Consider the following 144,179-nt stretch of genomic DNA (forward strand, 5'->3'; position numbering starts at 1 on the left):
GTGCAACCACCTTGGAGAACAGTACAAAGGTTCCACAATAAACTAAAAATAGAACTATAAGATTCAGCAATCTTATTGCTAGTTATATATCCAAAAGAAAGGAAATCAGTGTATTGAAAAGATACCTGCACTCCCATGTTTATTGCAGCACTATTCACAGTAGCCAAGATTTGGAATCCACGTAAGTATCCATCAACAGATGAATAAACTGTGGTACATATACATAATGGAACATTATACAGCCATAAAAAAATAATGAAAACCTGTCATTTGCAACAACATGGACGGAACTACAGAACATTATGTTAAGTGAAATAAACCAAAGACAGAAAGACAAATATCACGTTCTCACTGAAATGTGGAAATTAAATATTAAAACAATTGATCTCATGGAGACAGAGAGTAGAATGTTGGTTACCAGAGACTGGAAAGGGTAGTGGGGAGGGGAGGATAAAATGGGAATGGTTGATGGGTGCAAAAATATAGTTACATAGGTAGAATAAGCAATATTTGATAACACACCAAAGTGACTGTAGTCAACAATAAGTTATGGTATACTTTAAAATAACTAAAAGAGTGGAATTGGAATGCTCCTAACACAAAGAAATGATAAATACTTGAGCTGATGGATACCCCAATTGCCCTGATTTGATTAATACATATTGTATGCCTGTATCAAATATTACATGTACTTTATAAATACATACAACTATTAATACTATGTATCCATAACAATTAAAAATTAATTAAAATTAAAAAAAGAATCTACTAAGCACAATACACTGAGCTGAAAATTGTGGATATAAAGAGGCATAAAACATGTTGTTTAGAATTCAGATCTTCTGGGCAATAGCTGCAGTATAAGACTGTATCAGGTTTTTGGAGGCCATGTGTTATATTGATCTCACAACAAATTCATCAGTAATTGATTTGTTCATGTTTTATTTTTGTTTTCACAAAAGCTGATATCAGAAAGATTTTGGGGGCTTGGCATGGTGGCTTACACCTATAATCCTAGTACTTTGGGAGGCTGAGGCAGGAGGATTGCCTGGGGCCAGGAGTTCAAGACCAGCTTGAACAATAGTGAGACCCAATCTGTACAAAAAATAGAAAAATCAGCCAGGCATGGTGGCATGGGTCTGTAGTCCCAGCTACTTGGGAGGCTGACACAGGACGATCACTTGAGCCCAGGAGTTTGAGGCTGCAGTGAGCTATGATTATGCCACTACACTCTAGCTCAGGTGACAAAGTGAGACCCTGTCTCAAAAAAAAAAAAAAGTTTTCAGATCTTATATCTTATCATTGTGGAATTGCCTTTTTAAAGCTGATAATACTAACTAACATATTTCATGTCATTTCATAGCCAGTTGTTCAACTGGTGAGATCATTTAGAATCTTTCATCATTAACTGGCAGCTTTTTAAATTGCAAATTTTAAACTGTAAATTTTTAAATTTGATAAATTTGGCTTCTATGCTTATGTTCAAGCCACTGATAAAAAATTTTCACAGGAAAAGTTCAAGAGCAAAGAATTATGGCATGCCTGGAGAAATTTCCTTCCCAGTTGACCTCCCTTAATTTATACCTATTATGTGTGATTATCCAACTACTGGAAAAGTCATCTGTTTGTAGCATCAGCCATCCTACATGCCTCTATTTTTTTCATAAAATTAATAAAATAGGTTTTATCTAGGTATAATACAATAATAAGGATTGCCAAGTGTCCATTTGTGCAGTTTACCATTACTTCTATGGAAAGAAGAAAAAGTACAGTGCAGATATCTATCTGATAAGAAAGCAAAAGGGAGAACCAACCACAATACAACAGCAGAAACTGTCTGTAAAGAAACCACAGGGCTCAGATAGTGAGGCACACAATCAAATCATGTGTCAAAGGTCATGAGAATGCAGAAATCTTTATCCCCTTAGAAAATGTCCATGTTTCTAAGAAATATGGCTGTCCACTCTCCTAGGATATTGTGGAATAATTTAGGATGTGTGAAAGGATTAGTATATTATAGGATGCATATAGACAACTGTACAACGATTACAGAGATAGAGGACACCCATTTGGGTCACGGAAGATTGAAGTCTTTTGGGACTTTTACTTAAGATCTGATCATTCTTTCTATAGACAGTTTTGAGACTTGTCCTTAAATCAAAGTTAGTTTTCATTTGAATTGTTTGTTACTTTTTCTTCCCCCATGTGGATTTTGGCCCAGTGATGAGGAATGGGGTGGGGGGTTGGTCGATAAGTGTACACTTTGTGTGCTATTTTATTGTGATTACAGAGTATAGGAAATCTATGATAGAAATAAAATTGGAGTTTACTTTTCCTGATCTATTCATAAGAAATGTATGTTGCTCCCTATTGATTGCCATCCACCATTCCAAGTATTCAACAACCATCTAGCTAATAAAAGATTCTGAAAAATGAATTTCTCAGATATATTTTTAAATATTTGCATATCACCAGGCTTCTTTCATCTCTCCAGCTCCCTAGAGTCTCTGACAACACATCCAGAAGACCTTTATACCCTGAGAGGTAACTTATCTAATACTGCAGGTATGACTACATTTAAGATCTCTTAACATTCTCCTACTCTCTCTTCCCAAATCCCAGTCCTGATGGTAGAGTGAGATTCAGACAGCCATTAATAATATTACCTGCCATTAATTTGGTTTGCTTGCAACTGAAAAGACTAAGACAATCTCTAAAGGATTTTCATGGGAGTAAGGGGAAGGTGATATGCCTAGAATCACACTTTCAAAAAGAAAGAAAACTACAGACCAATGTCTCTCAGGAATATAGATGCAAACCTCCTCAACAAAATATCAGTAAATAAAATCCAGCAATATATAAAAAGAATAATACACTATGACCAAGTGGAGTTTATGCTGAAAATACAAGTCTAGGTCAATCAATGCAATCTACCATATTGAGAGCCTGAAAAGTTAAAACCACAGGTTCATATCAATTGATATAGAAAGGCATTTGACAAAATTCAGTATCCGTTCTCCATTAAAAAAAAATTTTTTTTTTGAAAACTAGGAATACAAGCAAATATCTTAAACCTAATAAAGGGCATTTGCAAAAGTTTCAGATAAATAACATCATACTTCATTATAAAAGACTGATTTCTTTCACAAGCCAAGGATGTCCACTCTCACCACTCCCATTCAACATTATACTGGAGGTCCTAGCTAACATGATAAAGCAAGAAACAGAAATAAAAAGCATACAGATTAGAAAGAAAGAAATAAAATTCTCTATTTGCAGATGATGTAAGTGTCTACATAGAAAGTCCCAAGATTTCTACCAAAAAAACCCCCCAAATCTCTCAGTTTAGCATAGAATAAGTAGGTTTAGCAAGATCACATAACAGGTCACCTCACAAAAATCAATTGTATTTCTATCTGCTAGCAATAAACAATTGGAAACCAAAATTAAAAATAATACCACTTATAATAATTCCAAAAATATAAAATGCTTAGGTATAAATCTAACAAAATATGTATGGGATCTGCACGTTGAAAGCTACAAAACACTGATGAAAGAAATCAAAGAAGACCTAAAGAAATGGAGGACACACTATGTTCATGGATTGAACTGTAAAGATATATCTCCCCAATTGATCAACAGCTCCAATGAAATCCCAATCAAAATTCCAGCAAGATTTTTGTATATATAGATAGATATACAAGCTGAGTTTAAAATTTATATGGAATGAATGGTAAAGGAACTGGAATAGTCAAAACAATTTTGAAAAAGAATAAAGTTGGAGGAATCACAATACCTGATTCTAATATATACTATAAAGTTAACTTCAATCAAGAATGTGGTCATTAGTGAAGGTTTAAACATGATAGGTAGATTTGAATATAGGGTCTAAAATTAGACTCTCATAAATATGCCCAATTAGTTTTGACAACCATCCAAAGGCAATTCAATGTAAAAATATAGTCTTTTCAAACAAATTGTATTGGAATAATTGGACACTCATACGCAAAAAAAACCCTCAGCCTAAACCTCACAACTTAGACAAAAATTAACCCAAAATGGATTATAGATCTAAATGTAAAACATATAACTATAAAATTTTTAGAAGAAAACATGGAACAAAATCTAGTATCAAGGCTAGGCAAAGTGTTCTTGGACATGACACAAAAAGCATAATTCATAAAAGAAAAATTGATAAATTGGACTTCATCAAAATTAAAATTTTTACTCTATAAAAGATACTGTTGGCCGGGCGCGGTGGCTCACGCCTATAATCCTAGCAATCTGGGAGGCCGAGGCAGGTGGATCGCTCAAGGTCAGGAGTTCGAAACCAGCCTGAGCAAGAGCGAGACCCCGTCTCTACTAAAAATAGAAAGAAATTATTTGGCCAACTAAAATATATATGGAAAAAAATTAGCCGGGCATGGTGGCGCATGCCTGTAGTCCCAGCTACTTGGGAGGCTGAGGCAGTAGGATTGCTTAAGCCCAGGAGTTTCAGCTTGCTGTGAGCTAGGATGACGCATGGCACTCACTCTAGCCCGGGCAACAAAGTGAGACTCTGTCTCAAAAAAAAAAAAAAAAGATACTGTTAAAAAATTAAAAGACCAGCCATTGGCTAGGAGTAAACATTTGAAAATCACATACCCAACAAAGCACTTGTCCAGAATGTATAAAGATCTCACAAAAGTCAACAATAGAAAATCGAACAACCCAATTTAAAAATAGGCAAGAGATTTAGACACTCCATCAAAAATAATAGGATGTCAAGTAAACATATAAAAATATGTTCAAAATTATTTGCCATTAAATAAATGCAAATTAAAATCAGGATGAATTAATACTACACACCTATCAGAATAGCTAATATAAAAATTACTGACAATACCAAGTGTTGACGAGGATGCACAGCAACTAGAACTTTCATCTATTTCTGGTGGCAATGCACAATGATGCAGACAACTCTGGAAAACAGTTTGGCAATTTCCTATAAAGTTAAACATAGACTTGTCATATGACCTGGCAATTCCATTCCTAGGTATTTAACCTAGTGAAATGAAAAGTTATGTTCACACAAAAATTTGTGTGAATGTTTATAACTGCTGTGTTTATACTTAGCCCAAAGTAGAAAGAACGTGAATGTCCTTTGCTGGGGGAATTGTTATGCAAACTGCAGTTCATTCATAAAATTAGTCTACTTAATGATGAAAAGGAACAAACTATTGATACACAACAACTTTGATGGATTTCAAAGGCAATATTCTAGGTAAAAAAAAAAAGTCTCAAAATATTATATACTGTAAGATTACGTTTATTAAAAACAAAACTAGAATCACAGAGAACAGATCAGTGGTTGTCAGGGGCTAGGAGCGACGGGAGAGTGTGATTATGAAGGGATAGCACTAAGAAGTTTGGGAGTTGAGAGAATTGTGCTGTATTCTTATTGCGGCTGTGGCCACATGCATCTTATACATGTGTTAAAACTCAGAACTGTACACCAAAGGATAATGTTACTATATGTTAATTTCAAAAATGGTTTAATGCTAAAATACAAAGACATACTCAAGAATACCTCATTTTTGTTTCCTTTTCTGTAAAATAGGAGTTTTAAACTTATTTTATAGGATTCAATCAAATAACAGGCGAAAGTATTTATCAATATGGCTTCTGCATTTGAGTAGTCAAGCTTCTTCAGGCATAAAGTATGAGACAGATAAGTGCATGTATTTTAATTTTAAAAGATTTAACTAGAGATGCAGGCTTCCATGAGACTTGGATTTCATTGAGCCCCATTCTTTAAGATGGGTTGCTTTCACAGACTGATTGCCAAAATCTTATTCCTCAATGTCTGTTGGGTTTAGCCGAAACGCTTTCATTCTCTTTTTGTTTTATTTCTGTGTTATCCTTTGATTCACTTCAGTATGCCATGCTAACTCACAAGGGTAACCCCACACTGATTTACAAATTTCAGAGCTTTTCAAATCTTTATTTGAAAATAGCCCAAATTTAAATTCTTAAAATACAGTATATAGCATCATTTGTCTATAGGTCCAGTGACTGCACAAAAATGTACCAATATGGTAACTTTAGAAATTTCAGCTTTCTTCTAACGCAGGCCACAAAAACTAACTTCTTTCCTTTTCTTGGTGCCTTCAGGCAGTATGGTCTTAGGACTGTCTTAGTGAGCTGAGGTTGCTATAAAAAAGTACCACAGACTGAGTGGTTTACAAACAACAAAAATTTATTCTCACAGTTGTAGAGGCTGGAAATCCAAGATAAGGGTGCCAGCTACTCCCCAAGAATCCACATTGAGACATCACCAAAATCCTGAGAATTCTCACTCATATACCCCCCCAAACACACACACACACACACACACACACACACACATCTGAAAAGAAGCAAATTTAGCACATAAGCTTATCTTTTCCCTCTCCTGACAGGAAAGGTCAAAAATAGGCAATAAAGAAAAGCAGGAGAAGCAAATAACACAGCTGATTCTCTGCCAAGGAAATAGGTCCCCAAGATGCTCAGGAATTGAAGACCAATGTGAATCCAAGATCTAGGAATGGAACAAACCCCAACCAGGTGGAGAGAATCCAGGTGTCTTACATTAAAGAGAGCCTCAAAAGTGAAAAGAGAGCCAGCCACATGCATACACACATGTAAGAGCACATGTGTGCACACACATCCTCAGCCTATGGGACAGTGAGCCAAACACTGGCAGGAGAGCTCATGGTTGTGATAGGCGTGGTAACAGTGGAAACTTGGCTAAACATAAAGGTCTGGTCCAGATTTAACTACTGGGGAGAATGATTATTCAGACTCTGCTTAAGTTACTTTCACTTGTTTTGCTATCAAATCAGCAAACAGTACAAAAGATTAAGGTTTCAAGTGGATGAAAGTGGGTTCCAATGCCTCTCTTTGCTCCTAAGAGTGGATCTCCTAAAGTCCACTGGGTCATTATCTTAAAATGAGATACCTGCTGGCCAGAACAGCAAAGACTATGGCCGACTGTAAGAGTGAATGAGACAAAAAATAAAGGGCAAGGTAACAGTGAAAACAAACTATGGACAAGTATGAAAAGAAGAAAATACAATATGTTAATAATAAAAAACTTAAAGAAGAAAGCCACAAACAAGAAACAGGAAAATTTTCAGAAGAGCTTAGAGTAATAGAACAAGTTAACAACCACCACTTGAACTTGACAAAAAAGGAGCAAAAAGAATATTAAAAACACTATAATATGAAAAGGAAAAATACCATTCTTAGAAAACAAAATGAGAACCAAAATGATATCATTAAAATTAAGCAAGCTAAAAACAAGTTAAAAACAAACAGGATCAAAAGAACACAAAAAAAAAATCAATTTACTTTCATTTAGAAGAATGTGATAATCTCAGTAATACAAATGAACATGTGCTTGAAGAACCATAGAGAAACTTCTAAGTATGGAGGACAAAAATTGGCAACCCAACAAATATTAAATTGATGTCCTAGAAGAAAAAATAGCTCAACAGTGGAACAAGAAAAGTATTACAAAGATATATTATGAAATAATGTCCCCAAAATGAGAACTCAATTGGCATAGTGAATGAACATGAAAATTAGGTATGGAACTTTTTATATTAATATATATCCTTGTTAAGATTGAATTTCAAGAATGAAAAAAGTAGTTTTCCAGGCATCACAAAGCTAATCATCTACAAAGAGAAACAAAAATCATGCAGATCTCAGATTTCTGCAAAGGAACATGCCCAAATAGTAATGGAAATTATCTACAGTGTGTTGTCTAATATGATAACTACTAGCTACATGTGGCTTCTGAGCACTTGAAATGTTGAAATATTTAGATATGTTGGGTTAAATGAAATATAGTAGTGAAATAATTTTACCTGTTTCTATACATTATTTTTAATATGGCTACTAGAAAATTTAAAATTATATATGTGGCTCACATTGTATTTCTATCAGACCACAATGGTCTACATAGTGCTTAAGGAAGAATATAATAGCCACCAAAGATGTTTTAAAGTAAATGTGTGAAGACACACATTTGTGAATATAAAGAAAATTCAGTCTTAGAAACCTTTATTGAACTACTTGATGAAATTTTTAAAAGAATCAAAATAAGGACTCATATATAGAAAAGAAAAATGGAAAAAAGAAAAACATAGCCAGCACGATTAGGTGTTATAGGAAAAAAAAACAACAAAATAAAAAAATTTTAAAAAGGACTCATAATTGGAGAAATTATGGTAAAGAGAGCTAGTGGTGAGCGTTTCAATATAGTGAGCCCAAAAAATGTTACAGAAGTTACAAATCTTGATACTATAAAAAGTAGCAATATAATATAAGGATCAACAAACTTTTTCTGAAAAGAGCCAGATAATAAATATTTTAGGCTGTGTGGGCCATATGGTCTCCGTCAAGGCTATTTAATTTCACGTCAAGGCTATTAAATTTCACAACTGCAGCTCAAAAACAAGAATAGACCACGTATAAACAAAAGGGCATGGCATGTTGCACTAAAATTTTATTTATAAAAACAGGGCCATATTGTCTTTCTCAAGACTAGCTCAAAAGAACAGAAAATACATGAACAAAAGGACATGGGCAAATAAGCAAGTTATGGTAAAATCTTATTTACAAAAACAGACAGCAGACCACACTTGACCTGCAGGGTTATAGTTTCATAACCCCAAAAGAGAGGGGAGGGAAAAGAAATGTGATTTGATAAAATCTCTGTCTTTATAGTGTTTATTCAAAAAGTACTATCTAAAATTGAAATATATTGTTTCTTAAAACATATAAAATCCATTTCAAAATTTATTTAACACATTTTCTTTTAAAGAAGACTTTTTCCAGAAAATAGTATTTTAGGGATTAAGAATCCTCAGTCTAAAATTCAATTATTTCCTGAGTTTTACCTAAGTTAATTTTCTCTCTCAGTTAAATTAAAATGACATTGAAAAAAAATTTTTTTACTTAAAAAAATTAGTCATAGATTATTTTCTATGCCACAGTATTAATAGTATTTCTTCGCTGTTGCTCTCTGGCCCTTTAATAACCATATACCAAAAAACACGGGTATGATTGCATTTCTTTAAAATGGTAATTGAAAAATGTTCTTACCCATCAAGATTTCACTTACAACCAAAAAACTTCAAGGTATAAAATAAGCAACTATATTACAGTTAAGAACTGCCAGGGGAGGTTCCACCTTCTCCAGATTTGAACCTAACCTCACCCTCTCTGCTTTTTCCTCTCTGAGTTCCCTACTGTTTTTCTCCATGCTGTTAGATATTTTTTAAAATAAGCTACTATTTTTGTTTTTTCAGCTTAGGCTCTTTGGTCAACTCAGGTCAACTATCCTGATACAGTGTGATCCCCTCTCAAATCATCTGACCCTAAAAATACATCCCTCCAAAGTCAAAGAATGTGTTTTTCTTTCTGAGTCATTTTGACAGGTATCTGACTCTTAAAGAATTATAACTATTGGAGTCTCAGGCACAGAAAGCACTGGGGTAAGAAAATCTTTTTGTCGAGGTTCCTGTGTTTGTTGTCATTTCTGCTCCAGTTTTTCTCCCAAAGTTAGAAAAGAGATCAGATCGTCCGATCTTTGGAGGTAGAGTGCTGTCAACAGAACACAACCAAAATCCAAAGGGACTTCCCAGCTCTCTGAGAAAAGCAACAACTGGAGCTTTATCAGAAGTGCCAGCAACTCATAAATAACTCAGATATCTTTCACAAGAGAGATTAATTTCCAAAATGATAAATCTGTTGCCTGATACTGGTTCAAGCATAAACACAAACCACCTGAACTCTTTACCAGATACTGTCTTTCAGTATAATTTCTTTTGTAAGACTTTAAAAATCTTACTACAATTCTATGCATGACTAAGACACCTTAAGCAAGGTTGTCATTCATTAATTAAATGCCAACCATTTAAATTTTAATACTTTAATAACTTCTGCCCTGTCTTTGAACATATATTTAGGCCTAAATATAATAGTTTAGGCCTAAAAAGAAAAAAAAAGAAAAGCTTTTTCACTGAAATAATCCACATTATGCTTCACAAGTAATCTCATCTGATTGACCATCCATTTTCTGAAATTCACTGTCACTGTAATGAAACCAGTTTATTCCAAAAATGGAAAAGGAAATGAGGTCCCTTGTACTCTACCAATTATATCAATTTTCTTCTGATCTCAGCGTGGTTCTTAGGCTGTGTCATCTTGGTGTCATGGTAAATTGTTAGATAATTTTTGTGGGATATTTTACTCAAAGTCCATTCAAACATTTAAAAATAATTTTCTCTTGAAGAGAAAAATCTATTCTGGACTTCAGATAAGATAATTCTCCAGCACTCCTTAAATAGTAAGGTGCGTCATCAAACCCAAAGCGCCACACACTCAGAGTCCCTACAGAAATAGTCATTTTGTTTGTTCAGCTGCACATAAGCCCACATCTTAGCCCCATGCATACTTGGTACATTTGGTAATTGCTCAAGTTGCTTATCTTTCTTTAGCATATTCTTTAATAATCCTAAGTAAGAAACTTCCGCTGCTCTAAAAATTTATTCCGATTTTGCTCATATTTCATGAGTCTTGTGGTTTGAGATTCTTTTGCCTACTCTTACTCAGAGAAGGTAGGTTATCACTTTTCCACAAAATTCCATTAAAAGGGTTTAGATAAAAGATGAGATCATATTGGAGGTGTAGGAATCACTGGGTGTGTGCATTCACCAGTGTAAGCATCGTGGTAACCACCGCAGGTGTGTGAGTCAGAACGGCTGGGTGGACAGAGCCTGTTGCTTTGCTCCACTGTTGTCTTGGTTCCTCTCGATCAGTGATAAGAAGAGTGAGTGAGTAAGCGCCGTGGTGATTTTGTATCAGTGTACCCAAAATATTGGTAGATGCTTTCTAGAATCTATGGAAAAAGAATGTACCACCAAATGCTTTTAATCAAGTCTCAACTCATATTTACAGGAAGACAAGGAGAAGGTTGTTGTATTTGTTCTTTTTTTCTACTTTTTAAAAATTTTTCTTCTTCTTCTTCTTCTTCTTCTTCTTCTGCTTATTTTTTGTTTTTTTGTTTTGTTTTTTTTTAACCATGAATAAGAAAGGAAAACAAAAAGGAAAGAAGGTGCTTAAACAGCAACATCTGAGATATAAATTCAATTCCAGAAGGAATTTTTTCGACCTAACAGTTAAATATAGAAATGTTTTACTGGGTGAGGCTGTTATCTTCCCACATGGCAGGGTTTTAAGAAGAGCCTGAGTAGTCGTTAGAAAATAACTGTTTACTTTGGACTCACAAATGATTGCTTTTTAAAAAAATCATGGACCCAGAAACATGCATCTGTCTCCTTCATTAGTAATGAGAGGCTATCTAATATTATGATTATAAGCACAGACTCTAGAGCCAGACTCTGGGCTCAAATCCTAGATCTTCCATGTATGAGCTTGGTCTAGTTAATCAACCTTTTTGTGACTCAGTTTCCTCCTCTGCAAAGGGGCTATTATAGTATCTACCTTAAAAGATTGGTGTAAAAATTTAATGTGTTAGTTTAATGTGCCTAGCATATAGTGGACATAACATGTGGTTGCTGCTGTTATTTTCAATAAACATCTTGCACTTCACTTCTTATCAGGATAATATATTTCATTTAAATTTGACTTTTTTAATGTCTTTATAGATATGAAACTACCAATGAAACCTGGCAGAAAGGCAGAGACATAACTATTAAATTCTATTATTCCCTATTATTCACTCATTTTATCTATTCATTCATATATTCATTATTTGGCACCTATCATGGACCCTGTAAAGTGTGGGACCCTGAGGACACAAAGTTAAAGGAAATATACTATTCAAGGAGGAAAAGAGAGTCATGAACACAATATGTGCATATCAGTGTCACAGGTCTTATGGTTGAAAACCGAGCAGTGTACAGTGGAGGCACCAGTGAGAAAGAGACAAATTCTAATCTAGAGAAAGGCTAGAGAAAGCGCCACTAAGAAAGGGATGCCCAAGTTGAGTACAGAAAGATGAGCAAGGTTCACCTGGGGACTGGATTGGTTTGAGGACAGAGTGTCATAGGTAAAAGCAGGTGTGAGCACAACCACAGCAGGTAACACAGAGGCCCTCCAGCAACCTTGGACAACACTGACACAGACTCTCCCATGTACTAGACAAAACAGCATAAGAAAAAGTAGCCAAGCTTGAAAGTAGCAAAAGGAAAGAAACGCGCAGGTTGAAGAAATGAAGAAGGAAATTAAATACAAAGTAGTAAATGGAGAGGATGCAGCGGCCTCCCAAGGGGTTGTCAGCCTTCCCTAGCAATAGGGCTGAGTTTTAATGTCCAGGCAGGAAGAGGATAAGGACACTGGCCCACGTGAGGTAGAGAGCTGGAACTGAGTCCTCTGCACTTAGCCAGGCCCATGTGTGAAAAGGGAACCAGAAGTATCCCACCCACCAGCCTAGAAAAGTAGCAAAGAAGTATCTGCCTGGGACTCAGGGTGGGAAAAAAAAATTGGAAACCCCAAACCTAAGGCACATGTGTGTAAGGGTCCAATTTATATTGTCCCCATGGGATCAAAATCCCAAGCTAAGACATTAACACAGAGCTGGTCTAGGACCCATGAAGCCACGAAGAAACTGGCAAAACTGGTGCCTCCACATCCTGGGGCGGGGGAACCCCTGCTAAAGATTATCTCATGATAAGATAAGTAAATAAAAATAAAACACACACACACACACAGGCACATTAGGAAACAATCCACCACCATGAGAGTTAGTAAATGTAACAAATGGAGAATTGGTGTCACAAAAACTAGATATAATAGATCTCAGCAAACTATAAAATAAGTATGGTTTAAATAATCAAGGAGATAAACAATAAAAGGACAGGACGATGATAAGAAAAGACAGAACAGAGGTTAATGCAGCGTGGTCCATTTAGATCACTTGTAGTGGGGTGGGAAATGCATAGGTCGGAGGGAGTTGTGGGTATTGGTGGGGCTTGAGGAGAGGATGGAGAAGACCTAGCAAGAGGTGAGTCATGAAAAGTAGACAGGACCAAGTTATGTAGAGTCTTGGCTGCTATCCTAAAAAGTTTAACTTTATCCCTTAGCAAGGGGAAGATTTTGAAAAATTCTATTTAAAAAAGTAATGAGCAGATTTGTTTTAGAATATTCTCTTCGGCAAGAATTGGAGAATGATCGAAAGGAAACAAGAATGGAGGAATGGAGACCATTCAGAAGATTTTTATGGTAGACCAGATGCCTTTAGTTCCAAGCTAGTTCCAAGCCTGAGGAACATTCAAATACACTTTGCTTGGAATTCTAAACTTGAGTTTCCCTTCAAACACCAGCAAAATTCAAAAGCTACAGGACTACACCCAACAATATAGTTAGGGGGTATTTAACATACATGGAGCATTTGTGCTGTCAGATGGTGCAGTTGTTGGGCATACAGACGTGAATAATACACGGGCTCCGTGTTTTCTGTCCTCCGAGTTATCACAAACCAGCAGAAGAATCATACATGTAAATAAATAATCATTACACAATGTGCTATGGATAAGAGAATGTGGAGAAAGTGGGCTGTTAAAAAAGGCATCCCAGGTGTTGACAAAGACATTTGAATTGAATCTTGAAGAGTGACAACGTTCAACGTAGGAGGAATTCTGTAACTGCAGAAGCTCGTAAATGTGACATCAGTATGATGTAATTTCAGGAAAATCTCCCCATAAACCACATCTTAATGATAAGCTATCATGTGAGTCATCCTATGATATAACAGAAGAATAAAACTCGATCCTCAGGGAGCTTTTAATGTAATGATCATTCTTTATTTTGGGATATCATGATGATTTTACAGGCATTGCGCATATTCTCTTATTTTATCCCCATGATAAACCTGCAAGTTTAGTTTTATTCTATCCACCTTGAGAGGAAGAAATTCACTATAGAAAAGTAATTAAAAACCAGACTGACTCACAAGAAATTACAGACATGCAAGGCCAAGCAGTGTGTTTAACAGTGGTGGTGAGTCCAAAGTTAGTCCTTCTCACAGGGGAATTCCCAACTGTTCTGATCAGTTTCATCTGGGCCAGAACACCATGTTTTTCTTTCATGCTTCCTGCTCTAACAAGGTAACCCCACCTTCTGCTCAGGGGACAAATAAGGGAACAGCACTTTGGGATTATGGGTTATCCTTGGGCAATGAGTTACTGAAGGCAAGTTGGTCTCAAGCACAGTGTGGTGTTGACTCCCTCTGCATCTGATCCTTCCTTCCACTTCCTGATTCTACTCGGAAAATTCCATTGCCTCCACACCTTCCTCTCACATCCCAATCACCCTTCTGCCATCTTTCCCTCATGGTCTCAGCCCCAGACTTAGGTTTTCTTCACCAGCAGGCATCTGAAAATGTTTAGGTAGCTGTTTGATTAGAGTCTGGGGGTGCCTCCGGGTTCAAGTGAAGGTAAGACCCAGAAGGAAAAGGAAATACACAGAAATCAGACTAATAGTCATGATAATCCTGCCATATGTGCTGTAGCCTAAAAGAGCAACTGGAGGTCAGAGAAGGAACAGCTCATTTAAACTTAGAAAGTGTTCCAAGGCCAGAGTGGGCTGGGATGGAAACGATGCATTTGGAAAGGAGATAAAAGCTTATAAATTTGAGGACTGGTTGAGACCTTAGAGATCTTGGAATCTGTCCTCCCAACACCCCCACATCCTGGTGGAAAGAGCCAGATAAGCAAAGATCCAGCTTGGACCACATGGAGCCCCCTGAGGAGACAGACCTACCAGAGGAAGTTATTAATATAAAGGAATGGTGGGAAAATAGGCATCAACTCAGGGAGACTCAAGATAAATATAAATCTGTGAATAATGAGCACTTCCTTTGACAGGCATAGCCAGTGTTACAATTTTATTAATCACATAATTCTTCCATTAATGGAGTTCATCCTCTTGATGACCGAGGAGACCCTACAGGAACACATTATTCTTTAAAATGTACTCTTGTTGAACAGTTGATACCAATTGTATCTTCCCACTCACAAGTACATTAGTGAAACTTAAACTGCTTTCTCTTAATGAGGAAGCTATCTCTTAGTTGTAAATTACACATCTTTGACTAAACATCAAATCTTTAGGCCACAAGCAACCTACTGATACACCATAATACACTATCATTCAAATATGTAAAAATACTTGAGTTTTGCCATACACAAACTCCAGGTGTGGAATTAAGTTAGTAAACCACTCTTAGTTTAGTGCAGGAGCTGGAAAACTGGAGCTCTAAGACCAAATCTGTGTGCCATCTGTTTTTGTAAATAAAGTTTCATTGGAACACAGCCCACACCCACTTACATATCATCTATGGCTGCCATCCTCCTACAACTGCAGACTTGAGTAGTTGTGAAAGAGATGGCCAACAAAGCACAAAATATTCACTGTTTGGCCCTTTACTGAAATAGTTTGCCCATTCCTGGTTAGTGTTGGTTTTCTTCCCTGCAAAATGTGATTAGAAATATATCCCAATCTTACCTATTTCCCTCTATTCAATAAACATTTATTGAGCACCTATATGGTAGGCACTGAAGTAGGCACTTCAGGAGAGGAGTACAAAGCTGAATAAGACATGGCTTCTGCCAAGAACACTGTAAGGACTGAGAAAGAGGTAACCTGGATGATTTCAGGTGTATTCTAAGTACCGAGATGGAGGGATGCATTGACACTAAGAGGGCAAAATAGGAGGAGAATTTCCCAGAAACTGTAGGAGGCATTATGGAGAGATAACACCAAAGCCAAGTGATAAAAGATGAGTAGTAATTTTTATGTTGCATAACCTAATAATACTGTATTGTATACTTTAAAATTTACCAAGAGGGTAGATTTTATGTAAGGATACTTATCACCAAAAAATATAATAATAATAATAAATAAATAAAGAGGGTAGGAGGAAACTTCAGGAGGTGATGAATAAGTTTTTGGCATGGATTGCCATGATGGTTTCATGGGTATATACTTCCTCCAAACTTATCAACTTGTATACATTAATTATGCATAGCTTTTGTATGGAAATCATATCTCAAGTCCTTTAAAAAATGAGTAGGAATTAACCAATGAATGTGCTAAAAGGAAACTGGGAGGATTCAAGAGCCTATTTTGGCAACCAAAAACCAAAATTTGACTCCTCCTTCTCTTTGCTGTAAAAATCTTTACTGAGTTCATGGATGCCTGGGGCTGGAAGAGGGTAGGAGGAATGTCTTGCACATTACACAGTTTGAATACTTTACTTCATGATGAGAACTTGTTACTTAAAGACTAATGAAGAAGAAGGAAAGAATGAAAATCTTTAAAATTAAACTTATATAAAATGAAGCTTTAGTTTCCATGAACTAGTCATTTTTTAAAAGCCACTTAGCACCTACTGATAAATAATCCCACTTGCAAAGAATAGACACATCATGTATTAAATCTGTACAAGATCTACTATATAACAGGGTATTTCTGTTGTCTCATTTTTTTGGCTGAGCCCCCAAAACAAATTCAATAGGTGTCAAATAACCTCCCAGAAGGAATTCTTGGTAAACTTGTCCACACGGTGTGAACTGCAGAGAACAAACAAGGTCCTAATGTTCCCAAAGCATCTCTTCCACCAGCTGCCATAGTGTCTTAGATTCCAGTCATTAGAGGCACTCTTCTGGATTAATACGGGTAATTTCCAAAAGCCATTTACCTGTCAGATATGTACATTTGGTACCTGAGAGGCATCGGTTAAATGTCTTTTTTTTTTTTTTCTCTCCACCAAGAACATTAGCAGAACTTACTTTTTCTGAGTAGAGAATAGAAAATAAAGCCCAAGGGACTAGGATAAAAGACACAAATTCTGCCAGGGTTTAGAAGGCAGAAAGATCCAGAGCCTGAGACACGGCACCAGAATATTTAAGTGGATTATGCGTTATAGAAAGAGGACCGGGGAACAAATAAGAGGCGTAAAGACCGGGGGCTTTGTTTTCCCACGTCAGGTGTCTCTAAATCTGTGTGTGTGTGTGGACACCTGTCTGTGTCTCTATGTTCCACTGGGATGAGGGATGCAGAGGTTTCCAGAGGAGAGGGAGGGATATTACCAAAAACAAAGCATAGGTGAACAGAGTTTATCAGAGATCAACTTTCCCACATTTCAGTTCCTACTTACCCATTTTTAAAAATAATCTTAATTCTATAATTAAAGAGTAAATATATCCTAAAACCTTTGAAGGTAGTTCCACATAATAGTGTACATTGTGAACTCTTTTGAGTTGATTCATGATTAACAGGAGATGAATATTGGTATTTTTCCAGTTTAGCGTCATCCCCTGAGGGTTAGGAAAGTTATTTTTTTTAAATGTACTGATAATCCTTGTTCTTTATAAATCTTGTACCTCATAAATTTGAGATTGCTTCAACCTGAGACCAATTAATTTTCTCAGTTCAATGGGAGTTATCCTAGTGCACCATGTTTCAAGTCCTGAAAAGAGGTATTAGAGTATCTGTGCATGATTGGCAGAGAGGTGACTTGAAACTCATCTATCCCACCTTCCTTCAGCTTCTGTTCAGAAGGATTAAAAATATTAATAAGGATTTTTTTTGTATGTTTGGCCTACCTCTTTCTGGGAGAGTAGGAGGAATGCATCTCTCTCATTTTCACATTGTCTTACTTCGGAGTGCTATACAAAAATGTCATAGACTGGGTGCCTTAAGCCACAGAAATTTATTTCTCACAGTTCTGGAGGTTGGGAAGTCCAGGATCAAGGTGTGGGCTGAATCAGTTCCTGATGAGAGCCCTCTTCCTAATTAAGCCCTCCATGGTGGAGGGAGAAAGGACACAAGCTCCCTCAGGTCTCTTCTCATAAAAGTGCTAATCCCATCATGAGGGCTCCACCTAATTACCTCCCAAAGACTCCACCTCCTAATATCATCACTTTTGGGATTAGGATTTCAGCATACGAATTTGGGGGAGGACACACACATTCAGTCCAAAGCCCACATCAAATAAGAGTCTTCAGAAGAACCACTTGTAGAGCCTGGGGTGTCTAGCAGGAGGAGGTGAGCATGACAGCTCACCACTACTATGCCCTCCTGCCATGCCCCCAAGCCCCACCAGCCAGCTGGATGCCAGCTCCATGGGAGCAACTTCTAGGCCCCAGCAATAGCACGGGCCCTGAGTGGAGGCTCTTGGGAAAACTGCACTAGAGTTTCCTGGATTTATGGAGACACAAGACAGGTGCCTGACTCACCTGGCAAAATCTAATGATAGGCTTGCTAGAGCCCCCTCTTAAGCAACGTGAAGATAGACCCTGCCTGAAGCCAACTGCTGAGTGTTCTGTGGGTTAAATGAGCACTGCCGAAGGTAGCCATCTCAAGAAGTTTTGAGAGGACCACATGGAAGGGGTCTGCCTACAAGGGAAAGCAAGACCTGCAGGAGAGGCTGTGGGAGGTGCCCCATCAGACGAGGCTGCTACGCAGGGCTCATAAGCAGTCCTGGGGCACACAGCTTATTTCACAGCCAGAAGGTCTTTGATACTCAAAACCAGAGAATGAGGCAGTGTGGAGGCCCTTTGGGCGTTTTCACTAACCACTCCAAGAGTGAAAGTGTGGGGGGTGCATCTGGGCATCTTCCCCCCAGAGGGGTGGAAACACCCAATTGCAACAGTGCCAGCCAACTAAGACTTCGCTATGACTCTAATCCCCCCCCACCCTCCTGCATCCTACCCTAGAGCAGGGGTCCCCAACCTGTGGTGAGCTGTATAATTACTTCATTATATATCGCAATGGAATAATAATAGAAATAAAGTGCACAATAAATGTAATGCACTTGAATCATCCCAAAACCATCCCCCACCTCCTTGGTCCATGGAAAAATTGTCTTCCGTGAAAACAGTCCCTGGTGCCAAAAAGGTTGGGACTGCTTCCCTAGAGGCACCAGAAACAGCAGGTAGCTGGTGATAGAGCAGGTGCTAGGGAAGAGCAAAAAAGCTGACCGCAATACTCCCTTCCCCACTGTAGGCTTCCAGGCTTGACAGACTTGAGCTGCAGGGACAGAATGTTTAAATTGAATGAGAGATTGAAAGTTTGATGTTGTCCTAGGCTGGACTTTTTTTTTTTCCAATTGTTTTTATTGTGTTAAAATACACATAACATAAAATGTACCATCTTAATAATTTTTACATATACAGTTCAGTGGTACAACTATTACCACGGTCCATCTGCATAAATCTTTTTGTCTCTTAAAACTAAAACTCTGTACCCATTAAACAATAATTCCTCATTTCCCGCTCTCCCCAGCAGCTGGGAACCACCACTCTACTGTCTGTCTCTATGATTTTGCCTACTCTAGGCACCTTGTATAAGTGGAATCATGCAATACTTGTCTTCTTGTGACTGGTGTATTTCATTTAGCATAAGGTCCTCAAAGTTCATCCATCTTGTAGCATGTGTCAGAATTTCCTTCCTTTTTAAAGCTGAATAATATTCCATTGTATGTATTTACCACTTTTTGCTTATCCATCAATCGATGAATACTTGGCTTGTTTCCATATCTTAGCTTTTGTGAATACAATGCTGCTGCTATAATCATGGGTGCACAATTTTTAGCTTTTTGGGTATATTCTCAGAAATGCAATTGCTGGATCACATGGTAATTCTACTTTTAATATTTTGAGGAACACACATTCCCACCAATGGTGCACAAGGGTTCCAATTTCTCTAGATTTTTGCCAACACTTACTATTTTTTGGAGGTTTTCTTTTTTTTTTTCTTTTCTTTTTCTTTTTTTTTTTTTTTTTGATAGTAGCCATCTTAAGGAGTGTGAGGTGAGATTCATTATAGTTTTGATTTGTGTCTCCCTAATGATTAGCGATGTTGAGCATCTTTACGTGCTCATTGGCCACATGCTGGCCCTTGTACATCTTCTTTGTAGAAATGTCTATTCAAGTCCTTCACCCATTTGAAACAGGTTGTTTGTGTCTTTGTTGTTAAGTTTTAGGAGTTGTCTATGTATTCTGGATATTAATTAATTCCTTATGTGATTTGCAAATATTTTCTCCTATTCTGTGGGTTGCCTTTTAATTCTGTTAATTTTCTCTTTTGGTGCACAATTTTTAAAATTTTCATGAAGTCCAATTTGTCTATTTTTTCTTTTGTTGGCTGTGCCAAATCCAATGTTGTGAAATTTCTGCCCTATGTTTTCTCCTAAGACTTATACAATTTTAGGTCTTACATTTAGGTCTTTCATCCACCTTGAGTTAATTTTTATATATGGCATTAGGTAAAGATCCAACGTCATTCTTTCACGTGTGACTATCCAGTTTTCCCATGGGCTGAACTTTTAGTAGCCGAAAATGGGATCTGAAAGAGAAATCTGAGAGGGGGTTTGAAAGAACAAGACTGTTTTCTACTTTGTCTCATCAGTCCAGCCCATTTGAAAACTGGTTATATATCCAAGCATAATTATCAAGTAATGAAACTGGTTTCCTTGTGTGGTATATAAGCCTATCTTGAAGGAAATACTCCAGGACAGAAAGGATAATGTTTTAAGAAACACCATTAGCATGACATTTAAAATAAGGAAAGAGCTCGAAAGGGGCTTCTTTGGAGGTTACCTTGTGTACTAGTTCATTATCTAAAGACTTTGCCAGTGATATGATGGCAGGTGGTCAGTGTATACATGTAAACAATGGGTCCTCTTATTTAGTCTAATCTCAAATTTTAAACATCACCCAGAAGAGGATAAAATATGTAATCCTTTTTATTTATCACAAGATAAATCAAAGGGCTCATTAAAGTCATTATAAATTGCAGTAGAAGGAAACAGGAGATGCAGACCCACAGTACCAGCAACGATTTCACCTCCTTCCCTGTGTTCATGTTTTCCTCAATCCTTTTCCTATATAACAGCCAAGCCTGCCCCACAGACTGCATGTGTGAGTATATTTTGGACTTTATGTCAAGCATTTCTATGACTCACATAATATCGTCTAATGGACCACTGATGTCATTATTTCCAAGAAAAAATCTCTAAGGAATGGCACTAAAAATATTTAAAAATCTATTCTCATCTCAGGTACAAAAGAATTTTTTTCTATATGCATGAACTAAAAAATAACGTTATAATATACACATAATGCCCTAAATTTTTTAACAATGTAAAGAAAATATTCCTAGGGTTGCATGTCTAACCCCTGTAGCCACTGGCCACATGTAGCTATTTAAATTTTTTTTTTAATAGAGGTATGGTCTGACTATGTTGCCCAGCCTGGCCTTGAACTCCTGGGCTCAAGGGATCCTTCTGCCTCAGCCTCCAAATAGCTGGGACTACAGGAGCTTGCCACCACTCCTCAATTTAAATTTTAATTTTAATTATTCAAAGTTTAAAAAAATAAAACATTCATTTGGTAGTGGTCACCATATTGGACAGTATATATGTAGAAAAATGTCATCCTTACACAACGTTCTTTTGGACAACACTAGGGTGTCAGAGCCAATCACTTTTGAAACTGAGAATACTACTCTTGTTTTCTCTGCATGACAAGGTTCTTAACATTTTAATCCTCAATGAATTTGAGCTTTTGGAAAGTAAGTAAGTATGTGATGTCAGAGGCTTGTAAAATTAGAATATTACTCCTCATTTTAGAGACAGGCTGAGTTTCCTTGATACTTTATTTTTAAACAGCCTTGTTAAGGCCAAGAGACAGGCAGAAATTCAGAGTTGCAAAACTTCTTCCTAGAAGCCTGAATGCCCTTCAGATTGCTTGCAAACCATAAAAATTTAGTACTGGGGATTTAAAATGTTGAGTTAATGACCTTGTGCAATTAGCTTTTTCACGGAAGTTTTCATGTTTTCTCTAATAAACACATAATGCACTTCTTTGCATCACATTTTTTTCCCGTATTTGTCATTTTCATTTCCCTTTTACATGATTCATATTTTAATATATTAAGGCTATGTTTTTTTTTGCTGACGTGGATAGATGTTTGTGTGAGTATTGAAGAAGAGAGAACTTACAGGAACACTTTAGAAATTTTATCATCTAGAGAGTCAATTTTTGCTTGGAACAAGGAAAATTATGAGTTTTGAATATTTGAGGTTTTACTATACCATTCCTCTTCCCCACCAAAGGGGGGGGGTGAATAAATCTTTGTTGAAATTTAAATTTTTCTCTAACTGCTTCCTCCAGAAACATGCAGAGTATTGGATCATCAAAAACCACATTCATTGTCTAGTGAAGACATGTTCAAATCTCATAAACATTATCTAATGTCTAGCCAGAACTTGTTATTTAATCTTCCTACAGTGGAAAAATTCATATTTAACCTATAGATTCTCGTTATGATATTTTTAAAATTTTCAGTGGATCATAGGGAGACTGGAAGGGCAAAGTCCCTTTACCAGCCACATGGTTACCGACATGGAGCAAATGGAGCAACACCTCAACCCCATCCTAGAGCTGCAGAACCATTAAGGAAGCATCCTTGCTAGAGAATTCTAAACATGTGCTTTTTGATGTTTATGGTGGTACCACTATATGGCTCTGTCAGACTTCTGAAAGTAAACTATTGTGTGTCTGTAGCCATACCACCCTGAACGTGCCCAATATTATCTGAAATTAAACTATTGTAATTATTTTTTATATTTGTAAAACTTACATTTTGACTCTTAGAAACCTTTATTAAATGGAAAGGGATCATTAATACACCCAGCCCCACCCTCTGCCCCTTCCTACAATTGAAGAAAGACTTAGAGAGAGTGACTTTGGAAAACTTATTGACAGTTGCTATGGTTTGAATGTCCTCACCAAAACTCATTTTGAAATTTAATTGCCATGGTAACAGTATTGGGAGGTGGAGCCTTTGAGAGGCAATTAGGTCATGAGGGCTCTGACCTCATGAGGGGATTAATGCTGTTATCTTGGGATTGGGCTAATTATTGCAGGAATGGACTCCTGATAAAAGCATAAATTTGGCCCCAATTTCTACCTCTGTCTTGTGGGCTCACTTCTGCCTTCTGCCCTGCCTCCATGGGATGACCCTCACCAGAGGCCAGTGCCATGCTCTTGGACTTCTAGCTTATATAACCATGATTCAAATAAGCTTCTTTTTTTTTTTTAAATAAATTAGCCAGTCTGCGATATTCTTTTATAACAGCAGAAAACAGATTAAGAACAATAGTGTTGAACAATTTACACAATTTTTTAAATGTTCCAAAGTTTACTACAGTCCAGTTATAATTTTCCCAGGCCCAGCCATAATACTGGTATAAGGTAAACCATATATAATATTAGAATTCAGAGAAGAAAAAGAGGAACAAAGGTTTGGATTGAAATTAATAGTTAAGATTTTGAATTTCCAGGAAGAGAAGTATTGCAAAGAATTCCAGATGGGATAGGCAGCAAGAGAAAGGAGATGGAAGCAGAAGACAGACAAGATGGCTGACCAGAGACAACAGCTTACAGATCATCTCAGTCCCCACCCACCACCTGGGCCATTTGAGTGCTGCTCCTGAGGGGCTAGAGCCAGTCACAGGTCCCAAAAACAACACTGCAGCTTGTTCCTTCCAGCAAGTGCCACCTATTGACAGAGAGGTCAGTTTGCACAGAACTTTATAGCATTTACTGACTTAATCATACAGGGTATGGTTGATTCTTACCCACAAGTACAACCTACTGTCTCAGATATTAAACTGGGCTTGCCAACACAATTCACACTGTTAAGAAGGCCACAGAGCTGGACAAAGAGAAAAGATTTCAAAGACTTCCATCCTCCCTCATCAAAGAGAGACAGGGAATCTGCCCACATACATAACTCAACACTACTATAGCCTACAAACAGCTAGCAACTGAGAAAACCACCACACTAAAGATATCCATAACCAAGGCATCCATCCAGAACCTAGATCGTTATCAAAGCACTCACAAGCAAAGGTCCTTACCCATCATATACTTCAGACACTCCTTTACAAGTGTGTGTGTGGGGAAGGCCCCACCCAAACAAAAGACAACCCAAAAATATGAAGGGAAGCTGCCCCAGATAAGAAGAAATCAGCAAAAGAACTATGGAAGTATGAAAAATCAGAGCAAAAGGACACCCACAAAAGGGAGTGCCAGCTCTCGAGCAATGAAAACATTGAAATGACCGATCAAGAATTCCAAATACAGATTGTAAGGAAGCTCAGTGAAATCCAAGAGAAAATGGAAAAACAACACAAAGAAACCAGAAAAACAATTCAGGAAATAAGTGAAAGATTCACTAAAGGGATCAACATATTAAAAAAAATCAAATAGAACTTCTGGAAATGAAAAATTCATTTAAAGAAATACAAAACACAGTGGAAAGTTTTAAGAATTGACCAGACCAGGCAGAAGAAAGAATTTCAGAGCTTGAAGACAACACTTTCAAATTAAATCAGTCAGTCTAAAAAATAAAAATAAAGAACAGAGAATTAAGAGGAATGAACAAAGCACACCTGAAATATGGGATTATGTAAAATGGCCAAATATAAGAATTATAGGCATCCGTGAGGATGAAGAAGAAAACATGCAAGGGCTAGAAAACCTATTTGAGGGAATAATTCAGGCAAACGTCTCTGTTCTTGCTAGAGATTTAGACATTCGGGTACAAGAAATTCAACAAACACCTGGGAGATTCAGTTCAAAGAGGCAATCACCAAGACACACAGTCATCAGACTGGCCAAAATCAACACAAAGGAGGAACTCCTGCAAGCTGTGAGGCAAAAACATCAAGTAACTTACAAAGGAAAACCCATCAGACTTACTATAGAATTCTCAACTGAGACCATACAAACCAGAAGAGATTGGGGCCCCATCTTTAGTCTTCTTAAACAGAACAACTGTTTAAGCCTAGAATTTTGAATCCTGAAAAACCATAAAGACTTTTTCAGACAAGCAAACAGTGCGGGAATTTGTCAAGACCAGACCTGCCCTGCAGGACATAGTCAGAACCGCATTATACATGGATCATCACAGTAGACACCAATCAGTATAAACCCCCCCAAAATCTTAATATCAGAGCTCATATAAAACAGTAGCTCAAGAGGTAAAACAAAAGCAATAAGGTACTAAACAACAGGATGAACAGAACAGAATCCTACATAAGTCTATCAATTAGCATGAACGGTTTGAATGCCCCACTCAAGAGACATAGGCTGGCTGAAATAATGAAAAATACAACCCAAGTATCTGCTATATCCAGGAAACACATCTAACTTACAAGGACTCATACAGACTCAAGGTGAAGGGATGGAAAAAAATATTCCATGCAAACAGAAACCAAAAGAAAGGAGGTGTAGCCATTCTCATATCAGATAAAACTGACTTTAAGTCAACAATAGTAAAGAAAGACAAAGATGGTCATTATGTAATGGTAAAGGGAGCAATTCAAAAAGAAGACATAACAATCCTAAATATTTATGCACCTAACACAGAAGTACCCAGATTCATAAAGCAAACTAGCTCAGTGTTGTGGCATGTGCCTGTAGTCCTACCCTCTCGGGAGCTTGGTGGGAGGATTGCTTGAGCCCAGGAGTTGGCAGTTGCAGTGAGCTATGATCATGCCACTACACTCCAGCCTGGGTGACAGAGTGAGATCCTGTCTCTAAAAAAAAAAGAAAAAAGTCTTAGAAGAAAGCAATTTACTATAAAGTAAATCTTCATGGCATTGTGTTAGGCAATGATTTCTTAGCTATAACACCAAAAGCACAAGCAACAAAAGAAAAAGTAGATAAACTGGATTTCACAGAAATGAAAAGCCATGATTCTAAAAGACACAATCGAGAAAGCAAAAAGACGACCCACAGAATGGGGAAAAATATTTGCAAATCATATATCTGATAAGGGACTTGAATTTAGAATATATAAAGAATTCTTACAACTCAACAATAAAAAGACAATCCAGTTAAGACAGGATAATGAATTTTAAAGACTTTTTTCCAAATATATCCAAATGTTGAACAAGTACATTAAAAATGCTTATCATCAGTCATTAGGAAAATGCAAATAAAAATCACAGTGTGATACCACTTCATACCCCTAGTGAGGACAGCAAACCAGACCTCATTTTCCTAGCAGGTACAAATTCTAGGACACCTTTCACTCTGTTCCTCACCAAAACCACCCTTCCAACATTTTTTCCTGCCTCTTCCCTATATTCCCATCCCTAGTGACAGAGGCCACCCAGTCGGGTGCCCCAAATCACCTCTCCTCCACAAGAGGCCTTTCACTCCTCTCTCCCCTGTCCCTATCTCTGTGCCAAGTATTGTCATCTCCAAGAGAAGCCCTGTTCTCACTGACATTGACTAGAGCCAATTGACTAGAGGAACGTCTCTCACTAGCTGTTAGAACCACAGTGAAGAGGGGGAAAACGTGTCCCTGGTAACCAAACTGGAAAACTAAATGTATCTTCCCCACAGAAACAATATTACACGCACACTTCAGCCATGTGGGTGTAGGATATGCTGGAGTGGGCTAGTCTAGGAGTCCTACTATTGACCATAGAGGATATATATGTAAGAAATCGGAACTATATTACCATTTTCAAATAATCAACTTATAAATCAATGTTTAGATCAGACCCATTCTTCTGTTCTTCAAAGATTTCCTTCGTATTTGACTTTCTTTCTACTGTTCTTATTGTCAATCAAATCGATGCTACATTCCTAACAACAACAACAAAAAAACTCTGAGTATATGTTCTGAAAACTTAGTTCCTGTGACCCAGGACCTTGGCTAGAAAGAGTCACCACTGCACAAGAGGAAGATGGAGCAGGGGTTTTCCTGAGGGTGTGGCAATAGCAATGACTCATGCTACTTCCTTGTTCTAACCCTTTCCATTAGTGGGGTGGAGAAAGCCCACAGTCAAGGCTGGGGAAGGCCCTATTTACTTAGACGGTGCCCTTGGTGTAGTGATTGCTTTTCGTTTTCTTCTTGCCACAATGCAAAGCAGGGAAATAAAAATGCAGAGTAAGATAGTGAGAGTTTAGAACTCTATAGGACAACAACAAAAAAGAGTCATCTATAAAATAACGCAGTATATTCTAAACTTAGTTCCCTACGGTATGCAAAAAAGAAAGTCAAACTCAGCACATTTCATGTAGTCAGGTACTAAATGACTCTTGAAATATACAAGGGGGATAAAGAAAACAGAAACAAAGAAGAAAGGAGAGAGAGGAGCACAAAGAAGAAAATAAGTGTGAACACAAATTAGCTTTCCAATGTGGGTAGTCTAGATACTATCTCAGTTCCCCAAACAGTGTTTGTTTTGTAATTTCATTGCATGACTCTTTCAGATGTTTTCTCTCTGAATGGCTGGAAGTCAATAGTTCCAGACCCTAAATCTCTCTATTAAAGTAAAGCACTCAAGTCCTCTTCAAGTCTCTCCAGTTGCAAAAAGAGGAATAATTGAGGTTTTTATACCTTGTGAGATTTTCAAAGCATTGCACAGAAATTAAACATCCGCAATTACATAAAGCTAGCCAGAACTTAAAACTGAAAGAAGCCAAGTTGTTAAGGAAACTGGAGCCAAAGAAGAATTGCTGTTTAGTTCACTGAACCATGCTGCTCTGGAAATACTATAATTTAGATAATTCAATGAAACTTGCTTGCTTAAGATTTCTTCTTTTTTTTTTTATTTTTTTAAAATTCCTTTTTTTTTTTTTTTTTTTTTGAGACAGAGTCTCACTGTGTTGCCCAGGCTAGAGTGAGTGCCGTGGCGTCAGCCTAGCTCACAGCAACCTCAAACTCCTGGGCTCAAGGGATCCTCCTGCCTCAGCCTTCCGAGTAGCTGGGACTACAGGCATGCACCACCATGCCCGGCTAATTTTTTCTATATACATTATTAGCTGTCCATATAATTTCTTTCTATTTTTAGTAGAGATGGGGTCTCGCTCTTGCTCAGGCTGGTCTTGAACTCCTGAGCTCAAACGATCCGCCCACCTCGGCCTCCCAGAGTGCTAGGATTACAGGCGTGAGCCACCGCGCCCGGCCAGATTTCTTCTTCTTTATTGAAAAGAGGGGCTGAGAATAAGGAAGGCATAAATTGCTATTTCATAAATTAGGCATAATTGTACCTACTGTATGTGGTGTTATGAAAATTAAACTTAAATTATTATAGGTAAAACACCTAGCACAGTATCTAACATATGTTAAGGAATCAATAAAACTTGGATGTCATAGTTTTTATTATTATTGCAGCTATTATCATTGTTATTATCATAGAAGGGGATCTGTGAGTTTTAAGGAGATTGCTGGTAGTCAGATAACTGATCCAACTCATTCAGAAGGTTCATACTGTATTTCATGGACCATGCACGGGAAGACAAAATGACATTGCAGTTTTTGTGTCAAATTATAATTAGTTGATGCCATACTCTCAAAAGAAACCCCCTGATATTTGTTATAAACCAAAATGAATTTCAATCCCAAATTTCTACTGTGAGTATCTTTGACCTGTAGGAGATGAGAATATGCTACCCTTAAAATGCAACCGTAGGAGACCAGACTATGCCACCCCAAAATACACCTCTTTGACATGAAGATTATTTAGAGTTGATTATTTTGAGAAACTGTAGACACAAGACAAGCTCTGAAAATAGAGCAAAATTTACCCAAAATTTGTAGGGAAAATTTATATCTATAAAGGAAATCTCCATTTGTAAGAGTGTCTTCCTCTCTGTACCAAGAAGAGGATGACTAAATGGTCAGGGACTCAGAAGGTACCAACTTAAATCTGAGTAACAAATATGACCTCTGTTTACTGTGCTTTTCCTGGGCATCTCCGCATGACTGGCTTTCTCCTCACCTTTCTTTGTTTCAATGGGAAATGGTATTTAAGCCTGAATTCAAAGCTACCTCTTTTGAGATTTTTCTCATTTCTCTGAGTATCTCCCACGTATACAGACATTATTAAATTTCTGTTTGTTTTTCTCTTGTTAATCTGTCTTTTGTTACAGGGGTCTTTCCCACTTAAGAACTATGAAAGGTAGAGATAAAGTTATATTTTTCCCCTACAGACCTCAACAACTAGTTTTATTCACTAGTCAATTTCTGGATCTTGATTTATTGATCATTACAAAGGTGTTAGATCCATCAAAAGCATCCTATAAAGAAAGAATAGATATGAAAAAAAATGTGAAAGATTGAAATTTACTATGTGTCCTGTCTAGCCCATCCATCTGGGTTTTCTATCTATGCCTTTGTTTGCCTCTGACAAGGCTATTTCACAACCCTTTAGACATAGAAGTTAACTTGGAGAAAATTGATCAGAACGCAAATTAATTCCTGTCCATACAAATGCAGATTGGGTTTGTGTGTGGATACTGACCATTTTACCAGTTTTGCATTTATTTGTAAATTAATGTCACATTCTTTATCTGACTATAAATGTGTGGTTCTCTTTTGAACTGGTTGCAACATCTATTGGTCCCCTCATTAATTCCTTTTTTTTTTTTTTTTGAGACAAAGTCTCGCTCTGTTGCCCTGGCTAGAGTGCCATGGCGTCAGCATAGCTCACAGCAACCTCAAACTCCTGGGCTTAAGCAATCCTACTGCCTCAACCTCCTGAGTAGCTGGGACTACAGGTGTGTGCCACCATGCCCAGATAATTTTTCCTATATATTTTTAGTTGTCCAGCTAATTTCTTTCTATTTTTTAGTAGAGACGGGGTCTCACTCTTGCTCAGGCTGGTCTAGAACTCCTGACCTTGAGCCATCCTCCCGCCTCGGCCTCCCAGAGTGCTAGGATTACAGGCATGAGCCACCGCGCCCTGCCTGGTCCCCTCATTAATTCCTGAGTTAAATGAAATCTTTAATACATGGTCATTGTATGTTGTATAAAAGTCATAATTTGATTCTCATCTAAAATTGATCCTTCTATAAAGATATATAAATATTATGTACCTATAATAATTAAAAATTTTTAAATTTTTTAAATAAATAAAATTTATCCATTAGTGAATATAAACATCAAACTTACATGACTCACTGAGGAACACATCTAAAATTCAAACACGTTACTTTCCTTGCAAGGTTTCTCTCCAAGGCCAAAATTACACCCTTCTTCCTGTGGCTTCTCATCATTGTCAGAGAAACAGTCAATCAAAGATGGCTGTCTAAGCTCACTGAGTTAAGAACCTGGGCATGTTTAAATAGGTTTTTCTATACAAAAAACAAAAAAACAACCTTCAAAGCTTCTAAGACAACATACAAATAAGTCACTGAGGTCAGACAGGTAAGCATTAGCCAATAAATCTTTGGTAAGATCTGTCTGGAGGGCTTCTTAGAGAGAAGATTTGAAAGCCAGATTTGGTTTAAAAGAGGACAGTAACATTAGCTTACCTCACCAGAGTATATTCAAGCAAAACTCTTCAATATTTTTAATAAAAATTTAATGTCTTTTGAGAAGGCAAAATAGTGAAAAACGTTTTGTTTTTAATTTTTATCATTATAGTCATATTTAAAAATTACAGGAACAGAACTGTTCAGCAGCTTTTCTCTAGGAAATATGTTGCTAAAATTTAGGGCTTTCGTTTTACTGACTTTAATCATATGTAATTACAGACTTGAATATTTTATAGCTATAATACCATTCCAGTTATATAAGTAACATTTTATGTAATTGAAATAATTAAGTGGGAGGAATTTAGTCAACACAACCCTATAACCATTCATGTAGGTTAGAGAATTATAAAGAAGTTTAAAACATATTTTATGTGAATGTGTAGCATTTCTGAAAAAAATGGCACCAAAGTATAATTATATAAGTAGCTGAAGATTTGAAATAATGACCATTTAATGAGTATGACTAATGGTGTTAGTGGGTATTTAATAGAAAAAGGGAGTAAGTATGAGAATTTGTGTGTGTCATCAACATGGAACATTTAATAAAAGATTATAGAAGCCTGATGGGAGATTTTTAGGATGAAATACAGTATCTTTTTTAAAACTATTTATATATTTTTACTTATAAGTATTTTTCACACATTGCCTGTTACTACCCGATTAGAAGGTGAGATCATTTTGTCAATCACCACTTGAGTGTCATCTCCCTGCAAAGCCATCCTTGATATCCCAAAGACAGAATTAGGCGTTCATTCCCTCTTTTCTAATCCCACAGTGTGCCTGCCATAAGTGCCCAATAATTGTTATTAATCTGTGAGTACCTATCTATAGATGTGGTATAATGGAAACAATAAGATGCTAGAGTCAAACCAGGTTTGAATGCCAAAATAATCAATTGCTAGTCCAGTGTTCATCGATGAGCAAACATTTCGAAACTCAGCAAGCTACACATTAAAATTGTTATAGTATTATTGTATAGACATATATATATAATAGTATTCTAGTATTATTGTGAAGATTAAGGGAAATAACAAGTTGCCACGTGAAACAGAGTAGGTGCTCAATAAAGGTTTTATATAGGCATTGTGCCCCCTCTTTCTTAGATCATAAATAAGCTATTTTTATCTGTTTCAGTACTATATTTACTATAAAATGCTAAACAGATTTTGTAACAGAATATGGAAAAAGACTAACATTACAAACGCCATAGAAGTTAATATTTCCCACACTAACACATCTTGTTTTGATAAGTCATCATTAGTATTCACTTTTTCTTCAATTTTGCTAGAGACCCTGTTTTGACAGCAGTGTTTGGAAAAACTGCAAACATTGACAATTTAAAGCCCTTGCGAAATGCTCCTGATGTTTCTTCTTCACTATTTCCAGAGAAAGACTAATGTTCTAGCCTAATTAACTAGGTAAGACTGAAACATTTGCCCAGGCAGAAAGATCTAGTTCTGCCTGTTCACAAAGTATAGCCCAGGCAAAGGGGGTGGGGGTGCCCAGGAGACGGAGGCTTTGGTACGTGTGGAGTCCCCAGGCCCTGCCCAACTATCTAGTTGGGTTTCTCACCACCCTTTTGCACACTGGCCAAACCAGACTTCAGCCAGTCTCTGATTCTACCTCTATCCCGCCTTATCATCTGAGGTTTCTTCTACCAGAACTGCATTTTCTCACGTTTTATATTGCAATCTTTGCAACTCAACTCAGTTCCTATCTTTTCCAGAAAGTATTTCCCAAATCATTTACCTTTCTCAAATATCCCTGTCCCATCCCTGAAAAAAAAAACGGAAACAATCTCTTATAGCCCGTGTTCTTTTCTTTTAGGGTTGATAAAATAGAGGAGGTCCAGTCAAATTTGAATTTTAATAAGCACTGAATAATTTTTAGTATTAGTATGTGCCAAATATTCCATGAAACATACACTATTTGTTGCTGATCTGAAATTCTAATATAATGGGACACACTGTATTTTTATTTGCTAACTCTGACAATTCTACTCTGTTATCTTGTGTTACAGTATTGTGTCACCTGTCTAGTATTATACCATTATTCACAAGGGTTACTAGACTATAGGCTCTTTGAGGCCAGGAAGAGCATCCAGTTCCTTTGTTTCACAACCACTTCTACCTCACCCTTCCTGATGCTCCTTCACCAAACACTCAGCACGGCATCTTAAATGTTGTTGAGGCCAGGCGTGGTGGCTCATGCCTATAATCCTAGCACTCTGGGAGGCCGAGGCGGGAGGATCGCTCGAGGTCAGGAGTTCGAGACCAGCCTGAGCAAGAGTGAGACCCCCGACTCTACTAAAAATAGAAAGAAATGATCTGGAGAGCTAAAAATATATAGAAAAAATTAGCCGGGCATAGTGGCACATGCCTGTAGTCCCAGCTACTCGGGAGGCTGAGGCAGAAGGATCGCTTCAGCCCAGGAGTTTGAGGTTGCTGTGAGTGAGGCTGATGCCACGGCACTCTAGCCCAGGCAATAGAGTGAGACTCTATCTCAAAAAAAAAAAAAATGTTGTTGAAAGTGCAGGAATAGGTTCCTCACTCATTCTTTCATTCCTTCTCTCAGTTAGCAAATATTTAATATCTACTAAATTCGTGCCAGGCAACGAAGTAAGTTCTGGAGATACAGCTTTTATCAAGACACAGCTACTGTCATCAAGGAGCTCCCAGCTCACTCCAGAAAACAGACATGTCAGAAAGCACTTTCGATCAGGGTGGTAAGTTCTAAAGTAGAGTAAGAAGAGAACACAGGGGAAAAGCATCAAATCCAGTCTTCAGGGATCAAAGGAGTCTTCCAGAAGGAAATAACAGTGAGACTGAGACCTAATAATTAATAGGAATTACCACTATACAAGGTATACATGTAACAGAATTCAACTAGTACCTTCTAAATCTATTAAAACAAAACAAAGAAATTTTTTTAATAAAAAAAAATTAACGAGAGTTAACCAGAGAGAAGACATTCCCTACAGAGAGAAGAGCAGGAACAAAAGCTTAAAGGAAAAAAGGAAGTGACATTAATGTTTAATTAATTAATCAAATCTTGTTTTAGTTCAAGTTTGTTCCGACCCATGGATGCCACTGTCTTTGAGGCCTCAAGCCTCTTGTTGACAGTGTTTTCTTAAGGAATTCAGTAATAACAGCTCTTTTTTCCCTCACCACATCTGCCTTCCCTGAGCTCCAGACTTGTTTGTTTTGTTTTGTTTTATTTTGTTTTTCCTCTTTTAAGCATCTTCCTCAAGAATGTAAGAGATGGGTAAATTCACACCTAATGGGTACAAGGCACACTGTATGGATAATGGGCACACTTATAACTTTGACTCAAAGGGTACAAAAGCAATGTATGTAACCAAAATGTTTGCACCCCTGTAATAGTCTGAAATTTAAAAAAAAGAAAGAATATAGAGCTGAATGTGACCAGCTGTGTCCAGCCACCTCACCTCTTTGCCGTTCGACCTCACTCTCTGCTGCATCCAAAGTTCTTCCTTATTTTCCCCTCTGTGTGGTTCTTCCCACTCCTGTTGCCCCAGTGAGCCATTCTTCTGTGACCATAGCTACTTTCTGATCAGCTTCTGAGTGATTCCATTCACGCTCCCTCCTGCCTTTCCTACGTAACAAATCACATGCCATACAGTAGTGACGATGACATTTGTGGGGTTCCAACACCAAAAGTGCAATCACAAGAGAAAATAAATCACAGCTCTGGTCGGAGGGGTAAAAAGAGAACGATGAAGTTCTCAGGTAAAACCCATTTAACAAAGCTGTTTCTTAACCAATTTCCTTTGTGGTAATCAGCTGTTCTTAGCTATCTGTGTAGCCCTCACTTGTGCCTCACACAAAGCAAGCACCGAGTAAACGATTGATGGAAGAATTCTCATCCAATTAAATCTTCAGTTCTAATTAAATTTTGTTCTAATTAATCTTTGATTATGGACAGGTGGTAGAATTTAACAAATGATGAACAGTACCTAGCTTTCTGTACCAAGTGTGAAACCAGGAATTTTAAGTGTTATACAGGGATTGCAACAACAGGGTTATCTGTGACACCTTAATTTTATGTGTCAACTTGACTAGGCCATGGGGTCTCAAGATATTTGGTTGAACATTATTTGGATGTTTCTTTGGGGGTGGTTTTGGATGAGATTGACTTTTTTTTTCTAGCAGAGTCTCGCTGTGTCGCCACAGGTAGAGTGCACTGGCGTCATCATAGCTCAGGGCAACCTCAAACTCCCAGGATCAAGTGATCCTCCTGCCTCCGCCTCCCTAGTAGCTAGGACTACAGTCATGTGCCATGATGATGCCTGGCTAATCTTTCTATTTTTAGTAGCAAGGTCTCACTGTTGCTCAGGCTGGTCTCTAATTCCTGAGCTCAAGCAATCCTCCTGCCTTGGCCTCCCAGAGTGCTGGGATCACAGATGTGAGCCACCAATCCCTGCCGAGATTGACATTTAAATAGGTAGGCTAAATAAAGCAGATTGCTCTTCCTAGTGTCAGTGGCCTCATCCAATCATTTGAAGGCCTGAATAAAACAAAAAGGCTGACTTTCTCCTAAATAAGAGAGAATTCTTGCTGCCTGGCTGCCTTCAAACTAAAACATCATCTCATCTTGCGTCTTGAGCCTGCCAGCCTTTGGACGGAACTACACTGTTGGCTCCCCTGGGTCTCTAGCTTGCTCACTCTCCTTGCAGATCTTAAGACTTGCACACTTTCATAATCATGTCTGACAATTCCTTGTAATAAATTTCTTTACACACATACGCACACACACATATATAGAGCCTATTGGTTCTGTTTCTCTGGAGAACCCTGACTAACACAATATCAGAGGAAATAAGGCAATCAGAATTTGATTAGAATACATGCCTTTAATTTGCCTTATAAATCTTTCATGATCCAGGTATATCCCATTTCCCTGGGTAATTAGTTCACCTATACTACATGTGGACGACTTAATTCCTACAGGTCATTTTTCCATATTCGATGTCAAGAACATTGGAAGAATATTCCTAATTTATTTGATAGCAATCAATCCCCTAAATATGGCCACACAAATATTCACCACATATGTATGTACAAGACCATGGAACGCCTGAGAGTTTTATTAGAAGGAGTGAGAAAACAGGGAATGGTCTGTGAGATCTGATGCTCAGAATAAAAAGGAAAAAAAAAATCTAGGTCAAAGTCAATTCATGCTTGCTTATCAGACCCTCTCCTATTTCATAGTGTTATGCCCAAGTAAAGATCTTGGAAAAACAGAAGAGTAGGTACTTGGAGGGGAGGGACTGAGGTAAGAGTTTTGAAAGGATTTCAAAGGCATTGAAGTACGAAATGGATAATGCCAACAGGATCCACTTCCCAGCTGTGCTGCCTGTGCAGTTGCACAGGGTCCTGCTCTCAGAAGGATCCTGAGCTGGGCTTAATATTGTCATTATCTTGAGATTCCTAATCATTTTTAAAACAAGGAACCCAAAATTTTCATGTAGCACTGGGCCCTGCAAATTATGTAGTTAGTCCTGTTGCTAAGTAAAACTTTCTTAGATTTAATAACCAATTAAAAGTCAAAAGCAAATAGTGGTTCAACTTTCCACCTAACGATGAGTTTGATGTTCTAATAATAGCACAGCAACCTGAGCTTCCACATTATCACACTCTCCATGTGGATGGAAAGAACCGTAGACAGAAAGTGGCTGAGCAAGAACCCTCTGGAGCTGTGAACAGTCGGTTCTTGTGCAGAGCCTGAGAAGAGATGAAGGTTTCTATTATTAATTCTTACAAAAGTCTGGACAGCTGCTTCTAAAAATCAAAGACTAGGCCTCTAATCATTTGGTGACATTCACCCTTTCTGGTGAAATGGCTCCAAAATCCCCAATCTAAGAACTGAGTAAGAATTGAGTAACTAACTTGGCACTATTGTCAAAACTGTTCTTTCTCATCCTTCACCCTTGACTTTGCCTACTATAAGAGAAAGGAAATGCCAACAATGTGGGAGTTTATGACTCGCTATGCAAAAGTAATCACCCTTACTTCCATTTCAGGCACCAAGACTGACCAAATATTTTATTTCCATATCTTACACACACATCCCCCTCACACACAATCATATAAACACAAACATATATAAATGGACAAAGTGACAAAGCTTTATATTTGTAGATACATTTGTATTCAAAATACTCTAAATAGATATTTTTAAATGAAGGAATTTGTATATGATTAATATCTTTCATGAACTTTCATCTGGTAGGACAGAGGAGGGCATTGCTAGCCAACTTGATAAAGGAAAGGCTTAAACTGCTAAAAATTAAAGTACTCTTGATCAGCTCCAGAAATAAAAGACGCATTAATGTCACTGCTGACTCACAACTACCCCGAAGGACTTGAGCTCCCCTCCTGGAGCAGTTTCATAGTTACACCCACACACATTTCATTCCATACGCTCACTCTTCTTCTTCCATTCTAAGTTCCAGGCAAAAGGATTCTGTTAGTCAGGGTTCTCCAGAGAAACTGAACACACAGGAAAGAGAAAAAAAGAGAGATTTATTATAAGCAATTGGCTCATGAGATTATGAAGGTTGGCAGGTCCCAAAATCTGCAGTCAGTAAGCAGGCAAGCAGGAGACCCAGGAGAGCTGGTGGTGATAGTTCCAGTCTGAAGGCCAATATGCTCAAGACCCAAGAAGAGGCCAATATTTCAGTTTCAGACTGAAGGCAAGAAAGAACCAATGTCCCAGCTCAAGGTACTCAGGCATCAGGAGTTCCCTCTTACTCAAAGAATGGTCAGCCTTTCATTCTATTCAGGTTTTCAGCTGATTGGATGAGACTCACCCACATTAGGGTGGGCAATATGCTTTACTCAGTCTATTGATTCAATTGTTAATCTCATCCAAAAATACTCTCACAGACACATGCAGAATACTTTTTGGCCAAATATCTGGGCACCCTGTGGCCTAGTTAAGTTGACATATAAAATTAACTATCTCAAGAATGTAAATGGGGGGAGGGACCAAGATGGTGGATGAGAAGCGGCCTACACACAGTGCTCTCATGAGAAATCAAAAGTGGCAAGAAGATACTCACCTTCAGACTCATGATCTAGGAGAGAGCATTGGCAGTCAACAGAGAGGCAATGGGAGGCTCCCAAAGGGAAGGAGAGGGAAGTGAGGTAATCTGTTTAGTAGGATCAGAGGCACATGGAGAAGGTACCCACACATGGGGAAGGGACAGAGGAGAGAACCCCAGGGCTCCACACTTCCCCCCATGGACATTGCAATTGGAGCTGTGGGAGGGCCCTGCCACCACAGCAGACCTCTGAGCTGACAGAGGGAGCTGATTGGAGACTGTGCAGTGACATTGCTCTGGAGAGAGAGCACAGCAGGGTCCTGCTAGCTTATGAACTCTGAGCAGTGTGGCTGGCACCATTTTGAGGTCCAAGCCCCAGAGTGTTGTGTCCATACAGGGGTCAGATCATTTGTTACTGCCTCCCCATTGCCCCTGCCAGGCCAGGGAGGGAGCGAGGAGGCTGGGTGCTCTCATGTGACCTGTAGGTGGATGCTGTGCATCCCCCCACCACCACCAGGGGACCCAGGCAGAGTCGGCACCCATGAACCCAGCTCCTGCTGCTGCCTGGGCAACCCCACTCAGCGCAAACTACCATGGAACCAAAACAAAGAGAGCACCTATGGCTCCATCTGGGTGGTGCAGCCATAGCAGCCACCGTCTGAGCAACACCACCACCAACAGACCTGGCTGGAGCAAATGCTTGCGCCGCCACTGCACACTGACCTCCCACTGTGACTGATGGACCTGGGCAGGGTGAACCCTCACACCACATGCCTACCACCCATGACAACCACAGGGGAAACACAGGAGAGCAGCAGTGTCCAAGGCTCACAGTGCATCCACCCCTCTCCTGCTTGGACAGTCTTCCAGAGAAGGATTCAAACACACCATCCAGGGACTTCTTCCTCTCTTTACTGAGCAACAGAGTTCCCAGCAGAGGAGAGCAGGTACACTGCAAAGCTGTCCGTCTTGAGCTAAGAGAAGAGGTTTCAGATGAAAAGGCATGAGCATAAGAACTCTAGCAACATTAAAAAAAAAAAAGGTTGTATTGACACCCCCAAAAGATCACAATAGTTCTCCAGAAATGGACTCCAACCAAAAGGAAATTGTTGAAATGTCAGATATCAAATTCAGAATATGGACGGTATGTAAGATCAATGAGAATGACAAGAAAGTTGAAAACCAACACAAATCAAAAAACAAATTCAGCATATGAATGAAAAATTTACCAAAGAGATAGATAATATACAAGAAAAATATAACAGATCTTCTAGAAATGAAAGAGTCATTTAGGGAATTTCAAAATATAGTAGAAAGTTTTAATAATACACTAGAACAAGCAGAAGAATTTCAGAGCTTGAAGACAAGGCTTTTGAATTAACCCAGTCAAAAATGTAGAAAAAAGAATCAAGGAGGGGCCAAGGTGGCAGATGGAAGCAGCCTGCACATGCCACTCTCAAGGAGAGGATGGAAAGTTGCAAGTAGATGCCCACCTATGGATGAAGCATTGTAAATCATCAGAGAAGTGACAAGAGAGAATCAGAGTGAAGGAGAGGGTGATGGGGTGACTTGCCACTTGGCAAGACTGGAAGGTAAGTGGAGGAGGCATCCACATGTGGGGGAGGACAGGAGAAGAGAATGTGCAGAATCCATGATCCCCTTGAGCTCACTGTGGCCTGAGCTATGAAGGGGCCCCCAACACAACTGCAGACCTCCAGACTGATCAGACAGCTGCTTAGAGTCTGTGCAGTGATTCATAAAACACATAAAACCTAGATTCATAAAACAAATTCTACTAGATGTCAGGAAAGTAATAAACAGTAACATCATAATTTCCAGAGCCAGCAACACCGTACTGGCAGAACTGGACAAATCATCCAGGCAGAAAACCAATAAAGAAACACTGGACTATACATGGAACTATACATGAGTTAACACTAGATTAGTTTTTAGCTATATTAACCAGAAATAGAAGAGAAAGGACCCAAATGAGCTCAATCAGAAATTAAAAAGGAGACATTACAGCTGATACCACAAAGATACAAAATATCATCTGTGACTACTAGTAAAGCCTCTATGCACACAAACTAGAAAATCTAGAGTGAATGGATAAATTCTTGGAGACACACAACCTCTCAAGCTTGAATCAGAAAGAAATAGAAATCTTGAGCAGACCAATAATGAGTAGCAAGATGAAAACAGTAATAAAAAATCTCTAAACAACAACAATGAAAAGAAACAGGACCAGAAAGATTTACAGGAGAATTCTACCAGACCTTCAAAGAAGAACATGGAAAAGGCAGGAATCCTCCCTTACACATTCTACAAAGCCAGTGTCTTTGGATATAACAAGAAAAGAAAACTACAGACTGGTAGCCCTCATGAACATAGATGCAAAAATTCTCAACAAAATATAAGCAAACCACAGCACATCAAAAAGATAATATGCCACAATCAAGTGGGCTTCATCTGAGAAATACAAGGATGGTTCAACATATGCAAATCAATAAATGTGATTCACCACATAAACAGAATTAAAAACAAAAACCACATAATCATTTCAATGGATACAGAAAAAGCATTTGACAAAATTTAGCACCCTTTCATGATAAAAACCCTCAACAAACTAGTCATAGAAGGAACATATCTCAAAATTATAAAAGCCATATATGACAAATCCACAGTCAACATCATAGTGGAACAAGACAAAGGTGTCCACCGTCACCACTTCTATTCAACATAGTGCTGGAAGTCCTACCCAGAGAAATCAGGCAAGAGAAAGAAATAAAGGGTATATAAATTGGGAAAGAGGAAGTCAAACTATCCCTGCTTTCTGATGATGTTATCTTATATCTAGAAAACCCTAGAGATTCCATCAAATTACTCATATAATTAACAACTAAATTCAGTGATGACTCAGATTACAAAATTAATATACACAAATCAGTAGCATTTCTATATACTATATAGTCAAACTGAGAGTCAAGTCAAGAATTCAATACCACTTATAATAGCTGCAAAGAAAATAAAATACCTAGGAATATAGTTAACCAAGGAGGTGAAAGATATTTACAACGAGAACTATTAAACACTGATGAAAGAAATCACAGATGACACAACAAATGGAAAAATATCCCATGCTCATGGATTGGAAGAACAAACATTGTTAAAATGTTCATACTGCCTAAAGTGATTTAAAAATTCAATGCAATTCTCATCAAAATACCAACAGTATTTTTCACAGATCTAGAAAAATAATCCCAATCTTCATATTGAACCAAATAGCCAAAGCAATCCTAAGAAAAAAGAAAAAATTTGGAAGCATCATATTACCTGATTTCAAATTATACTTCAAGGCTATAGCAACCAAAACAACATGGTACTGGTGTAAAGGTAGACACAAAGACCAATGGAACAGAATAAGAAACCCAGAAATAAAACCATGTAGCTACAACCAACTGATTTTTTGACAAAGCATACAAAAACATACGCTAGGGAAGGAATGCCATATTTAATAAACAGTGCTGGGAAAATTGAACAGCCTCAAGCAGAAGAATGAAATTGGATCCCTATCTCTCACCATATACAAAAATCAACTCAAGATGGATTAAAGACTTAAATGTAAGACCTGAAACCATAAAAATTCTAGAATAAAATGTAAAAAACTCTTCTAGACATTGCCCTAGGCAAAGAATTTATGAATAAGAAACCAAAAGCAAATACCGCAACAACAAAAATAAATAAAATCAATGGGAGTTAACTAAACTAAAAAGCTTCTACACAACAAAGGAAATAATCAACAGAGTAAATAGACAACATACAGAATGAGAGAAAATATTTGCAAAATATATATCTGACAAAAAGCTAATATCCAGAATTTACAAGGAACCCAAACAAATCAGCAAGAAAAAAATTAATGACCTCATCAAAAAGTGGGTGAAAAACGTGAAAAGATTTTTTACAAAAGTGGATACACAAATGGCCAACAAACATATGAAAAGATCCTCAACATCACTAATCATCGGAGAAATAAAAATTAAAACCAGAATGAGATATCACCTTACCCTTATCAGAATGGCCACTATTAAAAAGTCAAAAAACAATAGATGTTGGCTTGGATGTGGTGGAAAGGGAATGCCTATACACTATTGGTGGGAATGTAAACTAGCACAACCTCTGTGGAAAATAGTGTGGAGATTCCTCAAAGAACTAAAAGTAGACCTATCATTTGATCCAGCAATCCCACTACTGGGTATCTACCCAAAGGAAAATAAGTCATTTTATAAAAAAACCTGCATCTGAATGTTTACTGTAGCACAGTTCACAATTGCAAATATGTGGAATCAACCTAAGTGCCCATCACTTTATGAGAGGATAAAAAAAAAGTGATACACACACACACACACACACACACACACCTGCACACCGTGGAGTACTACTCAGTCATGAAAAGGAATGAAATAATGTCTTTCGCAGCAACTTGGGTGGAACTGGAGAACATTATCCTAAGTGAACTAAGTGAAGTGTCTCAGGAATAGAAAGACAAATACCACATCTTCTCACTAACAAGTAAGGGCTAAATGATAGGTGTGGATGGTCATAAAATGGTGTAAAGGAAGTTGGAAACTAAGAAGGAGAAAGAAAGTCAGGGGGCAAGGGATAAAAATCTACCTATCCATGTAACAAAAAGCACTTGAACCCCCTAAATATATCTTTAAAGTAAAAGTTAATTAAAAAAAAATAAAAGGACATAACTGGAAGCTTCTGTGCCAGTTTCTAGAACAGCAAGCCCACTGCCTTGGCCTGTCTTCTTCTTTGTTCCTTCCTCCTCTTGCTGCCTGAAATATAGATGCTGTCATCTGGGACCGTGAGAATGAGGGACATACCTCAATAGTGGCTGAGGAATTCGAGGGCTGAGGCCCTCAAGATTTTATGGAGCAGAGCCTCCATCTCAGCCCATGACAACACATCCCCATCTTTTACATGAGAGAAAAAAGAAACTTCCACCTTGTTTAAGCCACTGTGATTTGGCAGGCTTCTGCCCTTCACGGGCAATTCTAATCCTAACTGATATACCTCCCTTTCGCTCCCATTGCACAGGATAGGATAGAATTACAGACCAGGCAACAATTTAGATGAAATATCTATGACTAGGAAGAGAGAAAACCATAAGACCTGTGTAGCCCACCAACTCTACAGTGAGGGTAATTTGTAAAGCATAGTAAGCTCTATACAGCCTTTCAGAGCCTTACTGCATTCCTTTCCAAAAATAACCTTAAGAAGCAGAGAAGGCTGATGTTTTTATCCTCATTTTTCTCTCTGAATAATCTAGGATTGTCTCTGCTTAGATGATAATTTGATTTTAATTGATTCTTCATATTAAGCTAAGCAAAACCACTCAGTAACAAGTGAACAATCTAATAGCTTATTAAATAGAATTCTATTACTTTGCAAACATTTAGAGAGAGCTTTAAAACATCTTTATAAATGTAAATTTAGCCATGATTTTGAGTTAATAATAAAATTCTGCTTTAACATGATAGACACTAAAGTGACTTTGTTAAATTTAAACTGCATTTCAATGGAAACCAGTGGTCATAGTAGAACAAAGGAATATCAAGCCTGTTATTTGTTTGTTGGAATGGTTTTTAAATAAAGTAAGGAAATACTATTATTGGCATCACAGCTCATGTTAGCATTAAATGCCAGGACAGATCTTAAAACTGTGAGAATTCTTCAACTTTTTATTAGTGCAGCGTTTTTCTAACTTACTTGACCATGAAATATTGTTTTCTTTTTTGTTGTTTTTGGAAATACTAGTTAATATTTCAAACACTGATGTTAAAAGAAATGCTATACCATATTCTATTTCCAGGGCATTTTCTTTTCACTAAACATACTAGAGTGGAGCACTATGTTGGGAGGGGTGAGGGGTTACACAGATACACTTGCAGAGCATTCTCCACACTGCCTCCCTAATTAGTGTTGCCTGTACTTATAAAAATACAGAATGCCAAATTGGATTTCAGATGAAGAAACAAATTTTTAAGTGTAAGTATATCCCATGCAATATTTGGGATATATTACAAAATTACTCATGATTTATCTGATTCCTGAAATTCAATTTTAACTGAGTATCCTATATTTTCTCTGGCAACCCTACTGTTTTAGTCTACTATCTCTTGCTATAACAAAATACCTGAGGGCCGGGCGTGGTGGCTCATGCCTGTAATCCTAGCACTCTGGGAGGCCGAGGCGGGTGGATCTCTCGAGGTCAGAAGTTCGAGACCAGCCTGAGTATGAGTGAGACCCCGTCTCTACTAAAAAATAGAAACAAATTATCTGGCCAACTAAAAATATATATAGAAAAAATTAGCCGGGCATGGTGGCGCATGCCTGCAGTCCCAGCTACTTGGGAAGCTGAGGCAGTAGGATTGCTTAAGCCCAGGAGTTTGAGGTTGCTGGGAGCTAGGCTGACGCCACAGCACTCACTCTAGCCCAAGCAACAGAGTGAGACTCTGTCTCAAAAAAAAAAAAAAAAAAAAAAACCTGAGACTGGGTAATTTATTAATATAAAGAGAAAAGTTTTATAAATATTAAGAATTGTTAAGTCATCTTGTTGGATTTTTCTCCCCACCACTATATAGTGACCATCTTTGTCTTTCTTTACTTTTGCTGTTTTAAAGTTTATGTTATCTGATATAAGAATAGCTACCCCAGCTTTCTTTTGATTTCTATCTGCCTGGAAGTTTATTTTCCAAGCCTTCACCTTGAGTCTGAAAGCATCTTTGTGAGTAAGATGCATTTCCTAGAGACAGCAGATACTTGGCTTGTGTTTTTTTATCCACTCAGCCAGTCTATGTCTCCTCATTGGACAATTCAGGCCATTCACATTTATTGAGGTAATTGACATTTGGGGTAGATTTCTGTTCATACTACTGGATAAATTCTTATTATTTTGTTTTACCTCTTGAATCATTGTGGAATTGGGATTCTGGACTTAACTTTTGAGTGATTTTACATTGGTGGGTGCCTACTGTGCTGTTCAGTGTACAATGCAGGTCTGAGTACTTCCTACAGGGCAGATCTGGTCTTCACAAATTCCATCAGTGATAGCTTGTCTGGGAAAATCTTTATTTCTCCTTCATATGTGATGGTTAGTTTTGCTGGATAAAGAATTCTAGGTTGGCCATTATTCTGTTTTAGAAGATTGAGATTGGGTCCCCAGTTCCTTCTGGCTTGTAAGTTTTCAGTTGAGAAGTCTGCAGTCAGTCTACCAGACTTCAAGCTTTACTACAAGGCTATAGTAACCAAAAGAGCATGGTACTGGCACAAGAACAGAGATATAGACCTTTGGAACAGGACTGAGAACCCAGATATAAAACCATCCTCATATTGTCATCTAATCTTCAACAAAGCAGAAAAAAATATATACATTGGGGGAAAGAATCTCTATTCAATAAATGGTGCTGGGGAAACTGGATAACCACATGCAGAAGATTGAAATCAGATCCCCATCTCTCACCTCTCACAAAAATCAACCCACAATGGATAACAGACTTAAACCTAAGGTGTGAAACCTTAAGAATTCTAGAAGACAATGTTGGGAAAACTCTTACAGACATCAGCCTAGGCAAAGAATTTATGAACAAGACCCCAAAAGCAATCATAGAAGCAACAAAAACAAATAAATGTGACTTGATCAATTAAAAAGCTTCTACACAGCTAAGAAAACTATCATTAGAGTGAATAGACAACCTACAGAATGGTAGAAAATATTTGCATGCTACGCATCCAATAAAGAGGTGATAACAAGAATCTATATAGAACTTAAGAAATAAAATTAACAAGAAAAAAATCAAACAACCCTATCAAAAAGTGGGCAAAGGACATGAATAGAAATTTTCAAAAGAAGGCAGAATAATGGCTAGCAAACATATTAAAAAATGCTCAATATCTCTAATTATTAAGGAAATGCAAATCAAAACCACAATGAGATATCATCTAACTCCAGTGAGAATGGCCTTTATCAAAAAGTCCCAAAACAACAAATGCTGGAGTGGATGCGGAGAGATAGGAACACTCTTACACTGCTGGTGGGACTGCAAATTAGTATAACCCCTGTGGAAAGTAATTTGCAGATATCTCAAAGAACTAAAAATAGAAATACCATTTGATCCAGCAATCCCATTACTAGGCATCTACCCAAAGGAAAAAAAGACATTCTATAATAAAGACATCTTCACTAGAATATTTATGGCAGCACAATTCACAATTCCAAAGATGCGGAAACAACCCAAATGCCCATCAATTCATGAGTGGATTAATAAAATGTGGTATATGTATTTATGGAATACTACTCAACTACAAAAAACAATGGTGAATTAGCACCTCATATATTATCCTGGATGGAGCTGGAGCCCATCCTTCAAATTAAGTATCACAAGAATGGAAAAACTTGGAAAAACAAGCACCACATGTACTTGCCATCAAATTGGTACTAGCCGATCAACACTAAGGTACTCACATGGAAGTAATATTCACTGGGTGCCAGTCAGGTGGGAGGGAGGTGGAGGGGGTGGGTAATCTCACAACTAATGGGTGCAGAGTGCACTATATGGAGGAAGGGAACTCTTGTAGCTCTGGCTTGAGTGAGGCAAAGACGTTACATGTAACCAAAATGTTGTACCCCCATAATATTCTGAAATTAAAAAATAAATAAAGAGAAAACATTTACTTAACTTATGGTTCTACAGGCTAGGAAGTTCAAGGGCATGGCCCTGGCTTCAGGCAAGGGCTTTTGTGTTGTGTTATAACACAGTCATGAAGGTCAAAGGGGAAGTGGACAAGTGAGAAGAGATAGGACCAAATAGGAGCAAGAAACTCGCCTTATAATAACCCACTCTTGAGGGAACTAATCCATTCCCATGAGAACTAATCCATTCTCACGAGAGCAAAAACTCCCTACCTCGAGAACAGCACCAAGCCATTCATAAGGGATCCACCCCCATGCCCCAGACATTTCCCACTCGGCCCCACCTCTCAACATTACCACATTGGGGATAAAATTTCAACACAGTTTTTGGGAGGAACCAACAAAGCATATCCAAACCATAGCACCTATCTTTAATCTTTGCCCAGGGAAGAGCAGTTGCTGGTCCTCCTGGTTCATATTTCTAGACATTTAATGAGGCTTTACCAGAAGGCACAATCCCAGGAATAAATCACAAGGCTGGCCATCCTGCTTTCTACACTAGCTTCTGGGGCATGTACACCCCTCTAGCTTGTTAGTAGTCTCCACCCTTGCCACCTGCTCTGTGCCCTGGGAGACCAGCTGTCTGGACCCCAGCATCTAGGCTCACTTGTCCTCTGGCTCCTAGCTGGGTGTGGACAACAGAAGCCACCAGGAGAAGATGGAAGGACAGAGGAGAGAGAGATTCCCTGCCAAGCCCTAAGTAGGCTATGACATGCCCACCCCCCTCCAAAGGACAAGTTCATGAGGAAAGTCAGTGGTCCTTTGTTTGCCCTTGAAAGCCTAGAAGAGACTTTCCAGAGGTGGCCAGCTCCCAGGACTTCACAGCCCTTCGGATTTCCCCTGGCCTTGCCCCTGACTTTATAAATAATCTCTTCATTACGTTCTGTTTTCTCACCCACTTTTGAGTACATTCCTTTTTCCCATTAGGAACCTGGTCAGTACAGGGTAAGAGTGAGATGCTGGGTAAATGGAGATTCCCTGCTTAAACCTTAATCCTAAATTTCAGACTTATACCTAGTTTTGCCAGAAAGTCCTACTTTGGTGGTTTTAGCATCTGGCTGACAATAAAGAGATGCTTGGTTACCCATTTGTAGATCAGCTAGCTAAAGAATGCCATTCAGAAAGCTTAATATAAGTTTAATATAAATCTCGTTATCACTACCACTACTTTTATTTGGAGGTGGGGGTCAGTGGATTCAAGGGCTGTCAGCACTCATTGCTCTGTACTTTATAGAAAAAGAGATCATATAACAAATCGAGATTTGCATGCAGACCATGGTGACTCCATGATGAGTCTTCACCTTGTTTTTTGCCTGGGATCTGAGATCTGACCAGCGTGTTCATGTTCTTAGTTTCCAGAAACCGTAAATCCTAAGATTTGGTTGGCAAACTAGATATTCTCAGAATACTTAAGGTGAGACACACATAATAACAATTCAAATGATAAAACCAAACAAAAAGAAACCGCTCCAACTTAGCCAATTTCTTGCTTTTTTTCTAGTTATTTTTAACTACTCAAATCACCATAGTATCTATGACATTTTGGAGATTGCAGTTTGTGAGTCATATCCTTGTTTACAGGAATGGTGGGAGAAAGCTTGTTCAGCATTTACTCCATTTATGAGAAGTGACCAGGCCATTAAGAAGCTGGGTGAGCCAAGCTGTTTCACATATAATTTTACCTTGTCCTACAAGCTCTTTATCTGTCTTTTTTTTGGGAGGGGGGCGTGGATTCAGACCTAAGAAAACAGCCACTGCCCAGACCTGTTCAGTACCAGATAAAACAGAGTGTCAGCAGTTTGCAAATGCAAAGTTCTCCTCTTCTGGCTGCAGAAAAACTTGGTTCCTCCTTTAGACATACTGAATCCTAAACGGATCCTAAACTCCTTAGTCCAAAAGCAGCCAATAAAAAGTTTTTAAAAATCCAACTCCTTAGGGAAAAACTGTTTTCCAGCTTGTGTGACTCAGGGCATCAGCTCATGGTTGTTATCATAGCCTCAGTAATCTGCATTCATCAAAGTTGCCCCTTTTATCTCTCTGCCTTCAGAGGTGCCTGGGAACCACACACACACTGCAACTGAATATGGGTATTTTTAAAGTTTCAGAGAGCAAAATGACATGGATATTATATTAACACTAGAACTGAAACTCTTGAGTATAAATTTTTCTTCCAGGGAGTGTTTGTTTGTAACTATGAGACATTAAAGAATATATTCCCAGTTAATTAAAACATAGGCTGTTAGAACTGGAAGAATATTCAGGGAATCTGAAGGTTAATGCTATCATCTTTGTGAGTTGCTCACTCTCTGTCTTGGTGCGCTCTCCTTTCTACGTTCATGTTTGATGTGATCTGCATTCCCAGCTCAAATTATTCTCATTCTTTAAAAATAAAAAGACAGCTGAAAACATTGCTTTAAGAGTTCTCATTGTTTAAGAATACTCTGTCACCACTCTGAGTTTGGCAACTCTGAAACACGAGGTAAGCGGTAAAAAACAGGTAGATTGCTGAGATTTTCATAAAAAGCAGGATTATTGGTGTCACTAAATTAGATACGTTAATGGTCACAGCAGAGGCAGGCTTGATCTGCCTTTTATTCTGCCAGGCCACTTGATATTGCTAAGGGTTTACTTAATTTTACCTTACTTTTTTCTAAGGAGAAAAATATTCATTAAAATGACATTATAAGTAAAATGTGTATAAGAACCCTATCTAAATAAACCTATCATCTATTAAATATGTAAATATGTAGAGTGTAACTAATACTATATAGCACTCTAAGCAACTTAAATGAGGTAATTAATTAAGTAAAAACTCTTAAAACATGTTATCCTAGAAGAAAACATGCTGCCCATTTAACATGCTTAAAATTCTCCAATGGCTTCTCTTTGCTTTCAGGATTAAAGCCAAAATACTCCATGTGGTCTTCAAGTTCCTGCTTTATTCTACAACTTCATCTTATACCATATTCTCCCTACCTCTTCTTGCTCAACCACACAGCCCTTTCTCTAAGTCTTTAGATGTTCCTCAGGGATTTTATATGTGTTTTCACTCTGCCTAGATGTTCTTCCTCCACCTGCCTTCTTTGCCTCTTTAGCTTTTACTCACCCAACAGATCTTAGCTCAACAGTCACGACTTTAAGGAAACCATCCCAGACTCTCTCCTCTCAGCCAGAGTCCCCATTTTGTGCATTCATCAGCTACATTTCTTTCCGGTTTTGCCCTCACCTCTTTGGTGTATTCATTATCTATTGCTGCATAACAAATCCCTCCAAAACTTAGCGTCTTAAACCACACACATTTATGGTATCAAGTTCCTGAGAATCCGGAACCAGGAGCAGTTTAGCTGGGTGGGTCTGGCTCAGGGTCTCCGGGGAGGTTGCGCTCAAGATGTGGGCCAGACTGCAGCCATATGAAGTCTTGCTCGGGGCCGGAGCATCTGCTTCCCAGTCACTCACGTGGCTGTTGGCTGAAGCCATCAGTTCCTTACCCCATGGGCCTCTGCACAGGCCTGCGGTGTCTCTTCTCAACATGGCAGCGAGTGACTCAAGAGAGAGCAGGTGAGAAGGAAGCACTGATGTCTTTTCCGACCTAGTCTGAGAAGTCACGTGCTGTCACGGCTGCTTTTCTCTATTTGTTAGAAACCAGTCTTTAAGTCCAACTCACAAGAAAGGGGAAAGAAATTAGGCTCCACCTTTTGAGGGAATTTTTGGATATAGTTTAAAACTATCCCATGTGGGCATTTAAATAAATGTTTACCCCCTTTGCCAGACTAAGGGTCCCTTGAGAGCAGTATCCCTGTATCTGTTGTTCTCTTTTGTGTCCCTGGCACCTTCCAGGATGCCTGGCAGAACATAGTCATTCAGTAAATATTGAATGAATGAATGAAACTTGGTACCTGAATCCCAGCTCTGGGAACTTTGTACAAATTATGTAACATTAGTTTCTAGTTTTGGAAAACAGAGATAGTCATCGCAATCTCTCAGGTTGTTATAAGAATAACACGACCTGTGTAAAGCACCTAGTGTAGTCTGGAGCAGAAGGGGCTCATTAAATGCTATTTCTTTTCGTCTTCTTTGCCTCAATCACACGTGCAATCCATCCCAAGCCATGTGGATTCTACTTCTCATTATGTCTTTCCCATCCCTCCTCGTCTGTTACTGCACTTCAATTGCTACTGTCCTAAGACTCCTCTCGCACTCTCCCCTCTGTTAGCCTCCTAACAGTACCCTGCTCCTCTATTCTCTGTTTAGTGCTATCCGTCCCACACACATGACAACCAGATTAGTTATCTTTAAGTCTTCATTTCTGCATCTTCTATTGCTGTTGCTCTGCCCTGCACTTGGTAAGTGTTGAATTTTTGTTGACTTGAATTTGAGTTCCAGATCCCTTTTAGATCCCTATTTGTACTGAGTTAATAATACATCCAAGCCCAGGTACCAGGATGAGAGAGAGAAACATGCTCTGCCAACACCAATGGTTATAAATTTGACTTCTAGCCACGTGTAATCACATTCTTTTCATGCCTACACAAACTAAATGGCCCACAAACAGCAAATTCTTTAGTAGAGCAATTGCAGAATATAATGAGTTACATTTTCCTTTAATTCTAGCTCTAAAACAAGCACCTTCACCCTGATACTAATAGAACCTCTGTGCTTGTTTTTGGTGGTCCATAACATTGTCATTATTTCTAACAGCATGAATATTGTAAATATGTTTGAAGATAGAAAGTTCTTAAATGATCTGTGTTACATAGATAATATGCAGTGGTAAATAAGATTTGTGGAAACTTGTCAAATGAATGAAGAGATGAGTCTGATAATAGAAGAAATTCTGCCTTTAGATTTCTCTGACATGCTATAAAAGATGATGTTTTTATGTTTTAATGAATAACAATCTGCTTAAAAACATATACACCAAGGGAAGCACTTGCTTTTAAGGCCCAAATAGGTATCTTTTGGAAACACATAGTCAAATTGCAGGCTCAGACTAGCAAAGATATGAAAACTATTTACTCAGTGTCTCCTTAATATAATACCAGTGGTGTGCAAATATTTCCACCTCATTAAATTATTTTCATTCTGGTAGCGCAAAGAGATGTTGGAACTGTATTTCCCTGTTTGCCGTGGCCTACAAGGAACCATGACTGCTTGAATTCTATAAATATATGCAGCCCTCTTCAGATGAGCAGTGGCCAAAAACTAATCCTTGAACTTAAAGGTCAGTAATTTACCTTTCTTCCTCCCATTCCATTAACTTTGGATTTGCATAATATTAGCATTTGTAAGCCCTACACTGAAAAGGGGGTTACTGAAACAGAATGTTCTGCCAGGAAAAGAGGGACTTTCACCTTTAGTCAAATGTTAAATCAGCTTAAGGGTGAATAGGCTCACATAACATTAAAACTTTGAGACTTATCAAAAAGCTTCATTTTTCAAATGAGGAAACAAACTGAGGATCAGCATGCTTAAGGGCCTCACAACTTGGCACCACATGGCAGGAAATCTGTGGCCCTGCAATGTGCTTCCCCTTGGCATTTGCCCAAACTGCCCGGTGATTAATCTACCCCAGGGTGTATCAATCTTGGTGCTAGTGTCATTTTGGGCCCGACAATTCTTGTTGTGGAGAGTTGCGCATTGTAGGATGGTTAGCAGTATCCCTGACCTTGGCCCCCTAGATCCTAATAGCACCCCTCACACCAGTTGGGGCAACAAAAAAATGTTTCCAGACATTGTCAAATGTCCTCTGGTTGCAAAATCACCCCCATTTGAGAACCACTGGTCTGTCTAAGGCCACCTGATCGTGTTAATGAACTATTCTCTTGTATGTTTTTTGGGCAAATACCTTAAGAGACAAATGTTTCATATTCGCTGTTATAGTTCTGAGTTGTTTATATGAGAAATCACATGACTTCTTTCCAAGAAAAGAGACTTCACTTCTTTTTTGGCACATGCAAATACAGCTAAGAACAAATTCCGACCAGAGTTAGGCCATCCCAACTTTTAGTATAAAAGAGATTAACCAAATGAAAGAAGTCGTTTTATAAAAACAAAACAAAAACCTGCACCCAAGCATCCAAATGTTCATTGCAGCACAATTCACAATTGCAAGGATATGGAATCAACCTACACACATACACACACACACACACACACACACCCCTTGGAGTATACATCCCATAAAAAGGAATGAAATAATGTCATTTGCAGTAACTTGGATGGAACTGGAAACCATTAACCTAAGTGAAGTATCTCAGGAATGGAAAAATAGATACCACATGTCCTCACTTATAAGTGGGAACTAAATGATAGGTATACATGGTCATAAAGTGGTGTAACAGACATTGAAACCTAAGAAGGGGGGAGGGAGATGGGGATGAGGGATAAAAATCTACCTATCAGGCCGGGCGCGGTGGTGGCTCACGCCTGTAATCCTAGCACTCTGGGAGGCTGAGGCGGGTGGATCCTGTGAGCTCAGGAGTTCGAGACCAGCCTGAGCAAGAGCAAGACCCCGTCTCTACTAAAAATAGAAAGAAAATTATCTGGCTAACTAAAAATATATATAGAAAAAAAAAAATTAGCCGGGCATGGTGGCGCATGCCTGTAGTCCCAGCTACTCGGGAGCCTGAGGCAGTAGGATCGCTTAAGCCCAGGAGTTTGAGGTTGCTGTGAGCTAGGCTGACGCCACGGCACTCACTCTAGCCCAGGCAACAGAGCAAGACTCTGTCTCAAAAAATAAATAAATAAATAAATAAAAATAAAAATAAAAAAATCTACCTATCAGGTACAATGTACCCTATTTTAGTGATGGGCACACTTAAAGCCCTGACTTCAGCATTATACAATTCGTCCATGTAACAAAAACACTTGTACCCTATAAATCAATTGGAATTTTTAAAAAATAAATAAATTTTGAATAAATAAATGGAGTTGAGAAAAGAACAAAATACAAACTGGCAGTTTTGATCCACGTTTAATGAAAAAGAAGTTATACGAATAGAAATGGACATATAACATAGAGATCAATTTGGGAAAATATGGTGGTAGGTGGAACAAGGGAAAAATCATTTTCATTCTGAATTGACTTACATATTCCTATTAGTTGTCACTGACCTAAAACATCCCCTTAAATCCAAAACAAAGTAATAGTTATCATTTCACTGATGTTTTCATAGGAACACATCCAAATAATATCCAAACAAAAATTTTCCATGTCCCCTCCTCCCCCTAGAACACACAAAGGCAGAGATGTTTACTGTGAGGTAACACAGTGTAAAGAAAATGCAGCCTTATCTGTCTTTATTATAACAGCAAGTTAGCACTGGCAAATGTGCTTTGGGCACAAACATGAGTTCTGCTAATATTTTCATGAGGAAGCTTTTATGATATGCAACCATTTATTCTTAGTACAATCAATCATTGAGGGATTAAGTCTGACTGGTGAACATAAATACGTGCAGAGAAGTTTCTGACAGTTTAGATTTGAGCACATTTGAAATATTAAAGGCATGCAATTTAAAAACACACAGATGTGGGACTGCAGTGAGCATCCTCCTGGTGTGTTGCATGGCTTCACTCTGCTCAGCTCGTGACTCCTAAAGGGGTCAGTCAATATTCTATTTTTATCATTTTCTACCCTTTGATATATAGCATGGTCGTATCTTCCTAAATGAGAAAAACATATATAGCTTTGGAAAAGAATTCTGATCTCTGAAAACATATATTGGTAACAGCTTTGCATTAATGATCTCACTTAAAATAAAATATCCCTTCTCTTACGCTAGAAGCTGACAAGCATTAAACTCATTATAATGTTTGCCATGTGGGTAATACAGAGTAGCAATCAATGTGACTCACTATTCCTTTAAAATAAAAATCTTTTGGCCAGCGCAAAGCAATCACCAACCTCTTAAGTGTACACTGAATAATTTAAAGTTAGGATGAGCCCTGCCTCTTTTGATACTGTATTCTAAGTTTTTCCAGTTGTTCCACACATTGTGCCTGGGCCAACTTCAACGTCCGATTCTCCTCCGTCAGAGCTTCGAATTCCCGAACCAGCTGAGCAGCATCCACCTTCTCCTTTTCTGCCTGATCCAGCTTGGCAATGAGCTCTTTCCTAAAGATTCAGGGGACAGGGCAGGAAGAAGGACAGAATTCAATGAAAACAAATTATTCAGAAACAGCATGAGGGAAGCAGATGGTTTCATTCTGCTCTTCTAAATTTTTACCCATCTCTACTTGGCTCCAATGATTTACTTTTATTTTTCCAACTTCGCAAGATTTAGATCTTTTTATTTTATTCTAGCACCTCTAGTAGACACACCCAAAATTTTTAACATATACAAAAAAACCTCACAGGTCCTTCAATAGTCCAAAAAAGTGATCTTTGTAAGAGTACCAGAAGTTGTAAAAATTGTAACTAATTTGTGAAAAAACAAAACATCAGTTTATAATTTTTTATAATTTAAGATGTTGTATTGTCTTGTAGTTTGCCCCTTACCAAGTCTTTGTTCTCCAAATTTACTTGTTATCGTCCTTTGTTTCCTATATCCGAGTTGAACAAATCTTCACTGGGCTTCTTAGAACTAAAGAATGCCAACTCTATCCTTGCAGATATTGCAATATTTCCCACATCTTCCCCTAGTCCTTACATATATATTTCAGCCCTCATTAACAAAACAATGTGTCTGCATGTAGCGCTGGCCTGACTCTAAAATTGAGGAAGTAGGCTGAGGCTACAGGAGGAAATTTGCAGTGACAACGCCTTAAGCAAATTCAGTTCTCAGTAAATATTTGTAAATAATTCATTGATGTAAATACACATTATAAGAAGCTAAGAATCTGCAGTCCGTGTTTAGATTTAATAACCGTGACAACCAGGTCCGCTGCCTTTACAGGGTCAGTTAATCCTAAACGAGACTAGAACTAATTAAAGTCTCCTTTGCCCCACGTTTCTTCCTCCTCTGTAGGGCAAATGTTCTTCAGATACATAGTTTCCTAGATGGGCTTCCTAAAGGGAAGGCTTTGCACTGCTGGGGTTATTAATAACATTAGATGATTGTAGATAGTACCTAGGCAAAGTTTTAAGACTTTTAAATTTATTTAATATGTATTTTTAAATAGAAACCAACACATCAAACTCATAATTTCAAACATCACATACCCTAAGAGTAGGCTAATTAAAAAAAAAAAAAAATCTATGTAAATCTGATTTAAAGAAAAGTTTTGAGTAAATGATAGTGCACATATGGCATAATTCATGGAAGTTGTACCCAACTGACCAAAGCTTGGGACACACTGCCACCAGTCTCAGTTCCAAGCCCTCTTCTTGGCCTTCCCTAACCCTGCAAAGCCCCTCAGACTCTGTGGGTATGTTGTCAGGGAACAGTTTTAAACCCTTGTTTTAAAGTAGCAACAATCTTGCCTTAGTGTGTAACAAAGGCAAATATTATCTTCATTAACTTCATTCATTATTACTGTTGCCCACATCTCTAAAAGCCTCTGTTCTTCCTTCTTCCACTGATCAGATACTGATCTGATACTACATACTGCGATAAGAAGAAAGGAAAGCATATATTCCTGAAAAGCAATAATATTCCAGTTTATATTGGAAATAAGCCCATGGCCACTGGGAGCAAGGGGAAGTTTCCTGATCAAAAATAAAACCTGTTGTGTTCCAATAATCCAGAACAAGAAAATAGCCTGACCATCTCATTCAGTTAGGTCTCCAAACATTTTTTATTATATAATACTATTAGTTTAAAAAAAGAAAACTTTGAGCACAAGCCCAAACTATTTCTACATGTCTGTGTATTCATTTATAAATTATATATGCACTAACATATACCTGACAAAGCATACCCAAATATAGATATGTACCAAGATAAGATTGGATGCTAAAACTAGTGGGTGAAAGGCTAACGAGGAACAAGATATTTACATAATCTCAAAATATATTCCCACAAATTTCTTATTAATTGCAAAGCAGAAGAGTATAGAGAAATCTGGAAGAAAGTGACCAAAGTTGACATCGGTAGTAATGAGATGAATAGATGCAACATGCACTGTGAAAGACATAATATCATTTGTGTGATATTCCTGCCAAAAATGCATAATTTAAATTTAATCATGAGGAATACCAGAGAACATCAAATTGAGGAAAATTATACAAAATTGCTAGCCTGTATCTTCAGAAATGTTACATATTAAGAACTATTCCATATTTTAAAAACCTAAAGAGAAATGACAACTAAATGCAATCTGTGATTCTGGACTGGGAAAAAAATAGTTTTGAAGAATATTATTGAAAAATTGATGCAATTTGAATATGGACTATGAATGAAATAGTCAATGCTATTGTATCATTATATCAATGCTAAATTTCTTGATTTTAGTCATTATACGATAACATGGTTAAATGAGAGAATGTCCTTATTCTTAGAAAATACTCACTGAAGTGTTTAGGACAATGGAGGATGATGGTGTGTGTATGTACATATACCTGTGTACATATGCATACATACATATATTTATACACACAGATATTTAAGTATATATACACATAAATACATACATATATTTATACATATGCACATATACACACAGAGAATGTGTGTGTATGCATACGTGTGTGTGTGTGTGTGTGTGTGTGTAGGTGAGAAGGAAAGAGAACCCCAGTAATGTTCAGGGAGGAAAAATAAGGCACAACTGGAGAAAGTTTTAATAATTGGTAACTCCAGTAAAGGATATACGGGAGTTCTTTATACTACTTTTGCAACTTTATATAAGTTTGAAACTGTCAAAATAAAGTTATCCTGGAAAAAAAGGCAAAAAGTAAATCAGAATAGAAGTTCTAGTATTTTCTTCCTGCATCCAATGAACTGCCTTTTGCACCCAATTTGGTATTCACTGAGCAAAACTAGGCATTGGAAAGAAAGTGCCCCATCAGAGACAAATGGAAGGTAATCTGGAATACTGGTACGCATATACACAAAGTTCCTTTGGGCTACTACTGATCTTTGGATATTCTGTGGTGTTTAGAATAGAATAGACTACCAATAAATACCTATTGAATAAATAATTGAAGAAAAAGGCAGCTCAGTGATAAATACAGTAATTTACATTTTAAAACTAAGGAAAGAGAAACTCGATATGCTCCATTTAATTGAAAAAGTCACACAGCTAATAAGAAAGAGCCAGAAATCAAGCCTATGCTTCTAATTAAATGTTTAGAGCTCTGAGCCAAGTATAGTGTGAGCAGTAAATGTCAATAATTAAATATTGATTAGTGAAAGTATTCATGTAACTGTCTTAAAGAAATTAATAAATCAAACCTATATAAGTAAAAAAGAGAGAGAGATGCTATAAATCCTCTATCCATCAAATCATCCATTCTTGTTCTGTTTTTTTTCTTTCAAATTACGTGTGTCATATAAATAATTTAGGTGGAAATAGAGTTGCACTTTCAAACCATGGTCTGGGAGTTGACAGTACTGGGAATAACAATGGCTGTCTTCCTGCCTCCATTATCTGACCTCATTTAAAGCCATCTGTTAAGAGTTTTGGCTGGTAGAGATAATAAATCACAAAATTGCAGATTTTATGACAAAAAAAGAATGGTCAAAATTGTCTCTCCAATCTTCTCATATTGGAGAAAGTCAATAATAATTTCTCCTTTACTGGAATCAAGAAGACTCAATTGACAGGTTTGTAGATTAGTTTCGTGCATTTGGTAAGCAATTATACAGCTATTCAGTGAATACTGTCAAACTGTCTATTGTTTCCTGTCTAGAACCTATTTATGTAGACATATTTATGCTCATCCATTATTAATTCATAATTAAACTCTGGCACATCAAGCTACAGACACAATCTTACAAATAGATGATCTGAAGAACAAATCAATATTTATAATTGACTAGAACATGGTCCTGCCTTTGATTTCTCGGTTATCCTATCTATCATTCCCTTCAATGTAATGCGATATGGAGGTAGAAGACCATAGTTACAGAAATATCATTTCTGAAGCCAAAATCTGTAACCCAGCATTCCATATGATACAGTTCAATAGTCTAAAGGTCATAGCCTTGGGGTCCAACATAGATCATCTGCTGCCCCATCCTAAGCCACATGCCTGGAAAAGTTTTTAGTTGCTAAAACAAACGGGGGAAGGGAAAGTTCAAGTGACTTGGTAAAAAAGATTTTGAAACTTTGCAGAAATTAATTCCAAAATTAAGGAGATTCTTTACGTTGCAGGAGCTTGAGACATGGATTCATCATTGGGACAAATATTTCTCTGTTCTGGGAAGACCGTTTCCAAAGTTCTTGGCACTTTCAAAGTTGACTAAGGGCTTTTACTTGGAAAAGGCAAAATTCTAGACCATTTGGTCCCAGTGAGCTAAAGACTTTTGGATTATAATGCAATAAAATAATATCTTCATCCTAGGGAGAATTTTATTTTAAAACACAGATTTAGACTGTACTCTTGGTGGTTCTTGAGAGACTTATGTCCAAATACAAGCATCTGTACACAGGAGAGGAGTAGATGCCTGAAAATGACAAAAAGCATGTGAAAGTCTACGTTCGTCTTATGCAGGTGGAGGAATAATAAATGGTATTGAACTGGGATTTCCAAAGCTCAGCCTAGACTATGATGTTGAAGCCCTACAAATGAATAATGCATGAACAAACATACTTATGTCTTCTGGGAACCAAAGGGCAATATTGCGCCCTTGGAGGAGGAAGTGGGACTTGCTCTGATGCAGGGTTTCTCGACCTTGGCACAACTGATGTGTGGGTCAGACAATTCTTTGTTGTTGAGGGCTGTCTATGCTTTGGGATTGTAGGAGGTTTAGCAGCATCCTTGGCCTCTCTATTCAGTAGATGTCAGAAGCAAACTCACTCCCCCTCCCAGTTATTACAACCAAATGTGTTTGTAGATATTGCTAATGTAGGACTGAGGTGGAGAGTGGGATGGGTAGAGAATTGCCTCCTTGAGAACCACTGCTCTAAGGGAAATGGACATTCCACTTGTAAATCACCCTGAAAGGAGTTAATCCTGGGACAGGAAGAAGGTGAAAGGCAAAAGGTTTCCTCGCTCTGTTCCCCCAGAGATTGGATCGGAGCATCTTTCCTCAGCAAGGGAAACCTACTCAAAGGCACTCTCACTGAGAAGAGGTAAATATTCTGTCCCTTTCAATATGTGTTCAGGCAGACAATTAAATGGAGAGATACCTGGGAAGGACATTCCGGTTAAGTGACTGCACTGCATGTGATTAGGTGTTGTAAAAGGCCCAAATCATTGTGATTGGGGCATTAACAGAAACTGTAATCTCACAGCTTGATGAAGTCTGGGATGGTGGGATTTCACACAAAACAAAACACTAAAATGTAAGATTCCCTTTGGCTATACCTCTGCCTCGTAAGCAAGTGAAGAGCTAAGACAGTTCTTTGGCTCTTCTATTCATTCACTTAACAAGTATGTATTGAAAGCCCATTGCAAGCTAGGCACTGTCCTTTATTCTTGCTAACCAAATCCATCTTGGGAAGCACATCTCCACTGTTGGAAAATGAATTATTTTATTGCATTATTATCCAAAAGTCTTTAGCTCACTGGGACCAAATGGTCTAGAATTCTGCCTTTTCCAAGTAAAAGTCCTTAGTCAACTTTGAAAGTGCCAAGAACTATGGAAATGGTCTTCCCAGAACAGAGAAATATTTGTCCCAGTGATGAATCTATGTCTCAAGCTCCTGCAACCCAGAAGGCATCTTACCATATCAGACATCGTCGGAAAGAGAGGATAGAACTTCTCCCTCGTGTTGAACATACCCTACAAACGCTTACAGAGAAATGTCTCCATTTACTGTTTATGATAATGAAAACAATTTGGGGGGGATGAGTAAATATTTTAGAAAAGTATGCTTGGTATATAAAAGTGAGGTTTGGTTTTCAGTGTTTTATTACTTTTGAATCCTTTTTCAAAGAAAATCATACCCTGAAGGGAAGCAAATAAAACAGATAAAATTTAACCTTCTCAGTCAGGCATGGTGGCTCATGCCTGTGATCCCAGCACTTTGGGATGCTGAGGTGAGAGTATCATTTGAGACCAGGAGTTCAAGGCCAGCCTGGGCAACATAGCAAGACCCCAAATCTAGGAAAAATTTAAAAATCAGTTTGGTGTAGTGGCAGGCATCTATAGTCACAGGTACTCAGGAGGCTGAGGCAGGAGGATCACTTGAGCCTAGGAGTTTAACGCTGCAGTGAGCTGTGATCACTCCAGTGTACTCCAGCCTGAATGACAGAGCGAGACCCTTTCTCTGAGAAAAAAAAAACAAAAACTTAAGCTTCTCTAGCTGACCTTGGTACAGTCCCCTGCCTGATATCCTCTCCATCCCCAATCTTTGAGAGACTCCCCAGAACACAGTTTGAAAACCTCTGCCTTCAGGAATGTCCCAAAGAAATAAATACTTCCAGTTAAACATAAAAATCTCCTGTTATTGGAAATCTCTAAATAAATATCATGATTAAAGACAAATCAAAACTGAGCTAATTTTAGACTATGCTTTTAGAAATTACGTACATACCCTTTCACCCTCATCCTGATATGTTTCCCTGGATGGGATGTTGGTCCCCCAATCATCATTTTATGTATATTTTAACAGACATGAGAATATAGGAATCATGATGATTGTGGTAGCCCCATATGAAAACCCCCTTCTGATGTTTTGCTTGAACCCACTAAAATTATATAAAATTTTCTACCTCAATAATAAAAGACAATCCAATTCAAAAATGGGCAAAAGATGTGAATAAACACTTCTCCAGGAAGACATAGAAACGGCAAATAAGCACACAAAAAGCCGTGCAACATCATTAGCCCTCAAGGAAATGTAAATCAAAACCACAATGACATATCATTTCACATCGACTAGGGCTGGCTAGAAACAAAAAGACATAATAAGTGTTGGCAAAGATGTGGAGAAATCAGAACACTCATACACTGCTGGTGAGAGTATAAAATGGTGCAATCCCTTTGTAAACAGCCTGGCAGTTCCTCAAAAGTTTACACATTGAGTTATCATATGACCTAATGATTCTATTCGTAGGTCCACAGTCAAGAGAATCGAAAACATATGTCCACTCAAAAACCTGTACACAGATGTTTATGGCAGCATTATTCATAATAGCCAAGAAGTGCAAACAATCCAAATGTCCATTACATGATGAAAGGATAAATATTCCACACCCATACAATGGAATATTATTCAACAATAAAAAGGAATTAATACTGATGCATGGTACAACATGGGTGAACTTTCAAAAGTTATGCTAACTGAAAGAAGCTGATTGTAAAAGACCACATAGTATATGATTCCATTCATATGAAATGTCCAGAATAGGTAAATCCATAGAGATAGAAAGTAGATTCCTGGTTGCCAATGGCCAGGAGTTAAGGAACAATGTAGAGTGACTGCTTAAGGGTACAAGGTTACTTTCTGGCATAATGAAAACGTTCTAAAATTGTGGTCATGGTTGCATATCTCTGTGAATACACTGAAAACCACTGAATTTTAATAGTGAAGATATGGGATCAATCTGAGTGTCCATCAATGGGTGAATGGATAAAAAATGTGGTGTATATACACAATGGAATACTATTCAGCCACAGAAAGGAATGAAATCCTGTTATTTATTTGTGATGTCATCAGGAACCTAGAGGACATTATGTTAAGTGAAATAGCCAGGCACAGAAAGACAAATACCACACAATCTCACTTAGATGTGGTATCTAAAAAAGTTGATCTCATAGAAGTACAGAGTAGACTAGTAATTACCAAAGGTCAGGGAAGGTATGGGGGAGAAGGAGGATATAGAGAGAGGTTGGTCAATAGGTACAAAGTTACAGTTAGATAGGAGGGATAACTTCTAGTGTTCTGTTGCACAGTAGGGTGATTATAGCTACCAATGATGTATTGCATATTTCAAAATAGCTGGAAAAGAGGATTTTGAATGTTCTCAGCACAGAGGAAAGACAAGTGTTTGAGGTGATGGATATGCTAATTACCCTGATTTGATCGTTACACAATGTGTATATGTATCAAAACATCACACTGTACCCCATAAATAGGTACAAGTATTATACGTCAATTAAAAACAACATAAGACTTTTTAAGAAGTATATAATATTCTTCAACCTGACTTTTCTAAGAGTCTCTTTTTCTGACATTCTAAATCAATCTTCTAAACACCAAAGCATCCAGCACATTGTTTCATACATAGAACAGACAAGTGGTTTATCCACTGGACAAGAGAAAATACTCTATCTAGAACAAAGCAAACTTTACGGTTGATCATAGTTTAATCTTATACATTTAAAAAATTCCTTTCAAACAATCTGGTGATAGATTTCAAAAGCCATAAATTGTCTATATCTCACTTCAATAAGTTTCTATTACATACACAAAAAGCTGTATGTATTGTGTAAAAATGCTGTTACAATATTTATGGAAAAAAGCATGCTATACATCCCATGTTATTATATATGCAATTATGTAAAAATATTGGGCCAGGAGCAGTGGCTCACGCCTGTAATCCTAGCACTCTGGGAGGCTGAGGTAGGAGGACTACTTGAGCTCAGAAGTTCAAGCCCAGCCTGAGAAAGAGTGAGATCCCGTCTCTACTAAAAATAGAAAAATTAGCCGGGCATCATGGCACGCGCCTGTAGTCCCAGCTACTTGGGAGGCTGAGGCAGGAGGATCACTGGAGCCCAGGAGTTTGAGGTGCAGTGAGCCATGATGACACCACTGCACTCTACCCAGGGTGACAAAACAAAAAAACAAAACAAAAAAATTCAGATGCATAAGGTCTAGAAATAAACAGGCAAAATTATAGCAGGAATTCTTTAGAGATGTCAGAATTCTTGGTAATTTTTTAAAGCTTTCAATAAAGTTCCCCATCATACCCCCCTTTTTTTTCTTACAGTGAGAACAAAATTTTAATAAAAATCAGAACAAGCTTCTCCTGCATCATTGGTCATAAGCCAGAAGTGATTCTTTAAATTGGATTCATCCCATGCTGAGTTTATAATCCTAGAAAATGTTTGACTCTCTTTATCCATCCAATAGATATGACTTAAAATAATAGTTATGTAAACTCTTCTCATTGCTCCTTTGCACATTCTCCCAAACTTGATCCAGGGAGACCTCCTCTGGAGAAGAGGGAGAAGTTCAGTTTAGAGTTCAAACCTTAATCTGTGCCTGAAAGACTCCAATAAAAAAAAACTCCTTTTAAAAATGCCTTACTTAGCATCTCTCTTTGCATCTAGCTAATGCCAGCCAACCACCAGAGGCAACATAATCAGCCACACTTTATGAAATGATGGAGGAGAAATTCTCACCAGAATCATCAAAAAATGGAGAGTTAATTACCTGGGTCAAATTCATTTGGCCCAATTTGTCTTGCTTGAAAACAAAGACTGTTTAGGAAAAGATCTGTTACAAAATGAATTTCTGCTTCAATAAAGTCTTAATGAAAACAGTGACCACTAGCAATCCCAGAAAAACAAGTTCATTTGTATATAAATATAAGATATAACCATACTTCTCAATTTAACAGTTTATCTTAGCAGCCTTTTATTGCTGATATTGGCTCCATATTTTAAATATAGACCATACAAGTTACAAACAAAACATATATGCACAGAGGATATTACTAAAACCTGCAATCAGCCACCCTAAATCACCTTCACTCTTATTTGACCCTATTCCCAACACCTATGTCAGGTGATTAGGAAACAGAAAGATGTTAAAAGGCATTCATATCTATGGGACTATACATTTATGTATGTCAGAAAGGACATACATTTAAACGGGTAACTATGGTAACACTAGCCTACAAAACATGCCAGAAGAATCATTCCAGTGAATTTCCTTTGCTCACGAAAAGAGCTGGTCACTGATGGTTGGGGCAGGTATATGGTTTGAGCCAGTCCCCCTGCAATACTCTCATCTTATCTGTCTTAAAACCTAATGCGGAGTACCACCTAGTCCAAGACATACGATCATTAGTGAGGCTGTTGTGCCCATCCATCCCATAGTTCCAAATCCATATTCTATTTTATTTCAAGTTCCAGGAGAACCTAATTGGTTTGCCTTTCTGGACCTGAAAGATGCCCCCTTTTGCATCACTCTACATCCAGGCTCCCAATTTTTGTTTGCTTTCGAGTGGACCAATCCAGATACCCGGACAGTTCTCCCCAAGGGGTTTAGAGATAGTCCTCACCTTTTTGGAAATGCCCTGGCTAAGGAGTTATGAAAGTTGTCCCTTCTACAAGGGGCTATTCTTCAATATGTAGATGATATTCTTATCTGCAGCCCCTCCAAGGAATATCTAATGACAATACTGTTCAGGTTCTTAACTTTTTGGGCAACAGAGGATATAGGATCTCCAAAGCAAAATCTCAAATACCCTTACAACAGGTTGAGTACACAGGATACATTTTAACCCCAAGACAACATTCCCCATCCACAAAAACAAAAGAGGCCATTTCACAACTTGGCCCTCCACAAACCTGAAAAAAACTCAGGACATTTTGGGGAATGGCTGGATTTTGCAGAATTTGGATTCCCAGATTCAGTGTCATGGTAAAACCCCTATGTAACGCTTTAAAAGGACCTGATGCTGAGCCCTTAAATTGGGGGCCAGGACAACAAAAGGCCTTCCAAGACATTAAAAGGTCTCTGATATCTGCCCCTTGGGAATTCCTGACCTGAATAAGCTTTCCATTCTCTTTACCGTAGAAAGACAGGGATCACTCTGAGTGTGCTCATCCAACCTCTGGAGCAGGACCTTCAACCCACAGCCTAATTCTCTAAGCAGTTGGACTCAGTGGCCATGGGATGGCCTGGATTCTTGAGAGCAGTAGCAGCCATGACTCTATTGGTCAAAGAGGGCATTAAGTTGACCTTGGGAATGTCATTAGAGGCCAGAACTCACTACCAGGTGCAAGAGGTCTTAGAAACAAAAGGTTACCATTGGCAGGAGGATGCCTTACCAAATACCATGCCCTCCTGCTGGACTACCCAGAAATCAGTCTCAAGGTGTGCCAAAGTTTAAACCCAGCCACCCTGACACCCATGGGACCCCTCACCAACTTAACATATTCCTGTACAGAAACTATAGAACAAGTATACTCTAGCAGAACGAATTTAAAAGACACCCCGTTGGACAACTCAGATGAAACATAATATACAGAAGGCAGTAGCTTCATGCTGAATGGCATCTGGAAGGCAGAACATGCTATAGTCAGCCTTAATGGCATTGTAGAAATGGGACCTCTACCCTCCAACACTTCTGCCCAAGAGGCCGAGCTGATTGCTTGCATAAAAGCCTGAGAGTTAGGAAGGAAAAAGAGAAATACATCTACACAGACTCCAAATACATCTTCTTCATACTTCATGCCCATGCTGCTACTCAGAAAGAATGGGAATTACTAACAAAAAACAATTCCCCCATTAAATATGATTTTGAAATCCTTCAATTATTACAGGCTGTCCTGGAACCAGCCAAAGTAGCTGTAGTACACTATAGAGACCATCAAAAGGGGAAATCCACCCAAGTTAAGGGCAACAAAATAGCAGAGCAGACAGCCAAATGGGTGGCTCTCCTAGAGATGCCCAGGAAATGTGTATCAGGACCCCAAACTGTCAGCCTCTCAAGATCCCCCTCATATATTCCCTCTGAAGATGAGGAAGCCAAGTCAAGAGGTTTCAATTAGCAACAGAAGGATGGTGGATCTCTCTGGAAGGAAAAATTCTACTCTCCAGGAGCCAACAATGGGCTATTCTCAAGACCCAGCATGAGTCCACTCACACAGGGAGAGATGCTATTATCTCTATGACCTGTCGCCTATTTATAGGTGACAAAATTACTATCACCATTAAAAACATAACTAAGGCTTTCTTGCTCTGTGCCCTAAATAACCCTATTGGAGATATAAAACCACCTCCGTTGTTGGAACCAGTCCAACATTGGGGAACCTATGCAGGAGAGAACTGGCAAATTGCTTTCACCCAGGTACCTCAGTGTCAGGGACATCAACACCTTCTAGTTTTTGTAGATACCTTCACTGGGTGGGTAGAAGCCTTGCCTACAAGATCTGAAAAGGCCACTGAAGTTTCTAACTTGCCACTAAAATAAATTATTCTTAGCCTTGGTTTGTCTAAATCACTTCAGAATGATAATGGATCTTCATTTACTAGCAAAAATTACTCAACAACTGGACTCCACATTAGGAATCACATATATGCTTCACTCCTCCTGGAGACCCCAATCTTCTGGAAAAGTAGAACGGGCCAACCAGACCTTAGAAAGGATTCTAGGCAAGTTATTCCAGGAAACCTCTGAGACTTGGTTCCACTTGTGACCTACTGCCTTACTCTGCATTCGCACAGCACCCAAAGAACTTTTAAAACTTAGCCCTTTTGAAATGTTATATGGAAGGCCATTCATGACATCTGACTTATGAATAGATCTTGATCTTAACTCTGTAACCTCTTGCGTAACTAATCTGAGCCAAGTTCAATAGGCCCTCCAGGAAATCGCCATTTGCCTCAAGCTGATTCTATAAAACACCCCACCCCTGTTGGCCCAGGAGACTGGGATCCACTAAAATCCTGGAAGGAGGGGTCCCTGACAGACCAGTCGTCCCCAGAATGGAAAGGCCCCTTCCAAGTTTTAACGAATACCCCCAAGGCAGTTAAGTTGGAGGTAATACAATGGTTGGTACACTTGTCTAGAGTCAAGCCTGTTCCTCAGTCTTTGCAGGAGGAAGACATCCCAGACGCTGGTTAAGGTTCCTATTTCCACAAATTCAATGAGGACCTCAAATATGTTTTATTTATTTATTTATTTATTTCAGGATATTATGGGAGTACAAACATTTTTTTAAAAGACAACCACCATGCCATGGTTCAGATAAAGTAGATTTTCTTTTTTTGTTGTTTGATGTGTCAAGCTGTTTGTTGGTTAGCTTTACTTTTGTCCCTTTACATATCTTATTTGTTTCCTTGCATTTTCCCACCCACTTATAATAATTCTTGCTGCTGGTAATTTCTAATGGTCCCATTACTTTTAACCCTTCCCTCACTTCAAATAACCAAATCCAAATATGCTCTTTTTTTATGGCTAGATTCCCATTGGAGTTTAACCCAAGGAAAATGAGAATGAAATATATATATTCAAACTTCCCAAGCAGTAGCCTCTGTGGCCAACCTTACCGACTGCTGGGTCTGTCAACAAAACCCATACACTTTGCCTCCTGGCCCACTGGCTTGACCACAAAAGGGCTAATTTCTCCCTATAATCTATGGGGTGGGCCACCACCACTCCCATTAAAATAGTCCTTACTCCCAGCATTTCCAATCCTAGTTGGCCTTCCTTTATACTTCCTTTAACCAACACCTACCATGTTCTTACCCTGGACTGTAGAACCTCTAACCCCTAACCCACCCAAGTGATGTAAACCCTGTGCTAAAACCCTCTTTAGGGCAAAAGAATGGCTATCAAAGGTCCTGCTCTTGGGAAAAGGCCAGACGACCTTCTGCAATGGAAATTCCTCCTGCCATTACAATTATAGTCAAAATACCTTAGTTTGGTGCCAGCTATATACTAATACTTCCCCTAATTGCCAGCCTTACACAAGTCACATTCTCACCTTAAGTTGGCCTAAGGTGGCTGAAGTTTTGTTCAAGCCAGATTATTGGAATCAAGGAGACTGAAATCATCTTATAAGCAGTAATCTCATGTTTCCCTCTAATGCCAATAATTCACATCCTTGATAGGCCCAAGTAATATATACACTTAAGAAGAGCCAGCCAGTTTGGCAATGTGCCCCTAGCAACATGACATTCATCTGTGGGCATCCCCCAGGACCTAGCATGGGAAAGGCCTTGCCTACCCTTGCCTAGAAAATACTTGGCATACCGGGAAGTGCACTCTAGGATACCCAACATGAGACAAAATCCAAGTTTATTATGGACCAAATATCAACTGGATTATGAGAGCCATTGTCCTAATAATGGCTGGAGTAGTAGGCACAATCCGTCTACTTGCCCTTTGGGGTGGTTTTATCTACTCTGAGACTATCCTTGACAACATCACCTCCACTTTAGAAACCATCATTTACAATCATGGAAATGCAATAAACCAGCTGACAGTCTCTCTCAATTCACTTGCGGATTTAGTTTTAGAAAACTGTAGGGATGAGATTATGTACTGGCCACTGAAGGAGGGGTCTGCACTGTATTAAACTTCTCCTGTTGCACTTGGATTAATACCACTGGCCACGTCTCTACAAATTTATGGGAAGTTTATAAGGCAGCCGGATGGCTGCTCAAGTACAATCAAAAGGGAAAGTCGGACACAGCTTCTGACATATGGAACCAACTATCCTCCCAGTGCCCTACTTTAGACAAATGCCGTGGTCCTGACTAGGATCCTTTATAGTCTCCATTATTATTATGAGCCTTGCTCTCCTTTTCTCTCCTTGCATTATTAAACTTTTAAAATCTCTTGCCTTTTGGGTTGTCATGACAGTCCAAGGGCTCTACCCCATCCCTCTTCAGAGAGATGAAGAAAGAGACTATCAAAATCCCCTTGATTGAGCAGATTATTCCTTATACTGGCAGCCACCTGACCATGCTGAGGGCCCTGAAGGTACCTCCCACCACAGTGAAGTGCCTTAAAGCAGATACCCTAACACCAGTCCCATTAATAGATAAAGAACAAGATGTAAGAGACTCTGGTGCCCACAGGCAGGGTCAACGCCCCTTAGCAGCAGGAAGCAGTTTCAGAAGATGGATCTTAGCCTCCTTTGTAAGATTACAAAGGCCCAAAGCTCTTAAGTGGAGAAATGTTAGCACAGGAGAATAGGAGACAAGGCTGAGACTGGATACAACGGCTTAAAGATCAGTGCAGGTGTGAAAGTAAACAACCTTAAACAAAAGGGAATGAAAACCACAGGCAAGAACCACCTTCAACTGGCTTGTCAGTCATCTCTGTCACATTGCATGAACTTTGGCTAATTACAATATCATTTATATTGTGGTTTTAAAATTTCTCTGCCCTTGAAATCACCATAAAAATTCTGAGACAGACATATGAAATACAAAATGGGAGAGAACCTAATTCTAGAAATTAGTACCCAAATTCTTAGTAAAAGTCAACCACTTGCCCTGAATATTCCTCCCCTCAATTATTAAAACTATAAAATATCTAAAACCACTACCTCCCAGTGCAGCTGCTCTCTTTGAGCCTGCTCATTCTCTTCCCTGAGAGTGTACTTTCGCTTTCAGTAAAAGCTTGCTTGGCTTATGTGGTGCCTCCTCAAATTCTTTTCCCAGTGAATAACTAGAACCTGAAAAAAACCTCCACTCAGAGGCTACTAACAGTGGTACCCAAAGTTATCATTGTCTCAAAGCAAGCAGCAAGAATATGTTTTAAAGACCAGCTATGAGTCACTCTCATGTCATTATCCTATCATATTTTTTAAACACAACATACAAAAATATAAATTTATAGAACATATAATTTAGTGCGTAATCTTGTGTTGCCAAAAAAAGGACACACATGAAGTTAATTTAAATAACCAAGTCCTTCAATACCTTCAATCTGAAGAGTTTGCAAATAGAGACAAAATTATTGGGGATTTTTCTATCACATCATCACACTTCACACACAGACACACACACACAGGAAGATACATTCACAGGATACTAATCATATAAACCCTCCTTTGACTTCAATGTTGGTCATGTTATTAATCCTCTTCAATTCCTTTATGAAATTTTTTTTAGGACTCAGACTTTGTATAAACATACATTCTGAGTATTCCAAGCAACTTATCAAAATTCTTAGACCAAAAAGAAACTCTCAGATATATGAGGGAAGAGTTGTGTTTCTGATCTCCTAGTAAGTATCTTTTAATCCCCTATAACCAAAAGTCCAGGTACAATTTTATTTATTTGGCAAAGCAAATAAGTAAAAAAGTGTTTGTAATGTGCTGAGATCTTACAAGAAGTATGGCCACAAAATCTATACTGGCCATGACCATGTTATACTGTACAACCACTATCCTGGGAGTCCCAAAAGAGTTTTAAGAACTTCATAAATTTCTTAAGATAAAATATATTTCACTTGCTTTCATTTAAAAAATAAGTAATAAATATATATCATGTGTCACTCCATTAAAAGAAAGCGGAGAAGAAATAGAAAGTTAAGGAATCATGATATGTTTGGGTTATGTTTCATGCATTCAATAATAATTTATTCAGGCTCAGTGCAGTGGCTCATGCCTGTAATCTCAGCACTGTGGGAGGCCAATGAAGGAAGATTGCTCTAGGTCAGAAGTTAGAGACCAGCCTGAACAAGAGCAAGATCCCAACTCTACAAAAAATAGAAAAAATTAGCTGGATGTGGTGGTGTGCACCTGTAGTCCCAGCTACTTGGGAGGCTGAGGCAGAAGGATCACTTAAGCCCAGGACTTTGAGGTTGCAGTGAGCTATAATCACGTCACTGCACTCTAGCCTGGGCAAGAGAGTGAGACTCTGTCTCAAAGAAAGAAAAATTCATTCCACCTCTAGGTGCCATGTATCATACGAGGCTCTAGGAATCTAATGTTGAACAACACCTGACTATCTGTGCTTTTACAGCACTTACCACTTAGTAGGAGATGCAAACAGTAATGAAAAGATCTCCCTAATAAATGTATAAGTACACACTGGCCAGTACTATGAAGGAAAGGTGTCTTATCTGATGCTTAGAAAGTATAAAAGAACGGGAGTCACTGGGGTAGACAACAGCAGAAGAATCAAGTGCAATTAAAAGGAAGGATTCTGAAACAAAAAGTTATGAGTGAGTAAAATTAGAGTCCTTTAATTAATAGAATCATATAATTCCCTATAGCAGAACTATAATGGTAAAAAATCTATCAAGAGAAAGACTTAGACTATAAAATGCAGTTAGTCAACTAATACATTTACATTATTCCAAAAAGCTATCACAATGGCTTTCTCACTTGATGTAGGAACTCCATCATTTAAGCATTAATTAAAATTCACCCCAAGCCAAAGTGCTCTGGGGCCTCTGGGCACATTGGCAGAGAACATAGCATGGCTCTTGGTGGTATTTTGGCACTTTTAATTTCCTGGACTAAAATCTCTTATTAAAAAAATTAAGTTTTTAGTAGGAAGCACTCCTGCTATTCCTTTTACTAAAGCAAAGCACTTAATCTCCAGCACACAATTTGGACCATTTCTGTAATCCCCTCCCACGCTCCCACACCCACACTCAGCCTACCCCCTGCCCACCACCCCTTGTCCTTGCCCAGTGGCCTGTGCTCAGAGGTGAGAGTGCTCAGGGGGAAAGTACTTACTTCCTTTCCTCCAGCAGGGTGATTTCTTTCTTGACCTCATGGTATTCTTCTGCTATTTGGCAGTGCTGTTTGAACACCTGCATGGATTCCTCGGAGTCATGACAAGGTGGCAGAGGCTTCACAAACAAGAAGAAGAAGAAATCAGTCCATTATTTTTGCATCAGAATAAATTATCAAACATTTTGCTCTGTTGATATTCTTTAGAGGATATTTTTTCCATGAGAACAGCTTTGTCAATCAACGTTCAACAGAGTTCTGCTAACTCCATTTGACTGGAAATAGAGAGGTAGGTGGATATTCCCCACGTTCATCTCCCAGTATCATTCATGGGCATCTCAGGCCTGAGCCAGAGCCCTGAAAGCCATTACATGTCAGTTCCCTGCCACGTACTGGTGTAAAAATAAGTCTAAGGATTCTGCAATTCTCCCCAGATATATTAAACTCTGCTTTAGAGAAGGGTAGCGGTGGGGAAATATTTCAGTTGTCTGTCTCAATTACCCCTTGCTTTCTGTTCCTGTAGCTCAGAGGCATAATCTTATTTTGCAGAGTGGAGAAGGAAGGCTTTCTTCTGAGAAATGCATCCAACCTGAAGAAAGACACTGAGCCAGAAATAATGCTTGCAAGGATTAACAAACCTGTCTGAAAGTCTGACCCAAAATAAAACAATGCTTCTAACGTGTGAGGCCAAAGAGAGCATGGGTTCACGTCTCTCCTTTTCTCCCACCCATGAGAGAAACAAAGGCCAGCATCCAAACCTTTCCGACCACAACATGGTGAAAGTCCTACTTCTAGGAATTATTTCTAAAATATTAGCTTTCCCTGAGTTTATTAATCTGTCTAGTTTAGCAACACATGGTTAAAAGTACTCCTTTTAGGAACACAAGTTAATAGTCTTTAAAGAGATTTTTAGTCACCCTTTTCAATTATTTATAAAAAAAAATTTATATGCAATCTGAGAAATATCAGCTTGTTCAATAGGCTCTTCAGTCTAATCCTTTCCTCACAATAGTCTATATATATATATAAACTATATATTTGATCAGGTTGTATTCTCACCGATTTTACATTTGGAAATTTAGAACTAATGAGTTTCTTACTATTTGTTCCTCCTCTCATTATATTCTTCAAGGACACAGATTTCTGTGGGTGTCACATTTAGTAATCCCACCTGGGATGTAATAAAAATTCAATAAAGTTTATTGTCTGATTAATAGATAAGATGACCCTTCTTATTTATCATGAGGCCTCTGAGACGTTCTAAAGGAAATAAAATTCTAAATAGATTTGAATTAAATTTGCCTTTCTGTGGAACATCTGTTGTGTCCTAATTCATGAAAAGTCTAATAATAATCCTATTATGTAGCATCTTTCCCTGCTGCCCCATGAACACACTCACAGCATAAACTCAGCCTTTTGGAACCATTATCGCTTTCTATGTGGAATTAAATTGAGAAATCGTGCACAGCGGTGCTATAATGTAATTTGCCCCATGCGATAAAACTGTTGCCAAAGGAATTCAGAATTCCTGGCTCTTCCAGTCTGTGTCCCAGAAATCGTCACCCACTCATCAGATTTCACCTGTTACACTGGCAAATGACCAGGTATAACAGTAAGGGGAATGAAAGCAATTTATCCTGGGCGCTGTAGCCAAGCTGTTAAATCATCTGTGCCCTGTTAAAGGATTTGCTTCCTGGAAGGCTCTAAGACTTTACGCATCGTATCCTGTCCTTGTGAACACCATACGGGCTATTCTCCATTCGAACAAGAGTTCAGTACAGAACTTGCCACCTGTGGGTACCTGAGCCACAAATTCAGCATAGTTAACCATGTGATAGTCAAAAGATTCATAACTCTGCTTACGAAGGATTTGCATGCTTCAGAGAACATAGATTAGAGCAACCATGTACAGGGAGAAATGTCCTTTGCTGCTACAATTAAAAAAGAAAACAGAAAAATTGCATGTATAATTTTCTTAAGAAGAGAGAGGCCTCTTTTCCCCCTTATCTTGCCACCCCGCAATGCTTTTTATTAAGTGGGAAATTTTTTCATTTATTCTTTTTTTACTGGCACTTCTTAATTGTGGGAAATTTGAGGATATTATTATATGCAGGTAGTGTGATCATGCTGCTAAGGATACATGGGGGTAGGCAGTATGTATTTCAGGATACATTCAGTGTCCTCATATGCTCTTAGCAGGAGGAACATGCTAGCTACACATGATATTGTCAAGATTCTCCACAATAAAAATGTGCCAATTAAAAAAGAATAAGCCAAAAATACTTAGTGTACAGTTTCATGGAGTACAAAGATTTCATGTGTCATTTCAGCCTCTGGATCCTGAAAGCTCTGTCTTCACCCCAACCTGACATATAACTCAGCACCCCTTCAAGTTCTCCCAATTTGCATGAAACATTAATGAGCAATATAGATTTCCCTTTTTTTAAGCAAAGAGGGAGGTTATATTGCACAACTCACCATAACATTGTAAAATTACCTCACTAGTTGCCAGAGGCTGGAGGAAGGGGCAACTCGGGGGGTGTTAAATGGGTATAGAGCTTCTTCTGTTTTGCAAGATGAAAAAGTTCTGGAGAGTGGTTGCACAACAATGTGAATATGTTTGTATTGCTGAAATGTATACTAAGAAATTGTTAAGATGGGAAATTTTATCTTAGGCATTTTTTTGCCACAATAAAAAAAAAGTTAATGCAAAAAAATTTAGCTCATTAGACTTTTCTGCTGCTCCAGCCCATCTTCTAAGCAATGCTACCAGGGTTCCCTATCAGAGGCTCACTCCATGTGTACCTAACCGTTCTCTGTTTCCCAAAGTTCTCTCCAGGGAACTTCAAATGTCTTACCCCTTTGTAATCCTGAGCCAGTTACTGCTAACCTCAAACATCGCCGGACAAATCAAGGTGCCTTCTAGTCAGCAGGACCCACTGTCCTTAGAAGACAGTTGATTGACATCACTGGACATTTACCCCAGCCCAGGAAACTGATCAAAGAATTTGTTTAAATCCATATGGTTCTCATCCCAACAGGAATTCTGATGAATAAAAGTATTAAGAAATTTAGGTTTTACACCGAATATAAAAAGGGAAATTACAAAAAATGAGATGTGTCATTTTATATGACATACAAAACTTTCATTGCTTTATGATAGAATATGTGTTCGTGTGTAGTATCATCAGATCCTCGCTGAGGGAGATCCTCTCTTATCCTCTTAAAACCCCTCAAAATAAGAGACAATATGTGACCAGCATTGAATAAAAGCTTCTCTCTGAGGAAATAGATTCCTAAAATTCAAGCAAAAGAATCCATTTGCCAGTTAAAAAATGGAGCTACCAGTAGGCTTAAGTAATGTGACATCTAAAACACATTAATTCATTCAATCATGAATTAATCAGCTATACATGGGTTTAGGTAACACATGTTCAGAATAAAAACTGAAAAATAACTTAAAAGAATGCCTTTGGTAACCAGATGAGAAACATCTATTAACTTCTTGGCATAAAAGTAGCATTTCTCGTTGCTATTAAAAGCTATTAAAATCATTGCTTGATTTTGACTATTCTTGTCAGAGAGGTTTTTGTAGTTACAATCCCATGCTGGGAATGGATGAGCAACAAATAAACTCTTTGTGTTGATGATTAATTTCTTTTCACATCAGGAAGAGAAAACCGTCTTGTTACTGTCTCCATAATTATGCTACATCCTCCCACACTTTGGATACATGTATCCCACATTCTTACTTAAAGAATGAAATACTGCGTTCCAAAGAAAAGGAAGCCAAAGATACTTCAGTTTAAAAAAATGAAAGGTATTCTTAACGTACTAGAGCACAAATTCTGTGTGATCACACAAACAGCCTTCCAGACACACTCAATGCCATCGTATCTAGTCTACGATACGACACAGCCGGTTCTAAGGAGGCTAAATTAAGACATTCTCCTACCAGCACCTCAAGCCAACTTTGAAACACATTCTTCCAAGACACACACTGGGGCTGGGATGAGATCAGAGACCAGGAGGGGACACTTCCTCCTCACCCTCTTTCCTCCATCTCCGCCTCCTCCCCCTGCTGCCTGAGGATGGAGCTTGCAAGGGCTTTAAATTACATGGCAGTGCAGGAGAGCTGCTCTCTCTGGTATCCACCCCAATCATCAGGACCGATTTAACAAGATGAAGTAAGAGAGAAACCGCAGGGTCTCGTTCCAAGAATGCCGGCTTGAGCCACACCGTACCATCTCTGCTCTCTGCCCGAGCCATCGGTTCATAGCAAGCTCCTCCCGAACTGGATTCCGTTCTCTGGAAAAGGCCCCGTGGGAAAGGACCTGGCCAAGCATCCCTCAGCAAGGGGCAAAGCCAGCTTAAGCGTTTCCGTTTTCTACTTGGCTTCTTCGAATACTACTGGCCCCATCCACTTCAGAAATGTAAGAATTTAATTTTCCTATCCCAGCTTCCCACACAGAAGCTATATTTAGGAAGCTAAACATTCTACAGTCGCTGAGCAGACTCGTATTTATTCCTTGATTCTCAGTGTTACCTATTTTGAGGGAAGATGGGAGTGTCGTTTAAATTTATGTTGCAATTTAATGTCTTAAAATTAACAAGCATTTTAATTTTTGCTTGTTAAAAAATTTTTGCTAAAACTGAGAGAAAAAACATAGTCCGGGCTAATTCTGTTATGTAAAAACTCCTTTATCTCAGAATTTTAAATGTTTTTAAAATATTTTAAGAACTGATATTTCTATAGCATCTATATTATGATCCCAGTAAGGACTATTAATTATACTACATAACTTATCCATCGTATAACATTAGAGTAAAATATATTTAAGTTATTTCTATTGACGTAAGCAATATAAAAAGAAGAGAGAACTCAAGAGTGTGCCAAGTTTTTCTAACAAGACATACCCTAAAAACCTTGCGCTTCTCAAAAAAAAAAAAAAAATTAAAGTTACTACTGTAAAGCTTCAAAGTATCTATATATGTTTTCTGTGTGGTCACAACAGCCAAACAACTACAGTATAAGATACTTTTCAACATGTGTATTAAAGAGAAAATGTCAGCCATTTTCAGTACTTTCTGAGACTATTTTGTCTTTATCACATTTCCAGATGGGTGTTAAAGAGCAGGGTAGCAAAATCCTGGCATGCTAAAACTTCATTTTCTACCGTTTTCATTTCCCGGATATCAAGCAATATACTGATACAAAACTTAAAAGACGTTTCTGGAGAGGCTGCTCGGATAACAAGATATTGTGATAAACAACTGAAGCTACGGAATTGTTTATTTGTGGAGGTGACATCAGTTTCTGGACTTATCAGACTCTGTCTGAGAAAAGGCAAGTTCAGTGTGTACTGCAGAGACACCTGTCACTGTCATCTCAGATTAGATGGGAGGACTTTAAGAGGGATTGAAGCTATTGCTCAATTTGGTTAAAAAAAAAAAAAAAGTCATATTGTTTTCCAGACACCTTGGCTTAATGAAAAGAAGAGGGCATCAGAACCTCTATCCCTAACTCAAAAATCCAAAGAAATGCGTCTTTCATTTCATGTTACACAAATAAAGATAAATTACTTGTTCTCAAATATATCACTCAACAAATAATTTCACCAAGAAGGGAAATTTGCATTAATTGAGCAATTATTTTGCCAAGTAACTGTGCTAGATCTGCTCATTATCATATTAAATTCAAACACAATGTGAGACTGATATTATCTCCACTTTGAGGTTTAGAAAAGTGAGGTTTAGAGAGAGTAAATAACACTCCCGAAATCACAAAACTAGCTGAGATGTAAGTCCAGGCCAAGCTAATGCTAATGTCCATGCTCCAGTCATTGTAATTCCCAATATGTCTATTATAAGCTACTTGTTATCATGTCCTCTACCTGATTATAAAAACATATTTCTCATCCCAATGCAATTAAGACCACATTATAGCATAGCTTTGAATCATATATAAGCCAAACCACAGTTCCCAAAACATAACAACACACTTAAGCTGTAAGAGAGGCTTGGTCTTGACCCAAACCCTGGGACCATAACAGGATTCCATTTATCTTTCAGAACAGAGAGAGAAAAAAGGTCAATCATTATTTCTTTTTCAGACAGAAGGAAGCCGAGACCTAAAGAAGAGTAATGATTTTTCATTAGTTCTTAGAAGTGGACGTAGAATTGGGCCTCCTTTCTTTGGACTGTGGTCTAAACTAGCTCTATCCAAATACTGCCCCAGATGGGCATGGGGAATTTAGAAACCTAGTCCCAAGAAAGGAATTCGCACAAAATAGAATTAACCTTCCACTTGCCCCTGGGTGGAGCTCTGAGAACCACAAATGAACATCATAAAGAGATGTTCATTTTCACACCTACCTTACCCTGAGGTCTTGCCTAACATTTTGCATTAATAGAGACATCAAGGGAAATGTTTGTCACTGCTATTCTTGCACAAGGCTTTTTTTGGCTTATGTGAAAATAGAAGCACCACGAATGACATGCTCAAACATGTCCACGTTCTTGGCAAAGCAACAGAAAAATCTTGGGGGTCAAATTGGTAATAGAGTGTCTACCAAACAGATATTTTATAGCCATGTTTTCTAAACTACCAAAGAATGTGTAATGGATATCAGAAAGTCAGAACGGATTTTATAAGCTTGTTCTACGACTATATTATAGCAACCTTGCAAACTAGAAACAAACAAACAAAAAAATCCACCTATCAAAGCAATTTAAGTAGCCCATACATTCCACGGTGTAAGAAAAAGAAGGGAATAGCAAATTTATTTAGACCAAAATTTGACCTCAAGTTTCTTATGTACAAAGTGGAGACATAATACTTGGCTTGCATAATTATTGCAAGGATCAAATGAGATCATACGTAGGAAAACACCCGTTGCCTAGTGGGCACTCAGTGTGAGTGGGTGGGATTTAAACCGGAGGGTTTGCAGGGAGTAGGGCTGGCGATAATCACCTGGCAACATTTATTTTTCACCAGGTACACTTAGAAGACCCCAACAGAAGTAATCAAGAGTCAGTTCATTCTCAAGCAAATTGTGGCAACCACGAGGCACTTGATGTGCCTTTGTGACCCAGCTTTTACGCTTCCATAGTGGCTTATTATGGTCAATAAAATTCCAAGAGTCGTTACCGCATGATGAACATCCATGAGACTGGCTATAAAGGTGGCCCGCTTCACGTATTGGGTTGTTCCTTTTGTGCATAAAGCATTTTCATTGCTTTCAATGCAGAGACTTCCTGCTGCAGAATGGCTTAGATGTATGTGCTTAGGCTAAGCACGGAAACAAGAATCTGCTTTCAGATAGCATTTTCTATGTCAGCTTCCTTCTCCCAACTCTCACCATCTTGCTTTTTAGTCACTCATGCCCTGGAGTACTGAATAACAGCTCTCACAGAGGCAGACCTAACCAATGTCTTCACAGCTGGTAAATGTTTGGAACAAACTCACTCGTATCCTTCACTCAATAAACGAGCACTTACATGCTTTTAGTTGTGATGCTGGTAACATTCTCTCTGTTCGTGAAGAGGTAAAGTAATACCATATGTTAAGGGGGGAAGAAAAAAACCAAAACCCCTGAGCCAAAAACCACCCTCTTAACTGCCTAACTCATTAAAGATCAATGAAGATAAAATAGTCTCACTGGAGTGAAATAATTAAATAGACAATTTCTAATATGTGTTAAATGGAATTAAAGCTATAAAATTCCAATGGACCTAGCGATGCTTTAACAGAAAAATTACCTGGATAATTGCCAGAGATGCTGTGAATCCTGCAGAAGATGATCCACAAGCCAGGAAAGACCATTAAAGTTCTCAAAGGAAAAAAAATTTTTCCCAATACAAAAAAGTAGAATGAATGATCCATAATTTGAGGGGGGAACAAGAACCTGAATATACTTTCACTGCTTTATTTTCAAGACATGCTAACTCCGTATTTTCATCTAATTTCCATAATAATAAAACAGCTTGGAGGTGACAGTAAAATAAAGGAAGAAAAATACTGTGACTGGGGAAAAATAGTTATAATTTCCCAATCCCAACTACACCACCAGCAGCACACAGACAGCCCCTCTGTGCGGACAGAAGCTAAGCAAGGCCCCTCACAGGCAGTTCACACTGCATGGCCAGAAGGAAATGCAGAGAGAGGGCTGAATAGTTCTCCCTGCTGAGAAGAGATGCTGGTGGGGTCAGGGAAGGGGACAGTATGGTTAGATATCAGGAAGCAGGAAAGCTGGGTTGAAGACTCTGCCTGAGCAACTGGAAAAGAGGGAGATAAGATGGCTGATAGCCGGAGAAGAAATTTTAGGGGATGACAGAGCTGTCTTTGACAGCTTGGTGGTGACCAGTATAACACCCCCACCTCCTACACAGTCTTCAGTGATACCTACATGACTGAGGCTGCTCTGTTGAGTGGGGTTTCTGTTGGAGAACCGTGACAATGTCCAGGACATCTGCAGAGGTGAGAATGAGGGCTCTTCCAGAAGGCCAGGTCACACCTGAGTTGTCCTGGATTGATTTTTAGAGACTGCCCCAATAAAAGAGCACCAGCTCCTCAAACCTAATCTAGTTGCTTCCAGGTTTTTAACTCATTTCTCTCTCATACATGTTGGAAAGTATCTTATACTGTAGTTCTTCGGCTGCTGTGACCACACAGCAAGCATACTGAGATAAAGAACTGAAGTAAACAAAAAGGAGCACCTTCTTGGGTTGTGCAAGGGCTCATTCTTGGTTCTTCCCACCTCTGTCGAGGGCTGTCCAGGAACAGGGGTCCCAAACTCAAATGACTTCAGGACATCAGGCACACCCACAAATGGGAAAAGCTCTGGTTATAAGACAACAGGGAATGTCAGGGCCTGTTGGGAATTGGAGGTTGAAAACCCCTCCTATGGCCTTTCAAAATCACTATGTAGCGGGGAGGCAGCCAAGCAAAACCTCTATGTACAAGATGCGAGATCCCTATTAGACTTGTTTAAATGTGACCACAAAGTTCAGTACTCAAGGGAATGGCTGACCCAAGACCAGTATCCAGGTAGTTTTAGACAGAACCTCCTCCTAAAGCCATCTTTGCCTGGAATCACCATATGCCACCTAAAGAAAATTAAAATGTCATAAGTTAGCTCCTTGCAAATAATTCTGATGTGTTAAAATAGGATATCTTTCGATAGATCATCCAGGAACTATGTACCCAAAATATTTTTCTTGTGTATCAAACCAGACAGTTTTCAGAAGGTTTAACTTAAAATAATTATACTCCATTAAAAGTTGTCAGAACTGGGGAAGGGGCAGAGGGTAGAGAAAGGAAGATTATTCCAAAGTCTTGGCAAACATGGCAAATTTTCTTTGCAGAGTTTATCGCTAAATCACAAACCCCAAACAAAGCCAGAATTGCAATGGCCCAAGGACATCCATGGCAAAGGAAAGCAGAGACCAGTCCTTTTCCCAGGCTCTTGGACTCCTTAAAAATAGGAGCTAGTTTATTAACTACAAGCACTTGATGTCCCAGTGCCATAGCCAGATACCCAGACAGGGGGACTCCATGAGGGCTTCGCCTGACTTTGGAGCTATAGAGATGTGAGCCTTGATGATTTCAAAGCCCCCCACTCTGTGTCCAAGTCATTCTCTCTCAGAACACTCCCCAGCTCACTGTACTTGGTGACACTAAGGAGGAAATAAGAGAGACTTGAGAAAAAGCCTTACCTGTAGCTGCTGGTCTAATTCTGGAAAGACCAAAGGAATGGAGTCTTCAGGAGGTGTATCATCTAAAACATGAAAATAAAATGATTGTTCACTACATCATTTTAGTGATGAAAGAGTCCTTTAGTGATGAAAGAGTCCTTTCTCTCAGGAGAGTTACCCTGCTGGAAGCATCCTTTAACTCACATAGTGAAACCATCAGTATATACCGCTTCAGGTATTTTCGTCACTTCAGCTGCGGACAGACAGAATGTATCAGACAATTTTGCTCATTTTCTGTACACACAGAAGCATGGAGAGCTTCGTTGGCCTGACCAAAATTTTGTAAACAAATATCAGAATCCTCAAATGTCCAGTCTGGGAGCTTTCCAATTAAGAAGGACTGCTTGTCTTTCACTATTCCTGCATTGGCCAAACCAAAAACTATGATATACAGGAAAATGCTTAACAAGGTGCTAATGAGGTAGCCAGGAAAACGTCAAGGGGACAGAAGAACAAGTTAGTGAAAAATGGAAGCATTCGTTCTGCTCTGAATGACTCCAAGAGTCACATGTTTTGATGGTTTCGCCCTCTGCTCTTACCACAAACCACCACTCACAGGCAGCTAACCAGAACCTCATTCTGGGTTACAGTGGGTCACAGGCAGCCACCCACCCAGGGCATTTCTCCCCAGTGCACCAGGCCACGCTCTCAACCTGAGACAGAAGTCACAGCTTTGTTACAGGAGAGCCGGAGCCCAGAGAGCCTTGAAAAGCCTCCTGAGCAAGCGCTAGGGTGACTGACTGGCAACAGGGCAGCTGTTGCTGGATCAGAAGGTGCAGTTCTCAGAAGCATTCGAGGAAACCTGACAGAAATGTGGCCTAAAATATCCAAGCCATCCCCAAATCCTGCTGACCCAGCCCTGATGCGAGAGGACAGACCCTTTGTGAGCAGAACCTCTGTATCTCCAGGCAGACTCTGGCTCTGAGGTCCCCCCCAGAACACACACAAGTACATATACACATACAGGACATAGACAAAACACCAGCTAAAAGAATAGTTAGAAAAAACCAAAGCTATTTTAAATTATAATAAAGCAAGGAGAGATAATGGTTTTATGTTCTCACTATGACAATCAAATTTGTTGATAAAAAATGGTGCTCTTCTGAACTAAAGGACATGATACAGCCCATACACAATGCAGAAATAAGCATCCTCTCCCAACTCTCTGACAGCACAGTTTAGAATAAGATGCGGTACACGAGGGGTCCCCAGCATCTAAGGGATTACGTTTCTTTGAAGGCTCTGAAGACAATCACCAGATCGATAATTCAAACAAGGGTGGCATTAACCCCTGCCAAACACCTCGAGGGTCATGTCAGATAATAGCCTCTGGCATATTTTAGTCAACAGTAGTATAATAACACTCCCATTTAAAAGTGCCTTAAAACAGTGACAATACATCACCAAATTTGAATCCATTTTGTACCTGCACCAGTGCCAGACAATGGATGTCCACAAGTTCACTGACACTGCTTAACTTTAGCTTCCTAGAGAAAGTAGAAACTGAGAAATTTCCCAAGACCTTTGCTGCAGGCTGGAGGACAGTCTTCAATGGAAATGAGACCCAATTGCTCCTCCTAGGCCCTTTGAATGCTCCCTTCCCACTCAGACTAGAAGTGACAAATTCTGCCAGTTACTGTGGTTTTTTAAATCCACCCCACCATTTACAAAGAATTGGCCAAAAGGTAGAAGAAATATGAACTTGTGACTGTTGACCCCTTAGAAGTAGCCTTCATTATGAAACCTATACTTTGTAAAACTGATCTGTGTCTCAAATGAATTTAAATTTACTTGCATACAATTTCAATAACCTAGACACCGTGATTATTTTAGCTCATTAGATCCAAAGCCAGAATGACTTGGCACAGGTAAATAGAAGCATATTATATTTTGGTTTCCCAACACTAATAATTATAGGCGAGCAGACACCTGTTGGAAAGAGAAACCACTTCTGTGAAGTATAAGAGCAGATAGGACATTCTAGAATTCTAGGAGACAGCCAGGAATGGAACCCAAGGCTTCCTGAGACTTAATCTACCTTGCTCCTGTGAAGTCACACTCCTTCCTGTGTAATTATAAAAAAGAAAAATAAAGTTATTCATTGACTTTAGTATGGTAATGTAAATAGCAAATAACTGATATGACCCAGAATTAATGAGGCCTGTTGTAAAAATCTACATCGTTTATAGTCACACCATGCTGCGTCATATGTGACCATACTCATAATTTTGCAGATAAAGGAAGGCTTAAGATTGGACTCCTTGAGTTGAAATAAAAGTCTAATTGATTCACATAGATACCAACACACAGTGGATGTTTTAGAGAGCAAAATAAAAAAGTAAGACTTTTTTGTTAAAGGACGGATCAAGTTGCATTAAGCCAAGCAGGAAATAGCAGCAGAAACAAGCAAAGCAAAGACAGATGTACGGAGACTACCAAGTCTGAGAGCCAGGCCTGTATTTCACTGCTCGATGCCATCTGGTTTCGCTGGCATCCCAACCAGCCAGAAATTTCAGGGCTTGCGAGGCTGCTTACAAAGCTGCCCCAAGTTGACGTGTGGTGTGTTTACTTTCAAACAGTGGCTGCCTTCTTTGACTGGTGTTAAAAATAGGCAAATATTCTAAAAGCAGGATGATGAATCACAGGATTGGGCCAAAAGGAAAGAAGGAAAATGACTCAGGCAGACTAGTAGCACAGCTGTTCCACAAACATTTGGCCGAATCGTTGTAAAACATTTTGACAGTGATACTGGATCAGAGTTCCTGAGAGCAGTTAAGTTTATTTGGACAATTCCAGAAGCACAAAGTAGACTGTACAGTAGCTGTGCAAGGGACCCTCGCTAGCAAATTTACCTTTTTTTAAAAAAAAAAAAACAAGGGAGAATAGTTGCTAGATATATTTATAGTGGGACAAAATCATACTACGAGTCCATTTTTATTAAAATTTATTTACCAAGTATTTATGGAATGCCTATCATGTGCAAGGCAGGGACTGAAACTCTACGCAAAATTGGCAAATCACTTTATCATATTTTTTAATGCATTCGGAAGTAATTTAAAAGCGTCCTCTTCAATATGGCACTGTGGGCTTAACGGACCAAGCAAAATGTATCCTAAGGAATTTTTTAAAGGATGAAATATAAAGGAAAGAATTAAAGAGGAATTTTTTTTAAATAAACAGATGTTCACTGCCTGTTTGGCAAACATAACGTGACTAAGCCAATGGTCCTTAAGATAGAACTCTCTTACTGGTATCCCAAGCATTATGACATACCATGGTGCATTTTACAATGGGCTCATCGCGGCACTTATTGAGCAGCTGTTGGGTTGTTTTCATGATTATTTTGTTTGCAGATTCTCTTAAACTTTCTTCTCTGTGTTTTAACCTGATTGATGAACTGGATAAATAGGACACATTGGGTCTGTAATCCAAATCCTCACTATGATTTAGCAGTGAGAGCTGCAATCAGAGTTATTAGAGAATACTAGCATTGAAAGAGGTTTAAGCAGTCATCTGGTCCAGTCCCCTCAGAGCAGAGATAAGGACAAGGTCCCCAAGAAGGGGGCAGGAGCTGCTCAAGACTACACAATTAGTGGCCGTGTAAAACTAATGTGTGTCCCCCGGTCCAGGGCTCTCTCCACCATGTCACTCTGCTTCTCTTCACTTTCGGGTCCATGGTTCCCAGATTTATCTTTCATGAACTAGTAAAATTCTCCCCAAAATATAGGAGATGATGCCTTAGAGTGTCTTTTTATTTAGCTAGTGAAGATGATTCAAAAACAACTACTGTGTGATTCAACGAGTCCCTTGACCCAGATATTTATTAGTTGTAAGACCTCAAACAAATAACACCCTTTTCTCTCTCAAAAAAAAAAAAAAAAAAAAAAAATACTACTGTGTATTACTATCTCTTTATGACAGAGAGAATATTTTAACACCAAAATTGTAAGACAAACATAATCTTAGAATAAAGGAGTGGTTATCATATTGGATAAATTTAGCTTTATAGACAAAAACAAACACACAGCCAAAAAAACCTCACTTCCGTGTCCGTATTTCTTTCATTTTTATATCAGAGAGGTAAAAAACTTCATCAAAGCCAGACCAGGTCAACAGATGAGCATTTGAGAACCACTATTCTAAACAACATCTTGACTGATCTTTGGAATCAATGATCTCCCTCTCCACTGTGCTCATCATCATAGACATAACTGGGTCTAGTCTGGGAAACCCTGAATCCTTGTTAGAAAGAGTTTAGGTTTCCACATAGGGGAGAAGACCTCAAGAGAGAGAGGGAAGCCATGCTCAGAGGACATTCCCAAACCCACCCATTCCCCACCCAGAACTCAAGAGGCAGCCCTGCCCATGATCCACTGAATCTGTCTGTACTTCCTGCAGTCACCGCTGGCTTCGTGGGCATGAGACCTGTGGAGTCACACAGAGCCCTTCGTCCAGACAGGCCCCACACTTGGTTAATGCTCTACTGTAGTGTCCTGAATTTCTTAATAATTTTTGAAAGAGGAGCCCTGTGTTTTCATTTTGCACCGTGCCCTGCTAATTATATAGCTGGTGCTGCCTGCAATATGTCCTTTGAGGAGGCTGCCCTGCAGGGTACCGGGGACAGACTGACGCTTATGAGGCAAGTGAGTTTGGGCAGTGGCTTCTGTACTGAGGCTCATACAAAAACTTTTCTGGGAAGTGATTGCCTGTGAAGGCTCCTACCGCTAAATACACAGCAGGTGGGTGCAGCATTCAGTAAGACACAGACTTGCATATCAACCTCGGGTTGACCACTTTTTAATTGGTGAATATGAACAATTGGTATAATCTCTCTGAGAATCAGTTTACTCCTCTGCAAAATGGGCAGGTATTACCTATCTCACAAACATGCTATTGATAAAGGAATGCATATGTCAATTACTTAACCTAAAGCCCAGCACCTAGAAAATAACCAGTAATAACAATAAATGCTTAATATAATTAAGCTTACTTTTCTTTTTTTTTTTTTTTTTTTTTGAGACAGAGTCTCGCTCTGTTGCCCGGGCTAGAGTGAGTGCCGTGGCGTCAGTCTAGCTCACAGCAACCTCAAACTCCTGGGCTTAAGCGATCCTACTGCCTCAGCCTCCCGAGTAGCTGGGACTACAGGCATGTGCCACCATGCCCGGCTAATTTTTTGTATATATATATTTTAGTTGTCCATATAATTTCTTTCTATTTTTAGTAGAGACGGGGTCTCGCTCTTGCTCAGGCTGGTCCCGAACTCCTGACCTCAAGCGATCCACCCGCCTCGGCCTCCCAGAGTGCTAGGATTACAGGCGTGAGCCACCGCGCCCGGCCTAAGCTTACTTTTCATTCCTTTTCACCATAAACCTGACCATGGGGGTAATGTGGAGACGAGGCGACTCTGTGTGTGTGTGTGTGTGTGTGTGTGTGTGTGTGTATAGTAGTAGCAGTACTAGCTGGGGTTAGCAGTATTATTCTTCATTATCTGAATAATAAGAAGAGAACACACTACGTAAAAGTCACTGGCTCTAATTATTTAGTCCTCCCCCTGCCAGTTAAGGGAGATTTTCCTGGTGTAGTCATAACCTCAGGTCTTGTGGATTTATTCTCTTCATTTAAATCTGCATTTAAGAAGAATTTTTTCTTTACTTCCCTATCAAAACAAACACTTTCTATATGAAAGACTGTAAAAAATTTAACTTATATATGAAAAGTCTTTGAGTACTTTCATTTTAAATCTAAATCAAGATTAACATTTTATTTTTAGAAATAAAATAAATAGGCAGAGCATAACGGCTCATGCCTATAATCCTAACACTTTGGGAGGCCAAGGCAGGAGGATCACTTGAGGTCAGGAGTTCAAGACCAGCCTGAGCAACATAGCAAGACCCTGTCTCTACAAAAAACAGAAAAATGAGCCAGGTGTGGTGATGTGCACCTGTAACCCCAGCTACTTGGGAGGCTGAGGCAGGAAGATCCCTTGAGCCCAGGAGTTTGAGGTTGCTGTGAGCTATGATCACATACTGCCCTCATGCCCAGGCAACAAAGCAAGACCACCCTGTCTTTTGAAAAAAGAATAAGAAGAAAAATAAAATAAATCATATAAGGCTGCCAATCCACATTTCTAATATATCCAAAAAAATTAATTTCTAGGTACCTAGGTTTTTGTTAGAGCATCACATAATTTTGAGACAACAGATGCTTTTTTAAACTTTGCTTCCTTCTTATCAAATACGAGAGATGGGAATTCTTTAATATACATTGGATTTTCAGGGCTCATAAGATTAAAAGTATAGCTATAGAGATGGATGTGGATATGAATACAGATACGGATAAAGGCAGAGATTTGGTATGATACCTAGCAGATTGTCAATTCTTTATAACTAATAAACACGTTACCTTAACCAATACCTAAAGTGATCAGGCAAACAAGATCATGCATCAATAGACTGAATGATGTTTCCCCACAAAGAGAGACCTGATTCAGTTTAAGGACAGATTTTATGTTTCTTGAAAACACTTGTCTAGTCACTATCATTGTAGCTATCGTTTTGTGAATCTTACCGATTTAGCCTAATGTCAGAATATTTTGACTGACTTAGCTTGTAACATAGTCTCCCAATACATATGGGGCAAAAAAAAAAAAAGACGACAAAAAAAAAAAAAGAAAAAGAGCCTATTGCAGGTATATTTACCCCTCAGCACACCACCAAATAAAATTTACCCCTCCTGTTCTTCTCTGCTACCAGAACATACCAGAAGTAACCTTCCTGCCTCATCCCCCATGGCCACTTCCTGGGAAGCTATTTTCTGCCAGGAACGATCATGCTTTCACGTACTGTTACATGGTCCCTGCCTCTAAATGGGTAGTGAAGTAAAAACAGCCCTGAGGACCTGGCTTTAAAAACCCTTTCTACTATTTATTAGCCACTTGGTTTGCAGCAAGTTATTTCAGCTCCCTTAGCCAATATTTCCACATCTGTTAAAATGGGTAGAATAACACCTTCCTGTGGGGTTGCTGCCAACATTAAATTGATGAGAAGATACAAGTAAAAGCTCGTAAATACTCTGTAATAAACGTTCGCTTCCTTTATGGCCTTTCTTTACAGCCTTAAGCAACAACAGATCCTATTGTATCTCAAAGAATCCTCATCTGACACCAGAATAATTAACTCCAAGTGATTATCGGTATTGTATTTAATATTATTGATGTTATAAGTATTTGATAATTAAGTTTCTACTATTATTCTCAAATCTGTGCTCCATCAGGAATGTAAATATAGGAGACACCATCTCACACCGTGCCGTCCAGGAGTTTTCAACCGCATGTTGTCACTGCATGCTGAGGGAGCTTTAATGGTAGGGCCAGGGTGGGACAGAAGGTGACTTGAGAGAGTTCCAAATGGCTGCCTTAGCCACTGCTTCTCCTAAACGTCATCCCTACTAACTTGCCTGGTGTCTAAAATCCCAGTGAAAACTTTATCTTCTGAATTCCTATTGAGTCCCCCGTTAATATGAAAAAAAAAAAATCCCAAAGAGAACAAAAAAGGCAAACCTCAATATTCATTTATAGCTTAGTGTGGAAGAGGTTTTCCAGACTCATTCCAGACAACAAGGATTAAGAGTGTGGAGAGAAGAGATTACCAGAAACCTTTGGACCCTGAGGAGGGCAGGGGAAATAATACCAAAGGGAGGAAAATTGCAGAAAGAGAACAATGACAAGAGACACTTCACCTGCATCACAATTTTGCTGAGAGCCGGTTTTACATGTGTACACAAAAAGACATTCATGCTATACCCAGCTTTCTTATAATAAATTAGGTTCGAGGATGGCTATTTTGGCTAGGCAACATAATTCCCACTGCCATACAAAACACCCTAATATTTGAGGAGAACATGGTATTTTTTAAAAGAGACACCAGTGGAATGAGTCCTGGATTTTTTTTAACTAAAAGTCATACGATTGGCCGGGCGCGGTGGCTCACGCCTGTAATCCTAGCACTCTGGGAGGCGGAGGCGGGTGGATCGCTCGAGGTCAGGAGTTCGAGACCAGCCTGAGCAAGAGTGAGACCCCGTCTCTACTAAAAATAGAAAGAAATTATATGGACAACTAAAATATATATATACAAAAAATTAGCCGGGCATGGTGGTGCATGCCTGTAGTCCCAGCTACTCGGGAGGCTGAGGCAGGAGGATCGCTTGAGCCCAGGAGTTTGAGGTTGCTGTGAGCTAAGCTGACGCCACGGCACTCACTCTAGCCTGGGCAACAGAGTGAGACTTTGTCTCAAAAAAAAAAGTCATACGATTAACTTATGTCCAGATATGAAAACTTCTAATAGCTTGAAACAATTTTTTAAAACAAAATGTTAAAAAGCTACCAGCTTGAGTTGATACCAGAATTGTTGACTCTTTCTAAATGAAAACTAAAAACTTTAAAAAAGAGAGAGAGAGAAAATTCCAAATCCAAGTTTTAAATTTACATGAGAGTGTGCCAGATTTTAGCTCAGCTGAAGATAAAGAAAACTCTCAAGTAATTAACATGAAATCCTAATGTCCATCCAACTCTAAATTCTCTCAGATTGGAGAAGGGCCAGTGATTCTCTAATAATCCAAGAAGCGGGATTCGTATTTCTCTTCTATACATTTTCTATTAAGACAATTGTGTGAAAGTCCCATTTTAGAAAGTTAACACTTTGGAATTCCCAGTTTAGAAGCAATACCAATCATGCCATAAGCTTACTAAAGACAGGTATTGCAACCTCTTGGAAGTACAATTAGCTCAGTGTTACTTAATGAAGGGCTCTGATGATAGGCTAGAAATGGTGATTGTATTTTAAAGGGCTATATATTTTTTTTTCCAAAAAATTTGCTTCCTTTATTTAAGCTCCTGGAGGTCCATGGTCTGTCTATGCACAGTCTTGTGGGTTATTCTACTATCACTAAACCATTAACCAACTCCCCATGTACCAGGGCCAGTCTGTCACCAAGTCCTTTTACCTATTCCTTCAAAATGTACTTTGAATTCAGGTAGCCCATTTCGTGCTCTAATCTAGGTTCTCCCTGCTTTGTCTCTATACCATTATAAAAAGCCTCTTCCATTTTCTCATCTCTCCATATCCCAGACTATTCCACCAAATTTTTAACAGTTTCATCATTTTATTACCATGCTTAAGGACGTTTGGCACTCTATTGCTTCTGATCAAGTCCAGACTCTTTTGCTGAACTTTTGTGATTGACTTGGTAACTCCAGCCTACTGCCATCTACACAGGGGCTCTAGGTAACCTCCACCACAATGCCCGGCTCAGAGCAGGGCTCAGCAGACACCACGTTACTATCCCACCATTCAGACCTCTGCTCCAATAGAGATTTTAGTATTTTCTGAACACATCATGCTCTGACTCCTTGATTTTGTTCATGTTTTCTGTTTGGAGTGAAAAGAAAGAAAACCGGTTAAAAGATATGAATCCCCCTTTTTTGTACCTGGGACCCAGAAATGACACCTTTCATGTATTGCCCCTACATACCCTACCTGCTTTCAAGCCCAGTTTGACTATCACCTCTTCCTAGAAGCTGTTACCAACTATCTGGGTGGCACAGACTTTTTTCCAAATCTCTTTGCTTTATAAAGTTCATGGGAAAGATCATACTGTCCTCTTTTCTTGCATATCCCTTTGTTCATCTACCACCTTTGGCAGAATGCTGGAAATACAAAAACCCAATAAAGGTCAGCTAATTGATCAGAGGAAAAGTAGGACACCCACAATCCACTAACTGGATAACTAGTCCTTAAATAGTTACAGGTCAGTTACATTGTAAAAGCCACCTTGAAATCAAGTAGAAGTGTGATATATAAGTGGGACACACAATTCCTTAGCGGTTTACACGTGCCTTAGTACTCCATAATCAATTATTAATATCCTAACTACATGGATAAATTGAATGCTTAATTTATATCAATCACTTTGCTAATACTTTCCCTATAAAGTGTCATTTCCTTCTTATTGCAATCCTGTGAGTTACTACTGTGCACATCTTTATGGGAAACTGAATTTCAGCAATGCTGAACACCTCATCCAAGATTATACAAATAGTGATGGAGATGGATCTAGAAATCACACCTCTCTGACTCCAAAGCCCTGTGTCCTTAACCTCTACACTAGAACATCTCAGGAATCTATAGTCCTAAAATGACTGGAGGAAATGAGCACTAGACTAGGCTTATAAGAAATGAACATGTCAACATTCACAAGCAAAGATATCTCCTTTTCTCATGGACTCTGCTTATTCATCAACAATAAATCCAACAACATGGAATTACTCCCCAAAAGCCCTCCTTAGTTTCCTCATTTGCTGTGAAAGTCTAGGATGTTTTCCTTTGTTTTCCCCCTAAATATGTGGTCTGCAGGCCACATGCACTGGAATTCAAAAGGCATGCACAGCTTGTGTGATGGCAAGTGTTGCTCTGGGTGACACTCCACATGCTCCTCATTCAAGAATTCAGAAGGAGTGTCCCCAAATATCTGCAAAGTGCTTTTTGTGTACTCACAACCTCATGTGTGTGCAAAAATACAGAGTCCTGGGTCCTGACTACTCCTTGAAATCTTGCATTTGTCATCTTAGAAAAGTAATGGTGTCAAGTGGTACAAAGGTAGTTTAGGTAACCAAAGCATTTGTACCCCCATAATACTCCAAAAGAAAAAACAAAAGAAAAAATGAAAAGTAATGGGTCTCCTGAATCAGAATATACAGGAGTGGGGCCTTAGAACATGTGTGGGTGCTCGCAGATGGTTATTTTAATCAGGCAAGGTTGAGAAATGCTGAACCCCAGCTCCTGCCTTAGATTGGGTACCCTTTCTATAGTTATAGAGACACAGATCATAAGATGAAAATAATTAATTTCAGTAGATTTTTTCATAAGCTTCTCCTTGTAGGGCTTGAGGTTAGGAATTACTTAAAATAAATTATAACACCTTTTGAAGCTACCTATTGAAAACAATGAATTTTAAAGGGGGCATTCTTGAGACATAGGAAAGAGAAGAGAAAGAGACTGGCACAAATCAGTCTAAACTGATAGAGGAAAAACACATGTGAGCTCCCAGTGAGGCGCCGAGAGCGTTCAAAGGATGGTGGCAAATTAATTACAAGTTGTTCATCTTGTACTTCATGAAAGCATCTATTCACGCAGCCCAAAGATGGAGATTCCACCACTCCATGGATCTTTTCTGTACATAAATTCTGTTAAAATGTTGACAAGGGAATGGTACATTTATTTGGTCCAAAATTATGATGTACAGCTTGAGATAAACAGGCTTTATATACCAAAATTTTCTTTGTAAGGATGTTGATTGTAATAAGACTTATTCTACTCATATGGGGCATGAGCAAAAAAAAAAAAAAAAAAAAAGGAAATGATACATCTTCTTTCTCCCTGGATTTCAGTTTTGGATTGTACATGTCTTGAGAGCTAGCTGCTCAAGTACTGACTATTTCTTGAAATCTTGCATTTATGAAATGCATAAAAACAGGAGGGGCTTTCCTTTCTCCTTTTAGAGAAGCAGCATGAAATTATGGAGCGAGTTCAGACTTCCAAATCTAGGGCTCTGAGTTTAGATCGTAACTCCATGACTTACTAACTGTATGTCTCTGAACCTCAACCTCTGTCTTTGCACATAGGGAACATTAATGCTTATATTACATGACTGTTTTAAGGATCAGAAATAATATACGTGAATGCCTAATACAATAAAGAAGTGCAATTAATGGCAGTTGTCATTTCTATGTTGGGGTGGATCGATTTGCCTGTTAGGAGGATTTCCCCTCACCACTGTCTTTCAGAGTGACCCTGAGTGGGGACATAGTTCAACAGCAGGTCATGGGAAGAGTGTTGGAAAAATAGATCATAAAGAGTCAAGGCTTCACCTCTTCCTACCATGAAATACATCCTCCAATGTGGGCTACACAGTCTGGGAAACTCCAGTGTAAATGTGTCACCTCTATAATCACCTGGTAGAGTAACCACAAACCTGTATCAGCTGTGTAACATCAGACATCACAGAGTCTAGCTCTAGCTCTTTACTTTGCATTATTTTGGAATGATCCTGTCCAAATCATTGCTCATTGCTTTTAAAGCATCATTGCTTTTTAAAGCATCACCCCGACATGGGCATTGTAGGGGAGGGGAGGGGAAGAGAGAGAGCAAGAGACCTCAAAAGACCTAAGGTGTAGACAGTAATGTTGTTTAAGCATGTGATTTTAACAGATGCACTAAACTAAGAGCAATGGCCAATGCCAGTGGAAGAGAGCCAAGCCTTCCTTTCCTCACCACTGTGACCTCCTGCCACACGAGGTCCTTTGTTCAAAAGTGGTGCAATTCAATATGTGTGTTAAGAGGTCACCGAGGGGAGCCATGACGAAAGGCTCCAAGTATGGCAGCCTCACCTCAGACCTTACTATTTCGAGAGGCTCCTCCTCACCTGTCTCATTCATCACTCCTGCTGAAGTTTGTTTATTTCCTCGGAAGTGTGGGAGCACCAGTGAGAAACTAGCATTTCGAACTTAGGCTGCTGGAGCTGGGACAGTGATATTTTTATATTACCTCACCAACTGCCAGCTCTTAATAAACATTTCCTCATGCACTTTTAACAATAACGCACTTTTCTATTGTTAGAAATTGTTATAGTTCAATGAATTTTATTCTAAAAGACAGCTAAAATGGCAGGGGGAAGGGGGGACGAACTAAAACAACCAGAGGATTCAAGGTAAAGGTGGGGGAAAGCATGGCCAGAGGTGTTCCTGGAAGCCACCACCTAACAATGCATGATGAAATACCACACTCCCCGTCATCGGGTCATGCAAACATGCAAGTTTAAATTTTCCACAGAGGTGCGGAATTAGAAAAGATGACAGAAAGCTGGGGCATGAAGGGGGCAGCCCTTTCTCCCAGAGCAGAGTATACCTGAGGCGTCATTGAGGCTAAAGGCGATGCGTACAGGCTTATCTGCAGGTACCCTGGCGGTGCTGATCATGTGGGCACCTGAGCCTTGGTCTTCTCCTGGGTCTTCCAGCTGTGAGGACAAGAGAGAGCCATTGTCACTTTGCCCAGCATCATCCCTCTGTAAACATTGCCTTCTTATTTTAAAGATACTCCTAGACCAGGCATGGTGGCTCATGCCTGTAATCCCAGTATTTTGGAAGATCAAGGTGGGAGGATCACTTAAGGGAAGAAGTTCGAGACCAGCCTGGGCAACATAGAAAGACCTCATCTCTACAAAAAAATTTAAAAATTAGCCATGCATGGTGGTGCACACCGTTAGTCCCAGCTACTTGAGAGGCTGAGGTGGAAGGATCCCTTGAGCCCAAGAGTTCAAAGCTGCAGTGAGCTGTGATCATACCACTGTACTCAAGCCTGGGCAACAGGGCAAGATCCCATCTCTTAAAAATAAATAAATAAAATAAAAAAATAAAAATAAATAAATAAATAAATAACTTTTTCTGAGCTTTCTTTTCCTCTTCACATGCCTCACATACAAAATTTTTTTTGACTTATTAAAAAAATTGCTTATCAATATACATCCAGAATGAATGAAATGTGGCAAAAATCTCTACCTGCCTCACTTTTTCAGTATCCTTTCATGCTGACCAGTTCAATCCTGGCCCTTCAAAGTTATATATAGTGTTTTGTTTTTAATTGAGGGGGATAAAAAGAGATATAGTCTTAATAGGGTAACATATGGCTTCAGATCAGACTAGCTTTTCATGCTCAAAGGCCTAAATTAAATCTGAATTACTAATCTGATAATGGTAAAGAATGAATATCATGGAATCATTTAAATAATATCAAATGTCATTTAATTACATTATGAATATTAATACTTTATGCTCATAAAACTAATACTCAGTTATATTACAAACATTATGTACTTTAAAGATCTGATTAACTACCTGTAAATCTATCAGACACTTCTAAGGTTGCATATCTTAACAATGTATGATACAAGCAAAATACAAATCTCAAAAAATCCTATTGATGTTCTACTCCATCTATTAAATTATCATTTAAATAAACTAAGATATTAATAGAATAAATGAAAAAACATGTTACAGATAGATGGGATGGGCAAGAATATTGCTTTGTTATAATAAGAGAATTTGGCCCAAATACAATTTAGCTGAGATATTTAATAATTTAATGTTCACAGGGACTAGAAAAAGATTTTGTTATAAATATGTATCTTTGTTGTTTAAACACATACATATTTAACTTTCCTATTTTTAGTCCTGCCTTCCCTAAACCATCTATTTTCCTTCTAATGTAGACAGTAAACCAAAAAACCTGAATGATATTTTGAGAGAAATGTCTCTAAATATGGCAAAATATAAATAATCTCTTCAGCCATCCTTAGGGAGATTCTGGGAACTGCTTTAGCAGGACATTTTCTCATAGCAAGGTTTCTCTTTCCCATAACTTTTCTCTATCTAAAAATAGTGTCCAGAACAGTGAATTTTGTTTTTAAAATTATTTATAGAGCCAAAGTCAATGAACATATACATGTATATTTAGACACATATACATATAGAATCATCTTTCCAGTATATGAACAGAGAACAGGCTTATAATAAACATCTAGTATAGCTTGGGAGAAAAACCAGCAATTGTTTATCACCCAGTTAAAATCATATCTGGTCCATTCATTTAACACTACAAAATAGCAATGAACCAAAAGCTCACCACTATCCACGTCATGTGATTCTAAGTTAGAAAGAAATAGTAACATGAAACATTTAATTTAAGAAAACGGTAATATAAAATTGCTGTTACTTGACTCAGGATTTGTTTTATCATAACCCTGACACACTTATATCTAGTCCCATCTGCTTAGAATCGAGTGTTTTGTTAGCCACCTGTTCCTGGAGAATAGCACGGATTGTCTCACATTTAACAGAACAAACAATTAAAATTCCCTTAAAGTTTTAGCCAAAAGGAAAAGTTTTACTGTTATGTGTTGTGCAACCACCAAACCACTTTAACGTCTAAGGATGGAAACCTGCACTCCTCTTTTGGCTAAATCTCCCAACACTTTCCTGCACCAAGAAATAAGGCACAAGAGGTAGAAATTTGCCTCCAGAATTTTGTAAATAAATCTCTGGTAAGGTTCCCAGCTACGGGAAATGGAATTGATAAACACCGCTAATTAGAGTCCCTCCCCTCCGCGCAGTGGAGAACATCTGTCTGCCTCCAAAAGGATGGTGGCAAGGTTGGGTGGACTTTGAGTTCCACACGACATCGACCACAAGAGCCCCTAAACCAACTTGCCTTTTCATCACACCGCCTGGGGAAACGGACCACTGATTCCTTCTCTCGGCTGCAGGCTGTAACAGAGCTTTGGTTAAGTTGCTGGTGCTCTGAGCATTAAGTTCAGTTTTCACACCTGTTGGCTTACCTCACTTAGTTGAGTGTCTGCACTTGTGTAACCCAGGGCCAGCCACTGCCTTGGCCAGTCGTTGCCTTTGTGGAGCAGAGAGTCAGTGAGAGACCAGGCTGCACCTGCTGCATAGCAGCCCCTGACAAGCTGAGGAGCAGAGACAGCTGTCAGGGTGGCACGCTGCTACCTGCTCTGCCCCAGACCCCAGCGTCCCACGGGACCTCCCTGTTCCGCTTCCCTCCACAACCCCTCTTTCCTTCCCTTGCCTCTCCCTCCAACAGCCAGGATGTTGTCATGCTTCTAGAAAAAGCAAGAGCAAAAGAAAACCCTCCTCCTGTCAGAGACATTGATAAACAGCAAGTTGTGGAGAGTCCAAATGTTTTAATTCATTAGTCCTGGCAAACCTAAAATACAAACAGACTTGCTTCACAAGACAGGAATGTCTTCAGCATGACCCAATCGGTGTCTGTGTCTATTCCAGCAAACTGGCAAAGATAGCATGACTCCAGTCAGCAAAAATGTCGGCCACTCCAATCAGGTCAGCTAGATCCAGCCAACTTGGACAGGCCACAAGCCAACTCTCAGATGATAGCAGCGATGATCCCGGTTAAGAACGTGAGGTTTGAGGTTGAGCCCGTGTTGGACTTGATGACTTGATCCATTCTACAAATGCGACCAACCGCAAAAGCGTCCATGGTAAATAGGAATAGAGTGTTAGGATTTTTCAACCTTTTTAACAACTATAAACCTGGATGTCATTAGTACTTAAAAATAGTTGGACTGTGATGTTGAGGTTTAATAATTAAAAATAAATACTAGCAGATTGCAAAGACAAGCTACAGACTGGAAGGAAATCTTTGCAAAACACATATTCAATAAAGGACTGGAATCCAAAACATAAAAGTACTCTTAAAACACAACAGTAGGAAAACAAACAACCCAATCAAAAAATGGACAAAAGATCTGAACAGACACCTCAACAAAGCAAATACACATATGGCAAGTAAGCACATGAAAAGATTATCAACACCATACGTCAGGGAATTACAAATGAAAACAACAATGAGATACCACTATACACCTATTAGAATAACCAAAATTCAAACTACAATAGCAAATGTTGGTGACTTTGTGGAGCAACAGGAGCTTTCCTTCATTGCTTGTGGGAATGAAAATGGTACAGCCACTTTAGAAGACAGTTTGGTAGTTTCTTACAAAACTAAACATCCTTTTACCATAGGATGCAGAAATCACACTCCTTGTTATTTCCCCACATGCGTTGAAAACTTATGTCCACATAAAAACCTGCACACCGATAAACTTGTTTGTAGCAGGTTTATTCATAATTATCGAAACTTGGAAGCAACCAAGATGTCCTTCAACAGGTGGATAAATATACAAACTGTGGTACCTCCAGACAATAGAATCTTATTCAGGGATAAAAAGAAATGAGCTATTAAACCACAAAAAGACATGGAGGAAACTTAAGTGCATATTACTAAATAAAAGAAGCTAATCTGAAAAGGCGACATGCTGTATGACATCCTTGAAAAGGCAAAACCATGAAGACAGTAGAATGATTAGTGGTTCAAGGAGAAAATAAGGGAAGGAAGAACAGGTGGAGCACAGGAGATTTTTAGGGCAATGAAATTATTCCGTGTGATACTCTAATGGTGGATACACGTCATTATATGTTTGCTAAAACCCATAGACATATAATACAGAGAGTGAATCCTAATATAAACTATGGATGTTAGTGAATAATAATATACCAATATTGGCTCATCAGTTGTAATAATGTACCACATTAATGCAAGATGTTAATAATAGGGGAAATTGGAGGTGGAAGGGATGAGGAAATATATGGGAATTCTATACTTTCCACTCATTTTTTTTCTGGAAACCTAAAACTTCTTGAAAAAATATTAAATAAATAAAAAACTTAGCAGGTTTCCTTAATCTAATGAATGGAAGGCTAACTTGTTATGATATACACAGCAATAAAGCCATATAGATTCAGACAATTAGAACATTCACATATAAACCTATTCTGTCCAGGAATTATTATTACTGTTTTGATGTTATTTAATGGTTAATAATATCCCCTTACATAATGTGTTATAATTTATCAAATGAACCTCTTTTCCACTATCGTGGTGAGTATTGTCATCCCTGTTTGACGGATGGAGCAAACTGAGGTGCAGATAATTCAAATAACAGGCTTGAGGATGAGTGATCATTACAGAATAAAGGACCCAGATAGGATTCATATTTTCTAAGTTTTAGTTCATGCTATTTCCACTACACTGGGATGCACTCTGTACTAAAGATTCAATTGAATTTTTTAGTTAAGAATTAAACTGACTCTCAGCTTTTGGCTCAAGGGACAAAAAAGTATGACTTTCTTCAATGGTCCAGCATCCAGGGTCATCTGACACCAGCCATCGTTAGCATGACACCTAAGTTCAACCTCAGGGAAATCAAAGTTGAGCATCTCTTGTGTGCCAATAGGGAAGTAGGTACCACATCTGCACTGGCTCCCAAATCAGCCCCCTCGTCTGCCTTCAGAAAAGCTGTTGGTGACGTCAGCTTTGCCAAGGCAATTGGTGACTGGAAGCGTCTGGAGTTTAGTGAAACTAACCGTTCACACTAGAAAAAGCCAGAATCTTCTCCACTGATCATCAAAGTTCTTGAGGAACCATCCAGAGATAGAAAGGGACAATTACACACGAAACACAATGCAAATATTGCCTTTTATGATACTGCCAACAGCATCTTACCCATGAGGCATAGATCTTTACCCAGAGAACTTTCCAGAATCATCAGAGCGATCCTGGGGACTGCCCAGTGCGTGTGCTGCAATGTTGACAGCTACATCCTCATGACATCAAATATGACATCAAGAAAGGTGTGATGGATGCCCAGTTGATAAATGGCTACAAAGGAAGAGATTTCATTAAAGGATTATTTGACAATAATGAGAAAGAAACAAAGAGATTACAGTCTTAAGCGTTCTGTGTTTGAGTCTGATAATGTAAACCCAAGGTTTCATAATCACAATTAATATTTACCAGTTCTTCTGTTCCCATAGGAGCAACAGTGTATTTCTTGGCTCTTTATCCAAACACTTTCAAGAGAGTAACAAATCTGAAGCCCAAGTGAAATCCCTTCCCACAAGTGAAACCCAAAATAACTACGCAGTATTTTAAGAATTCAATAGAATTACACCATTTCAATCCAGAAAGGACATGTTTGTGCATCAAGATGTTAACAGATTAACAGTAGGTTTCAGAGTGCAAGCAATATGTATAATTTTTATTTTATTCTTTCCAACAGTAAATATGTTTTTACTGTTATTTGGAAAGTTATTTTTAATAATATTCGAGGAGCTTTTCACATGATGAGCTCTGGACTTGTGGCTGAATTATGACCAATATTACACTCTTGGTATAGACTATTGACACAATTATGTGATGTCAATTTCTCAATACCACTCAATAAGAATTTTGTGAAAACTTAGTATGTTCTAGGCTACTGTTTTCCAAATTTGTCTTATTATGTGTGCCTTTTAAAAATACCCATTCCCAGGCCGATCACAGTAGCTCAAGCCTGCAATCCTAGCACTTTGAGAGGCCAAGGCAGGAGGATCGCTTGAGGCCAGGAATTCAAGACCAGCCTGAGAAACATAGTGGGACCCCCATCTCTACAAAATGTTAAAAAAATTATCTGGGTATATTGGCAAGCACCTGTAGTCCCAGCTACTCAGGAGGCTGAGGCAAAAGGATCCCCTGAGCTCCGGAGTTTGAGGTTGCAGTGAGCTATAATGATACCACTATACTCTAGCCCAGGCAACAGAGCAAGACAGTGTCTCAAAAAAATTAATAAACAAATAAATAAATGACTATTCCCAGACTCTGCCACAGTGACTCAATAGGTTTGGGTAGACCCCTCATTCTGTAAATCAAAAAAAAAAAAAAAAAATTCTAATGGCTATTCACAGCATTTAGAGAATTATTTAAAAGACATTTCACCAACATTTAAACGTGAGCTCTCTACTGCTATGTGACATATGAAGCCTGTAGTCACCAGCAAAGAAATATTCCATGATGGTGAAGCAATCTGTCTTCCCTTATACCCAGGGGTCAAGAAAATTGTTCTGTAAAGGGACAGATATTTTCCACTCCTGGGCTATTATGATCACTCTCACAGTTACCCATCTCAGCTGCTATAGCACAAAAACAGCCATGGACAACACGGATATGAGTGGATGAGCTCTGACTTGATTGACAAAAACAGGAAGTAAATCCATGTGGCTGAGTTCCCAAAAACAGCAGCCTAGATTTGGCCTGCAGGGTGAAGTCTGCCACCATCTGCCTTACCTGATCCCAGTCTGCACATGCAGTGGACAACCAAGCACAGCTCCACCCACAGTGCCCGATGGCAGGGGCGGAGTCCTCTTGGAGAAAAATAACTCCTCTTTTTCTGCTACTCTCTTCCATTCATCCTTCCCAAATCCATCACCATAAAAAAAATTTCTATTAATAATATGACAGATGTTCTCAGTTGGTGAGGCGAAGTTCCGAAGTTATTTATTAACCCTACTTTTCCATAGAGCACTGATACATCTGTTTCAAACAAACACAAGTGAATAAATATCTCTTCCAATTGGTTCATGAGCCTGCTTGTGTAGGCCATGGTGAGAAAGTGTCGTGAGGACACTGTTCTGGGCTTGTGCCATTGTTCTTTGGAGTGGCCTCTTCCTCTGCCCCTGACGCCAGTCAAGCCTCAGGTAAGATTTCCCAGGTTCTTGAAGAAGTCTCTCTGCAGCCCTTACTTGCAGCAAAATTGTTACTCCTTCTCAAACGTACTTATCAGGGTATTACAATGAAAACACAAAGCAAAGATCAAGGTTCAAACACAAAAAACAAGACAACACCTCCAAAGAACTTTTTATTCAATTGACAAGTAAAAATTGTATATATTTTTATAGTATAAGAATTCCTGATCATATATTGTCACAGCCTTTGATTTAAGAATAACTGTCAGCCACTTTTCCTAATCCAAGTTCATTTCAGGCTTAAGATAGCAGAATGACCAACTCTATGTCATTTTTGCCCCAAAGCTCAAGAGAATAATGAGGGGGGGTTAGAACCATGGAACCAATCAATGGTTTCTCTTTCACAGGCCTTGTGGTTTCCTTCCTGAAAGAGACAGAATATTGTGCAATGTTTAAGAGTCAGGCTCCTTGGGTCCCTAACCTTGCTGTTGAAGGACTTTGGTTAAATTACTTAACATGCCACAACTTCCCCAAGTATAAAAAATGTAGGATAATTTAGTACCAGTCTTATAGATTGTTATGATGATTAAAGGAGTTGATATAAGTATTTGCAACAATGCCAGAACGATAATAAACACTGTATAAATAGAAATCATTATTTCAAGGTTGCAAAAACATAGGGAAAACCATACCCAAAGGGTTCATAGAGTGAATAGACCGAGGTTTGAATTGTGACGCTACCTTCAAAAGCTGTGCGAGTTTAGACTAGACACTTCACACCTAAAGGCCTTAGTTTTTTCACCTAGGTTGGCAAAATTGGACAGAGGGTAAGTATTTTAGGCTTTGCAGACCATACACTCTCTGTCACAATTACTCATTCTTTGCTGTTCTAAGTTGAAAGTGGCCATAGATAATATATAAACAGATGGATAGACTCCAATATAACAAAAGTAAGTAGATGTGCATAGCCAGTAAAACTGTATTTGTGGACACCAAAATTAGAATTTGATAAAATTTCCAAATGTTATGAAATATTGTTCTCCTTTTGATATTTTTCAAATATTTAAAAATATAAAAACCATTCTTGGCTCCTAGGACACACCAAAAGAGGCTGTGGGACCGATTTTACTTGAGGCCTATAGTTTTTGGACCCTTGATTTATAGAATTAGCCAAAAAATAAGCAGGGGATAACGCAGAGATTCCCAAACTGAAATCATGTGATGTGTATGTGGCCATTGTTTTGCCTTTTTAACTATTTGAGTGTATCATTTTTAGTTAATTCAATTTGACATATGAGTTCTTATTTCTGTAATAGCCGAGACATTAGACCCTTGGAGAGAGAATAAAATTTCCTTTAATATTCTTGACTGTATCTTATATTTCAACATCTACATCTTTCCTAAGAATATAACCTAGAAGGACTAATAAAACCAGGTTATAAAACTTGTCATTATAGATTAGATTGATTTATTTTATTTTCTTAATGTTATCCTAAGGAAAACATAAGTTTCTGATCATCTAAATATCCCAGTGTGTACCCCCAAAACACCAGGGCACTCTCTTCTTTAACACAACCAAATAGCACTATCACACCAAACAACCACCATCACAGCAAGAATTCCCAAATGTCATCAATCATCCAGATGACATTCAAACCTACAGTTTTCTTATAATGTCTTAAATTATTTTCCAGTTAATTTTTTACTATTAATCAAGATCCAAACAAGGCCCAAATATATGATAGACTGCTAATTTTTTTTTACTTTTTTAAATATATAATTCCCCCTTCTACCTTTTTTTTGCATCTTATTTGTTAAAGAAACTATAGAGTTACCCATAGTTCCTTTTGATATACTTCTCTGTCCCCGATACCCCTTATAAATTAGCTATTGGATTCAGAAACTTGATCAGATTCAGGTGTGATTTTTTTTTCCAGGACTATTTAATAGGCAGTGAATAAAATTCATTTATGAGAAAAATATTCTCCAGCATTGACTTGAAAAATTTTGAAATAATGTTACTGAAGTAGGCCGGGCGCGGTGGCTCACGCCTGTAATCCTAGCACTCTGGGAGGCCGAGGCGGGTGGATCGCTCAAGGTCAGGAGTTCGAGACCAGCCTGAGCAAGAGTGAGACCCCGTCTCTACTAAAAATAGAAAGAAATTATATGGACAACTAAAATATATATATACAAAAAATTAGCCGGGCATGGTGGCACATGCCTGTAGTCCCAGCTACTCGGGAGGCTGAGGCAGTAGGATCGCTTAAGTCCAGGAGTTTGAGGTTGCTGTGAGCTAGACTGATGCCACGGCACTCACTCTAGCCTGGACAACAAAGCGAGACTCTGTCTCAAAAAAAAAAAAAAAAAAAAAAAAAAGAAGCTCATGCTCCTATAGCACATTAAAAATTTAAAAAATAAATAAATAAATAAATAATGTTACTGAAGTATAAGCATAAACACCCATATATAAACTTCTTATAAAATTCATGAAATCTAATTTATAAAGCTCTTATAAAACCAAGCTTATAATTTAAATACAAATAAAATAACAAATTTTAAATACAGTTTAACCATATGAATTTAACATGAAAGGACACTTTCCTAAAACAAAACTGGTGTATAGAACAAGAATGTAGGACGCATTTTGTAGCGCATTTGGGTTTCTCCTCCCTATGCCACTATATGCATGATGAATGAGACCTTATGGGACTGTCCCACTGTGACCTGCTTTGCAACTCATGTTTGATTGGTTCCCATGACACCTCTGGCCTTCACACAGCAAGAACACATTGTGAGGAAAGTGATGAACACCTGGTGTCCATAAACATTGGTCTCCTTTTTTTTCTAACCACAACCTCATTTACTCATGAACATGAGCCTCTTAAAATCGGAAGGCCTAAACAAATATATCCCAAATCCTTTCAGATATGTCTCAGATAAGCTTTAGTTTTAAGGTTATATCTTTACTGAAATTATTAAGGAAATTCATTGAACTGTTTCCAAAAATCCCAAACACTGAATTGCATGGCTCATTAAATATTGTGGCCCACCAACTTTTGAGTGTATTTTTTTACCTGGAAATGCTCCTACTGTAAGAGAAAGGACCAAATGCCAACCAAACCTCCCATGTGAATGAAGGGAAAGAAAAAAAGAACATTAGTTCTGAGTGAATCAGTATTCTATTAGCTGTAAAAATCAAGAATCAATTTAAGATTAGCTTGAATACCAAAAGATATTTATTGGCTCATAAAACTAGGAAATCCAGGGGTCTGCTAATTTCAGAAATGAATTTATCCAAAGGCACAAATGTTATTGTCAGGAAACTGACTTTCTCTACTTCCTGGTTAGCTTTCTTCTATATTAGTTCCATTCTCAGATGGAGTTTCCCCATGAGGTGGCCACCAGCTGCCTACACGTACATCCTACCAGCTTTACAAGCCCAGTAGGAAGAGAAGACGTTTTCCCTCAGAATTCCTGAGTAGGATAGTCATGGCCAAGCATGCGTGTCATTTCCTTCACTGTGGATAAGGAGTAGAGTATGTGAACAGATGAGGCCTGTGCCACGGCCCACTCATGAAGTTGGGAAGGGAGAGAATTATTCCCCAACTTGATAAATTGGTGTTGGAAGGAAGGAAAGAAGGAAGGAATGAGTGGGGAGAGAAGGAGGGAGGAATGACAAAGGGAACAAGAGAGAGAGAGAAAGAGAGAGAGAGATGACAAAAATTTTATGCTAATAGCTTTATGAGTAGAATATGTCAGAGTCCCATGAAATATTCTGGTTTTAAGGTGATGGTGGGAAATGACTTATGTGGGGCAAATACTATGTGTCAGACACTCAGCTAAGCTCTTTTCATACACATGATGTTATTTAATTCTCAAAACACCCCTTTAAGATAGCTACTGTCGCTCCTGTTTATATTATAGAGGAACAAACCAAGACTTAGTAAGTTTCGGCGATGTGCCCAAAGTTCCAGAGCTCATAAAATATGAGAGCCAATTTATTCACCAAAAATAAATCTCTTCATGAACACACCAAAATCTGTTCAAGGCTGATGGCTAAAATCATTTTTAGCCAGGAGATGTCTTAGCAATAGATGTCTTTTCCTATTGCCAGAGGGGGAGTAAGAAGACATTTCTTCATGAAGGAGAAGTGCAAAGTCTCAGCAAGTACAAAGAGGTTTGCTTATTTTAACAATCCAATGCCAGCAGATACAAATCTGATGGCCTCACCCAATGAGTAAAACATGAGTTATTCCTTGTGCGAGGGATGACTACGGAGTCCCTGTAATTAGCAATCAGAGAAACGAGGACTACTAGAATGGAATAGTATCTTAATCTAATTCCTACCTGAGGAAACTGAGGCCCAGGAAAAGAGAGTTTTGCATTTGGAAGAGAACTAGCACTAGACATTCATACCTTGAAAGAGACTTCCAGCAGCATCACCCTCTTCACTAACTTTAATTTACACAGTAACACAGAGATACCTGCCAAATACTACCTCTGAAAGCAGAATAGGACTCTGAGAAGGTAGGGGTTTATAACATTTAAATTTTGAAGGAAAAGTAGAAGAGAAAGTAGGAATAGTTTCTAATCCCATTGATCTTTCTCACATGGGACTTCCTTTCCTTCATCTCTCTATGCAGAACTGGCAGCCAATGATTAATGGGTACAAATATGCTTTGATAGAAAAAATAAGACCTAGTGTTTAATCGATCAGTAGGGTGACATAGTTCACAATAACCTATTGTATATTTCAAATAGCTAGAAGAGAATAATTTGAATGTTTCTGGCATAAAGAAAAGACAAATATTTAAGGTGATGGATATCCCAATTACACTTCTTTGATCTTTACAAATTACATGAATTCATTAAATGATCACAAGTACCCAGAAAATAGGTACATCTATTATGTATCAATTAAAATTAAGCTATAAGGAAAAAATAATTCACAACCAAATCCTGTGAATTCTTCCTCAGAAATGCTTCACAACATCCAGGTGGTAGTTTTTTTCATCCTCTAAATCTACCTACCTTGGCTCTCTCCCGGTTCATTCTCCACACAGCTACCATTGTTTATCTTCCTTTAAGAAGAGCGGTATAGATCACCATTCCACCCTGGTGAAAATCATCTGTTGAGCAGAGGCAGCTTTCAGCGACCCTCACTCACACAGACTCTCTCCGAGGCTGTAGATGGGACCCTTGCAATGGATTCACACAGTCATATGTTTGCAAAATTACAAATGTGAGACACCTGAACTGCATTGATTAAGACTTCTGTCTTTTATCATTCCACCTTCCTCTCTGTCACCCTTCTCATGTTGGGTGGAAATGGAGAAGCAGAGGGAATTTGGGGGAATTGACTCAAGGGAAGTTGAGTTGGGGACACATTTACTATCCATATGTTTATGTGGTTCTCTGTTTCAATAGAGAGTGTAGAGTATGTTGCTGGCTGTCCCAGTGTAGAAATGGTTTCCAGGATTATCCCACCATGCACTGTGCCCACTCTCCCCTCCTCTGCCCCATATATGAGCAAACAACCAAGGATGCCCAGACAGCTGAGGAAAGTCTCTGTCATGAGAAATAGAAAACAAACTAACAAAAAATAACTTGGAGAAAACAGAGATCTAACAAAAAGAAGAAAACATCCCCAAAACTAGCAGTAACACTGTCATAAAATAAAGGAGAGAACATTCATAAAACAAACAAGGGCTCTTGGAAATTAAAAACATGATATCAGAAATGACAAACTCAAAAGAAAAAACAGGATATGAAGTTAAGACAATCCCCCAAAAAGTACAGAATTAAGAGAAGGAAATGGAAAAGAGAAAATAAAACAATAGGAAAATGAAAGACCAGCCCAAGAAGTCTAACAACCAAATAACAGAAATTCCAGAAAGAAAGAATAGAGAAAATTGAAATAGGGAAATCAAAGAAATTATTCAAAAATATTTTTATAGAACTGAAGTTCATCAATTCCCAGAGTGAAGGTGTTTGCCAAGTGCCTAGCAAAATGGCTAAAATATACATCAAGGCAGAGCACTAAAATTTCCCAAAACTAAAGACAAAGATCAAGCTTCCAAAGAGGAAAAAAAACAATACGCTCTCATAAAAGAATTAGTAATCAGAAAATGTTTTTTGACTTCTTAGCAACAATGCTGGAAACCAGAAGGAAATGGAGCTAATCTTCAATATTCTAAAGGAAAAATTATTTCCAACCTAGAGTTCCATATCTAACCAAACTATCAATCAAGACTTAGAATTAAGATCTTCAAAAAAAATGTTTTCATCCCATGCACTTTTTTCAGAAAGCCACTGGAGTAAACCAGGAAAGAGGAAACCCAGAATACAGGTAACTCAAGAGAGGGTAAAATGACCCTTCAGGATGGCAATAAAAATAAATTGCAGAGTGACCCTGTGTGCCAGACCCCACAGACACAGGTCTGAAGGCCACAGGAATGACTCCATTAGGAATAGGAAATAGTTAGACTACTTGATTGGTACTATACTGAGAAAAGATTTAGACAATTGGCAGAAAGGCAAAGGCCTTTAGGGTTGAATAGTGAAAAGTACATGGAATAAAAAAGCAAACAAACAAAAAAATGTCAGCTTGCCTTCCAGGGACAGGGCTGAAACTTTATAGCCAAGTAAAAATAACCATAGTTGAATATTTGCCCCAGCTGGAAATAGCATTTACATGAGCTTAATAATGTAAATATTGAATATTGATCTAACTAAAATTACACTATTGAAAGGAGGTGGTGTGGAGATACAAGGAGATAAAAGCCAAATCCTCCTCCTCCATGGGGGGAAGCCAATAGGCAATGGCCCAGACTGACAAAAGCAAGAAACCATCATGCACACACGTGTCATAGAAATGGGAGGTAAAGAGCAGCATGACCACCTAGGCAGTGGTTAATTCTGGAATGGGGAAAATGGGAAGGAGGAGGGCTGAGCCTTGTTGGGCATTTTGTAACACATACCGCAGAACTATTTAACTCTTTAATGAATGTGAATGTAAAACTTAAGCAAAAATCAAGATGTTTAAAGACCCGTTTGTTGGCTCACTCTTACCTAGAAAATAATGCCTTTAGTTTAGCATTCAGAGCCCTTCATACCTGTCCTCTTCTCCATGCCCATCTCGTGCCCCACCCTCCCAACAGTGGGGCCACAATGAACTTCTCTCAGCGTCCTCAGACACTACAGCTTCAGTGCCAGCTTGGTGCCTTTGCAGATCAAGGCCCTCACTGCTGTCACCTCCTCTGTGCGGCCATTCCAACTTCTGTCTTCCCAAAGCCCTTTGTTCATGCTCACGCTAAAGCACGCAGCAGCACACATGTTGCTTCCACCTCTTCGCAGGCGTACGACCCACCCCTCACGCCCAATTCAACCACTAGAGCAAAGACACATGCTCAGTGCCTCGTGCATAGCAGACGCTCAATAATTATTTCTGGAACTAAATTGAACCTGGGATGCAAGTGCACAGTAGGGAAGTCACCCATAAAAGCCAAGGGCACAAGGTGAAAAGTTGAGATGCCAGTTTACTCTGTCAATAGCTCTAATTTTGTCTACTGCCAGACTTAGATCCAAGCTAACCTTTTATCCTTAGATCTGTTTTTATGAAGAATTAATAGCCCAAAGCCACAGGTATGGCCAAATGAACTGAGACACTCCTGGCCCCAAAAGGCATCTTTGGGGAACATACATGCTCATTGTTTCCCGCAGGCTGTGTTTTGCTGAGGGGTGTATATTTTTCAGGCTGGAGCTCGGCAGCTACAGAAAATAAAGGGGATTTTAAAAGCTGTGTGAGGAAAAGGAAGTGGAGAAAGGGGACACGGAGAGAAGAGAAACTTGAAATGCCAACGGGAAGTGTCCCAAAAGATAATGGCATATAATGAAACTGTCCTCCCCACATCCCTATGAAACATTCATTAAAATCCACATCGTTCTCCAAGGATTCTGGAGTTGTGTGTTTTGGAGATGTAAAGAAGTAGTGTGTCTGAACTCAAACTTGGTTGTGGGGTGACAACAGAGGCTACGCAAAGGGTGCAATCACTTTGGGGTGTGACACTATTTCTGAATAGTGTCACAAAGACCACTGACGTGGAAAGCTGTAGCAATCACCTAAATGAGAAACTGCTGACAGGGAAACGTGTTGTTGGTGGTGGTGGTGGTTTTCTTTTAATGAAGTCGCCAAGTTAAACTTTTCCATTCGATTATCAATTGAGATATATTCAATGTTTTCAGAGGTAGGATCAAAAGTTAAAATGATGTGGAGGTGTAGTGGGTTGGGGACACTTTAGCCATTCACCTTTTAGTGGAAAAAGTCATTAACACAAAGATATAAGAAAGAGGACTCTAGTTTCATGAATGGCATCAAACTGTTTTCATATACTTTCATCTTGGTTCTGTTTCTAACTCTCTGAGCCACATTGAGATTGTCACTTCACATCTCTGGGCCTCAATTTCCTCATCTGGAAGGGAGAGATCTAAAATTAACACTCCCTACAGTTCCTTACGACTCTAAATTCTTTAACTTTAGGAGGTGGAGCCAGCCCCCGGATGAAAAAATAATTATCCACAGAATTTCTTCCCTGGTTTTGATTCAGGAAAGAGTCAACTGGTTTGTAATAAACCAAAAATACATTTTACAGCAATTGTCAAGAAAAGAACAGAATGAAGATAATCCCTCTCCTTTTTCCTGTTGAAGCCTGTTACCAATACAACCCTGAATTTTACAGCCAAACCCATTTAGTCATCAGATATTTGGTACCCGAGCAAAATCCATTCAGTCCCTGATTATACTATGAAACCTGAGGACATCCAGAAAAGTGACAAGAAAGAGATCATGTTTTGTTCATAAAAACATTTTTCAAATTAAGCCATCACATCCTAAAATAGTGGATTAGAATCACCCACCAGGACTTCTTCCTGAAAGCATGCAAATGCACAGTCCTGGTTTAGAAGCGGAGTGTCAATTACTTGTGCAGATACAAAAATGACTAATAGCTAAGGCCTAATAAGACACCTGTCAATTTCCCTTTTTTTAGCTTAGCTACTTTCAACTCACAGGAGTTGCCCAACACAAACAGCATTTTGCTGACAGTTTGGTGTGTGCTTGAGCAGTGATAGCATTTAAACTAAAATGGAGCTTCAGATATTTCTATCCACCTCTTAAAAATACATTTTAAGAATTACAGTATTAACCACGAATGAATGGCTGCCCAGCCTCTCAAATGAGATACAAAAATAGCATTGTTAAGTCCATCAGAGAAGAAACAGCTTTCCATCGCCGCTTTGGCTAAATAAGAATGAAGAAGATTTCCTAGAAGAGTCCACAAATAGAAAATGACATTTTCCTGGAATGGAAAAATTCCAGTAAAGGACAGGAGATTATCTTCTTTTGAGATTTTAGGATCTCAAATCTTATCATTTATAGTTCCATTAATTATATATTATTAAATAGAAGAAATACATCAATAGTTAACACAGATTTCACAGATGCTTTTGTGTTTGAGATAAGGATATGCATTATTAAACAACATAAAGACTGATTCAAGGTGAGCATGACCACAACAAGAATCAAAATAATATTTCACAGGCTGCCAAATTAATCCAAACAATTCAAATTAGACAAGTCTGTACTGTGGGGCCCTTTATGGTCTGAGTACCATGAAAATGGAAGTTATTTATACATCAGGAAATCATTCCTAAACACACAAAAAAAGTGTATTGCTTTAAAAAGCCTTCTGGACAAACTATAGCTGATTCACACCCTGAATGGTAAAATTATTTATATATTCAAATTTTTAAAGCACTCTCTGCAGAGCCTAATTTAGCATGCTTTTAGAATTTTCTTTGCAAATTTAGATTCTGAGATTCACAATGAACAAGAATGACATTCCCTTTTTACCAAGAAAAAGTCAACGAAGATGAATCAGAATCCAGATGGAATAGTATTTTGTACTCCCTTTGGGTTTTTTAGAGGAAGGTTTTTAAGAAAATTTTATCTGCCATTGATCTGAGATATTTTTAGTAATTTTCTTTAAGGGTACATTAAGAACAAAAAAAAAAACCTAGTCATTTTAATGGCTTTTAACTTGTGACTACGTAGGCAGGAGGAAAGAATTGAGGCAATGTGATTATATTACTAATGTTAGAGCTAGAAAGCGCCTTTCAGATCATCTAAATCATACTCTGCTTTAATACACGAGAAAACTCATCCATCATTTATGTTTTTAAAATATTTATACTTTTAAATTTTCTTCATATTTGGATGCCAAAATCCCAATGTCATTTTCTTAACTCTTCTAAATTCATATGACTTAATAAGGTAACAATCTTATGGCCTATTGAGTGACAGAATTAGTATATCTTGAGGTTTATTCTAGCACACTATAGTACTATAAATAAAAAGCAAATAACAAATAAAAGCAAACTCATGGACTACTTATTGCCATTGTCTACTGTTGTGCGTAGAATATAGAAAAGCATTCAAAATGCTGATTGAATAAATGAACTTCACTGAAGAGAAAGTAGCATACATGTAAATAAACTATGCAGGGAGCCACAGAACAGACCGAGTCTTAACCACCAATTCACTGTGTCATCCTGAGCCAGCAACAATCTCTCTGGGTCCCAGGTTACTCCATGGTCATTTTTTAGATTTAACTAACATTTACATAGATTCGCATATGTGCCAGGAACTATGTTAAGGGCTTTAAATATAATAATTTATCTAGTCCTCACAACAGCCCCATGAGCAGGGCCAACATCCTGGACAGTGGCACAGGGCTCGTGCTCAGAGGGGTCCCACACCTGGTTTCATGCTGTGCTGCCGCCACCTTGAAATCTGCACAAGGAACCCAGTCAGCATTTTCATTTCACTGAAATTTGAACCAGGCGTTCTGCAACTTATATAACCAGCCCTGTCTATGAGTTAGAACCATTATCACCCTCATTTTACAGACGGGGAAACTGAGGCAAAAAAGGTTAAGTAACTGGCCAGATGTCCAAAAGCTAGTCATTCTTGGAGTCAGGCTTCACGGCCATGCCATGACTGTGACCATTCTGCTCCTCTGCCCTTGGGGGTGACGCTGGAAGCCATTATGGCTAAGCTCCCCGATAGCTCTGCAACCCCACCTAAGGCCCTTTCTGTTGATTTCACTCTTTCCTCCTTCCCATCAATGCTTTTTATAGATGCAGAATTGCAGTGGATAAAGAAAAAGAAATGTTGTGCTCACAAACAAGCCGAATTTGAAAAAAGAACTGCTTAGCTAAATGAAAGGTGAGAGGGTTTTAAATGGTCGTGGCAGGGGCTTAGCTATTTAAATGACGAGCTAAACAGGGTACCTTTGGGGCTATTTCAGACTCTGATCCCCAAATTAGAGCTTTTAGGAGTAGGATCCAGAGCCCTACATGGGGAAGACCAAGTTAGCCGGGAGGCCACAACAGAGGCAGGACACATCAAAGGGAGCTCTCTGCACTGCCTTTTATAGATGTGAAAACAGCCGAACCACCCTGCTGTCCAATGGGCAAACATAAATAAATGGCTTGCATCAGTGAGGATCAAATACTAGAAAAAAGAGTCAAGATTTCCTGAGGCCTCTGAGTCAAAGTTCAAGTCCCCATGGAGAGAAGAATCTGGCCTCCTGTGGCTCTCAAGAGTTTCCTGGGCACTCTAAAGAACTCAAAATCAGCAAGAAAAGAACAAACAACTCCATTAAAAAAGGGGGCAAAAGATATGAACAGAAGTTTTGCAAATGAAGATAGACAAATGGCCAATAAACATATGAAAAAATGCTCAACATCACTAATCCTCAGGGAAATACAAATTATAACCATAATGAGATAGCACCTTACCCCTGTCAGAATGGCTATTATTTAAAAGTCTAGAAACAATAGATGCTGGCATGGATGTAGAGAGAAAGGAACACTTATACACTGTTGGTGGGACTGTAAATTAGTACAACACCTATGGAAAACAGTAGGAGATTTCTCAAAGAAATCAAAATAGACTTACCATTTGACCCAGCAACCCCACTACTGGGCATCTACCCAAAGGGAAAGAAGTTATTTTATCAAAAAGACACCTCGAATGTTTATTGCAGCACAATTCACAATCACAAAGATGTGTAATCAACCGAAGTGCCCATCAATTCATGAGTGGATTAACAAAATATGGTATATGGGTACCATGGAGTACTACTCAGCCATAAAAAGAAATGAATTAGTGTCCTTTGCAGCAATATAGATGGAACTGGAGACCATTATCCTAAGTGAAGTATCTCAGGAATGGAAAAACAAACACCACATAGTCTCTCTCATAGTTTGTAACTAATTGATAGGTATACATGGGCACAGAGGGAAGTAAAAGTCACTGGAAATCAGGGAGGGGGAAGGGCGGTGGGGTAAAAACTGACCCACCAGGTGCAATGGACACTATTTGGGTGATGGTCACACTAATAGCCCTGACTCAAGCATTATAAAAGCTGCCCATGTAACAAAAATGTTTGTACCCTCTTAATATTTTGAAATTAAAAAGAAAAGTTTCCTGTCCAACCCTCTCCATGCCCACCTTTTATCTAAGATAACCTTGGGTGATTCACTTTGACTAAAATCTTTAAGCTCAAGAGGACAGAATGTGTAGCTGTGGGTAGGTCGTGGTGGCACACACACATCTCAGCTACTTGGGAGGCTGAGGCAGAAGGATTGTTTGAGCCCAGGAGTTCATGGTTCCAGTGAGCTATGATCAGGCCACTGCACTCCAGCCTGGGTGACAGAGTGAGACTTTGCCTCAAAAAAAAAAAAAAAAAAAAAAACAAGAGGATGGAATGATGTGGAAATTTCTCATTAGTCCAGGGCCTGATCTACATCATATAGTCTCTGAGAGTTATTGTTACGATTATTTCCATTATTTGTAGTCATTCAGGTTTCCATCTTCACTCTGCTTTTGGTTTTTAAAAATCAGAATAAAACTTTTTTATTTTAGTAAAATTAACTTCCAAATATAGGTCAATGAAAAGGTCCCCCAGATTTGGGCCGGACTGATGCCTCCAAAGAGAACCAGGGACGCTGCTATTCAAACCAACCACACTCCATGTCACCAAATGTCCTTGCCCAGTGCAGACCAGAACCACATGAGCAACACTGGACAGACCCACCAATTGATGCTGAAGTAGGCATCATATGAAAATGAATGATTTTAAAAGAATCTTAGAGTCCTCTGATAAAACAGCATTGTATTTTTTATTGGATTAAGTAAAGCCAACAGGATCCCATAGTTCTTAGACTGTTATGATTTTCTGACTGGCCAGTCAGGGCCTCTATGCCTGATTTTTAATTGACATTTAATCGATTAGCCAATCCTTGTCTCCTTAGTAAGTCTCCCAACTTGTCTTCCTGCTCAGAAGTATGAGAGACCAGGTGAGGATTCCCAAAAAGCCTTCCCTGTCCCTAAATCCATTCTGCATTTGTTTCTTACAGGGCAACCTATCCCTGAAATCTGGCCTGGAATTCCCTTCAACGGCATCATTGCTCTGTGTGCAACGAAAAGTCAGAAATATCGGTCTTAAAAGAACAAAGTAGAAGATGTCCCTGTGGAGGCCCTGGTTGGCAACAGGGGAGCATGAAAGGATATTGTTTCACCTTGAATTCCAGGAAACTCTTGATCAGAAAGAGTGTTTCAGAAAATTCCCACAGACTTATTTATCCAAACATTAGACTATGCACTAGTCTTCACTGGAGTAAATACCCCTTTCTAAGAACAATAGACCTCTCAACTAAGCTCATCAAATGACTGTCGGGTTTTTATGTTGTTGTTTTGGAGTTTTTTTGTTTGTTTGCTTTGGGACAGAGTCTCGCTTTTGTCACCTAGGCACAGTGGCATCATCATAGCTCACTGCAATCTCCAACTCCTGGCCTCAAGCTATCCTCCTGGTTCAGCCTCCCGAGTAACTCAGACTACAGGTGTGCACCACCCTACTAATTTTTTCTATTTTTATTAGAGACAGAGTCTCGCTTTTGTTCAGGCTGATCTCGAACACCTGAGCTCAAGCAATCCTCCCACCTCAGCCTCCCAGAATGCTAGGATTACAGGTGTGAGCCACTGCAGTCAGCCAAATGATTATTTATGTTTCATGACTGGTTTCACAAGTCTCACTATGCCCCCAATCCTGAACTACTATATAACATGATTTGCCCAATCCCAATCAACTCCTGCCACAACTGAAAGACCCACTTTAATCCAGACCCCATAAATATGCCACCTTTGTGCTCCTTCCCCCAAGAAACTTCTTAGACTCTACTTTGCTTTATCAACATTTTAAAATTTGAGGGGTCTTTTTAGGGATCTAGCACTCAGTACTCCCTTCTCTTCCACTGCCAACTCCAACCTGTTTGTCTCCTCTGCTCACACAGATGCCAAGCAGTAAACAGTTAGATGCAAGGACGGCCTTGGGCTCTGCAGGAGTTGCAGAGGAGAGAACTGGTGCAAAGCTTTCTCCCCACTGAGTTGAGAGGACCTGGAGGCAAGCGCTAAAGAACCCAACTTGGCCTGTAAGAATCTGTAAACCCCGAGGGAAATCCTATCCTCTAAGAGGCGAACTAAGTCTCCCTGATCTTGATGCCGGGAAAGCATAAGAGAAAAGATACTTTTCCTTCAGCCATCTCAGCAATGGGTTGATAGCCTGCCTGTGTCTCCTCTGCCTTCCCATGAGACTTGGCTGCCACCATCTGGAGACCCCCCAACAAGCAGAACTACACCACAATGAGTGTGCACGCGCATGCACACACACACAAAATAGGCACACAGATAAGAAGGCTAAGCAGTCAGAGACAGATAAATCAGTCAGATTGTGAGGATTTAGCACATGCCAAGAGAAACAGAGATGGAAGAGAATGCCTAAGGGAAAACAATGAAGGAAATCCAAATTCAGGTCCAAAAATAATCTGGAACTAAAAATTATAACTTTCTAACTAATATTGCATGAGATGAGTTGTAGGAAAGGAAGACCACACTGAGAGGCCCAAAGTGGTGGTGTAAAATATTTAATGGAATAAATATCTTAAAGCACAAAGTAAAAATATAAACAGATGGAAATCATGAAGAAAAAGAATTTAGAGAGGAAGTGGTTACAATCCAAGAATCCTATATACAAATCCCTTGCCAGCATAAATCATAACAGAAGTTCCAACGCACAGAGGCAGATGAAAAGAAGAAAAAGAAATGAGAGAAAGGCAGATAGATAATATATATGCATGCACATATAGATATTTAAATATATCTTGACAATATATATAAGTGAATAATATAATATCTGAGAATGTATATAAAAATATTAATAAACTAACAGGTGCTGTTTGAAGTATTTTTCATAAAGTAATTTACAAAATTCCTACAAAGATGGTACTTGTATTAACTCTATTTCACCAAAGAGGAAACTGAGGCACAAAGTGATTTTAGTGATGGATCCATAGTCACAAAATCAGGATATGGCAGAACCAGAGTTCAAACACAGGCAGTTTGGCTCCAGCAAAGTTTTTCAGCACAATATTCCTGGATTATTCTCAAATAGGAACTCTTAAAGAAGAAGTATACCACAAGAGGAAATTCTAACAGGAGTACAGAAACAAAAGTTACCATCTATTTTATCAAGGTATTGGAGTTGAGAGTTGAAGGTGGGGGATGAGGAGGATGTGAAGTAAAAGTTCCCAAGATCTCATTTGCAGGGAGGAAAGGCTGAAGCAAGGGTAAATATATTCCAAAGGAGTCAGCAAATCAGATTCGGAGGAAAGCGTGGTGAAGTATAAAGGACATCTTGAGAAGGAAAATAATTGGTATCTTGTTTTCAAAAATGGTAGGGAAGTATGTACGTAATTAGAAGGGATGAAAGAATGACAAATCATAGTAATTAACAAGGGAAAAGAAATGACTATAACTTGATCAAACCTACCAAAGAAAGGAAAAAAAAGAAAATAACAATGTAAAATAAGTAATAGTCCTAGCCAGAGAAATCAGGCAAGAGAAAGAAATAAAAGGCATCCAAATTGGAAAAGAGGAAGTCAAATTATCTCTGTTTGCTGACAAGGTGATCATATATCTAGAAAACCCTAAAGACTCTGGCAAAAGACTCCTATATTTGATAAATGAATTTGTTAATAGTAAAATTTCAATCACATTTACAATAGCTACAAAAAAAAAAAAAACTAGAAATACATTTAACCAAGAAGGTAAAAGATCTACAAGGAAAACTATAAAACACTGATAAACGAAATTGTAGATGACACAAACAAATAAAAAAATCAGCCCATGCTCAAGGTTTGGAAGAACCAATATTGTTAAAATTACCATACTTCCCAAAGTAATCTATAGATTCAATACAATTCTTATCAAAATACCAACATCGTTTTTCACAGAATTAGAAAAAACAATCCTAAAATTCATATGGAACCGAAAAAAGAGCCTGAATAGCCAAATCAATCCTAAGCAAAAAGACCAAAGCTGGAAGTATCACATTACCTGACTGCAAATTATATTATACTACAAGGCTATGATAACCAATACAGCATGGTACAAGTATAAAAATAGACACATAGATCAATGGAACAGGATAAAGAAACCATAAAGCCACATACCTACAGCCTACTGATCTTCAACAAAGCCAGCACCAGGGAAAGGACACTGTTTTCAATAAATTGTGATGGGGAAATTGGATAGCTGTAGGCAGAAAAAGAAACTGGATCCCTATCTCTCACTATATACAAAAATTAACTCGAGATGAATTAAAGACTTAAATGTAAGACCTGAAATTATAAAAATACTAGAAGAAAACCTAGGAAAAACTCTCTAGACATTTACCTAGGCAAAGAATTCATGACTGAGACCTCAAAAGCAAACGCAACTAAAACAAAAATAAACAAATGAAACTTTTAAATTAAGCTGAAAGGCTTCTGTACTGCAAAAGAAATACTCAACAGAGTAAACAGACAACCTGCAGAATAGGAGAAAATATTTGCAAACTATACATTTGACAAAGGACTAATATCCAGAATCTACAAGGAACTCAAATAACTCAACAACAACAACAAAAATAATAACACCGTTAAAATTGGGAAAAGGTCGTGAACAGACATTTTCAAAAGAAGACATAAAAATGGCCAAGAAGCATATGAAAAAATGCTTAACATCACTAACCGTCAGAGAAATGCAAGTTAAAACTACAAGGAGATACCATCTTACACCAGTCAAAATGGCTATTATTTAAAAATCAAAAAATAATAGATGTTGGCAAGGATGCAGAGAAAAGGGAACATTTAGTGTTGGTGGGAATGTAAATTAGTACAACCTTTATGGAAAACAGTATGGAGATTTCTGAAAGAACTAAAAGTAGAACTACCATTCAATCCAGTAATCCCACTAATGAGAATCTACCCCCAAAAAAAGAAATCCTTAAATAAAAAAAGACACCCGCACTGGTATGTTTATCACAGCACTATTCACAATAGCAAAGATATGGAATCAATGTAAGTGTCCATAAATGGATGACTGGATAAAGAAAATGTGGATTAAAATATATATACACATATGTATGTATACTACAGAATATTATTCAGCCATAATAAAAAATAATGAAATCATGTCTTTTGCAGCAACATGGATGAAACTAGAGGCTGTTATCTTACATGAAATAACTCAGAAATAGTCAACTACTGCATGTTCTCACTTATAAATAGGAGCTAAATAACGTGTACACATGGACATGTAGAGTAATAGACATTGGAGACTTGAAAGCCTAGGAGGGTGGGAGGGGGTGAGGGATGAGAAATTGCTTAATGGGTACCAGGTACACTATTTGGGTAATAGCTACACTGAAAGCCCAGGCTTTATCACTACACAATATATCCATGTAACAAAACTGCACTTGTACCTCCTAAATTTATGCATCCCAGACCCCAGGCTCTAGGATACAGCCAGACAGGGTTATAGGAAACCCATACGGAGTTTCCATGCAAATTAAGAAAAGCCATCTTCATTTGAGTGGACGAGGACTTGGCACGGCTAAGGCTCCTTCCTGAGTACTAAAAAGGCAGCATTTCTGAAGAAAAAGGCACCTGCTTCTCCAAGCAGATGGAGCCCTGCAACAGGGTCATGACTTGGAGAACATTGCTGAGCTGGGTTTTGGCCCTCACTCACTCCTCTCAATCTGGGGCCCTTGTACTGATCTGGGATGAGTCTACCATGAAAAGACAAAGAGGTTCATGGGATTCCAATTGTGAGAAGAAAAGACCAGGAACCAAGCAAGGCCTGGCTAGTCCCTATTTTTGTAGAGCTACCTTCAGCAACATTTTAAGAAGATTCATAGGGAGAAAAATTTCTTTCTGTCCTACTCTAGAACAGAGTGTCCCTCTTCCAACAACAGCCAGAGTGCAGGGCCATATGCATTCCATCTAGACAAGGAACAATTCTGTACAGAACTCACCCTCAGTCCTATGTAGTGTGGAAAGTGATTTAAAATACTCTTGAATGTCACTACCCTTCCTCCCCCACTAGCTCTTCCACATAGAACTTTTAGGAAAAGACTGTCCCTCTCAGTGAATTTCTTTTCTCATTTTAGAGATAGTGTCTTGCCCAATCATAGCTCACTGTAACCTTGAACTCCTGAGCTCAAGCAGTTCTCCTGCCTCAGCCTCCTGAGTAGCTGGGACTACAGGAATGAACCCCCACACCCAGCTAATTTATTTTTTGTAGAGATAGGGTTTCACTATGCTGCCCAGGCTGGTCTTGAACTCCTGGCCTCAAGAGATCCTCCCACCTCGGCCTCCCAAAGTGCTGGGATTATAGGTGTGAGCCACCACACATGGCCCTAGGTGAACTTCTTACAAGCTCTTCCCCCTGTGGTTTCATGCCTCTGTGCCTCTATCTGTGATGTTTCTTCCCACTGCTTGGAATCTCCTGCCCCCATCCCACTTCTCCTTCAGGTAAACAGCTGTATGCTCCCTCCTCAAGGATCCCGTAGCCCTTGAATGTCCTTTAGATAATTAATCACATGTTACCGGGATTATCAGTTTACAGGTATGACTTAACCACTAAGCAGAAAACTCCTCCTCGGGGCCAATGACCTCGTCCTTATCATTTCAGTTTGCAGCTCAGAGCTGGAGAAGCTTTAATGGAATGAGCGACAGGAAGAATGAAGGGCAGAATCTGATCTGGTGAAGGTTAATCATCAGCATGACTTGGAGGAGGGGACGAAGAGAAGGGACAAACACCTGTAGGAGGATTGAGAAAGATCAGAGAGCCAGGCCTTCCTTAAACATAAAATCCCCCAGGGCAAGCACTACTTCCAGTGTTGAAGTCGTGGAGACAGAAAGCCAAAGATCAGGATGGCCCAGATACTGATCAATAATCAGGTCCCACCACTGAGCCGGGGCCAGATACCTGTGTGGAAATCAAATGGCTCCTGGTGGAACAGCGGCTTCCAACGAGAGCTTCTTCCCTTCTCCTCAAAAAGCACATGCTTCTCAGTATGAGAAAATCTTACTAGTGTCTCCAGACCCCTATGCATGGTCCCTCAATAAATAGAAGCCAGAGTCTCACCCAGGACAGCAGGCAATTCATGAATAACTATTAAATGTGTCTGGTAAGGGGCAGAGCTAGGTCTGTGTGCCCAGAGTCTTGGGCCAAGCATGAAAAGACTGCAGGAAGGATACCGTTTAGAGAAGACGGTACACGTAGGAAAAGAATCTCCAGCTCGGTTAATGAGGATTAGCTGGAGGACACGCTATGGGTCATAGCAATCGCACTTTTGGGGTGATGCTTCCTGGAGTGCTGTAACTGGAGACGGCTGCACACACATTCTGCTGTTTAGGCAGGTCAACAGATACCCAGTCCTTTCCTGTGTGCAATTCCAAATAGTCCAGCTCAGGACAGTGTCAAGTTTCTGAGCAAGATTTTTTAATTCAGACAAGCTTTCCCTACTTTGGCAAAGGAGGTTCTCAAGTTCATGGTATGTGGGTAAGGCCGGTTAGCGCAGAGTTGAAAGCAGCAAAGCTTGCCTCCATGTGGAGGATTCGCTTATTGTTCTGTCTACCGTGCAATTGGAAATGAAACAATTACTGTGCACATCACCAACATAGACCACATACAACGGGATGAGAAGAAGTCAACTCATTTAAAAGTGAGGAAAGTGATTTTTTTTCCTGCTAAGACAGCAATAGTTTACATGTAAATCATACCTCTAGCTAAGAGGAGAAATGAAGGATATTTTTGAAAGGAGAAAAGAAAGAGCCCTGGGGGAAAAAATGGTCTCTTGTTTTAAAGGGTTCTCTGTGGCTGTGCTGATACTGCTGGGTCCAAGGACCACTCTCTGAGTAGCAGGGCTCTGGAGGACACAAGGCCTGAGACTGATTTGCAAGAAAATGTGTATCAAGAAAGCAGGGGAGGAGAGTAAACAATATCATGGCAGGAGTTTGTGTCAATGGAATCTCAATACAAATTAAAACTTTTGCCAGATTCCTCTGTATTAGATATCTACTGCTGTGTAAGAAAAAAAAAAATTACTCCAAAAATTAGCACCTTAAAGCAGAAATTGACACACTTTCGTTCTGTAAGATAGGGCCAAATGGTAAATATCTTCAGCTTTTTGGGTCATATAGTTTCTATCACAATTACTCAACTCTACTGTTGTAGTGGGAAAGCAGTCATAGACAATATGTAAACCAATGCACGTGGCCGTGTTCTAATAAAACTTTATTTACAAAAACAGGCAGCAGGCTGTATTTGGCCTTGGAGCTATACTTTGCCAACCCCGGGCTTAAAATAACAAATTTCTATTTGTTGGAAATTTGTTCCAACTGGGGGAGCCATAGGTCTCCCACAGTTTCTATGGGTCAGGAATCTGGGAGCAGCTTAGCTAGGTGGTTCTGGCTCAGAGTCTGTCCTGAAGTGGCAGTTAATCTGTTGGCTGGGACAGAAGTCATCTGAAGGCTTGACCAAGGCTGCAGGATCTGTTTCCAAGGTGGCTCACTCATATGGCTATTAGCACGAGGTATCATGTCCTCATTACACAGACCTCTCCATAGGGCTGCTTGAGTGTCCTCACAACATGGCAGCTTCCCTAAGAGTACATAATCCAAGAGCGAGAGGAAGAAAGAAGCCATGGGGCATTTTATGACATAATCATACATATTCTATTCTGCCCTATCCTATTCTTTAGAATTGAGTCATTTATCCAGCCTATACTCAAGTGGAATTAGTCTCCTCCTTTTGAAGGATAAAAAGATGAAAAGAAGAAGGAGATGGAATCATATCAATCTTGATGTTTTGGCCAAATGTATGATCTAAAAACTAATATTTAGCCTTATTCCTGAGGCCTCTTTCCACCATGTGCTTAATTTTTCTTGAACCTCAGTTAAGTCAATGACCTGAAACTCCCAGGAGGCTTTTTGTTAATGGGAAGCCATAGGTCTGCCGTGCATGGTTGTCCCATTTGTGCACTGTACCAGAAGAGGTACAGGTGAGAAGGAGAGCAGTGGCTGGAATCCAGCCTGCACTCCACTCACCAAGCCTTGTTCCCAGAGGAAGAAAATAATTTTTTTCTTTCTTCTGCCTAGAGGGGTCACCTCTGCAAGGATCCACACAAGCTAATTTATGTGCCAGTGATGCTCCTGGGATGTTGATCATTTGCATGAATTACCCGCAATCTTGATGTATTATTTGGATCCTGACTCTGACATCCACCACATTCTCTCTCTCTCAGTCACTTTCTCCGTCAGTGGGTTGCCCACACCCAGAGAGGACATAAGACAATCCCTTGGGGTTTTGGTAAAGAATAATAGAACTTCTATGTGTAATTTTTTTAATCTAAAGAAAGAAATTAAGCCTTACTGTTAGTTAATAAACACTGGCAGATGTTTTGATTTTTAAATAAACATACATATATTGGGGTAAACACTCAGAAGTGTTTACTGATGCATAATCAAGAAAAAGTAGAGACTGTTGTTATATATCATCATCTACATTACTGATAAAAATTTTAAATGAGACCAAGCTGAAAACAGAACCTTCAGGTGAACATTGATCCAATAATCTGTCTGAGTACCATTAAAATTTGACCTGGCATCTAATCCCAAATCAACCATTACGTTGCAGATACCCTGTGCTAGGTAGCCTGGAAGATGGTCCCCAGTGATTCTTCCTCCTACTTTTGGCAACCGTGTAAATGACATTTGTATGGCATGTCACACATCTTTGTAATAGATTCTGAGCCAGCAGTATCCAGCTAAGCTGTACCCAGATTCCTTACCTACAAAAACTGTGAGATAAAAAATGTGTTCTGTTTTAAGATGTTAAATTTGGGGGTTATTTGTAATGCAGCAATAAATAATACACTCTTCTAGGTGACTTGTAATAGGCATCTCTAACTGTGCGACAACCAACAACTCTGCGACCTATTATCATCCTTGTTTAAAGATGCGAAAACAGAGACAGAGTATTTAAATGATTCTCCCAAGTTCAAAACAGCTTTGACAGGATTAGAACGTTAAATCCAACAGGGCTCCAAAGTCCACACTCTTTTCCACTCACAATGAATTATTCCCTCAACAGGTGTATGACCTGAGGCAAATGACTGCAGCTTCTTAGTAGTTGCAGTAAAATGAGGGACTGAAAGAAATTGTTCATCTCTATTTTTCTAAAATTTCATACACTGCCTCTGTTTTATTCACAGCCCAAGAATTTTATACTAAGGAATGGGGAGGGGGAAATGAGGATTTGGTGATTATTTGATTGAGCTGAAGACATGCAGCCAAGTGGAAAACCACTGAGGCCTGTGACTCTCTGTTGTGTGTGTAGCTGATGCTGACAGCTTCCTGGACATCCCAGGGCTGCCTCTCAGAGAATAAAAGTGGGAGGAGATGTTTCTTAAGAGGAAAGGCAGAAGTGGCTTCTAATCTACTCTGAAAAACTCTTATGTTGCAATATCCTCACAGAGCTCCTCCCAGCTGCAATGCATGTAATATTTAATAAAAGTAATGAAACTTATGTTTGCTATTAATATTAATACAACTCAATATGTACTCAATACAGTGAGGACCAACAGAAGGAACATGTGGAACAATGTAGGGTAAGGGCGTAACATAGTGTCAAAGAGGAACACCATGATCGACAATGTGAAAACTGTGGCTGTAGTAACAGATAATAAGATGTTGTTATGTTTTATTATGATTTATTATCCTTATTGCTGGCTTTTTGTGTGTGTGAGCTGTTCGAATCTTGCAACCCCTTCAACTGTGCCTTCAAAACTCTAGAATTTTAAACTGTGCCTCAAAACTAAAGGAGAGGTAACCACTGCCCTAAATCCTCAGACAATAGGCCCAACGTGGTGCGGGAAGGGACCCTTTCCCTATAATCTATCTTAAAACTCTACCTGCCACTTTGGCATCTTTGAGAGTTAAAGGAACAGAGACCTTCAACTCTAACCTGATGAGCGATTGCTATACTCATAACCATGGACACAAAGTCCAGATAAACAAACAGATAAGGTAGATAAAGATACAAAGAGTTTCTCTCTTCCTCAAAAGAAAGCTCAATAACAAATCTCCTTTAGTGCTTAACAGTGTTTGGCAAGACAGTGTAGTTGAAAGTTTATGGTCATTCATTCATTTCTCCAACCTCTCTGCTACTTACTAACCAGGTGAACACAGACAAGCTGTATTTACCTTCTCTGAGCTTTAATTTCCACCTTTGCAAAAAAGGAAGGAATTACAATACCTTCCTCATGTATTATCGTAATGATTAAAGAAGATTACTTATTTGAAAGAACAGTGCACAGTGGTGCAAAATAGTGGAAATTCAGAAAATATTGTTTCCTTCTTTCACATTCCTTTTATTCTCAAGAAATTTAAATCTAATATGTTTTTAAAAAATCACTCCAGCTGCTCTATGCAGACCATATATAAATTGACAGAATGAAAATAGACAGGTGAGTCAGGAGGCTATTGAAGTTGTCCAGATGGGAGATAAAATGGCTCGGGCTCAGAGAGTAGCAGTGAAAAAGAAGTGGTTAGATTTGGGATGTGTTTTAAAGGTAGGTAGAGTTGACAGTACTTACTCTGAGGCTCGAGGAGAGAAAAATCCCTACAAAAATTTTTATTTAGCTTATTTCATCCCAAAGAAAAGGGGCTGACCCATTAATGCTATCTAAATTAGCATTGTCCAATGAAACTTCCTGTGATAATGAAAATGTCCTAGATAACCACTGTGCAATATGGTAGACACTAGCCACATGTGCCTACTGAAGTGTGGCCAGTATGACCAGGAAACTGAATTTTTATTTTATTTAGCTTTAATTAGCTCAAAGTTATACATCTACCATATTGGACTGCACGGGTCTAGGTAATATACAGCCTAGGTGTTTTTCCCTATAATCTCTTCATTTTTTAATTTTTTTTACTTTTTAATGCAATGCCCTAGATGTGCTAAGATTTTCTTTTTTATTTTTTACGTTGATTCCTTCAAATTATATAGATAAAACAATCTACAGAACCTACAGTTGGCTTCCACATACACTTGTATGATCTTGTTTAATCTTAACTGTTCAAAAAGGTTGTGTTAATTGAGCTAAAATCTGAAAAAATAATGATCAAGACTCTTTCTACTTCTATTAATCCCAATATTATAACATTAATGGGTAATCCATTTTGACCAACAGTAAACATTATATAAATTATATCCTTGCATGTTTTAATTAAGTTGCAATACTGCTTCTCTGCCTAATTTATGAGAAATCAATTGCTGTGGTAATTACGTATCACGTTATTTGATCATAACATCTATAGGAGAAATGATTAATTTCAAAGGAACTTGGAAGGAAAGCTAAGACCTAAATGAACAGGTGGTAAACCTGCCTGTCCACTAGCCTAAGAACTGAAGTTGTCATCATACCTCAGGTGCTTAACAGGCATCTCAAGGGGGACTCGGGGAATTGGAATAGCAATACAAAAAATTGAAAATAAATTTTAATTTTGTTCTATCTCCTATGTTTTGTGCACAATAGCAATATTTTCAACTTATAAAAGCCCTTTTCTCTTTTCTTTCTTTCTCTTATTTTCCTTAGGGAAGTTCCAAATATCTATCTGACACTATATAGTCTATAGACACCTCAACAATATACAAAACTAAACTTACCATCTGAGCCACAGTTAGGAAAAAGTAAAAGGTCTTATCGTGGCATACATGTGTCCTCCAAATTCCTACTACTTTGAGTGAATATTTTTTGGTTCTTTCTGCCCAGCATCATATTTCCCCCTTTTCTCTGATAACGGCAACTCCTTTCCCCCTAAGGTGACACCCCTTCCCCTTTCTTGTGATTTTGGTGGGACAGCCAGTGGCAACACTCCTCTCATCCCCCTGCCACACTCATTGGCCTAGGATCATACATGGTGCTCGTCCAGGTTTTAATCAGAGTTCTTACCCAGCATTTTATATGCATTCTGGAAGAAAGGAGACCTCCCTTTTCTTTGCAATAGCTAAACTGGGATGCTGTAAACCTTGAGCTGTCTATAATCATGCCCTATCATTTCCCAGCTCTGTGGTGGAAGCTCTCCTAAAATGGGATAAAATAGTACCAGCACTTAGAGGGAAGTAGAGGAGAGGAAGAGAGCAAAGAGACAGACCTGATTATTTAACAAGATACTACTTTTCTTGGTTGGCTAAGCAAGGCAGTCTATCAAATCAACCAATGCATATTGATGGCTTTGTCTCTAGCAGTGGTTCTCAAAGTGTAGTGCCTGAACCAGCAACATCAGCATCACCTGGGAACTTCTTAAAAATTAGAATTCTTGGGCCCTGCCCTGAATCAGAAAATGTGGCAATGGGGTCCAGGAATTTGTGTTTCAACAATCCCCCCAGGTGACCTTGACGCATGCTAACATTTGAGAACCCACTGCTCTACAGCAGGGTTTCTCCAACTCAGCCCTCTTGACATTTGGGGCCAGATAATTCTTTTTCCTGTGGATTGTGGGATGTTTAGACAAATCCCTAGCCTCTACCTACCAGATTCCAGTACCATACCCCTAGTTGTGACACCCAAAAATATCTCCAGCCAATACCAAATATCCCCTAGGGGAACAAAATTGCCCTAGAGCAATAACTATGGCCTAGATTGGTCCAAGACTAACTTATGATATATAAGCACAAAAAAACTGATAACATATATGCACTGTAGTGTTCACAGATATGTGATAAGGTGACATAAATTAACATTTGAAACTAACATTTGAATAGTTCACAGTTTACAAAGCACTTTCATAGGTCATTTGTTCCTCACAGTAATTCTATAAGGAAAGTAATTATCATTATCTTTGTATTAGTGGTAGGTACCTGAGATTTATACAGGTTACTTGATGTGAACTGAGGTCACTGCCTGCTAAGTGGCAGAGCTGGAACTCCAACCCAGGTCTTTCTGCTTCATAGCTTAAGAGAATTATCTTGTTAAATAAGTTATGGAGTGAATATTTCTAGCCCTTAACAATATCATTGCTCTTGAAACAAATTCAATATTAGCCGAGAAATAAAAGTTGTAGGAATACGTAAACAGATTTGTTCAAGATGAAAAATGTGCTGTGTATCCAAGATTAGGGTAAGCCTATCCACAGATGTTGGCACAAACTACCCCATGAGCTATTATTTAGAAATACAAGTCTTGTGATAGTCATGGGGAGCCTTAGTCAGAGATGTCGGGGAGATTTGTACTCAGAGAAGTACAAAATAGCACAATTAAACAAATTCAGGAATAGTCTTTCTCCTCCAAACCACACTTCCTAGTGACAACGTGAAACCAGAATCCCAGGACATTGGCTGAACAAGAGAGAAGGACACCCAGAACAGCACAGAGCCACGGTCCCGCTCTGACTCAGGTCCCTACGGAATAAAGTGCTGCCCGACCAGCCTCGGGCTCCTATGAAGCAGAGTGTAAAAAGCCCAGAGCCTGCAACTTCCAGAAAGTGGGTGGAATATTCATCCAGAGGTGAGCTGGGGATTTCCACGGCGGGCACATTAATAGACTTTGGCTTCTGAGTGAGCATCCAATCTCCAGTAGCCAACTAGCTGACCTTTGGATGGTCCTCCAACGTGGCCAAACTTGTTGCAGAGCATAAAACTGACATGCTAAATAAAGATCAAGGCCAAATCAAAGTCATGATGAGACAAATGACCCCACACAAACCATATTGATGTCAGTTCTTTTTTTCCCTGAGAAGAACTTGAAACCTCTTGCCTCCTCTTTAGAGAAGGTTGTTAATGGTCCCATAAACTGGAGGTTAAATCTGGAAACATGTCTAATCAGGAGAAAGAGCACTGGGCCTGGAGTCGGAAGCTTGGGTTCTAGTCCTGGATGTTCAGTGAAGAAACCACTCTCTGCCTCAGGTTTGGGTTTTGGTTTTTCTTATGAAACAGAGAGCTGACTAGAAGAACTCTAGAACTTCTGCCACTTCTAGAATTCTACTTTTTACTGACATCTTAAATCAATAGCTAATACACCCACTATTTGGGAGACACTGTGCATGAAGTTACATAAGCCAGTGTTTGGAGTCGTTCGGGTCCCCCTGGCAATCCCAGCTGGGCCATACTCTAGCTGGGTCATGTTGAACAACTCCCCTGACCCTCCCCATCCTCAGTTTCATCTTTAAAATAGAGATGATAATAACAGTACCCAACTCAAAGGACTACTGTGAATACTAAATGAAGTTATATGTATAAACAATTAGTACGCAGTCGCCGGCACACAGGAAGTACTCAATAGATGGTAGTTACTATTACGTATTTGAAAATGGACACTTTTGGAAAATCTAATTGAAGGTTTTTGATTAAAATCTATACCTCATGTTGTGACAGAGGGAATTAAAGCCACTTAAAAGTTCAGAGGCTAGGCCGGGCGCAGTGGCTCACGCCTGTAATCCTAGCACTCTGGGAGGCCGAGGAGGGTGGATCGTTTGAGCTCAGGAGTTCAAGACCAGCCTGAGCAAGAGCGAGACCCTGTCTCTACTAAAAATAGAAAGAAATTATATGGACAGCTAAAAACATATATAGAAAAAATTAGCCGGGCATGGTGGCACATGCCTGTAGTCCCAGCTACTCAGGAGGCTGAGGCAGGAGGATCGCTTGAGCCCAGGAGTTTGAGGTTGCTGTGAGCTAGGCTGATGCCACAGCACTCTAGCCCAGGCAACAGAGTGAGACTCTCTCTCAAAAAAAAAAAAAAAAAAAAAAAAAAAGTTGAGAGGCTAAAAATATTATTTACATTATATTTTTTAAAATCTCAGAACTGGTAGAAGACAACCTCTCAGAAGGAACACGGGTCAATTCTCATGTTTCCCGAATGATTCAAATTGGTGGATGATTAGACATAAAGGATTCCTTAGTACATAGTGCCATTTTGTAAATACACTGCTTTTTGCTAGTTTGGTTAGGGATAGGGAGATTGTGAATGGAAAAAGGAAGGTATAGAGATGTGCTGTCTAATACAGTAGCCACTGGTCCCATGTAGCTATTGAGTGCTTAAAATCATGGCCTGTCCAAGTTGAGATGTGCTGTAAGTATAAAATTCACACCATATTTCAAAGACTTAGTGCCAAAAAAAAAAAAAAAGAATGTAAAATATTCATTAACATTTTTATATCGGTTGTACATTGAATTGACAAAAATTGGATAAATTGGAGTAAAAAATATATTTAAACATTAATTTTACCTGCTTTTTTTTGTTTTTTTAATGTGACTTAAAAATTTTCAATACTTCCATTGGTGAGGTGCTTTGAACAAAAAAATAATAAAAATAAAAATTTTAAATACATATGCAGCTTTCATTATATTTCTATTGGATATTGCCCGTATAGAAAGAGGGGAAGGATATGAACACACACACATACACACACACACACACACACACACGCACGCAAAGAGTGAGAAAAAAAAGGAAGCCCCAGGGATCTAGCGAGTAGAAAAAACATTGGTTCATGAGGGGGACTTGATGATCCTAGTTCCACATAAACAAAGTCAACGAAATTGAATTTTCTATTAACTAAGAAGTTAATAGACTCTGTGTTTCCTATGCCTTTTACATATTTCATTTTGTAAATTTGGTAGAAGAAAGAAAAGAGAAGTTGTGCCTTCTTCACCTCTTTTTATCGGGTAAGCATTTTTAATCTTAGAAAACATCTTTTCCTGCTTTGGTCTTAAGTGCTTGGAAAGAAATAAAACTAAGGAAAGTGCGCCCTCTGCAGGCCACTTAGCAATGTTTTAAAAGACAAAGGCGCAGTGAAGTTCTGTAAAAATAACGTAGAGTGAATAAATGAAGGGATGAGTTACATTTCACATTCTTGCATTTACTGCTTTCGCCACTGATTCAATAATGATGAAAATAACGGCAAGGAAACAGGTTTGATAGTGTGAAAACTATTATTAGGTCACATCAACCCTTTCTTCTTTCCTTCTTTGCTGCCCCCTTCCCTCCTTCTTTCCTTCCTTCTTTCCATTCTTCCTTCCTTCTTTCCTTCCTTCCTTTCCTCATCTTTTTTTTTCCCCCACTCTCTGAACAGATCAGACAGGCTTTTCTGCAAATTCTGTGTAAAGACAAAAGACACAAGATGAAACTCAGCTTAAAGATTTATCCTGTTTATTTTTATACGGTTTATTAATGAGGTTAATTCTTCATTCATATTTCTAAACCCAACCTGGCTGACAAGGTGAAGAAATAACAAGGTCACAAACATTCGCCAGCTACAAACTTAAGGTGTCAAATCAGCAGTGTCTAACTCAGGAAAGGGTTATCTTCCCAAAGGTAATGTATATATTGGTTGTTCAGAATTGGAAATGTTTTTCTCCTTCTTCCTGGGTCAGTTTAAAAATATACAAATACATATTAACCTATAATGTATCTGATATAGACTATAATAACATCATTATTTCTATTCTACCAGACAGTGATATATAACAGTATTTTTATGGGAAAATACAAATGTAAGGCCCACCTTGGGCTCTCAGGAGCTCACTTTCTTTCTCTAGGTAGTATGAGCAGTCTTCCCTCAACTTCTTGATTTAGAGAGAAGTACCTCCGGGAGTCTTGTGCTGAATACCCCCAGCACCAGTATCATGTTAGCACTCTATGTTGTAAAAAAAGAAATTAACTCACTGGGACAGTCACACCCCAAGATGTCTGAACTACAGGACAAAGAAAAGTTCATATCATCACGGGATGAGAGAAAGCAAGGTCACAAAAGGTGGAGTTTCTCTGCCTTCTTCAACACACACACACACATTTCCCTGTGTCACCAAAACTCATTTTATAAATTGGTCAGTTAAAGGTTAAGACTGCCTATAATGATAATAATAGGAGCTTCAGTAGCCTCAAGAAATATAGCACTAGTGCTATGGAATATATTTCCTATTAGCAGTTTTATTATTTGCAGCATAATTTATTTTAAAACCAATGCAATTCCTTTTAACCTTTTAACAAAACTATCATGATTAAATTAAACTTTGCAGTGTGTGAAATAACTTAAAGAGAGATTATGAAAGAGAGTATGGAAGAACCCAGAAATTATATTTCTTCCTTAATATAATTCAAACCATGATGAAAACGTAATACAAGCCTGTAAACTTGTGTGCCATTTTGTCAAACACAAATTACATATTTTAAAATAAACACTTGCAGGAAAACACAACAAAAAGTGATAATATTTATTATTAGCTTTTTTCTTTGCTCATGTTCAAGCTTCTTAATCAACAATATTTACAACAGCCTAAATTGTGTGTTTATTCAAGCTTCACTTCTCATAGTTAAACTGCTGAAGGAAAGAAAGCATCTATCTTGATCAGAGTTATTGGAACATAAATGAAATGTTTTTGCAGCTCTGCTCTTTCCTGAGTGCACAGACATGAAATTCAGAGCTTTTGAGAAATGTGGTAACTATGTAATGCATAGTGGTTCAGTGAAGAAACTTTTACCCACTCACTTAACTTAGTGAGTAGATTAAAACACAACCAGAATTCCCTTCTTAGGAAGCTAAGTTTAGTTTTAGGCTATAACCGTTACATTATTCCAGGTGTGATGTATAGAAATCTCCTCATCAGTGTTTTATAGCACAGTGGTTAAGAAAACAAGCTGTGGAGTTGAGCTTGGGTAAATCCTTCATAAGCCATTTAGAAGGTGTTTGACCAAAGTAGGGCCTGAGCAGAGGGTGGGAGTCAACTGCCAATCACCATATGGCCAAATTCTCATTATTGTGGGGAATGCTTTACTGTATTATATTTCTTATCATTATCATTTTTACTGTCAACATTATCATCAATGAGATTGAAGTCAAAGCTTAGGCCAGCACTGTTCATCATTTAAATGAAATGTCGACCAGCCTGTGCCAAAATGAATCTGAAGGAGCAACACTAAACGCGGTGGTCGCTATGAAATGACACTAACGTTCCTTAATTTCCCCTAGAGCATCACTGGGTAAACGGACTTCGTATTTTCCAAGCCGGGTGAGAACTCTTCCGCCCATTTCCCAGAGCGGGTGGGTAGCAAACATCTACTGGGCTGTGAATACCACGAGGTCCATTTCAAGCTGGAACTCACGCAGATGTGCCAAGGATTTTTTCTGGCCACACTTCATCATCTGCGCCTTCTCTTTCTGTAAGAACACCATATAAAGCAGTCTTTACTCCATGGATCACTTAGTTTACTAAATCATGGTTTATTTTTTCCTCGGGATATCACATGCTATTTTAGAGTCAGTTTCGAAAGGTCTTAAATGACTTGGCTCAAAATTGGTTTGTATTAAGGGAAAGAACCGGTGTCCCAGAGTTTCAATCAGCACCTTAACAAATAGGCTCCTGACCTCCCGCAGGTTGTGTGGGCTGGGGGAGGGCGGGCATAGCGTAAGATCTGCTGCCTCATCCCACATAACTTCTAAAAGTTCACTCAGCCGAACCCCCTAGTCACTCTGCATGGCAGTGATTAAACTACCCAGGCTGTCTTTCACGTGGTGGGATAAAGAGTTAGGATTCTGCACCAAAGCCGTCACGACACTGCTTTAAATAACATACTGATCATGCTACTGGCCTTTAATTGATGTTAAATACAATAACATTTCATTCGTATCTCATATCAGGGGAATGAGGTCTTCTACATAAATGAATTTTGCAGACAAGCAAAGCTCACCCCATCAAGAACCAAAAGATGTTTTTAAAAATTTGCATCATTTTTGATAGAACTGAAATGTATTCTACAGGTCCAAAGACCTCTTAAACCAGGCGTGAGGATCTTCAATTTGTTTATTCATAGCCAATGATCACTTTAAGTGGAATACACTGTTACTTGCAATGGCTTCACTAAACAGCCTCACTTCTGTTCTCAACCTCGCCGAGTCTCCTTTAATCATGTCAGGTCCTTGTCTGGCTGTTAGCTGTCACTTCTTGCTACTATCAGTATTCTGACTGCCCTTAGCTTGTGCATTGTCACCCCTGTTCTCATTTGCTCTTGTAGAAACAAGACTACAAAGCTTACGAGAATAAGAGGCATTATTTTATAACAACTCTCAGTCCAAAAGGCCCCAGTAAAGGATCTAAGGGTCTCTCCATATCTCAAATGGGAAGAAAGTGTATAGGCTTAGAGACAGGAATTTTCCTTGCTGACTTTTTCCCCCTTTTTCTTTTGTGATTTTTTTGACAAACTATGCATTATTACATTTTCTTTTCTAAACATATTGTCTTCTACCTCTCATTTCTCATTTCCAATCCCTAAAATACTTTCTTACTCATCTCAGAAAGTTAATTTCTAATTGTTGTTAGACTACATCTTTCTAAATTGTCAGAAATCACTGTATCATGATGTCAGGGGATAAAAAGTTCTTTTGGAAGAGACTTTGAGTAGCCACTACCCTCCTTCCTCATCAGGATTCCTGATGTGATTTAACTTGCACCTCAGTGGTACAATTCGGTGTGGAGTCAGAAAGGTGACTACCTGGAAGGAACAAAAAACTGCACAATCAAATCTCAATAAGAAAATGTAATTGCTCCAGCAGACTGCTACATAAATAGACACATAGATTCTTTCTTCATTTTATTCCACTGAGACTAATGACTGATCCTAATGAAAATCCTAGTGGAAATCATTGTAATAAAAATAGCAAAAACATTAAGAATAGGACAAGTGAGAATGACGATGGCTGATAAGCATTTGAACCATTAAGCATCCTTACTAATCCAACCACAAAAATAAGCACTGGCTCATGGGCTAAGTACCTAAAAGAAATCAGGGACCATCTGATATGAATCAAATAGTGTGTGGACCTTGAGGAAAAAACTCTACAGTGATCCTCTGGTTCCCCTTATTGTTCGTAATGTAATCTGTGTATAGAGATGAATGTAAAATGGTCTCCAGCTTGTTTTATGCTTTGCTATTGAGCTACTTACAGTGTGGATGTGTTTCTAGTTCAATCGAAGCCGGGCGAGGTGGCTCACGCCAGTAATCCTAGAACTCTGGGAGGCCGAGGCGGGTGGATCGTTTGAGCTCAGGAGTTCAAGACCAGCCTGAGCAAGAGCGAGACCCTGTCTCTACTAAAAATAGAAAGAAATTATATGGGCCGGGCGCGGTGGCTCACGCCTGTAATCCTAGCACTCTGGGAGGCCGAGGTGGGCGGATCGTTTGAGCTCAGGAGTTCGAGACCAGCCTGAGCAAGAGCGAGACCCCATCTCTACTAAAAATAGAAAGAAATTATATGGACAGCTAAAAATATATATAGAAAAAAATTAGCCGGGCATGGTGGTGCATGCCTGTAGTCCCAGCTACTCGGGAGGCTGAGACAGGAGGATTGCTTGAGCCCAGGAGTTTGAGGTTGCTGTGAGCTAGGCTGACGCCACGGCACTCACTCTAGCCTGGGCAACAGAGTGAGACTCTGTCTCAAAAAAAAAAAAAAAAAAAAAAAAGAAAGAAATTATATGGACAACTAAAAGTATATAGAGAAAAAATTAGCCGGGTATGGTGGCACATGCCTGTAGTCCCAGCTACTTGAGAGGCTGAGGCAGGAGGATTGCTTGAGCCCAGGAGTCTGAGGTTGCTGTGAGCTAGGCTGATGCCACGGCACTCTAGCCTGGGCAACAGAGTGAGACTCTGTCTCAAAAAAAAAAAAAAAAAATTATAAATTCTTCCTCCTAAGTTAGAAAAAAAAAAAAATCATTCTGAAGTGCAGCTTCTAACTCCTTTAGTCATTTCCAAGCCACCTGTAAATCCACAAATGAGCACTTTAGGAAAATACATTTACACTCCACCTGATTCCATAAAGGATTTGATATGGCTATAAAACAAATAAGATCAACAAGGATTTATTTTTTAAGCTGAGATGGTTTGAGCCAAAAAAAATAAAGAAAAAGCAGGAAAAATAATAAAACCAAGTGGTAAGAGTAGTGTACAGAGATGTTGCACTGGAGCCCTGTAGAGTTGGTAGAGGTAGGCTACATATTTGGCACTAAGTTTCTAACAATTAAAATAAAGAGAGAAACAAAAAATTGTAAGGTTCATAGAAGTCATAAAACAAAAACAATGCTTGAATGATAAGATAAAATTTTCTCTGCAGGTCATATGAAAAAGATATCACATCCACAAAAACAGACCTAGAGTAAAGATAACAGTCCTTGATAGCTGGCTGTTCATTTTAATTTTCCTTATTATAAGACAACGGCATGATACAAAAATGCAATTTGTCAAACTCAATTCTCCAAAGTACTAGAACTTTTTGATGGTCTGGCTTGATCCAAGGGCAAAATTAATTATCTAAATGAGATGTACTACACAGCTTTCAGAAAATTTTCCCTCAAGCATAAATTTTGGCTTTTAATAAGAATTGGATAAAGCATGGTTAAAAATTATCTGCTCAAACTAGAATCCAGGGTGCAGATAATTCTGTGTACTAGAGTAAAAAAGAAAAAAATTGAGGAACTACCCAAGGCAAACATCCAAGTACCTTTAAAAAGGACTAATATCATACTCTTTAAAAATTTCTAAATTCATAAGGGGAAAGTAAGATATCAAGGCTCTATGACATAAACCATGGCCACACTAATTTTTAGCCTGGATTTTTTTCAATACAGATATTTCCAGTCACCCACTGTGGCTCGAGAAAAAAAAAAAAACTCAGTAAAACACCAAACGGACGTTAATTTAAGTAAGATTGCTTTCTAGTGAATCCTGCAAAGTAAATTGGTTCCAGTATTTTCCTAAAATAATTTGTTGAACAAAGTTGTTGAACACAAAGTAAATGAATGTTGGAAAACTCTTGCCAAAAATGATGATTGGGGCTTTAGAATGGTGTAGTAGATTGGTTGCAGTATTGTCCTCAATTTTCATGCCTCCTACGTCTGTACTTTTTGATACTGCCATCCCACACTGACTCTGGGCTTGGCCATGTGACGTAATTTGGATGATGGGATAGTAGCAAATTTCACACATTTTTCTTTGCTCCTTTAGGAACCCCCTGCCCCCATTTCCACGAGAACAAGCCCAGGTAGCCTGCTGGAGGATGAGACCATGTGAGGCAAAGCTGAATTGCCCCAGGTGAGACCTTGAAACCTGCCAACACTCACCCCTCAACAACCCAGCCACCAGCTGACTGCGGATACGTAGGCAATCCCTGCCTAACACAGCAAAGCTGGGCCAGATCAGTCAGATCGCCCCACCAGTCCTAGGCTTGTGAAAAATAATAAGTGGCTGTTGTTTTAAGCCACTGAGTTTTGGAGTTTATTACACAGCAATACCTAACTGATACAGTGCCTGAATTCAAGCCATTTCTTTATGGAATATTAGAAAACACAGCCAGATGCAGTGTGTCACTCCTGTAATCTCAGCACTTCGGGAGGCCAAGGTGGGAGCACTTGAGGCCAGGAGCTTGAGATCAGCCTGAGCAACACAGTGAGACCCCATCTCTACAAAAACAAAAAACAAAAACATCAGTCAGACACTGTGGCATGCACCTGTAGACCGGGATACTCAGGAGACAGAACAAGACCCTGTCTAAAAAAAAAAAAAAAGTAATAAGCATTATCTACTAATTATCAAGTTCTAGAAATTGCTTTAGCAAGTCTTGGTCCTATTTTCTTCTAATTTTTAAAATTTTTTATTTATTTATTTTTAGAGACAAGGTCTCATTCTGTCACCTAGGTTGGAGTATAGTAACACAATTGTCACTCACTACAACCTTGAACTCCTGGGCTCAAGTGATCTTTCTGCCTCAGCCTCCCAAGTAGCTGGGACTAAAATTGTGTGCCAACACACCTGGCTGACTTTTTTTTTTTTTTTTTTTTTTTGGTAGAGGTGGGGTGTCACTATGTTGCCCAGGCTGATCTCGAACTCCTGGCCTCAAGTGATCCTCCTGCCTCAGCCTCCCAAAATGCTGGGATTACAGCAGTGAGCCGCTGCATGCAACCTCTATTTTACTCATGGGAGGAGGGACCAATTAAATTCAAATTGTACGTATACAGCTGAGCCTACAAATGGTTCCTACGCACAGAGTCAACGCCATAAAGATCAGTAAAAGCTGCAAACATCTTATCTTGTTCTTGAAATATTTCTGCAAAGAATACACAGAAAAGAAAAATAATTTACTGTGGAATAGCCTTACCAAAAGCCTGCTCCTTACACAGAATATTTACCTGAGAAACACAGACTTGCAATTTGTCATGGGAAACTGGCTAAAATATAAAAAAAAGAATAACCAGTAAATGGATAAATCCATAACTCAAAAGAGAGTAGATGATTTATCTTTTTTAAAGAGGGGGAGGGATATGGAATATACTATATTATGGTCCACCACAACAAAGTAGGAAAGGCTAGATACCAACAGACCATAAACAAGTTTAATAACAGAAAATCTTCACTAAGTAATTTATATAATTTGACCTTCTTAATCCGCAAGATTGTGAAATGAAATGTTTCCTATATATACTAGGGAGAGGAAATTTATCTTAAGCCTGAGAATAGGGCCCTCTATCGCTAGATATTGAGACTTCCTCAACCTCCCTCATTAGCGCCATCTTACAATCCTTCCTGACTCTCAGTTCTAACTGCCAAGCCTGGGTCAACCACAGGAATTAATTTTAGAAACAAAAGTATTTTTTAAATCAAGAGTTAAAACTGAATGTGGTAAGATTCTGTATGGCTTCTGAATTTCATTTCAACATGAGCTCAGAAGCCTGGTCATGACTGCTCTTAGCTTCCTAACAACCACAGACACAGGGATTGTATCAACCAGCATCCCATGTAGGGAACAGAAACCACTCGAGGTATTATAAGCAGTAGGCGTTTAATATAGGGAATCAGACTATTCAAAAATTCATGATGGGCTGGAGAAACAATCTCTAAGGTGGTAAATTCCAGATGTTTCAGAACTCGCCCACCTTGGGACCCATACTTTGTGAATCATCAGAAACGTGGGGAATGAGGAAACATCACTGAATGGACTGAGATCAAGAGCACACAACCACAACTGTGACTCAGAGAGCAAGAAGCCAAGGTTAGGCAGCTGCCATCCTCTCCACAGCTGCCCCTCTCTGCACAGCTGCCCCTGGGCACCTGCAAAGCTGGAGAACAAGTCCCAGGTTAGTGGTGCCAAAAATGCATCATCTCAAGACTCCATTTGCTAGCAGAAATGCCAAAGCAGCATGAAAATAGATTTTGTTTCTATTTGTTTCCCTTTCCTTTCACCTTCCAGTCCTCACAGGAAAGTATCTAATTGATGGAGACTTACTTGTATCAGAATCACAAGGGCAAGGGAATCTGAGAAACACAAATTGGGCCTTCCAGTCTCTCAGTACAGGACCACACACCTGTGCCAGTCTAACACATCCATCAGGGGAACTATGACAGTAACTCCTAATTTTACTAAAAAAGGAGAGAGAAATGCAGTTTTAATGTATCAACAATCTATTCATAAAAACTGAAGGCAAACTTCTCTCTCAGGTCACTTGAGATAGAGATTTCATCCATCTGCAGATAGCTAAGGTATCACCAATAGAATTTCAATGCATCTCACTCCATTTCGCCTTTTTCATCCCCGTAATCTGACCAGCTCAATCACATCGAGGCACAAATAGACACCAGGGCAACTAAACCAATATTTAAAGTAAGGAAAAAAATCAATCACTTTCATTTAGTTCAAGATCTCCATTCTTAGAATGGTAATAAACTGTAATACATTTTGTTTCTTCTTATTTGGCCTTGATCTGGAAAGACTTTAAGGGAACTACTACCTACAGCAGAGCCTCAGAGAGATTGACTGGACTAGTCCTGAAACTATGAATGTGGACCACACACAGAGCCCACTTTGGAACAAAACAGCCACAGAGCATTCCGCACTTTAAGGCTACCCATGACCTTGGTCACCATGGAGTCACCATGGAGTACCCCAGGAGTCACCATGGAATGCACCAGGAATTCTTGCTTATGCCAAGGCAGCCACAGAGGCTTGTGGTATCCTCTGAGGTTGCTTGACTCAAGAATTTAGCAGAAACTGGGGCTTTTTGTTGGAGAGCAATAAAATGAACCAATCCTCTCCTCTGTCTTGAGATGTTTGAATATGCAACACGTAGAGCCCCAGCTGGGGGAGTGAGGAGGAAACATGAGGAAGCTGAGAGACCCACAGAAAAAAGGAAGATAGCTGAAGCAAAGACATAGAAGAAAAAGAGGTCAGCAGTTGAAAGAGGTGCAGAGAAGCACATGCCACCTTGGTGGAAGCCATAGAAACAAAAATAAGCTAAGGGATGAGAATGGTAAGTCAGAGACACACAATCTATGGTGATATACATGAAAAGTCATCTTGAAACCACCTATATTAAAATAACGAAAGATCATAAGGCAGGAACTATGACAAAAGTCTGATTTCTAACTGAAGACACAGCTAAAAGTTAACCGGCCATTGTTCCCTAACTTGCCTCTGCTGTGACCATTTGCTGCTTAAGTGTCACGTATCCTTGATGGGGGCAAGATTTGTGACTTTCCCAATCACTTCTATAGATAACATCACTATTATAAAACCTAAAACTGGTCTTTGAGATATTTTCCAGACTTTGCATTCAGGGGGACCAACTGACATCAACTGGACCAGTGGCCATGCGTGGGAACTGGTCCAACAGGTCCTGCGACCCTCTATCCAGGAGTTCTCCTAGCCAAGAAGACAATTTCTGCTTCCCAACCCTGAGTTCATCTCCAGTCAATCAGCAGACTCATTTCTCTAGCCCCTTGCTCACCAAGACACCTTTAAAAATCTTAGCCCCTAAATTCTTGAGGGGATGGATTTGAGAAATTTCTCCCATCTCCTCACTCAGCATCTTGCAATCTTAAACTCTTTCTCTGCTGCAACTCCTGCTGTCTCAGTGTATTGGCGTTTATCTGGGCAATGGGCAAAGAATCTGGTTGGGCAGTAACAATCTGTCTTCTAGGACACCTTTGCTCTTTCTTACTTTTCTGTAATCCTTAATAAAGCACACCCTCTGAAGTATTCTTAGCATGTAGGATTCCTTTCCTTGCAACCTCAAAGAGCCTAACTCACATACCAAAACTCTCAAAATAGAAGAAAATTACTTCTTCAGATTTATCCCATGTATTACTCATTCAGATTGAGCAGACTGTGTATTCAAACGAGGTAGGTGAAGAATTTGTCATTCAACATTTCCCTGTGGTCCCCAGAGAAGTGGTTTATGGGAAATCTTCTGTCTCTCAATGATTTGAGGCTGGCATCCATTGGTTTTTCCATCAGACTGAGTATTTAAATGGTTCTTCCTACTGCAGGGTTCTTAGAATAGACGAAAGTCCAAAGATCACAGAATTGTGACTCAACGAACCCACTCAGACAGTGGATGGTCTGATACAGGCAATACATGTATCAAGGCAAATCTCATCTGATTTATCAGAGAAATTAATCAGGACAAAAAGATTTCTAAAGAATAGAGTGTTATGAACTGAATCATGTGTCCCAAAATTCATATGTTGAAGCCCAAACCGCCAATTTGATTATATTTGGAAGTAGGGCATACAAGGAGGCAGTTAAGGTTAAACAAGGTCATAACGGTGGTATTGGGGCTCTAAAGCCAATACCCCAAAACATTTTGACATGCTGGACAGATTTTAGAAGCCTCAAGTTCTCTCTGACCTCCCCTTCAACCATTGGGGCTCCCCCAAAAAGTTGAGAACTATTTACCACTTAATCTTTGTTTCCCATCCATTCAACCTTCCTAGTAATCCTTTACTGCCCTTCAACAGAATTCTTCTTTTCCCCCCTCCCATAAAACATTTTACCAGAAAGGCATGTAAGCTTCCCAGGAGTTGTTTTCATTCTGAAGACTCCCATGTACACATGTTAAATAAATTTGTATCTTTTTCTCCATTTAATTACTCTGCTTCATGTCAGTGATTTTTCAGTGAACCTTAGCAGGGCAAGAGCTGTGCTCCCTACTGTGAGACACCTTAGGATTAATGTTGTTATAAGAAGAGACACCAGAGAGCTTGCGTTCTTCTCTCTCTCTCTCTCTCCCTCATGCACAAAGAAGAGGTCATGTGAATGCACAGCAAGACAGTGGCTGCCTACAAGCCAAGAGAAGTCCTGAGACTGGCACCCTGATCTTCCAGCCTCCAAAACTAGGAGAAAATAAATGTCTGTTATTTAAGCCACCCAGTCTATGATATTTTGTTATAGCATCCCCCTCCTCCCTACAAGTGTGAAAAAAAATGAGCATAACTAGCCCATCTTTATCTCTGTGAAAGATTTTTCCCCTGAAACTAGGAAAAAGAGGAAACTAAAACCTGGGATTTATCAGCTCCTGCAGTCAAATAATTAACGAAGCCAAAATAGATATAGTATCTTCACTTGAAGTTTTTTAAATAAGGTAATTTAGAAACCTTATCTTAGGGCCCGAACTATGTCACATTCTAGCAGAAGAATCTTATTCATTGGAAGGAAAACAACATCAGGCTGAAAAAACAGAAATTATTAATAGAGAATAGATACATTGTTTATAGCATAGGGATTGATATTACCAAATGCTACATTGGTCTCTAGAAGCTCAGCATCAATCTAGCTCTCTCTTTTGAATCCAGACATACCCCCCAAAACCAGATTTTGGAGCAAAGAAAATGTATAGGTGTTACCAAAAGTTCAGCACTTGTCCAAGCCTGCATAAGAATAACAAGGACAAGTGGTTTGAGGAGAAGGGAAGAGAAGTTTATTAATTTTCTGGCAAATAAGGAGGTTGGAAGACTCATGTCTCAAAGTCTCAATGTCCTGTCTCTGAGCAGAAGTACAGAGCTTTTAAATGTTCTGATTAATCCCGTAATACCATCTTTGACAATTTTGTGACCTCCACCTGGGTAATTCCCCAGAGCCATCTCCTGTGGTACAAAGAACAAAGGACACTTTCCTGCCCCTCCCCACCACTAGCCTGAGGCAGGGATGTAGGTTTTAGTTCTCAAGAAGGGTGAGAGGGTTTTGAAGAGACAGAAAACATTTTTGCCCTTTTCAGGCCATTCTCTCTGTTACCCAGGCTACCTGGACAAACACAACAGCCCTGACACTGAGCTCACAGGAGAGACAGTCATACGGAGAGGATCCTTTTTGACTGTCACCAGAAAAAGTGTCCCAAGTGACAGCTGAAACTTTCTATAAAAGCTTGCTGTCCACATTAGCATGATTTTGCTATTCCAATGTCTTCATCATCATAATTTTATTCCCTGAAACACTGGCCCAGAAAGATAAAAGTTGCAAATAACTTTATTGTTCACTATAGAAACTTCCTGAGAAATCCATCAACTCTTCAATAGAAAGCATCAAATGACAGTTTATACACCAAGACTCTTTAAACCCCTTGCCTCAAAATCACTGCCTTGCTATGCCTACCAATCCTTACTCACACCAACTCAAGCCCCTGCATTGAAAGCCTCCCTCGGCCAGACTTTAAAAACTCATGAATATCCCAACTTCCCCTGCCCTCCTCACAGACGCCACTAAGACTCTGTCAAGATAGTGTTCTCTCTGACTGTAGTAAGAATAAACTCAGCTTTGTCTCATCAACATATTGTCTCAGTGACTTCTGTAGGAGTCAGGAAATAATCAAGGGTAACCAAACAGTGCAAGGTGTCTTGTAGGAGGTAGCTAGAGAAGTGTTCCTTCAGAAGAGTGAGCAGGAAGAGTAAGCATCCAGATGGTGGAAGGGCAAGATGAGCCTCGCTGAGGACCAGGAATCATCGCTGGGGTGCACCCTCTAAGGAAAGCCACGGGAGAAACAGTACCAAGAGACTGGAGGGACAGGTTCTGCCATGGTGCCATGGTGCACTGCATATATCCACAAAGAACCTGCAGGCAAAGGCTTGCCCCAAGCTAATCAGTCTTGGCTGAATGCCTGGTGATCCTCCTGGAACACAAGAGCATGAAAGGCCTTTGAAGAGCTTCTGTGAGGCCACCTCCCAGTCTCCCTGGGAAGCTGTCATGAGGCAGTTTCTCATCACAAAGGGGTATGGTTCTCTCTGCCCCACCCCTTCATAACAGAGTG

General features: G+C 38.9%; 1 protein-coding gene across 3 annotated transcripts; it reads right to left on the bottom strand.

The window, feature by feature from the left end:
* Nucleotides 1-53,182: 53,182 nt before the first annotated feature.
* MAP3K7CL (MAP3K7 C-terminal like) lies at nucleotides 53,183-97,128 on the bottom strand. Of its 3 annotated transcripts, none has more exons than XM_069472399.1 (5): nucleotides 96,853-97,128; nucleotides 94,368-94,476; nucleotides 81,370-81,431; nucleotides 71,656-71,771; nucleotides 53,183-54,341 (listed from the first exon to the last, which is right to left on the bottom strand). In XM_069472399.1, the coding sequence occupies exons 2-5, from the start codon at nucleotides 94,435-94,437 to the stop codon at nucleotides 54,161-54,163; spliced, it is 429 nt and encodes a 142-aa protein (XP_069328500.1). In that variant the 5' UTR covers nucleotides 94,438-94,476; nucleotides 96,853-97,128; the 3' UTR covers nucleotides 53,183-54,160. The 3 variants fall into 3 exon arrangements, with proteins under 3 accessions (XP_069328500.1, XP_069328501.1, XP_069328502.1); XM_069472400.1 differs by lacking the exon at nucleotides 96,853-97,128 and adding an exon at nucleotides 96,726-96,797; XM_069472401.1 differs by lacking the exons at nucleotides 94,368-94,476; nucleotides 96,853-97,128 and adding an exon at nucleotides 83,845-83,975.
* Between the last annotated feature and the right edge of the window lie 47,051 nt (nucleotides 97,129-144,179).

This window comes from Eulemur rufifrons, chromosome 7 (assembly GCF_041146395.1).
Source record: "Eulemur rufifrons isolate Redbay chromosome 7, OSU_ERuf_1, whole genome shotgun sequence".
NCBI lineage: Eukaryota > Metazoa > Chordata > Mammalia > Primates > Lemuridae > Eulemur > Eulemur rufifrons.

Coding starts and splice junctions, on each gene's coding strand:
- MAP3K7CL (XM_069472399.1), bottom strand. CDS start 94,437: ATGATCAGCACCGCCAGGGTACCTGCAGATAAGCCTGTACGCATCGCC. Junction 71,772..81,369: donor AATTAGACCAGCAGCTACAG/GTAAGGCTTTTT, acceptor TTGTTTGTGAAG/CCTCTGCCACCTTGTCATGA. Junction 54,342..71,655: donor ACCCTGCTGGAGGAAAGGAA/GTAAGTACTTTC, acceptor CTGAATCTTTAG/GAAAGAGCTCATTGCCAAGC.